This window comes from Phyllobates terribilis, unplaced genomic scaffold, assembly GCF_046119375.1.
Source record: "Phyllobates terribilis strain yellow unplaced genomic scaffold, ASM4611937v1 Scaffold_4__5_contigs__length_816908805, whole genome shotgun sequence".
Lineage (NCBI taxonomy): Eukaryota > Metazoa > Chordata > Amphibia > Anura > Dendrobatidae > Phyllobates > Phyllobates terribilis.
This window is the reverse complement of record NW_027362764.1, coordinates 37007842-37139411: the sequence shown is the minus strand read 5'-3', so window position 1 is coordinate 37139411 and position 131570 is coordinate 37007842. Positions and strand designations below refer to the sequence as shown.

At 48.6% G+C, this 131570-nt stretch overlaps 1 pseudogene; it reads left to right on the top strand.

Moving 5' to 3' along the window:
• Positions 1–20782: 20782 nt before the first annotated feature.
• On the top strand, positions 20783–89050 carry LOC141264868 (uncharacterized; annotated as a pseudogene).
• Positions 89051–131570: the final 42520 nt, after the last annotated feature.

Here is a 131570-nt window from a genome sequence, read left to right as displayed (position 1 = left end):
GGTTCTACCCGATGCTCCAGTCTCCTCTGCGTGCAGTGTGAAGCGCCACACATCTTAGAGCAGTTTGGCGCCCTGTAATGACGTCATCGCGCCCCCTGCTCTGAGACATCATATGCTGAGGAAGAATGATGGGGTGGAAGCGTCTGCCCGGTGTTCACAGGCCCCATAACAGTGGTGTAGCCTGCTGCCATTGGCGGTACGCCACTGCTATCTATCCCAGTATCTATTATCATCTATCTAACTCATATCTAATATCTATCTATTAATCTATTATCTATCATCTATCTATTATCTATCTATCATCTATCTATTATCTATCATCTATTATCTATCTATTATCTATCTATTATCTATCTATTATTTATCTATCTATTATCTATCTATTATCTATTATCCTACCCTTACACTGTCCCCCCCATGCTACCCCCCACACTACTCAGTCTCTATTCTGTGCCCACTCACAATTTTCTCCGCCATACTGTCTCGCACTATTTCCCTCAATAGTCTCCTCCAGGGCCGGCTCCAGGTTTTTCTGGGCCCCGGGCGAAAGAGTCTCAGTGGCCCCTTTAACAGATACCACTATTCATGATGCACAGGTACCGCAGAGAAATATATATATATATATATATATATATATATATATATATATAGCACAATGCCAAAGATTTCACTTCTTACATTACATGAGCGATATCTATTGTAAATTCTACAATAGCTCAGAAACCGGCGAATTCTCTCAACGCACAGTGCAGACCGGACAGTATAGTCCTCCATACAGTATTATGGGCACCATATATTGCTCTGACGCACCCCCTGGGCCATATTCAGGGGATACCCGGAGCCGGAGCTGGATAGGGGTAGTAGTCCTTGTGGCGGTGACCCGGTCCGTGCCCAGGGTGTCAAACTAAGTGGCAGTCTATGGCAGTAGATGTTAACTTGATCGACTACGCCACCCGTTGAGTGCGGCTTTGAAGCCGCCGCTGCAGAACAGTCCACTGAGGCCAGGTGTATGAGGATGTGCAGCGTGGTGGTATAACCCCCAACGGGAGGGGTATGGCCTCAGGGCAGCAGGGATAGATGATGGGGGTGATGGTGGTACACGAGCGCAACAAAGACAACTCGGAGTCTTGGTGGTGCAGTTCAGGGTCTTTACTCACGGTTACTCGGTTACTGCTCCAGGCCACCGCTGCAGAGGTGGCCGCCTGTGTCGCGCTGTGCTCACCAGGTGAGGGGCTCGGTTAACTCCCAGGTCTTTCTGGAGTGTTTTGCAGGACCCCCTTTATGTCCCCTGTCTCTGGTCTTCAACCCCACTAGTGACCACGCTTATGTCCAGCTGCCTCGGACCTTCTTGGTGGGCAAACGTTGGCCTGCGTTTCCCAGGTCCTATGTGGTGCCTTTCTAGCGGGTGTGGTGAGGGGCTGCTCCACATGTAATGTCGCAGCCTCCGGTTCTTAGTTGAGGGTAGTTTCTCTCCTCCACTAATTTGGGATCCGGTTCCCATCTTCTTGACCTGACCCCCCCTACTCAGGTAGCGGCGGGCGTGTGGTGGCTACCAGCCAGTCCACACCCCTGGGGTCCCCTCTGTCCTTCCTGGAGCCCAGTCTGCTCCTCTTCCTCCTCCAGGCTCAGGCCTCCTGACAGGGCCTGCCTGTGGAGCAGAGCCCATAAAGCAGCTCTGCTCCCTGTCTTCTCCTCTCTCAACTCCCTCCCTTTCCAAGATGGTGCCTCCCTTTATACTCCTGTACAGAGTGCACCCAGGATCTACTTCCCCCACGCACACACTACCGGGTTCCCTTCTCTAGGTGTTCCCTCCCCCCACTCCAGCCAGGGACATGCTCACTCGTGCCTGCATAACTAATGGGAGCACCGTCGAGCTGTCCCCCGGAAATGTGGTGTAGTGCATGTGGGTGTTAGGGTCCTGAGCCACACTCCATCCTTACCTGGAAGTGAGATATCGCACATCTGGGTGAGATGCAATACCTCTGTAGCAACCGAACCCTCGGGGTGCTACATTCCCCCCTGGCAAAACCCAGCACGTCCGCGGGCTGGAACTGAGCAAAAGACAGGGTATACATTAGAACATGCAAATTTTTCATAAACAACAAGTACAACAGGTATCAACATTCAGTTTCCCTTTATGGGAACGGCTCTCTCTTAAACGGTATAAGTGCATATGTACTGTTCTGGAACTCTTTTTCATAGTAACACATTCTAGCATATAAATTTTTCATATAAAACATTTCTAGCAGCAGATCCACGAAGAAGTCTCTTTATAACAGGTCACAGTTTATTCTGCAACCAGGTGTCCATTTTCCTAAAACAGGGAGACGTAACCAGGTAGGGGTCTGTCCTGCCCCGAGTCCTTAACAGTCTTTTAGTCCATCCTGGGTTACGCTCCACTAACTGTACAAAGGATTCCCGGTAAATCCACCAAGGACTCCTATACATTACTAGAAACACATAATTATTTACAGGATATGGCCGCTCTCAGTCCTCGGCCAGGTAGGGGTGGCTGTTCTCAGTCCCCAGCCAGTTAGAGGGAAAAGGGGTGGCTGTTCTCAGTCCCCAGCCAGGTAGGGGGTAAGGGAAACAGTTCTCTTTCTGTCCCAACGGGGACCACACTCTTAGTGGAAACAGTCCCACAACAGTCCTTATACCCGGTCGGGTAACTATTTACATCTCCTCTTTTACCGTTTACGATTAACGGTGTGCTCCACACGCTCCTTTCTCTTTCTCAGGTTCAGACCCGTCCGGGCCCTCTTGGTACTCGGGGTCTGAGTGGTACTGTTAATGATGCCCGGGGTCAGGGGGTGCGACTTTGGGCCTGGGCGCGGGCTAGTGGTGGCAGTGCCCAGGTCTGGAGGGCTCGGCTGCAGGGCTTGTTGCGGGGTCTGGAGCAGGTCTGCGTCTGCAGCGCCCGGGATCAGCGGCTCCACCGGGTGGCCCGGGAGCAGGCTGACGCTGGCAGCGTCCGGGACAGGGAGACTCCTCTTACCTGCTCCCGCGACCGCTCCTGCGTCACGCGTCTTCTCCTGGTGCTGGTCGGGGCCCGCGACGGCTGGGGCGCTGCCGATGCTGGGCAGCTTAGTCTGCTGCCGGTCCGCCATCTTGCTGTCCGTTCCTGGTGTCCTCCTCCCCCCTGGTGGACCGTGGCCTACCTGGCGATGATCCTCTTCCGTAGGCCGCGGCTCCGCAGTTGATCATCAGGGTCGAGGACCTTCCGTCGCGCTCCAGTGACGTCGGCGTCTGCTGGGCTCCTTCCAGGACCTTACGCAACGTCCGGACGTGAGGCGGGGCTTCAGTTCTCGCGCGCTTTCGGAGTCCACGCCCCTCTTCTTCCCGCGCGGCGTCCTCAAGATGGCGCCCAATGGCGGGAAAACTCCACAGATGGCGGGAAGAAGGCTGAAGATGGCGCCGGATGGCGGGAATCTTCACGGATGGTAAGTTTTAAAAGTCTCTTTTTCAGGCACGCAGTACCCGGTGGTTGCGGGCACGAAATCCTGCCGACTACGCCAAAAGTTGACGCACCCCCTGGGCCATATTCAGGGGATACCCGGAGCTGGATAGGGGTAGTAGTCCTTGTGGCGGTGACTCGGTCCGTGCCCAGGGTGTCAAACTAAGTGGCAGTCTATGGCAGTAGATGTTAACTTGATCGACTACGCCACCCGTTGAGTGCGGCTTTGAAGCCGCCGCTGCAGAACAGTCCACTGAGGCCAGGTGTATGAGGATGTGCAGCGTGGTGGTATAACCCCCAACGGGAGGGGTATGGCCTCAGGGCAGCAGGGATAGATGATGGGGGTGATGGTGGTACACGAGCGCAACAAAGACAACTCGGAGTCTTGGTGGTGCAGTTCAGGGTCTTTACTCACGGTTACTCGGTTACTGCTCCAGGCCACCGCTGCAGAGGTGGCCGCCTGTGTCGCGCTGTGCTCACCAGGTGAGGGGCTCGGTTAACTCCCAGGTCTTTCTGGAGTGTTTTGCAGGACCCCCTTTATGTCCCCTGTCTCTGGTCTTCAACCCCACTAGTGACCACGCTTATGTCCAGCTGCCTCGGACCTTCTTGGTGGGCAAACGTTGGCCTGCGTTTCCCAGGTCCTATGTGGTGCCTTTCTAGCGGGTGTGGTGAGGGGCTGCTCCACATGTAATGTCGCAGCCTCCGGTTCTTAGTTGAGGGTAGTTTCTCTCCTCCACTAATTTGGGATCCGGTTCCCATCTTCTTGACCTGACCCCCCCTACTCAGGTAGCGGCGGGCGTGTGGTGGCTACCAGCCAGTCCACACCCCTGGGGTCCCCTCTGTCCTTCCTGGAGCCCAGTCTGCTCCTCTTCCTCCTCCAGGCTCAGGCCTCCTGACAGGGCCTGCCTGTGGAGCAGAGCCCATAAAGCAGCTCTGCTCCCTGTCTTCTCCTCTCTCAACTCCCTCCCTTTCCAAGATGGTGCCTCCCTTTATACTCCTGTACAGAGTGCACCCAGGATCTACTTCCCCCACGCACACACTACCGGGTTCCCTTCTCTAGGTGTTCCCTCCCCCCACTCCAGCCAGGGACATGCTCACTCGTGCCTGCATAACTAATGGGAGCACCGTCGAGCTGTCCCCCGGAAATGTGGTGTAGTGCATGTGGGTGTTAGGGTCCTGAGCCACACTCCATCCTTACCTGGAAGTGAGATATCGCACATCTGGGTGAGATGCAATACCTCTGTAGCAACCGAACCCTCGGGGTGCTACAGCTCCATACAGTATTATGGGCCCCATATAATGCCCCATGCAGGATGTCACCCCCCATATAATGCTCCATGCAGGATGTCACTTCTCCCCCCCATATAATACCCTATGCAGGATGTCCCTTTCCCCCTCATATAATGCCCCATGGTGGATGTCCCTTTCCCCCCTATATAATGTCCCATGCAGGATGTCCCTTTCCCCTCCATAAAATGCCCCACGCAGGATGTCCCCTCTCCCCCCCATATAATGCCCCATGCAGGATGTCTCTTTCCCCCACCATATACTGCCCCATGCAGGATATCACCCCCTTCTCTTTAAAATTCCCCATGCAGGATGTCACCCCTGCTCTTTATAATGCCCCATGCAGGATGTCACCCCTCCCCATATATTGCCCCATGCAAGATGTCACCCCTCCCCATATAATTCCTCATGCAGGATGTCACCTCTCCCCCCCATAAAATGCCCCATGCAGGATGTCCCTTTCCCTCCCATATAATGCACCATGCAGGATGTCCCTTCACCCCCATATAATGCCCCATGCAGGATGTCCCCTCTCCCCCCCATATAATGCCCCATGCAGGATGTCCCTTCCCCCCATATAATGCCCCATGCAGGATGTCCCTTACCCCCCATATAATGCACCATGTAGGATGTCCCTTTCTCCCCCCATATAATGCCCCATGCAGGATGCCCCCCCCCATTTAATGCCCCATGCAGGATGTACCCTCTCCCCCCCATATAATGCCCCATGCAGGATGTCCCTTCCCCCCCATGTAATGCCCCATGCAGGATGTCCCTTCCCCCCATATAATGCCCCATGCAGGATGTCCCCCCCCCATATAATGCCCCATGCAGGATGTCCCTCCCCCCATATAATGCCCCATGCAGGACGTCCCTCCCCCCCGCCATATAATGCCCCATGCAGGATGTCCCTTCCCCCCATATAATGCCCCATGCAGGATATCACCCCCCTCTCTTTATAATGCCCCATGCAGGATGCCACCCCCCCATATAATGCCCCATGCAGAATGTCCCTTTCCCCCCATATAATGCCCCATGCAGGATGTCCCTTTCTCCCCATATAATGCCCCATACAGGATGTCACCCCCCCATATAATGCTCCATGCAGGATGTCACCCTCCCTCTTTATAGTGCCCCATGCAGGATGTCACTCCCCCATATAATGCCCCATGCCTCCATACATTAAAAAAAAAAAGAAAATCAAATAATCACCTCACTTCTCACCTGCTACCGCTGCTCAGGTCCGGACTCCAGCGTCGCCGGCGTCTTCCCGATCTGCGCTGTGATGGCTCAGGGGAGGGCACGGTGGAAAGACGTCACCGCACCCTCTGACCTGAGACGTCACAGGGAGCTCAGAGCAGGAAGATAGCGGATCTGCGGAGGCACGGGGAGAGGTAAGTATCCGGCTGCCGGGGCCCTGAGCAAGCGGGGAAGAAGGGCGGGCGGTGGCACCGCTCTCCTCCATCCATAGCCCGGCGGGGTACCCAACCGTGAGTGGGCCCACCGCCTGCTCAGGGCCCCTGCACTTGCCCGGGTTCGCCGGGTGCTGACGCCGGCCCTGGTCTCCTCATAGGTTTCCCCCTCCCTCCTCACACATTTAACCTCTCACTTTCCATACTGCCTCCTCACACATCCCTCCAAATACGGTGTCCGCACCCATCCCATCACCTACACTCCCCATACTGTGTCCGCATAAATTTTCTCCTCGCTCCTCATACTCTGTCCGCACTCATACCCCCACTCAGCATGCTGTGTCTGCTCCCATACATGTCCCCCATCTCACCCCATCCTCCTCATATTGTGTCTTCATATTTCTCCAGCTCCCCATATGTCATGCCTTTATAGAAATGCATATAACCAGTTTGCTATGCTTTTGTAATAAGATTGAATTGAGGTGTTCTGATATCATTGAGTTACTGTCTAGTGATAACTTATCCAACAGCGCCATCTGTTGACAATGTTCTCTTACTACAACTTGTTTATCTCTTGTTTCATTGGTTACTGTGCGATCTAATCTTTGCTCATCAAGGCTTCCGTAGTTTCCCATCAGCCTCTGCACTAATGTTGCAACCTTCTTCTTCAGCAGCCATTATAGCCTCATGGAAGCTGACATACTGATCACCTCTCTCTCTGGTTGTTTACCCTACATAGCATAGTCGGTGAGTTAAGCTATGTGCTCTCGATGCAGAAATGCTCCAGATTTTTCCTGAGCGTTTTTGCATTTCCGTGGCAGAAAAAATGCATGTGGATTGTACATGCGTTTTCCTGCCAGGGACATGTGGATGTGAAGCGTTCTTCACCTGCATTTCCGCATGCGGGTTGTCAATTCTTTCCAAGTGATTTTAGCATCACTTGGAAAGTGCTTGACAACTTGGTCACACTATATAAATCCATGCAACCGGCATATATAGTGTGACCGTAAAAGAATGGTAAAAAATAAATATTATACAGTACTTACCTTCTGATGGCCCCCGGTGTCCTTAGCCGATCCGTCCTGGCTTGCCGGCAGCTTGCAATGGTCTAAAAGGACCTGCCGTGACGTCATTTAGTCATGTGACTGGTCACACGACCGCTGACGTCGGCGGTCGCGTGACACGTCACATGACTAAATTACGTCATAGCAGGTCCTTTTAGACCATCGCAAGCTGCCAGCAAGCCAGGACGGCTCGGATAAGGACACCGGGGGCCATCAGAAGGTGAGTATAATGTATATTTTTTTATTTTAATTCTTTTTTTTACAGGTACTATGGTATCCGGGTCCGGAGGAGAGTCTCCTCTTCTCCAAACCAGGGTACCATCTGCACATTGAACCGCATGATATCCGCATGTGCAGATCCAGTGATGCTTAATCCATGCGGTCCAATGCAAGTCAATGCGGCGAAAACGCCGCGATCCGCAAAATAATTGGTAATGCTGCGGATTTTGCCGCAATGATAATCCGCAGCGGAAATTTCCGCAGCATGTGCACAGCACATGCGGATTATCATTGGGGAACATGGCAGACCTTCTACCAAGCGTTTTTTAAGCGTTTCTGCAGCGGAATTGCCGCTGCGGAAACGCTTAAAAAACGCATAGTGGGCACACAGCCTTATTATGTTCTGTCTTTCTGCCATTATAGCTATTTGCGCATTCGCCATGTTGTGTAGTTACTCTGTGTGTGTCCTGTCCCAAATGTAATATAATGTACCTCAGATTCTGTATGCCTTGTAATGAGTACTTTCATTTTTCTTGTAGTTTTACACTGATCCTATCAATAAAAGTTGTAAAGGACCCCCTGCGCCTACCTTAATGCATCCATAGGAATGAAGAACCTATAAATGTGACTCATGGTCGGTATAAAATAAACATTTATTGAAAAATTCATAAAAACACATAGGCAACAATGATACAAAAGAGGAAAAAAGTAAACAGAAAAATGGATATCTGAGGGTAGGTAGAAGCATGAATCGATATTTACAACCATGTACAAGAACACAGTGACCAAGATCAGCCTAAGCTAAAAGTACATATGGAGACCATCGTGTAAATAAAGTGTAAAGTGCAACAAAGATGTCCCAGGTAGGTAAATACTTAGACTACATAGAGAGGAGGTCTGTAAATGAATAAATAAGACAGCTGATGCAAAGGTCAAAGGTACTAAAAAGTAAGCATGAAAGTATCAAATGAGCTACCTGGAAATCCCTCAGAGTCCACACAGGTCCGACGCGCGTTTCGCCGTAGGCTTTTACCAGGATCCTGGCAACTGGTAACTGGCAGGAGCCTCCGAGTAGACAGGCTGGCAGACATGGCAGGCAACAAGCAGGGACCTCCCGGTAGGCTGGCTGGTAGGCACGGCAGGTAACAGGCTGGTGCTTCCAGGTAAGCAGGCGGGCAGAGCACATAGACTGGCGGACTGGACTGTAGACAGACTGTCAGGCTGGAGAGTAGACAAGCTGGTGGACAGGACTGGTTGTCAGGCTGGTGGGCTGGACTGGTAGTCAGGCTGGCGGGCTGGACAGGTAGTCAGGCTGGCAGACAGAACTGGTTGTCAGGCTGGCGGACAGAACTGGTAGGCTGGCGGACAGAACTGGTAGACAGGCTGGCAGCGGGACCTGAGGGCTGAAGCAGAGGTAAGTACACAAAGCTACAACTTTGCACGGGCACCTCCATTTTGGAGAAGGTGCCTTTTATATGAGAGGTCCTCCAGCCATTGGCCGGGGACTCCTTAGGACGGCGCGTGGCCCCTTTAAGAGGGAGGGAGCACGTGCGCCCTAAGCACAGTGCCCGGGAAGCTGCATGTGCCGGCAGCAGCAGGAGCGCCGGAGGATGCCGGGCGGGGAGCGCGGTGGTAAGAGGAACGGCGTCTCTGCCTGTCAGGAGGCAGAGACGCCGATACTACAAGGGGGCAATACATACCAGCATTGGGGATGGGCAGTGCCATACATACCAGGATTGGGGGATGAGGGGGCCATACATACCAGGATTGGGGATGAGGGGGCTATACATACCAGAATTGGGGATGAGGGGGCCATGCATACGAGGATTGGGGATGAGGGTGCAATACATACCAGGATTGGGGTGAAGGGGCCATGCATACCAGGATTGGGATGAGGGGGCCATACATACCAAGATTGGGGATGAGGGGGCCATACATACCAGGATTGGGGATGAGGGGGCCATACATACCAGGATTGGAGATGAGGGTGCCATACATAACACGATTGGGGATGAGGGCTGCCATGCATACCAGAATTGGGGGATAAGGGGTACCATACATACCAGGATTGGGGATGAGGGGGCAATGCATACCAGGATTGGAGATGAGCAGTGCCATGCATACCAGGATTGTGGGGTGAGGGGGCCAAACACACCAGGATTGGGGATGAGGGTGGCCATGCATACCAGGATTGGGGGATGAGGGGGCCATACATACCAAGATTGGAGATGAGGGTGCCATACATAACACGATTGGGGATGAGGGCTGCCATGCATACCAGAATTGGGGGATAAGGGGTACCATACATACCAGGATTGGGGATGAGGGGGCAATACATACCAGGATTGGAGATGAGCAGTGCCATGCATACCAGGATTGTGGGATGAGGGGGCCAAACACACCAGGATTGGGGATGAGGGTGGCCATGCATACCAGGATTGGGGGATGAGGGGTACCATACATACCAGGATTGGAGATAAGGGGGGCCATGCATACGAGAATTGGGGATGAGGGTGCAATACATACCAGGATTGGGGTGAAGGGACCATGCATACCAGGATTGGGATGAGGGGGCCATACATACCAAGATTGGGGATGAGGGGGCCATACATACCAGGATTGGGGATGAGGGGGCCATACATACCAGGATTGGGGATGAGGGGGCCATACATACCAGGATTGGGGATGAGCAGTGCCATGCATACCAGGATTGTGGGATGAGGGTGCCATTCATACCAGAATTGGGGATGAGGGGGCCATCCATACGAGGATTGGGGATGAGGGGGCCATGCACACCAGGATTGGAGATGAGGGTGCCATACATACCAGGATTGGGGATGAGGGGTGCCATGCATACCAGAATTGGGGTATGAGGGGTACCATACATACCAGGATTGGGGATGAGGGGGCAATACTTACCAGGATTGGAGATGAGCAGTGCCATGCATACCAGGATTGTGGGATGAGGGGGCCATACACACCAGGATTGGGGATGAGGGCGGCCATGCATCACAGGATTGGGGGATGAGGGGTACCATACATACCACGATTGGAGAGAAGGGGGGCCATATATACCAGGATTGGGGATAAGGGGGCAATACATACCAGGATTGGGGATGAGCAGTGCCATGTATTCCAGGATTGGGGGATGAGGGGGCCATACATACCAGGATTGGGGATGAGCAGTGCCATGCATACCAGGATTGGGGATGAGGGGGCCATACATACCAGGATTGGGGATGAGGGGGCCATGCATATGAGGATTGGGGATGAGGGAGCCATGCATACCAGGATTGGGGATGAGGGCGTCATGTCTACCAGGATTGGGGATGAGGGGGGTCATGCCTACCAGGATTGGGGATGAGGAGGGTCATGCATACCAGGATTGGGATAAGGGGGCCATACATACGAGGATTGAGGATGAAGGGGCCATGCATACCAGGATTGGGGATGAGGGGCCAAGGCGTACCAGGATGGGGAAATTTACCAGTAGCTGCTGCATTTCCCACCCTAGGCTCATACTCGAGTCAATAAGTTTTCGCTGTTTTTTGTGGTAAAATTAGGTACTTCTGCTTATATTTGGGTCCGCTTATACTCGAGTATATACGGTAGGTTTATTCTCTTTTATTATTATTGAAAAATCTTGGATCACTAATTTCTCCTATTTTTTACAGGAAAAGTTGGGAATCAGAGTATTTAGAGAGGTAATAGGAATATTATTTAGAGCAGGAGTATCAAACAAGCGGCCCAAGGGCTACATGAGGCTCCTGAGGCTCTATTGTGCGGCCCTTAGGCCCCTGAGACAATCGCGTCCAGTGAGCCAGGGACCGCTGACGTCAGTGCTTCTTTTCAACTAAATGTGCGTCCTCGCAAAGGAAGCGAGATCAGGTGAGAAGAATTTTTTTTTATTTGTATGTAAAGAGCAGCAGAATGGGGGACATTGTTACAAGAAGGGGACATTATTACAGTACTCAGGGCGTTATTACATGACAAGGGACCATTACTACAAGCTTGGGATTTTACTACAAGACAGGGAACACTATTACATGATGGGAACATTATTACAGGACAAGCGACATTATTACAAGGTGAGGGACATTATTACAGGATTGGGGACATTTTTACAGGACAGAGTATATTATTACAGGATTGGATACTCTGTGCTCTCCAGGTTGATGGTTTGTTATTTTTCCAGTTTCTTGTTGGTGAGGGTAGGTGTAGCGCCGGCGTCCCTGCCCTCTGCTAGGCAGGGACGCTGTTCCCCTCACCCCTCTGCTCCGAGCCCGGCGTCCTCCTCCCGCTCTGCTGGCAGCGCGCGCTCCTTCCCGGCCACTGTGCTTAGGGCGCGCGCGCGCTCCCTCCCTCTTAAAGGGGCCGCGCGCGCCGTCCTAAGGAGTCCCCGGCCAATGGCCGGAGGACTTCACCATATATAAGGCACCTCCTCCAAAATGGAGGTGCCCGAGCAATGTTGTTGCACTGTTCTCTACTCTGCTTCAGCCCTCAAGTCCCGTTGCCAGTAACCTGCCAGATTCCTGCCAGTTTGCTGTCTGATTCCTGCCAGATATTCCGCTTACCTGCCTGCTAGCCTGAGGTCCGACGGTCTGCCTACCGACTCCTGTCAGTCTGTCTAAGGACCAGCTTGCCCGCTCACCTGGGAGCGCACTTCTGCTACCTGCCTGCTAGCCTGAGGTCCGACGGTCTGCCCTCCAACTCCTGTCAGTCTGTCTATGGACCAGCTTGCCCGCTCACCTGGGAGCGCTCATCTGCTGCCTGTCTGCTAGTCTACCTGGAGGCTCCGCCGTCACGTGCTGTGACCACCCGCCTGTCCAGAGACTCCTGCCCGCTCACCTGGGAGCGCTCATCTGCTGCCTGTCTGTTGGTCTACCTGGAGGCTCCGCCGTCACATGCTGTGACCACCCGCTTATCCAGTGACTCTCGCCTGCTCACCTGGGAGCTCACGTCTACCATCTGCCTGCTAGCCTACCTGGAGGCTCAGCCGTCACAGGTCGTACCTACCCTTTACCCAGAGACTGCCCCGGTCACTTGCCGTGACCTCCTGCCCGTTCATCCAGAGACTGCCCCGGTCACTTGCCGTGACCTCCTGCCCGTTCATCCAGAGACTGCCCCGGTCACTTGCCGTGACCTCCTGCCCGTTCATCCAGAGACTGCCCCGGTCACTTGCCGTGACCTCCTGCCCATTCATCCAGAGACTGCCCCGGTCACTTGACGTGACCTCCTGTCCGTTCACCCAGAGACTGTCCCGGTCACCTGCTGTGACCGCCTGCCCGTCTTCCCTGGTCGCCACCCGCTCCCTTACAAGGACCGCCCCCTTGTATAGTAGCTCAGAGGTTCCGCCTCCCAGACCCGTTACAGTAGGTTATTGCTGCCATCGGCTTCAGGGGTTTGGGAGGTCCGAAGATTGTACTCTCCTGTATAGATGGTATCTAGACCGAGTAACCAAAGGTCCGCTAACCTGGCTCCAGTCAATTACCCGTCCGGCACTGCCGGTCGGATGGAGTGAGATTGTGATTATTGTTTGTTGGTAGTGTTACAGGTTGTTGCAGGTTGTTGTAAATTGTGCCTACAGGGCGTAGAACTTGTAATATCAGAATCAGGTTGGCGGATAGCAAGGGTACTGGATACGCCCTTTGCCAGGGAAGAGACGGGCTACAGACCGTTCTCTGATAGAAATCCAGGATTGAAAGTGTTTAGAGTTAATATTCACGGCAGAATAATAGTGGAAAGCCCAATAGGGGTTTGTTGTAATACGGAGGTGGTCTAAACTGTTTGGGTGGGGCCGCTGGTGTCGGCGCAATTTTCTCGGGTGTGGTGGCTGATAAGTATAATATCCGGTTACATCATTATCTCTCTCTCTCCACATCTGTCTGCTCACTTCCCTTGCCGTTCTGTACCATGCTTCGGTGTCCTTAAGGGCTTCATGGTCCCTAAGGAGCTCCTTCTTATTCATTAACATTCTTCTATTCCTTCTCATCTGATCTTCTTCCAAGAGCTCGTAACCCTGACCATTTGAGGAGACTTTTCATGTTTTTCACATGCTTTTCTACTTCTCTCTCCGCCACTAACTCTTCGGGGGTGAATTCTGTGTGAGTTGACTGATTATTTCCACCCATGTTATAGCTTAAATCCTAGATGCAGCACTTCCGCTTTTGCTTGGGCTTTGGCAATCTCCTGTCCTCTATCTCAATCTCCTGCCTGTTCTCTATCTCTTCCTTCTGGGTTTAGAGCAGTAAGTCTATCGTGTATATTTAGTCGGAATACTTTTAGTTCTGGAAATGTGGCTGAAAAGGGGTGTATAACCCATTTGATGTCTAGGGAACGGGTCCTCAACCACTTTGGTGACTCACCAACCTTTTTCTGATATAGCTAGTACAAGACCTTGTACACAGCGAGAGCAAGTCATGAGAGATGTTATATAGGTATTAACATCTGTTTCCTCTATTTTTTTCTTTTCTCAGTTCCACCAAACACGGAACTTAAAACCTCATAAGTGTCAGACTGAAAACGAATATCTGATCAGCCACACTAAACAGTAATTTGCAAGTCACTGTCTGAATTAGACAAGTCAAAACTTAATCTTAGCACTTCAAACCCCAATGCAAGAGCGTCACACCTCGCTCTTTTCCCAGACCTTCCCAGGCCTTCAGCAATCTCCGGGCACGGTAAAGGTATATACAAATCCCCATTTGTATGAAATATTGTTTGAGTGAAGAAATGAAGTAATAGATGAGAAGCTTTTCCTTGCTGAAACGTTTCGAAAAGTCCGCAAAAACTTTGAGATTTTCATATGATGATGGAAGGTTCCTGTTTCTTCTAAGGTGCTCCATAAATTGTTCTTTAACATGAAAGTAGTGGCGTCTGACAATTACGTCCCTGGGTTGTTCTTTGGCAATGGAGCTCGGCTTTGGGAGTCTGTGTGCTCTATCAATGATCCTGACGATGTCATTTGAAGGATTGCTTTGAGGGTTTGCTTTAAATATTGGAGTAGGTTGAGTTGCTGGATATTTTCCAGGATCCTTTGTATTTTTAAATTATTTCGCCTGTTTCTATCCTCTTGGTCTACTAATTTGGCTTTAATTATTTTAATTTCCTTTTTAAGCATATTTTGGTTGTTCTCCATGACGTCTTGTCTAATTGTGATGTTTTCGATATTTGATTTGTTTTCCTGGACTTTTCCTTTTACTTCTGGGAGAGAAAACTGTAGAGAATCAAACCTTTTATTCATGTTGTTTTGCAGATCATTTTTGGAGGAAGTTATTAAGTTACAGAAGAATCGTTCTGAGGGGGTAAGGTTTTGTAGAGAGAAGTCCAGAGAAGAGTTGTCAGAGGGGGAGTCGAACTTTTGGTTGACAGGAAAAGTCTAATGGATTGGTTATGTCAAGCCTTGGTCGTTGTTTCTGTGGGCTTATATTTTTATTATTATTATTATTATTTATATAGCGCCATTGATTCCATGGTGCTGTACATAAGAAGGGGTTACATACAAAATACAGATATCACTTACAGTAAACAAACTAACAATGATAGACTGGTACAGAGGGAAGAGGACCCTGCCCTTGCAGGCTTACATTCTACAGGAATGGAGATGGAGACAGTAGGTTGGGGGGTGCAGCAGCTCCGGTGTTGTTGGGGAGGCAGCGAGGTCATTACAGGCTTTAGGTTTTCTTGAAGAGATGGGTTTTCAGGTTCTGTCTGAAGGATCCAAGTGTGGAGGATAATCGGACGTGTTGAGACGCAGAATTCCATAAGATGGGAAAAGAGGAAAAGAGGACATCGGTAAACCGCGCGCCGGCTGGCGCGCGCATTTTGAAGCTTTTTTTTTAAGCTTTTTTCACTGTTTTCAGAACATTAACAATAAGAACATGGAAGAGTCCAGGAGCCATTTGGTGAGCTGCATATCCTGCTACATGTTCACAGACTTGCCAGTGGAAAAGCCAAACTTCACATGCCAGAAATGCAAGCTTGTGTCCCTGTTGGAGGAAAAGTTGCGAAATCTAGAAGAGAGGTTAACTACCTTGAAAAACATTAAGGAAGGTGAAGAGTTCTTAGACAGAGCAGAATTATCTCTTCATGATTCAGAAAGAGAAGAAATTCGAACTGCACCTGACGAAACAGAGGAATGGAAGCATGTGACCCCGAGAAGCAGGAGGATCGAGAGGCAGTCAGCACCCATACTGCTCAGGAACCAGTACCAGGCTCTCACGCAGGAGAACCATGAAGAAATACAGCAAAATAAGACTTTGCCAGCAATGAATAACCTTGTAAGCCCTCAGAATCCTCCTGGATGGAGAAAGAAGAATGTTGTGAAGAAAAAACGGAGAGTGGTGGTCATGGGGGATTCCCTGTTAAGAGGAACAGAGGCCGCTATCTGCAGACCAGACATAACCTCAAGAGAAATGTGCTGTCTTCCAGGAGCAAAAATTAAAGATGTGTCTGACAGGATATCAAGACTCTTCAGACCTACAGATCACTACCCATTTCTGCTAATACATGTGGGGACAAATGACACCGCAAGAAAGGACCTGGAAACCATCTGCAGTGACTTTGAAGACTTAGGCAAGAAAGTGAAAGAATTGGGAGCGCAGGTGGTCTTCTCATCCATCTTCCCAGTGGATGGCCATGGAACAATGAGGTGGAATAAGATTCTACAGGTGAACAACTGGCTAAGTCGATGGTGCCGTCAACAAGGATTTGGATTTCTGGATCACGGAATGAATTACCTATACGATGGACTACTTGCTAGAGATGGGGTGCACCTTACGAAGACTGGAAAACATGTATTTGGAAGTCGCCTTGCTACACTCATCAGGAGAGCTTTAAACTAGAACAATGTTGGAAGGGAAGCAAAAGGCCAGAAAAAGCCATACAGCTGACAAATACTATTGAGATCTCTGCTACTGGAAGTGGAAAAGAAGAACAAAGACAAAAAAATCTAAATAATAAAAATATGGGAGGAAGAGAAACCAATCACAAACTAAAATGTTTTTATACAAATGCACAAAGCATGGGCAACAAACAAGGAGAATTGGAACTACTAATGCAGGAAAAGGAATATGATGTCATTGGAATCACTGAAACTTGGTGGGACGATACACATGATTGGAATAAAAGGCTAAAAGGATACAACTTATTTGCAAGAAACAGACTTGATCAACGAGGAGGAGGTGTTGCATTGTATGTTAGAAAAGCGTATATCTGCACAGAGATTGAAGCTTCAGAGACTGGGAGTTCTGTGGAAACTGTTTGGGTAAGAATACAAGGAGAGAACAACGGAAAGGACACCATTGTAGGCATTTACTACAGGCCACCTGGGCAAGCTGAAGATATGGATGAACTCTTTATGTATCAAATGACCAAGTTCTCCAAAAAATATGACGTAGTGGTCATGGGAGATTTCAACTATCCAGACATTTGTTGGGAATCTCTCTCAAGTAAGACTAACAGGTCAAGCAAATTCTTATCCTCTCTTGCTGACAACTTTATCTTCCAAAAGCTAGGGGAGAAAACAAGGGGATCTGCTACTTTGGATCTAATCCTTATAAACAGGGAGGAAATGGTTGAGGAGGTAAAGGTGGCTGGGACCCTAGGAGGCAGCGATCATGCTATTATAGAATTTTGGATAACTAGAGGAGGAAGACATGTGAAGACTCAAACTTCAAGGTTAGATTTTAGAAAGGCAGATTTTAAGAGACTCAGAAAGAGAATAGGAGGGATCCAATGGCTGGATGTCCTTAAGGACAAAAATGTCCAGGAAGGATGGGAAATTTTTAAAAATGAGATTCTCAAAGCACAATCGTTAACAATCCCGAAAAGTAGGAAGAATGGGAAGCATTTAAGGAAACCAGGATGGATGAACACAGAACTTAAACACATGCTAAAAAGAAAGAAAGAAATGTTTATTAAATGGAAAGAGGGAGGCATATCTAAAGAAGATTATAATGCAGTCTGCAGATCCTGCAGGGCACGTATCAGGTTAGCTAAAGCTGACAATGAATTAAGGCTTGCAAGAGATGTCAAAAGCAATAAAAAAGGATTTTGGGGGTATGTCAAAAGTAAAAGAAAAGTCAAAGATGCTATAGGATTTTTACAGGATGAAAATGGAGAAATGGTAAGAGAGGATGTTGAGAAGGCCGAACTTTTTAATTCCTATTTTGCATCTGTTTTCTCTCAGAAAGAAAATGTAACATCAACTGATCTTCACTGTCCTTTTAAAGGAATAGAGGAATCCAAGTTATCTGTAAACAGAAAGATTGTGAGGGAATATTTAGCTAACATAAATGAGTTCAAGTCTCCAGGTCCAGATGACTTACACCCCAGAGTACTGAAGGAGATCGTAGAAGAAATTTTAGAACCACTCTACATAATCCTTGAAAATTCTTGGAGAACAGGAGAAGTCCCAGAAGACTGGAGAAGAGCAAATGTTGTTCCTATCTTCAAAAAGGGGAAGAAGGTGGACACAGGGAACTATAGGCCGGTGAGTCTGACTTCTATACCAGGAAAGATCTTTGAACAAATTATTAAACAACATGTATGTAAGTAAATGGATAAGAATGAAATGATTAACCAGAGTCAGCATGGGTTTGTAACTAACAAGTCATGTCAGACAAACTTAATTTCCTTCTATGACAGAATCACTGACTGGGTGGATCAGGGAAATGCTGTAGATATAGTATATCTTGACTTCAGCAAAGCATTTGACAAAGTATCTCACACCATCCTTATTGAAAAAATGACCAAGTATGCAATGGACCAGGCAACTGTTAGGTGGATTCATAACTGGCTTAGTGATCGGACTCAAAGGGTGGTTGTAAATGGCTTCACATCCAGCTGGATGAATGTCTCAAGTGGGGTACCACAGGGCTCCGTCCTGGGACCTGTATTGTTCAACATCTTTATCAATGATTTAGATGAAGGAATTGAGGGTAAACTGATTAAATTTGCTGATGACACAAAGCTAGGAGGGATAGCTAATACTAGAGAAGAGAGAGAGAGGATTCAAAAAGACCTAAATAAACTGGAGCAGTGGGCAGCAACCAACAGAATGGTTTTTAACAGGGAAAAATGCAAAGTACTACATCTGGGCAATAAAAATGAAAAAAGCATATACAGAATAGGAGGAATAGAGCTAAGCAACAGTACATGTGAAAAAGACTTAGGTATACTAATAGATCATAGACTGAACATGAGTCAACAGTGTGATGCAGCAGCAAAAAAGGCAAATACAATTCTGGGATGTATTAACAGAAGCATACAGTCTAGATCACGTGAAGTCATTATCGGTCTTTACTCCTCTTTGGTCAGACCTCATCTGGAATACTGTGTACAGTTTTGGGCACCACATTTTAAAAAAGACATAGACAAACTGGAGCAAGTTCAGAGAAGAGCGACCAGAATGGTGACTGGTCTGCAAACCATGTCCTATGAGGAACGGTTGCAGGATTTGGGAATGTTTAGCTTGCAAAAAAGAAGACTGAGAGGAGACTTAATAGCTGTCTACAAATATGTCAAGGGCTGTCACATTGTAGAAGGATCATCTTTATTCTCATTTGCACAAGGAAAGACTAGAAGCAATGGGATGAAACTAAATGGGAGGAGACACAGATTAGATATTAGAAAAAACTTTTTGACAGTTAGGGTGATTAATGAGTGGAACAGGCTGCCACGAGAGGTGGTGAGTTCCCCTTCAATGGACGTCTTCAAACAGAGGCTGGACAGACATCTGTCTGAGAGGATCTAGTGAATCCTGCTTTGAGCAGGGGGTTGGACCAGATGACCCAGGAGGTCCCTTCCAACTCTACCATTCTATGATTCTATGATTCTATGATGGGGGAAATTCGGGAGAAATTTTGGAGATGATTGGGCGAGGAACGAATAAGTATGGAGGAGAGAAGGAGGTCTTGGGAGGACCGGAGATTATGTAAGGGAATATATAGGGAGATTAGTTCAGAGATATACAGAGGAGAAAGGTTACGGATGGCTTTGTAGGTCAGTGTTAGTTTGAACTGGATACGCTGGGGAAATCGGAGCCAGTGAAGGGATTTGCAAAGGAGGGTAGCAGAGGAGTAGCGAGGCGAGAGATGAGCCAGTCACGCAGCAGAGTTAAGGATGGACTGGAGGGGTGCGAGAGTGTTAACAGGTAGGCCACAGAGGAGGATGTTTTTGTAGTCGAGACGGGAGATGATGAGGGCATGCACAAGCAGTTCAGCAGATTGAGGGTTGAGGAAAGGACGGATTTTGGAAATATTTTTGAGCTGGAGGCGACAGGAGGTGGCGAGAGCTTGGGTGTCGGGTTTGAAGGACAGGGCAGAGTCAAGGGTTACTCCGAGGCAGCGGATTGCCGGTACAGGGGAAAGTGTGATGTCATTTATTGTGATATAAAGATCAGGTGGAGAGGATATGCGAGATGGGGGAAAGATGATGAGTTCAGTTTTGTCCACATTCAGCTTGAGGAAGCGAGAGGAGAAGAAGGAGGATATGGCTGCTAGACATGCTGGGATTCTGGACAGCAGAGAGGTGACGTCTGGGCCAGAGAGGTAGATCTGGGTGTCATCAGCGTACAGACGGTACTGGAAGCCATGGGACTTTATGAGCTGTCCCAGGCCAAGGGTATAGATTGAGAAGAGTGGGGGTCCTAGGACAGAGCCTTGAGGGACTCCAACAGAGAGGGGGCGGGGTGAGGAGGTAGTGAGGGAGTGGGACACGCTAAATGTGCGGTTAGAAAGGTATGAGGAGAACCAGGATAGGGCAAGGTCTTTGACGCCAGAGGAAGAGAGGATCTGTAGTAGGAGGCAGTGGTCAACTGTATGGAAAGCAGAGGACAGGTCAAGAAGAAGGAGTACAGAGAATTGTCTGTTAGCTTTGGCTGTAAGTAAGTCATTGGTGATTTTGGTAAGGGCAGTTTCGGTGGGATGGCGGGGGCAGAAGCCGGATTGTCAGTTGTTGAAGAGAGAGTTAGATGAGAAGTGGGAGGAAAGTTCAGCGTGAACGTGTTGCTCAAGTAGTTTGGAGGCGAATGAGAACAGCTATATGGGGTGTTAGCTGGACAAGGCGGTTGGGTCGAGGGATGGCTTTTTGAGGATGAGTGTGATTGTGGCATATTTGAAGGCAGCAGGGAAGGTACCAGAAATTATTGATAGGCTGAAGAGATGGGTTAGAGTTATGTCCCATGAATGGGAAATTTTACAGACTGCCCTGGACATTTTACATGCAGTGTTGCTTGTCTCGCAGTTTTCATATATTGTTGGTTGTTGCTATGCAGTAATGTTTAGCTTCCTTGTGTATGTCCTGTCTCTCTTCCTGTCTTTCACTCATGTGACTGTGTTGTGTCTAACCCCCCCTGTCTTCTTCCTGTCTTTCCTCATTCTCCATCTTGGCTCCATCAGAAGCTCATGTGCTCTCAGTCTGTCTGAGGAAAGTTCCTTTCTACCTGCTGCGTATGCATTTCACAAGTTCCTGTAAGAAAATAAACCCCTCGCCAATTGTAAGTACTGGTGAAAGAGACCCAGAGTCTCACAGAGCTAAATATATGCTAAAAAGAATGAACTCATACACTGCACTGTAAAAACTACTTGCTGTTCATATGTTCAGTCTTTTGAGTATTTTTAACCACTTCAGGTTTCCTAAGACATGAAGCGGCTAAAAGAAGTGACTGGTCCATTTGAAAAAATAAATAAAAACTGACGACTAAAAGATGTCAGACAAGACGACCAAAAAGAAGCAAAAAAAAAAGAAGAAAAAAAAAGTTACTTCGGGACAAAATAACGATTATGTGTCCTTAAGCGTCTTCCGTCTCAAAAACTCCGCTGATTGGCAGAAGTTTAAAAAAAAATTGTATGCCCATACCCTTCAGATAAGAATCCCATACACATTAGACTAAGTTTGCAACCCGCTGATATCAACAGGTTTCGCTGACAGTCCAATGTGTATGGGTGGAGATAAGAATCCAGCATGTCTGATATCGGACTGAAGATCCTTTTGTTGTCTAAGTGATAAGCTGCAGCCAGTGATGTCTAGCAGCGGCTCTCATAGAGAACACAGAACGCTCAGCCGTGTGATCAATCCTGTATATGGGAGAACGGGGCAAGATAACTGCCGGCCGAACACTCGGAAAGCTGTCTATAGGGTAGGGAGGCTTTAGTCAATTTCTTATTCAGTTGACAGACAACTGTATTTTTAGTCTAGCACACTGACCTTATAATGTAGTGGAAAGAGGGTTTCCCTTTTTCGGGTTTCCCTTTTTCAGGATGGTTAAAGATTAATTATTTTTCTCAATATCAGATTTATTCAAACACTAGATGGTGGCCCGATTAGAACGCATCGGGTATTCTAGAATATGTATGCGGCCGACCGGGCGCAATGAGCAGAACGTTGTTTAAATTTTGCGCCAATCTCGCTGATTGGTCGCGGTCGCCCGGCAGACGCGATCAATCAGCAGAGCGTTGTTTACATTTGGCGCCAATCTCGCTGATTGGTCGCTGTCGGCCGGCAGACGCGACCAATCAGCAGAGCGGTGTTTAAATTTGGCGCCGACCTCGCTGATTGGTCGCGGCCGGCCACCGCGACCAATCAGCACAGTGGTGTTTAAATTTGGCGCCAATCTCGCTGATTGGTCGCGGTCGGCCGGCCACCGCGACCAATCAGCAAAGCGACGTTTAAATTTGCCGCCTATATCGCTGATTGTTCGCGGCCGGCCACCGCGACCAATCAGCAGAGCGGCGTTTAAATTTGGCGCCAATCTCGCTGATTGGTCGCGGCCGCCAGCAGCGACCAATCAGCAGAGCGTTGTTTAAATTTGGCGCCAATCTCGCTGATTGGTCGCGGTCGGTCGGCAGATGCGACCAATCAGCAGAGAGTTGTTTAAATTTGGCGCCAAAATCGCTGATTGGTAGCGGTCGCCGGCGGCCACGACCAATCAGCAGAGCGTTGTTTACATTTTGCGCAAATCTCGCTGATTGGTCGCGGTCGGCCGGCGGCCGCGACCAATCAGCAGAGCGGTGTTTAATTTTAGCGCCAATCTCGCTGATTGGTCGCGGCCGGCCACCACGACCAATGAGCAGAGCGGCGTTTAAATTTGCCGGCCATCTCGCTGATTGGTCGCGGTGGCCGGTCGCGATTAATCAACACAGCGACGTTTAAATTTGCCTGACATCTCGCTGATTGGTCGCGGCCGGCCACCACGACCAATCAGCAGAGCGGCGTTTAAATTTGCCGCCCATCTCGCTGATTGGTCGCCGTGGTCGGCCGCTACCAATCAGCAGAGTGGCGTTTAAATTTGCCGCCCATCTCGCTGATTGGTCGCCGTGGCTGGCCGCTACCAATCAACAGAGCTGTGTTTAAATTTGCCGCCCATCTCGCTGATTGGTCGCGTCGGCCGGCCACCGCGACCAATCAGCAGAGCGGCGTTTAAATTTGCCGCCCATCTCGCTGATTGGTCGCGGTGGCCGGCTGTTACCAATCAGCAGAGCGGCGTTTAAATTTGCCACCCATCTCGCTCATTGGTCGCGGCCGGTCACCGCGACCAATCAGCAGAGCGGCGTTTAAATTTGCCGCCCATCTCGCTGATTGGTCGCGGCCGGCCACCGCGACCAATCAGCGTCGTATTAGTGTGGGCCCGGGAGCGGCGCTGCTTGTGCGGCTCCGTATTAGCATGGACCGGGGAGCGGCGCTGCCTGTGCGGCTCCTTCTGCTGCAAGAAGTCGGGAGATGAGCGGCTGCTCGCAGCAGAAGCATCCCGACCGGCGGCGCCGCTCTCCGGTCCTCCGTTCACACTTGCTGTCGGGAGATCAGCGGGCCAAGCCGCTAATCTTCCGACGTTAGCCGCATGGCGGTCAGCGGCGCCGGTCGGGGTAGTTGTGCTGCTAGCACCGCTCATCTCCCCGCTGCATCGCCGCTGATCTCCGTTCCGCAGATGAGCCGCTAACGACCGCCATCTTTTTTCAGAAATCCCGCGGCGCTGATTGGCCGCTGCCGGACCAATGAGCGACACGGGATTTCCAGGACAGACCGTCAGACAGACGGGATAAGACAATTATATAGTAGACTAGATGGTGGCCCGATTCTAACGCATCGGGTATTCTAGAATATGTATGCGGCCGACCGGGCGCAACTAATCAGCAAAGCAGTGTTTAAATGGGTTGCGCACTACTTTAAATTAACCCCCCAATGTATCCCCCTGGGGCCCCTAATGAATTTTGGAGGACCGGGGAGCGAGGCCGCCGGTCTGGGTACTTCTGCTGCGAGCAGCCGGGAGATGACCGGCTAGTACAGGGTGAGCGTGGGAGCGGGTGAGCGTGGGAGGGTGAGCGTGGGAGCGGGTGAGCGTGGGAGGGTGAGCGTGGGAGCGGGTGAGCGTGGGAGGGTGAGCGTGGGAGCGGGTGAGCATGGGAGGGTGAGAATGTGAGGGTGTAAGCGTGTGAGGGTGAGCGTGTGAGGGTGAGCGTGGAAGCGTGTGAGGGTGAGCATGGGAGCATCAGAGTGTGAACGTCCGAGCGTGAGCGTCCGAGCATGAGCGTCAGAGCGTGAGCGTCCGAGCGTGAGCGTCCGAGCGTGAGCATCAGAGCATGAGCGTGAGCGTCAGAGCGTGAGCATCAGAGTGTGAGCGTCAGAGCGTGAGCGTCAGAGCGTGAGCGTGAGCATCAGAGCGTGAGCGTGTGAGCGTGAACGTCAGAGTGTGAACGTCCGAGCGTGAGCGTCAGAGCGTGAGTGTGAGCGTCCGAGCGTGAGCGTCCGAGCATGAGCGTCAGAGCATGAGCGTGAGCGTCCGAGCGTGAGCGTCCGAGCGTGAGCGTCAGAGTTTGAGAGTGAGCATCAGAGCGTGAGCGTAAGCCTCAGAGCGTGAGCGTCAGAGTTTGAACATGAGCCTCAGAGCGTGAGCATCAGAGCGTGAGCGTCAGAGCGTGAGCGTCAGAGCGTGAACGTGAGCATCCGAGCGTGAGCGTCCGAGCGTGAGCGTCAGAGTCTGAGCGTGAGCGTCAGAGCCTGAACGTCAGAGCCTGAGCGTCAGAGCGAGAGCGTGAGCTTCAGAGTCTGAGTGTGAGTGTCAGAGCCTGAACGTCAGAGCCTGAGCGTCAGAGCGTTAGCGTCCGAGCGTGAGCGTCAGAGCGATAGCGTGAGCATCCGAGCGTGAGCGTCCGAGTGTGAGCGTCAGAGCGTGAGAGCGTCAGAGCGTGAGCTTCAGAGCGTGAGCGTCAGAGCGTGAGCGTGGGCGTCAGAGCGGGAGCGTCAGAGCGTGAGTGTAAGCGTCAGAGCGTGAACGTGAGCGTCCGAGCATGAGCGTCAGAGTCTGAGCGTGAGCGTCAGAGCATGAGCGTCCGAGCGTGAGCGTCAGAGCAAGAGCGTCAGAGCAAGAGCGTCTGAGCGTCAGAGCGTGAGCGTCAGAGCATCAGAGCGTGAGCGTCAGAGCATCAGAGCGTGAGCGTCAGAGCTTGAGCGTCAGAGCATAAGCGTCAGAGCATCAGAGCTTGAACGTCAGAGCGTGAGCGTCAGAGCGTGAGCGTGTGAGCATGAGCATCAGAACGTGAGCGTCAGAGCAAGAGCGTTTGAGCGTGAGCGTCAGAGCGTGAGCGTCAGAGCATCAGAGCGTGAGCGTCAGAGCATCAGAGCGTGAGCGTCAGAGCATCAGAGCGTGAGCGTCAGAGCTTGAGCGTCAGAGCATAAGCGTCAGAGCATCAGAGCGTGAGCGTCAGAGTCTGAGCGTGAGCGTCCGAGCGCGAGCGTCAGAGCGCGAGCATCAGAGCGTGAGCATCAGAGCATCAGAGCGTGAGCGTCAGAGAATCAGAGCGTGAGCGTCAGAGCTTGAGCGTCAGAGCATGAGCATCAGAGCATCAGAGCGTGAGCGTCAGAGCATGAGCGTGTGAGCGTGAGCGTCAGAGCGTGAACGTGAGCATCCGAGCGTGAGCGTCAGAGCGTGAGCGTCCGAGCGTGAGCGTCAGAGCGTGAGCGTCAGAGTCAGAGCATGAGCGTCAGAGCGTGAGGGTCAGAGCGTGAGTATCAGAGCGTGAACGTGAGGGTCCGAGCGTGAGCGTGTGAGCGTCAGAGCGTGAGCGTCAGAGCATCAGAGCGTCAGAGCGTGAGCTTCAGAGCGTGAGCGTCAGAGCGTGAGCGTCAGAGCGCGAGCGTCAGAGCGTGAGCGTCAGAGCATCAGAGCGTGAGCATGAGCGTCAGAGCATCAGAGCGTGAGCATGAGCGTCAGAGCGTCAGAGCGTGAACGTCAGAGCGTGAGCGTGTGCGTCAGAGCGTGAACGTGAGCTTCCGAGCGTGAGCGTCAGAGCGTGAGCGTCCGAGCGTGAGCGTCAGAGCGTGAGCGTCCGAGCGTGAGCGTCAGAGCGTCCGAGCGTGAGCGTCAGAGCGTGAGCATCAGAGCGTGAGCATGAACGTGAGCGTCAGAGCGTGAGCGTCAGAGCGTGAGCATCAGAGCGTGAGGTTAAGAGCGTGAGTGTGATCGTCAGAGCGTGAGCGTCAGAGCGTGAGTGCCAGAGCGAGAGCGTGAGCGTCAGAGCGTGAGCGTCAGAGCGTGAGCATGAGCGTCAGAGCGTGAGCTTCTGAGCGTGAGCGTGAGCGTCAGAGCGTGTGAGCGTCAGAGCGTGAGCGTCAGAGTGTGAGCATCCGAGCGTGAGCGTCAGAGCGTGTAAGCGTCAGAGCGTGAGCATCCGAGCATGAGCATCAGAGCGTGAGCGTCAGAGTCTGAGCGTGTGCGTCAGAGCTTGAGCGTCAGAGTCTGAGCATGAACGTCAGAGCGTGAGCGTCCGAGCGTGAGCGTCAGAGCGTGAGCGTCAGAGTCTGAGCGTGAGCTTCAGAACGCGAGCGTCAGAGCGTGAGCGTCAGAGCGCGAGCATCAGAGCGTGAGCATCAGAGCATCAGAGCGTGAGCGTCAGAGCATCAGAGCTTGAGCGTCAGAGCTTGAGCGTCAGAGCATGAGCATCAGAGCATCAGAGTGTGAGCGTCAGAGCATGAGCGTGTGAGCGTGAGCGTCAGAGCGTGAACGTGAGCATCCGAGCGTGAGCGTTAGAGCGTGAGCGTCCGAGCGTGAGCGTCAGAGCGTGAGCGTCAGAGTCAGAGCATGAGCGTCAGAGCGTGAGCGTCAGAGCGTGAGTGTCAGAGCGTGAGCGTCAGAGTCAGAGCATGAGCGTCAGAGCGTGAGCGTCAGAGCGTGAGTGTCAGAGCGTGAGTGTCAGAGCGTGAGCATCAGAGCGTGAACGTGAGCGTCCGAGCTTGAGCGTGTGAGCGTCAGAGCGTGAGCGTGAGCGTCCGAGCGTGAGCGTCAGAGCATCAGAGCGTCAGAGCGTGAGCTTCAGAGCGTGAGCGTCAGAGCGTGAGCGTGGGCATCAGAGCGTGAGCGTCAGAGCGCGAGCGTCAGAGCGTGAGCGTCAGAGCATCAGAGCGTGAGCATGAGCGTCAGAGCATCAGAGCGTGAGCATGAGAGTCAGAGCGTGAGCGTCAGAGCGTGAGCGTGTGAGCGTGAGCGTCAGAGCATGAACGTGAGCTTCTGAGCGTGAGCGTCAGAGCGTGAGCGTCCGAGCGTGAGCGTCAGAGCGTGAGCGTCAGAGCATCAGAGCGTCAGAGCGTGAGCTTCAGAGCGTGAGCGTCAGAGCGTGAGCGTGGGCGTCAGAGCGTGAGCGTCAGAGCGCGAGCGTCAGAGCGTGAGCGTCAGAGCATCAGAGCGTGAGCATGAGCGTCAGAGCATCAGAGCGTGAGCATGAGCGTCAGAGCGTCAGAGCGTGAGCGTCAGAGCGTGAGCGTGTGAGCGTGAGTGTCAGAGCGTGAACGTGAGCGTCAGAGCGTGAACGTGAGCTTCCGAGCGTGAGCGTCAGAGCGTGAGCGTCCGAGCGTGAGCGTCAGAGCGTCCGAGCGTGAGCATCAGAGCGTGAGCATGAACGTGAGCGTCAGAGCGTGAGCGTCAGAGTGTGAGCATCAGCGCGTGAGGTTAAGAGCGTGAGTGTGATCGTCAGAGCGTGAGCGTCAGAGCGTGAGTGCCAGAGCGAGAGCGTGAGCGTCAGAGCGTGAGCATGAGCGTCAGAGCGTGAGCTTCTGAGCGTGAGCGTGAGCGTCAGAGCGTGTGAGCGTCAGAGCGTGAGCGTCAGAGTGTGAGTATCCGAGCGTGAGCGTCAGAGCGTGTAAGCGTCAGAGCGTGAGCATCCGAGCGTGAGCATCAGAGCGAGAGCGTCAGAGTCTGAGCGTGTGCGTCAGAGCTTGAGCGTCAGAGTCTGAGCGTGAACGTCAGAGCGTGAGCGTCCGAGCGTGAGCGTCAGAGCGTGAGCGTCAGAGTCTGAGCGTGAGCTTCAGAACGCGAGCGTCAGAGCGTGAGCGTCCGAGCGCGAGCGTCAGAGCGCGAGCATCAGAGCGTGAGCATCAGAGCATCAGAGCGTGAGCGTCAGAGCATCAGAGCTTGAGCGTCAGAGCTTGAGCGTCAGAGCATGAGCATCAGAGCATCAGAGCGTGAGCGTCAGAGCATGAGCGTGTGAGCGTGAGCGTCAGAGCGTGAACGTGAGCATCCGAGCGTGAACGTCAGAGCGTGAGCGTCCGAGCGTGAGCGTCAGAGCGTGAGCGTCAGAGTCAAAGCATGAGCGTCAGAGCGTGAGCGTCAGAGCGTGAGCGTCAGAGTCAGAGCATGAGCGTCAGAGCGTGAGCGTCAGAGCGTGAGTGTCAGAGCGTGAGTGTCAGAGCGTGAGCATCAGAGCGTGAACGTGAGCGTCCGAGCTTGAGCGTGTGAGCGTCAGAGCGTGAGCGTGAGCGTCAGAGCATCAGAGCGTCAGAGCGTGAGCTTCAGAGCGTGAGCGTGGGCATCAGAGCGTGAGCGTCAGAGCGCGAGCGTCAGAGCGTGAGAGTCAGAGCATCAGAGCGTGAGCATGAACGTCAGAGCATCAGAGCGTGAGCATGAGAGTCAGAGCGTGAGCGTCAGAGCGTGAGCGTGTGAGCGTGAGCGTCAGAGCATGAACGTGAGCTTCCGAGCGTGAGCGTCAGAGCGTGAGCGTCCGAGCGTGAGCGTCAGAGCGTGAGCGTGAGCATCAGAGCGTGAGCGTGAACGTGAGCGTCCGAGCGTGAGCGTGAGCGTCAAAGCGTGAGCATCAGAGCGTGAGCGTAAGAGCGTGAGTGTGATCGTCAGAGCGTGAGCGTCAGAGCGTGAGTGCCAGAGCGAGAGCGTGAGCGTCAGAGCGTGAGCGTCAGAGCGTGAGCATGAGCGTCAGAGCGTGAGCTTCAGAGCGTGAGCGTGAGCGTCAGAGCGTGTGAGCATCAGAGCGTGAGTGTCAGAGTGTGAGCATCCGAGCGTGAGCATCAGAGCGTGAGCGTCAGAGTCTGAGCGTGTGCGTCAGAGCTTGAGCGTCAGAGTCTGCGCGTGAACGTCAGAGCGTGAGCGTCCGAGCGTGAGCGTCAGAGCGTCAGAGCGTGAGCGTCAGAGTCTGAGCGTGAGCTTCAGAACGCGAGCGTCAGAGCGTGAGCGTCCGAGCGCGAGCGTCAGAGCGCGAGCATCAGAGCGTGAGCATCAGAGCATCAGAGCGTGAGCGTCAGAGCATCAGAGCTTGAGCGTCAGAGCTTGAGCGTCAGAGCATGAGCATCAGAGCATCAGAGCGTGAGCGTCAGAGCGTGAGCGTCAGAGCATGAGCGTGTGAGCGTGAGCGTCAGAGCGTGAACGTGAGCATCCGAGCGTGAACGTCAGAGCGTGAGCGTCCGAGCGTGAGCGTCAGAGCGTGAGCGTCAGAGTCAAAGCATGAGCGTCAGAGCGTGAGCGTCAGAGTCAGAGCATGAGCGTCAGAGCGTGAGCGTCAGAGCGTGAGTGTCAGAGCGTGAGTGTCAGAGCGTGAGCATCAGAGCGTGAACGTGAGCGTCCGAGCTTGAGCGTGTGAGCGTCAGAGCGTGAGCGTGAGCGTCAGAGCATCAGAGCGTCAGAGCGTGAGCTTCAGAGCGTGAGCGTGGGCATCAGAGCGTGAGCGTCAGAGCGCGAGCGTCAGAGCGTGAGCGTCAGAGCATCAGAGCGTGAGCATGAACGTCAGAGCATCAGAGCGTGAGCATGAGAGTCAGAGCGTGAGCGTCAGAGCGTGAGCGTGTGAGCGTGAGCGTCAGAGCATGAACGTGAGCTTCCGAGCGTGAGCGTCAGAGCGTGAGCGTCCGAGCGTGAGCGTCAGAGCGTGAGCGTGAGCATCAGAGCGTGAGCGTGAACGTGAGCGTCCGAGCGTGAGCGTGAGCGTCAAAGCGTGAGCATCAGAGCGTGAGCGTAAGAGCGTGAGTGTGATCGTCAGAGCGTGAGCGTCAGAGCGTGAGTGCCAGAGCGAGAGCGTGAGCGTCAGAGCGTGAGCGTCAGAGCGTGAGCATGAGCGTCAGAGCGTGAGCTTCAGAGCGTGAGCGTGAGCGTCAGAGCGTGTGAGCATCAGAGCGTGAGTGTCAGAGTGTGAGCATCCGAGCGTGAGCGTCAGAGCGTGTAAGCGTCAGAGCGTGAGCATCCGAGCGTGAGCATCAGAGCGTGAGCATCAGAGTCTGAGCTTGTGCGTCAGAGCGTGAGCGTCAGAGTCTGAGCGTGAACGTCAGAGCGTGAGCGTCAGAGCGTGAGCGTCCGAGCGTGAGCGTCAGAGCGTGAGTGTGAGCGTCAGAGCGTGAGCGTCAGAGCGTGAGTTTCATAGCGTGAGCGTCAGAGTGTCAAAGCGTGAACGTGTGCGTCCGAGCGTGAGCGTCAGAGCGTGAGCGTCAGAGCGTGAGTGTGAGCGTCAGCGTGAGCGTCCGAGCGTGAGCGTCAGAGTGTGAGTGTGAGCATCAGAGCTTGAGCTTCCGAGCGTGAGCATCAGAGCGTGAGCGTCTGAGCGTGAGCGTCTGAGCGTGAGCGTCAGAGCGTGAGTGTGAGCGTCCGAGCGTGAGCGTCCGAGCATGAGCGTCAGAGCATGAGCGTGAGCGTCAGAGAGTGAGCGTCCGAGCGTGAGCGTCCGAACGTGAGCGTCAGAGCGTGAGAGTGAGCATCAGAGCGTGAGCGTAAGCCTCAGAGCGTGAGCGTCAGAGTGTGAGTGTGAGCGTCAGCGTGAGCATCCGAGCGTGAGCGTCAGAGTGTGAGTGTGAGCGTCAGAGCGTGAGTGTCAGAGCGTGAGCATGAGCGTCAGAGCGTGAGCGTCAGAGCGTGAGCTTCAGAACGTGAGCGTGAGCGTCAGAGCATGTGAGCGTCAGAGCGTGAGCATCCGAGCGTGAGCGTCAGAGAGTGAGCATCCGAGCGTGAGCGTCAGAGCGTGTGAGCGTCAGAGCGTGAGCATCCGAGCGTGAGCATCAGAGCGTGAGTGTCAGAGCGTCAGAGTCTGAGCATCAGAGCGTGAGTTTCATAGCGTGAGCGTCAGAGTGTCAAAGCGTGAACGTGTGCATCCGAGCGTGAGCGTCAGAGCGTGAGCGTCAGAGCGTGAGTGTGAGCGTCAGCGTGAGCGTCCGAGCGTGAGCGTCAGAGTGTGAGTGTGAGCATCAGAGCGTGAGCTTCAGAGCGTGAGCGTCCGAGCGTGAGCGTCAGAGCGTGAGCGTCTGAGCGTGAGCGTCAGAGCGTGAGTGTGAGCGTCCGAGCGTGAGCGTCCGAGCATGAGCGTCAAAGCATGAGCGTGAGCGTCAGAGAGTGAGCGTCCGAGCGTGAGCGTCTGAGCGTGAGCGTCAGAGCGTGAGAGTGAGCATCAGAGCGTGAGCGTAAGCCTCAGAGCGTGAGCGTCAGAGAGTGAGTGTGAGCGTCAGCGTGAGCAGCCGAGCGTGAGCGTCAGAGTGTGAGTGTGAGCGTCAGAGCGTGAGCGTCAGAGCGTGAGCATGAGCGTCAGAGCGTGAGCGTCAGAGCGTGAGCTTCAGAACGTGAGCGTGAGCGTCAGAGCATGTGAGCGTCAGAGCGTGAGCATCCGAGCGTGAGCGTCAGAGAGTGAGCATCCGAGCGTGAGCGTCAGAGCGTGTGAGCGTCAGAGCGTGAGCATCCGAGCGTGAGCATCAGAGCGTGAGTGTCAGAGCGTCAGAGTCTGAGCGTGTGCGTCAGATCGTGAGCGTCAGAGTCTGAGCGTGAGCGTCAGAGCGTGAACGTGAGCATCAGAGCGTGAGAGTCAGAGCGTGAGCGTCCGAGCGTGAGCGTCAGAGCGTGAGTGTGAGCGTCAGAGCGTGAGCGTCAGAGCGTGAGCTTCATAGCGTGAGCGTCAGAGCGAGAGCGTGAGCATCAGAGCGTGAGCGTCAGAGCGTGAACGTGAGCGTCCGATCGTGAGCGTCCGAGCGTGAGCGTCAGAGCGTGAGCGTCAGAGCGTAAGAGCGTGAACGTGTGCGTCCGAGCGTGAGCGTCAGAGAGTGAGCGTCTGAGTGTGAGCGTCAGAGCGTGAGTGTGAGCGTCAGCGTGAGCGTCCGAGCGTGAGCGTCCGAGCGTGAGCGTCAGAGTGTGAGTGTGAGCGTCAGAGCGTGAGCGTCAGAGCGTGAGCTTCAGAGCGTGAGCGTCCGAGCGTGAGCGTCAGAGCGTGAGCGTCTGAGCGTGAGCGTCAGAGCGTGAGCGTCTGAGCGTGAGCGTCAGAGCGTGAGCGTGAGCGTCCGAGCGTGAGCGTCCGAGCATGAGCGTCAGAGCATGAGTGCGAGCGTCAGAGAGTGAGCGTCCGAGCCTGAGCGTCTGAGCGTGAGCGTCAGAGCGTGAGAGTGAGCATCAGAGCGTGAGCGTAAGCCTCAGAGCGTGAGCGTCAGAGTGTGAACATGAGCCTCAGAGCGTGAGCATCAGAGCGTGAGCGTCAGAGCGTGAGCGTCAGAGCGTGAATGTGAGCGTCCGAGCGTGAGCGTCAGAGCATCAGAGCGTCAGAGCGTGAGCTTCAGAGCGTGAGCGTGGGCGTCAGAGCTTGAGCGTCAGAGCGCGAGCGTCAGAGCGTGAGCATCAGAGCGTGAGCATGAGCGTCAGAGCGTGAGCGTCAGAGCGTGAGCGTGTGAGCGTGAGCGTCAGAGCGTGAACGTGAGCTTCCGAGCGTGAGCGTCAGAGCGTGAGCGTCCGAGCGTGAGCGTCAGAGCGTGAACGTGTGCGTCCGAGTGTGAGCATCCGAGCTTGAGCGTCAGAGCGTGTAAGCGTCAGAGCGTGAGCATCCGAGCGTGAGCATCAGAGCGTGAGCGTCAGAGTCTGAGCTTGTGTGTCAGAGCTTGAGCGTCAGAGTCTGAGCGTGAGCGTCAGAGCGTGAGCGTCTGAGCGTGAGCGTCAGAGCGTGAGCGTCAGAGTCTGAGCGTGAGCTTCAGAACGCGAGCGTCAGAGCGTGAGCGTCCGAGCGCGAGCGTCAGAGCGCGAGCATCAGAGCGTGAGCATCAGAGCATCAGAGCGTGAGCGTCAGAGCATCAGAGCTTGAGCGTCAGAGCTTGAGCGTCAGAGCATGAGCATCAGAGCATCAGAGCGTGAGCGTCAGAGCATGAGCGTGTGAGCGTGAGCGTCAGAGCGTGAACGTGAGCATCCGAGCGTGAGCGTCAGAGCGTGAGCGTCAGAGTCAGAGCATGAGCGTCAGAGCGTGAGCGTCAGAGCGTGAGTGTCAGAGCGTGAGCGTCAGAGCGTGAGCGTCAGAGTTAGAGCATGAGCGTCAGAGCGTGAGCGTCAGAGCGTGAGCGTCAGAGCGTGAGTGTCAGAGCGTGAGCATCAGAGCATCAGAGCGTGAGCGTCAGAGCATCAGAGCTTGAGCGTCAGAGCTTGAGCGTCAGAGCATGAGCATCAGAGCATCAGAGCGTGAGCGTCAGAGCATGAGCGTGTGAGCGTGAGCGTCAGAGCGTGAACGTGAGCATCCGAGCGTGAGCGTCAGAGCGTGAGCGTCAGAGTCAGAGCATGAGCGTCAGAGCGTGAGCGTCAGAGCGTGAGTGTCAGAGCGTGAGCGTCAGAGCATGAGCATCAGAGTTAGAGCATGAGCGTCAGAGCGTGAGCGTCAGAGCGTGAGTGTCAGAGCGTGAGTGTCAGAGCGTGAGCATCAGAGCGTGAACGTGAGCGTCCGAGCTTGAGCGTGTGAGCGTCAGCGTGAGCGTGAGCGTCCGAGCGTGAGCGTCAGAGCATCAGAGCGTGAGCTTCAGAGTGTGAGCGTCAGAGCGTGAGCGTGGGCGTCAGAACGTGAGCGTCAGAGCATCAGAGCGTGAGCATGAGCGTCAGAGCATCAGAGCGTGAGCATGAGAGTCAGAGCGTGAGCGTCAGAGCGTGAACGTGAGCTTCCGAGCGTGAGCGTCAGAGCGTGAGCGTCCGAGCGTGAGCATCAGAGCGTGAGCGTGAACGTGAGCGTCCGAGCGTGAGCGTCAGAGCGTGAGCGTCAAAGCGTGAGCGTCAGAGCGTGAGCGTCAGAGCGTGAGCGTCAAAGCGTGAGCATCAGAGCGTGAGCGTAAGAGCGTGAGTGTGATCGTCAGAGCGTGAGCGTCAGAGCGTGAGTGCCAGAGCGAGAGCGTGAGCGTCAGAGCGTGAGCATGAGCGTCAGAGCGTGAGCTTGTGAGCGTGAGCGTCAGAGCGTGTGAGCGTCAGAGCGTGAGCGTCAGAGTGTGAGCATCCGAGCGTGAGCGTCAGAGTGTGTAAGCGTCAGAGCGTGAGCATCCGAGCGTGAGCATCAGAGCGTGAGCGTCAGAGTCTGAGCGTGTGCGTCAGAGCGTGAGCGTCAGAGTCTGAGCGTGAGCGTCCGAGCGTGAGCGTCAGAGCGTGAGTGTGAGCGTCACAGCGTGAGCGTCAGAGCATGAGTTTCATAGCGTGAGCGTCAGAGCGAGAGCGTGAGCGAGAGTGTGAGCGTGAGCGTCAGAGCGTGAGCGTCAGAGCATGAGCGTCCGAGCGTGAGCGTCAGAACGTGAACGTGTGCGTCCGAGCGTGAGCGTCCGAGCGTGAGCGTCCGAGCGTGAGCGTCAGAGCGTGAGTGTGAGCGTCAGCGTGAGCGTCCGAGCATGAGCGTCAGAGTGTGAGTGTGAGCGTCAGAGCGTGAGCGTCAGAGCGTGAGCATGAGCGTCAGAGCGTGAGCGTCAGAGCATGAGCTTCAGAGCGTGAGCGTGAGCGTCAGAGCGTGTGAGCGTCAGAGCGTGAGCGTCCGAGCGTGAGCGTCAGAGCGTGAGCATCCGAGCGTGAGCGTCAGAGCGTGTGAGCGTCAGAGCGTGAGCATCCGAGCGTGAGCATCAGAGCGTGAGCGTCAGAGCGTCAGAGTCAGAGCGTGAGCGTCAGACCATCAGAGCTTGAGCGTCAGAGCTTGAGCGTCAGAGCATGAGCATCAGAGCATCAGAGCGTGAGCGTCAGAGCATGAGCGTGTGAGCGTGAGCGTCAGAGCGTGAACGTGAGCATCCGAGCGTGAGCGTCAGAGCGTGAGCGTCAGAGTCAGAGCATGAGCGTCAGAGCGTGAGCGTCAGAGCGTGAGTGTCAGAGCGTGAGCGTCAGAGCGTGAGCGTCAGAGTCAGAGCATGAGCGTCAGAGCGTGAGCGTCAGAGCGTGAGTGTCAGAGCGTGAGTGTCAGAGCGTGAGTATCAGAGCGTGAACGTGAGCGTCCGAGCTTGAGCGTGTGAGCGTCAGAGCGTGAGCGTGAGCGTCCGAGCGTGAGCGTCAGAGCATCAGAGCGTCAGAGCGTGAGCTTCAGAGCGTGAGCGTCAGAGCGTGAGCGTGGGCGTCAGAACGTGAGCGTCAGAGCGCGAGCGTCAGCGTGAGCGTCAGAGCATCAGAGCGTGAGCATGAGCGTCAGAGCATCAGAGCGTGAGCATGAGAGTCAGAGCGTGAGCGTCAGAGCGTGAGCGTGTGAGCGTGAGCGTCAGAGCGTGAACGTGAGCTTCCGAGCGTGAGCGTCAGAGCGTGAGCGTCCGAGCGTGAACGTGAGCATCAGAGCGTGAGCGTGAACGTGAGCGTCCGAGCGTGAGCGTCAGAGCGTGAGCGTCAAAGCGTGAGCATCAGAGCGTGAGCGTAAGAGCGTGAGTGTGATCGTCAGAGCGTGAGCGTCAGAGCGTGAGTGCCAGAGCGAGAGCGTCAGAGCGTGAGCGTCAGAGCGTGAGCATGAGCGTCAGAACGTGCGCTTCAGAGCGTGAGCGTCAGAGCGTGTGAGCGTCAGAGCGTGAGCGTCAGAGTGTGAGCATCCGAGCGTGAGCGTCAGAGCGTGTAAGCGTCAGAGCGTGAGCATCCGAGCGTGAGCATCAGAGCGTGAGCGTCAGAGTCTGAGCGTGTGCGTCACAGCGTGAGCGTCAGAGTCTGAGCGTGAGCGTCAGAGCGTGAGCGTCCGAGCGTGAGCGTCAGAGCGTGAGTATGAGCGTCAGAGCGTGAGCGTCAGAGCGTGAGTTTCATAGCGTGAGCGTCAGCGAGAGCGTGAGCGAGAGTGTGAGCGTGAGCGTCAGAGCGTGAGCGTCAGAGCATGAGCGTCCGAGCGTGAGCGTCAGAGCGTGAACGTGTGCGTCCGAGCGTGAGCGTCCGAGCGTGAGCGTCAGAGCGTGAGTGTGAGCGTCAGCGTGAGCGTCCGAGCATGAGCGTCAGAGTGTGAGTGTGAGCGTCAGAGCGTGAGCGTCAGAGCGTGACCATGAGCGTCAGAGCGTGAGCGTCAGAGCATGAGCTTCAGAGTGTCAGCGTGAGCGTCAGAGCATCAGAGCGTGAGCATGAGCGTCAGAGCATCAGAGCGTGAGCATGAGAGTCAGAGCGTGAGCGTCAGAGCGTGAGCGTGTGAGCGTGAGCGTCAGAGCGTGAACGTGAGCTTCCGAGCGTGAGCGTCAGAGCGTGAGCGTCCGAGCGTGAGCGTGAGCATCAGAGCGTGAGCGTGAACGTGAGCGTCCGAGCGTGAGCGTCAGAGCGTGAGCGTCAAAGCGTGAGCATCAGAGCGTGAGCGTAAGAGCGTGAGTGTGATCGTCAGAGCGTGAGCGTCAGAGCGTGAGTGCCAGAGCGAGAGCGTCAGAGCGTGAGCGTCAGAGCGTGAGCATGAGCGTCAGAACGTGCGCTTCAGAGCGTGAGCGTCAGAGCGTGTGAGCGTCAGAGCGTGAGCGTCAGAGTGTGAGCATCCGAGCGTGAGCGTCAGAGCGTGTAAGCGTCAGAGCGTGAGCATCCGAGCGTGAGCATCAGAGCGTGAGCGTCAGAGTCTGAGCGTGTGCGTCACAGCGTGAGCGTCAGAGTCTGAGCGTGAGCGTCCGAGCGTGAGCGTCAGAGCGTGAGTGTGAGCGTCAGAGCGTGAGCGTCAGAGCGTGAGTTTCATAGCGTGAGCGTCAGCGAGAGCGTGAGCGAGAGTGTGAGCGTGAGCGTCAGAGCGTGAGCGTCAGAGCATGAGCGTCCGAGCGTGAGCGTCAGAGCGTGAACGTGTGCGTCCGAGCGTGAGCGTCCGAGCGTGAGCGTCAGAGCGTGAGTGTGAGCGTCAGCGTGAGCGTCCGAGCATGAGCGTCAGAGTGTGAGTGTGAGCGTCAGAGCGTGAGCGTCAGAGCGTGACCATGAGCGTCAGAGCGTGAGCGTCAGAGCATGAGCTTCAGAGCGTGAGCGTGAGCGTCAGAGCGTGTGAGCGTCAGAGCGTGAGCGTCCGAGCGTGAGCGTCAGAGCGTGAGCATCCGAGCGTGAGCGTCAGAGCGTGTGAGCGTCAGAGCGTGAGCATCCGAGCGTGAGCATCAGAGCGTGAGCGTCAGAGCGTCAGAGTCTGAGCGTCTGCGTCAGATCGTGAGCGTCAGAGTCTGATCGTGAGCGTCAGAGCGTGAACGTGAGCGTCAGAGCGTGAGTCAGAGCGTGAGCGTCCGAGCGTGAGCGTCAGAGCGTGAGCGTGAGCGTCAGAGCGTGAGCTTCATAGCGTGAGCGTCAGAGCGAGAGCGTGAGCGTGAGCGTCAGAGCATGAGCGTCAGAGCTTGAGCGTCCGATCGTGAGCGTCCGAGTGTGAGCGTCCGAGCGTGAGCGTCAGAGTGTCAAAGCGTGAACGTGTGCGTCCGAGCGTGAGCGTCAGAGCGTGAGCGTCAGAGCGTGAGCGTCCGAACGTGAGCGTCAGAGCGTGAGTGTGAGCGTCAGCGTGAGCGTCCGAGCGTGAGCGTCAGAGTGTGAGTGTGAGCATCAGAGCGTGAGCTTCAGAGCGTGAGCGTGAGCGTCAGAGCGTGAGCGGCCGAGCGTGAGCGTCAGAGCGTGAGCGTCTGAGCATGAACGTCTGAGCGTGAGCGTCAGAGCGTGAGCGTCAGAGCGTGAGTGTGAGCGTCCGAGCGTGAGCGTCCGAGCATGAGCGTCAGAGCATGAGCGTGAGCGTCAGAGAGTGAGCGTCCGAGCGTGAGCGTCCGAGCGTGAGCGTCAGAGCGTGAGAGTGAGCATCAGAGCGTGAGCGTAAGCCTCAGAGCGTGAGCGTCAGAGTGTGAGTGTGAGCGTCAGCGTGAGCGTCAGAGCGTGAGCATGAGCGTCAGAGCGTGAGCGTCAGAGCGTGAGCTTCAGAACGTGAGCGTCAGAGCATGTGAGCGTCAGAGCGTGAGCATCCGAGCGTGAGCGTCAGAGAGTGAGCATCCGAGCGTGAGCGTCAGAGCGTGTGAGCGTCCGAGCGTGAGCATCCGAGCGTGAGCATCAGAGCGTGAGCGTCAGAGCGTCAGAGTCTGAGCGTGTGCGTCAGATCATGAGCGTCAGAGTCTGAGCGTGAGCGTCAGAGCGTGAACGTGAGCATCAGAGCGTGAGAGTCAGAGCGTGAGCGTCCGAGCGTGAGCATCCGAGCGTGAGTGTGAGCGTCAGAGCGTGAGCGTCAGAGCGTGAGCTTCATAGCGTGAGCGTCAGAGCGAGAGCGTGAGCGAGAGCGTGAGCATCAGAGCGTGAGCGTCAGAGCGTGAATGTGAGCGTCCGATCGTGAGCGTCCGAGCGTGAGCGTCTGAGCGTGAGCATCAGAGCGTCAGAGCGTGAACGTGTGCGTCCGAGCGTGAGCGTCAGAGCGTGAGCGTCCGAGCGTGAGCGTCAGAGCGTGAGTGTGAGCGTCAGCGTGAGCGTCCGAGCGTGAGCGTCAGAGTGTGAGTGTGAGCGTCAGAGCGTGAGCGTCCGAGCGTGAGCGTCTGAGCGTGAGTGTCAGAGCGTGAGTGTGAGCGTCCGAGCGTGAGCGTCCGAGCATGAGCGTCAGAGCATGAGTGTGAGCGTCAGAGCGTGAGCGTCCGAGCGTGAGCGTCAGAGCGTGAGCGTCTGAGCGTGAGCGTCAGAGCGTGAGTGTGAGCGTCCGAGCGTGAGCGTCCGAGCATGAGCGTCAGAGCATGAGTGTGAGCGTCAGAGAGTGAGCGTCCGAGCCTGAGCGTCCGAGCGTGAGCGTCAGAGCGTGAGAGTGAGCATCAGAGCGTGAACGTAAGCCTCAGAGCGTGAGCGTCAGAGTGTGAACATGAGCCTCAGAGCGTGAGCATCAGAGCGTGAGCGTCAGAGCCTGAGCGTCAGAGCGTGAATGTGAGCGTCCGAGCGTGAGCGTCAGAGCATCAGAGCGTCAGAGCGTGAGCGTCAGAGCGTGAGCGTGGGCGTCAGAGCTTGAGCGTCAGAGCGCGAGCGTCAGAGCGTGAGCGTGTGAGCGTGAGCGTCAGAGCGTGAACGTGAGCTTCCGAGCGTGAGCGTCAGAGCGTGAGCGTCCGAGCGTGAGCGTCAGAGCGTGAACGTGTGCGTCCGAGCGTGAGCGTCCGAGCGTGAGCGTCAGAGCGTGAGTGTGAGCGTCAGCGTGAGCGTCCGAGCGTGAGCGTCAGAGTGTGAGTGTGAGCGTCAGAGCGTGAGCATGAGCGTCAGAGCGTGAGCTTCAGAGCGTGAGCTTCAGAGCGTGAGCGTGAGCGTCAAAGCGTGTGAGCGTCAGAGCGTGAGCGTCCGAGCGTGAGCGTCAGAGCGTGAGCGTCAGAGCGTGTGAGCGTCAGAGCGTGAGCATCCGAGCGTGAGCATCAGAGCGTGAGCATCAGAGCGTGAGCGTCAGAGTCTGAGCGTGTGCGTCAGATCGTGAGCATCAGAGTCTGAGCGTGAGCGTCAGAGCGTGAACGTGAGCGTCAGAGCGTGAGAGTCAGAGCGTGAGCGTCAGAGCGTGAGCGTCAGAGCGTGAGTGTGATCGTCAGAGCGTGAGCGTCAGAGCGTGAGCTTCATAGCGTGAGCGTCAGAGCGAGAGCGAGAGCGTCAGAGCGTGAGCGTCAGAGCGTGAGCGTGAGCGCCTGATCGTGAGCGTCCGAGCGTGAGCGTCAGAGCGTGAACGTGTGCTTCCGAGCGTGAGCGTCAGAGCGTGAGCGTCCGAGCGTGAGCGTCAGAGCGTGAGTGTGAGCGTCAGCGTGAGCGTCCGAGCGTGAGCGTCAGAGTGTGAGTGTGAGCGTCAGAGCGTGAGCTTCAGAGCGTGAGCGTGAGCGTCAGAGCGTGAGCGTCCGAGCGTCTGAGCGTGAGCGTCAGAGCGTGAGCGTCCGAGCATGAGCGTCAGAGCGTGAGAGTGAGCATCAGAGCGTGAGCGTAAGCCTCAGAGCGTGAGCGTCAGAGTGTGAGTGTGAGCGTCAGCGTGAACGTCCGAGCGTGAGCGTCAGAGTGTGAGTGTGAGCGTCAGAGCGTGAGCGTCAGAGCGTGAACGTCAGAGTGTGAGCTTCAGAGCGTGAGCGTCAGAGCGTGTGAGCGTCAGAGCGTGAGCGTCAGAGCGTGAGCATCCGAGCGTGAGCATCAGAGCGTGAGCGTCAGAGTCTGAGCGTGTGCGTCAGATCGTGAGCGTCAGAGTCTGAGTGTGAGCGTCAGAGTCTGAGCGTGAGCGTCAGAGCGTGAACGTGAGCGTCAGAGCGTGAGAGTCAGAGCGTGAGCGTCCGAGCGTGAGCGTCAGAGTGTGAGCGTCAGAGCGTGAGCTTCATAGCGTGAGCGTCAGAGCGAGAGCGTGAGCGTCCGATCGTGAGCGTCCGAGCGTGAGCGTCCGAGCGTGAGCGTCCGAGCGTCAGAGCGTCAGAGCGTGAACGTGTGCGTCCGAGCGTGAGCGTCAGAGCGTGAGTGTGAGCGTCAGCGTGAGCGTCCGAGCGTGAGTGTCAGAGTGTGAGTGTGAGCGTCAGAGCGTGAGCTTCAGAGCGTGAGCGTGAGCGTCCGAGCGTCAGAGCGTGAATGTGAGCATCTGAGCGTGAGGGTCCGAGCATGAGCGTCAGAGCATGAGCGTGAGCGTCAGAGAGTGAGCGTTCGAGCGTGAGCGTCCGAGCGTGAGCGTCAAAGCGTGAGAGTGAGCATCAGAGCGTGAGCGTAAGCCTCAGAGTGTGAGCGTCAGAGTGTGAACATGAGCCTCAGAGCGTGAGCATCAGAGCGTGAGCGTCAGAGCGTGAACGTGAGCGTCTGAGCGTGAGCGTCTGAGCGTGAGCGTCCGAGCGTGAGCGTCAGAGCGAGAGCGTGAGCTTCCGAGCGTGAGCGTCAGAGTCTGAGTGTGAGCATCAGAGCCTGAACGTCAGAGCCTGAGCGTCAGAGCCTGAGCGTCAGAGCGTGAGCGTCAGAGCGAGAGCGTGAGCGTCCGAGCGTGAGCGTCCAAGTGTGAGCGTCAGAGCGTGAGAGCGTCAGAGCCTGAGCTTCAGAGCGTGAGCGTCAGAGCGTGAGCATGGGCGTCAGAGCGTGAGCGTCAGAGCGTGAGTGTAAGCGTCAGAGCGTGAACGTGAGTGTCCGAGTGTGAGCGTCAGAGCGTGAGCGTCAGAGTCTGAGCGTGAGCGTCAGAGCAAGAGCGTCAGAGCAAGAGCGTCTGAGCGTCAGAGCCTGAGCGTCAGAGCATCAGAGCGTGAGCGTCAGAGCGTGAGCTTCAGAGCGTGAGCGTCAGAGCATGTGAGCGTGAGCGTCAGAGCATCAGAGCGTGAGCGTCAGAGCTTGAGCGTCAGAGCATAAGCGTCAGAGCATCAGAGCTTGAGCGTCAGAGCGTGAGCGTCAGAGCGTGAGCGTCAGAGCAAGAGCGTGAGCGTCAGAGCAAGAGCGTCAGAGCAAGAGCGTCTGAGCGTGAGCGTCCGAGCATGAGCGTCAGAGCGTGAGAGTGAGCATCAGAGCGTGAGCGTAAGCCTCAGAGCGTGAGCGTCAGAGTGTGAGTGTGAGCGTCAGCGTGAACGTCCGAGCGTGAGCGTCAGAGTGTGAGTGTGAGCGTCAGAGCGTGAGCGTCAGAGCGTGAACGTCAGAGTGTGAGCTTCAGAGCGTGAGCGTCAGAGCGTGTGAGCGTCAGAGCGTGAGCGTCAGAGCGTGAGCATCCGAGCGTGAGCATCAGAGCGTGAGCGTCAGAGTCTGAGCGTGTGCGTCAGATCGTGAGCGTCAGAGTCTGAGTGTGAGCGTCAGAGTCTGAGCGTGAGCGTCAGAGCGTGAACGTGAGCGTCAGAGCGTGAGAGTCAGAGCGTGAGCGTCCGAGCGTGAGCGTCAGAGTGTGAGCGTCAGAGCGTGAGCGTGAGCGTCAGAGCGTGAGCTTCATAGCGTGAGCGTCAGAGCGAGAGCGTGAGCGAGAGCGTGAGCGTCCGATCGTGAGCGTCCGAACGTGAGCGTCCGAGCGTGAGCGTCCGAGCGTCCGAGCGTCAGAGCGTGAACGTGTGCGTCCGAGCGTGAGCGTCAGAGCGTGAGTGTGAGCGTCAGCGTGAGCGTCCGAGCGTGAGTGTCAGAGTGTGAGTGTGAGCGTCAGAGCGTGAGCTTCAGAGCGTGAGCGTGAGCGTCCGAGCGTGAGCGTCAGAGCGTGAGCGTCAGAGCGTGAATGTGAGCATCTGAGCGTGAGGGTCCGAGCATGAGCGTCAGAGCATGAGCGTGAGCGTCAGAGAGTGAGCGTTCGAGCGTGAGCGTCCGAGCGTGAGCGTCAAAGCGTGAGAGTGAGCATCAGAGCGTGAGCGTAAGCCTCAGAGTGTGAGCGTCAGAGTGTGAACATGAGCCTCAGAGCGTGAGCATCAGAGCGTGAGCGTCAGAGCGTGAACGTGAGCGTCTGAGCGTGAGCGTCTGAGCGTGAGCGTCCGAGCGTGAGCGTCAGAGCGAGAGCGTGAGCTTCCGAGCGTGAGCGTCAGAGTCTGAGTGTGAGCATCAGAGCCTGAACGTCAGAGCCTGAGCGTCAGAGCCTGAGCGTCAGAGCGTGAGCGTCCGAGCGTGAGCGTCAGAGCGAGAGCGTGAGCGTCCGAGCGTGAGCGTCCAAGTGTGAGCGTCAGAGCGTGAGAGCGTCAGAGCCTGAGCTTCAGAGCGTGAGCATGGGCGTCAGAGCGTGAGCGTCAGAGCGTGAGTGTAAGCGTCAGAGCGTGAACGTGAGCGTCCGAGTGTGAGCGTCAGAGCGTGAGCGTCAGAGTCTGAGCGTGAGCGTCAGAGCAAGAGCGTCAGAGCAAGAGCGTCTGAGCGTCAGAGCCTGAGCGTCAGAGCATCAGAGCGTGAGCGTCAGAGCGTGAGCTTCAGAGCGTGAGCGTCAGAGCGTGAGCGTGAGCGTCAGAGCGTGAGCTTCATAGCGTGAGCGTCAGAGCGAGAGCGTGAGCGAGAGCGTGAGCGTCCGATCGTGAGCGTCCGAACGTGAGCGTCCGAGCGTGAGCGTCCGAGCGTCCGAGCGTCAGAGCGTGAACGTGTGCGTCCGAGCGTGAGCGTCAGAGCGTGAGTGTGAGCGTCAGCGTGAGCGTCCGAGCGTGAGTGTCAGAGTGTGAGTGTGAGCGTCAGAGCGTGAGCTTCAGAGCGTGAGCGTGAGCGTCCGAGCGTGAGCGTCAGAGCGTGAGCGTCAGAGCGTGAATGTGAGCATCTGAGCGTGAGGGTCCGAGCATGAGCGTCAGAGCATGAGCGTGAGCGTCAGAGAGTGAGCGTTCGAGCGTGAGCGTCCGAGCGTGAGCGTCAAAGCGTGAGAGTGAGCATCAGAGCGTGAGCGTAAGCCTCAGAGTGTGAGCGTCAGAGTGTGAACATGAGCCTCAGAGCGTGAGCATCAGAGCGTGAGCGTCAGAGCGTGAACGTGAGCGTCTGAGCGTGAGCGTCTGAGCGTGAGCGTCCGAGCGTGAGCGTCAGAGCGAGAGCGTGAGCTTCCGAGCGTGAGCGTCAGAGTCTGAGTGTGAGCATCAGAGCCTGAACGTCAGAGCCTGAGCGTCAGAGCCTGAGCGTCAGAGCGTGAGCGTCCGAGCGTGAGCGTCAGAGCGAGAGCGTGAGCGTCCGAGCGTGAGCGTCCAAGTGTGAGCGTCAGAGCGTGAGAGCGTCAGAGCCTGAGCTTCAGAGCGTGAGCATGGGCGTCAGAGCGTGAGCGTCAGAGCGTGAGTGTAAGCGTCAGAGCGTGAACGTGAGCGTCCGAGTGTGAGCGTCAGAGCGTGAGCGTCAGAGTCTGAGCGTGAGCGTCAGAGCAAGAGCGTCAGAGCAAGAGCGTCTGAGCGTCAGAGCCTGAGCGTCAGAGCATCAGAGCGTGAGCGTCAGAGCGTGAGCTTCAGAGCGTGAGCGTCAGAGCATGTGAGCGTGAGCGTCAGAGCATCAGAGCGTGAGCGTCAGAGCTTGAGCGTCAGAGCATAAGCGTCAGAGCATCAGAGCTTGAGCGTCAGAGCGTGAGCGTCAGAGCGTGAGCGTCAGAGCATGTGAGCGTGAGCGTCAGAGCATCAGAGCGTGAGCGTCAGAGCTTGAGCGTCAGAGCATAAGCGTCAGAGCATCAGAGCTTGAGCGTCAGAGCGTGAGCGTCAGAGCGTGAGCGTGAGCGTCAGAGCGTGAGCGTCAGAGCAAGAGCGTCTGAGTGTGAGCGTCAGAGCAAGAGCGTCTGAGCGTGAGCGTCAGAGCGTGAGCGTCAGAGCATCAGAGCGTGAGCGTCAGCGTGAGCTTCAGAGCGTGAGCGTCAGAGCATCAGAGCGACAGAGCGTGAGTGTGAGCGTCAGCGTGAGCGTCCGAGCGTGAGTGTCAGAGTGTGAGTGTGAGCGTCAGAGCGTGAGCTTCAGAGCGTGAGCGTGAGCGTCCGAGCGTGAGCGTCAGAGCGTGAGCGTCAGATAGTGAATGTGAGCATCTGAGCGTGAGGGTCCGAGCATGAGCGTCAGAGCATGAGCGTGAGCGTCAGAGAGTGAGCGTTCGAGCGTGAGCGTCCGAGCGTCAAAGCGTGAGAGTGAGCATCAGAGCGTGAGCGTAAGCCTCAGAGTGTGAGCGTCAGAGTGTGAACATGAGCCTCAGAGCGTGAGCATCAGAGCGTGAGCGTCAGAGCGTGAACGTGAGCGTCTGAGCGTGAGCGTCTGAGCGTGAGCGTCCGAGCGTGAGCGTCAGAGCGAGAGCGTGAGCTTCCGAGCGTGAGCGTCAGAGTCTGAGTGTGAGCATCAGAGCCTGAACGTCAGAGCCTGAGCGTCAGAGCCTGAGCGTCAGAGCGTGAGCGTCCGAGCGTGAGCGTCAGAGCGAGAGCGTGAGCGTCCGAGCGTGAGCGTCCAAGTGTGAGCGTCAGAGCGTGAGAGCGTCAGAGCCTGAGCTTCAGAGCGTGAGCATGGGCGTCAGAGCGTGAGCGTCAGAGCGTGAGTGTAAGCGTCAGAGCGTGAACGTGAGCGTCCGAGTGTGAGCGTCAGAGCGTGAGCGTCAGAGTCTGAGCGTGAGCGTCAGAGCAAGAGCGTCAGAGCAAGAGCGTCTGAGCGTCAGAGCCTGAGCGTCAGAGCATCAGAGCGTGAGCTTCAGAGCGTGAGCGTCAGAGCATGTGAGCGTGAGCGTCAGAGCATCAGAGCGTGAGCGTCAGAGCATAAGCGTCAGAGCATCAGAGCTTGAGCGTCAGAGCGTGAGCGTCAGAGCGTGAGCGTCAGAGCATGTGAGCGTGAGCGTCAGAGCATCAGAGCGTGAGCGTCAGAGCTTGAGCGTCAGAGCATAAGCGTCAGAGCATCAGAGCTTGAGCGTCAGAGCGTGAGCGTCAGAGCGTGAGCGTGAGCGTCAGAGCGTGAGCGTCAGAGCAAGAGCGTCTGAGTGTGAGTGTCAGAGCAAGAGCGTCTGAGCGTGAGCGTCAGAGCGTGAGCGTCAGAGCATCAGAGCGTGAGCGTCAGCGTGAGCTTCAGAGCGTGAGCGTCAGAGCATCAGAGCGACAGAGCATAAGCGTCAGAGCATCAGAGCGTGAGCGTCAGAGCGTGAGCGTGTGAGCGTGAGCGTCAGAGCGCGAGCGTCAGCGTGAGCGTCTGAGCGCGAGCGTTAGAGCGCGAGCATCAGAGCGTGAGCGTCAGAGCATCAGAGCGTGAGCGTCAGAGCATCCGAGCGTGAGCGTCAGAGCATGAGCGTCAGAGCGTGAGCGTCAGAGCGTGAGTGTCAGAGCGTGAGCATCAGAGCGTGAGCGTGTGAGCGTCAGAGCGTGAGTGTGAGCGTCCGAGCGTGAGCGTCAGAGCATCAGAGCGTCAGAGCGTGAGCTTCAGAGCGTGAGTGTCAGAGCGTGAGCGTGGGCGTCAGAGCGTGAGCGTCAGAGCGTGAGCGTCAGAGCATCAGAGCGTGAGCATGAGCGTCAGAGCGTGAGCGTGTGAGCGTGAGCGTCAGAGCGTGGACGTGAGCTTCCGAGCGTGAGCGTCAGAGCGTCAGAGCGTGAGCGTGAGCATCAGAGCGTGAACGTGAGCGTCCGAGCGTGAGCGTCAGAGCGTGAGCGTGAGCGTCAAAGCGTGAGCATCAGAGCGTGAGCGTAAGAGCGTGAGTGTGATCGTCAGAGCCTGAGCGTCAGAGCATGAGTGCCAGAGCGAGAGCGTGAGCGTCAGAGCGTGAGCGTCAGACCGTGAGCTTCAGAGCGTGAGCGTCAGAGCGTGTGAGCGTCAGAGCGTGAGTGTCAGAGCGTGAGCGTCAGAGCGTGAGCGTCAGAGTGTGAGCATCCGAGCGTGAGCGTCAGAGTGTGAACGTGAGCGTCAGAGCGTGAGCGTCCGAGCGTGAGCGTCAGAGCGTGAGCGTCAGAGCGTGAGTTTCATAGCGTGAGCGTCAGAGCGAGAGCGTGAGCGGGAGCGTCAGCGTGAGTGTCCGATCGTGAGCGTCCGAGCGTGAGCGTGAACGTGTGCGTCCGAGCGTGAGCGTCAGAGCGTGAGCGTCAGAGCGTCAGCGTGAGCGTCCGAGCGTGAGCGTCAGAGTGTGAGTGTGAGCGTCAGAGCGTGAGCGTGAGCGTCAGAGCGTGAGCGTCCGAGCGTGAGCGTCAGAGCATCAGAGCGTCAGAGCGTGAGCGTCAGAGCGTGAGCGTGGGCGTCAGAGCTTGAGCGTCAGAGCGCGAGCGTCAGAGCGTGAGCGTGTGAGCGTGAGCGTCAGAGCGTGAACGTGAGCTTCCGAGCGTGAGCGTCAGAGCGTGAGCGTCCGAGTGTGAGCGTCAGAGCGTGAACGTGTGCGTCCGAGCGTGAGCGTCCGAGCGTGAGCGTCAGAGCGTGAGCGTCAGAGCGTGAGCGTGGGCGTCAGAGCTTGAGCGTCAGAGCGTGAGCATCAGAGCGTGTGAGCGTCAGAGCGTGTGAGCGTCAGAGCGTGATCGTCCGAGCGTGAGCATCCGAGCGTGAGCGTCAGAGCGTGAATGTGAGCGTCCGAGCGTGAGCGTCAGAGCATCAGAGCGTCAGAGCGTGAGCGTCAGAGCGTGAGCGTGGGCGTCAGAGCTTGAGCGTCAGAGCGTGAATGTGAGCGTCCGAGCGTGAGCGTCAGAGCATCAGAGCGTCAGAGCGTGAGCGTCAGAGCGTGAGCGTGGGCGTCAGAGCTTGAGCGTCAGAGCGCGAGCGTCAGAGCGTGAGCGTGTGAGCGTGAGCGTCAGAGCGTGAACGTGAGCTTCCGAGCGTGAGCGTCAGAGCGTGAGCGTCCGAGCGTGAGCGTCAGAGCGTGAACGTGTGCGTCCGAGCGTGAGCGTCCGAGCGTGAGCGTCAGAGCGTGAGTGTGAGCGTCAGCGTGAGCGTCCGAGCGTGAGCGTCAGAGTGTGAGTGTGAGCGTCAGAGCGTGAGCATGAGCGTCAGAGCGTGAGCTTCAGAGCATGAGCTTCAGAGCGTGAGCGTGAGCGTCAGAGCGTGTGAGCGTCAGAGCGTGAGCATCCGAGCGTGAGCATCAGAGCGTGAGCATCAGAGCGTGAGCGTCAGAGTCTGAGCGTGTGCGTCAGATCGTGAGCATCAGATTCTGAGCGTGAGCGTCAGAGCGTGAACGTGAGCGTCAGAGCGTGAGAGTCAGAGCGTGAGCGTCAGAGCGTGAGCGTCAGAGCGTGAGTGTGATCGTCAGAGCGTGAGCGTCAGAGCGTGAGCTTCATAGCGTGAGCGTCAGAGCGAGAGCGAGAGCGTCAGAGCGTGAGCGCCTGATCGTGAGCGTCCGAGCGTGAGCGTCAGAGCGTCAGAGCGTGAACGTGTGCTTCCGAGCGTGAGCGTCAGAGCGTGAGCGTCCGAGCGTGAGCGTCAGAGCGTCAGAGCGTGAACGTGTGCTTCCGAGCGTGAGCGTCAGAGCGTGAGCGTCCGAGCGTGAGCGTCAGAGCGTGAGTGTGAGCGTCAGCGTGAGCGTCCGAGCGTGAGCGTCAGAGTGTGAGTGTGAGCGTCAGAGCGTGAGCTTCAGAGCGTGAGCGTGAGCGTCAGAGCGTGAGCGTCCGAGCGTCTGAGCGTGAGCGTCAGAGCGTGAGCGTCCGAGCATGAGCGTCAGAGCGTGAGAGTGAGCATCAGAGCGTGAGCGTAAGCCTCAGAGCGTGAGCGTCAGAGTGTGAGTGTGAGCGTCAGCGTGAACGTCCGAGCGTGAGCGTCAGAGTGTGAGTGTGAGCGTCAGAGCGTGAGCGTCAGAGCGTGAACGTCAGAGTGTGAGCTTCAGAGCGTGAGCGTCAGAGCGTGTGAGCGTCAGAGCGTGAGCGTCAGAGCGTGAGCATCCGAGCGTGAGCATCAGAGCGTGAGCGTCAGAGTCTGAGCGTGTGCGTCAGATCGTGAGCGTCAGAGTCTGAGTGTGAGCGTCAGAGTCTGAGCGTGAGCGTCAGAGCGTGAACGTGAGCGTCAGAGCGTGAGAGTCAGAGCGTGAGCATCAGAGCGTGAGCGTCAGAGTCTGAGCGTGTGCGTCAGATCGTGAGCGTCAGAGTCTGAGTGTGAGCGTCAGAGTCTGAGCGTGAGCGTCAGAGCGTGAACGTGAGCGTCAGAGCGTGAGAGTCAGAGCGTGAGCGTCCGAGCGTGAGCGTCAGAGTGTGAGCGTCAGAGCGTGAGCGTGAGCGTCAGAGCGTGAGCTTCATAGCGTGAGCGTCAGAGCGAGAGCGTGAGCGAGAGCGTGAGCGTCCGATCGTGAGCGTCCGAGCGTGAGCGTCCGAGCGTGAGCGTCCGAGCGTCAGAGCGTCAGAGCGTGAACGTGTGCGTCCGAGCGTGAGCGTCAGAGCGTGAGTGTGAGCGTCAGCGTGAGCGTCCGAGCGTGAGTGTCAGAGTGTGAGTGTGAGCGTCAGAGCGTGAGCTTCAGAGCGTGAGCGTGAGCGTCCGAGCGTGAGCGTCCGAGCGTGAGCGTGAGCGTCCGAGCGTCAGAGCGTGAATGTGAGCATCTGAGCGTGAGGGTCCGAGCATGAGCGTCAGAGCATGAGCGTGAGCGTCAGAGAGTGAGCGTTTGAGCGTGAGCGTCCGAGCGTGAGCGTCAAAGCGTGAGAGTGAGCATCAGAGCGTGAGCGTAAGCCTCAGAGTGTGAGCGTCAGAGTGTGAACATGAGCCTCAGAGCGTGAGCATCAGAGCGTGAGCGTCAGAGCGTGAACGTGAGCGTCTGAGCGTGAGCGTCTGAGCGTGAGCGTCCGAGCGTGAGCGTCAGAGCGAGAGCGTGAGCTTCCGAGCGTGAGCGTCAGAGTCTGAGTGTGAGCATCAGAGCCTGAACGTCAGAGCCTGAGCGTCAGAGCCTGAGCGTCAGAGCGTGAGCGTCAGAGCGAGAGCGTGAGCGTCCGAGCGTGAGCGTCCAAGTGTGAGCGTCAGAGCGTGAGAGCGTCAGAGCCTGAGCTTCAGAGCGTGAGCGTCAGAGCGTGAGCATGGGCGTCAGAGCGTGAGCGTCAGAGCGTGAGTGTAAGCGTCAGAGCGTGAACGTGAGCGTCCGAGTGTGAGCGTCAGAGCGTGAGCGTCAGAGTCTGAGCGTGAGCGTCAGAGCAAGAGCGTCAGAGCAAGAGCGTCTGAGCGTCAGAGCCTGAGCGTCAGAGCATCAGAGCGTGAGCGTCAGAGCGTGAGCTTCAGAGCGTGAGCGTCAGAGCATGTGAGCGTGAGCGTCAGAGCATCAGAGCGTGAGCGTCAGAGCTTGAGCGTCAGAGCATAAGCGTCAGAGCATCAGAGCTTGAGCGTCAGAGCGTGAGCGTGAGCGTCAGAGCGTGAGCGTCAGAGCAAGAGCGTGAGCGTCAGAGCAAGAGCGTCAGAGCAAGAGCGTCTGAGCGTGAGCGTCCGAGCATGAGCGTCAGAGCGTGAGAGTGAGCATCAGAGCGTGAGCGTAAGCCTCAGAGCGTGAGCGTCAGAGTGTGAGTGTGAGCGTCAGCGTGAACGTCCGAGCGTGAGCGTCAGAGTGTGAGTGTGAGCGTCAGAGCGTGAGCGTCAGAGCGTGAACGTCAGAGTGTGAGCTTCAGAGCGTGAGCGTCAGAGCGTGTGAGCGTCAGAGCGTGAGCGTCAGAGCGTGAGCATCCGAGCGTGAGCGTCAGAGTCTGAGCGTGTGCGTCAGATCGTGAGCGTCAGAGTCTGAGTGTGAGCGTCAGAGTCTGAGCGTGAGCGTCAGAGCGTGAACGTGAGCGTCAGAGCGTGAGAGTCAGAGCGTGAGCGTCCGAGCGTGAGCGTCAGAGTGTGAGCGTCAGAGCGTGAGCGTCAGAGCGTGAGCTTCATAGCGTGAGCGTCAGAGCGAGAGCGTGAGCGAGAGCGTGAGCGTCCGATCGTGAGCGTCCGAGCGTGAGCGTCCGAGCGTGAGCGTCCGAGCGTCAGAGCGTCAGGCGTGAACGTGTGCGTCCGAGCGTGAGCGTCAGAGCGTGAGTGTGAGCGTCAGCGTGAGCGTCCGAGCGTGAGTGTCAGAGTGTGAGTGTGAGCGTCAGAGCGTGAGCTTCAGAGCGTGAGCGTGAGCGTCCGAGCGTGAGCGTCCGAGCGTGAGCGTCAGAGTGTGAATGTGAGCATCTGAGCGTGAGGGTCCGAGCATGAGCGTCAGAGCATGAGCGTGAGCGTCAGAGAGTGAGTGTTCGAGCGTGAGCGTCCGAGCGTGAGCGTCAAAGCGTGAGAGTGAGCATCAGAGCGTGAGCGTAAGCCTCAGAGTGTGAGCGTGAGCCTCAGAGCGTGAGCATCAGAGCGTGAGCGTCAGAGCGTGAACGTGAGCGTCTGAGCGTGAGCGTCTGAGCGTGAGTGTCCGAGCGTGAGCGTCCGAGCGTGAGCGTCAGAGCGAGAGCGTGAGCTTCCGAGCGTGAGCGTCAGAGTCTGAGTGTGAGCATCAGAGCCTGAACGTCAGAGCCTGAGCGTCAGAGCCTGAGCGTCAGAGCGTGAGCGTCCGAGCGTGAGCGTCAGAGCGAGAGCGTGAGCGTCCGAGCGTGAGCGTCCAAGTGTGAGCGTCAGAGCGTGAGAGCGTCAGAGCCTGAGCTTCAGAGCGTGAGCATGGGTGTCAGAGCGTGAGCGTCAGAGCGTGAGTGTAAGCGTCAGAGCGTGAACGTGAGCGTCCGAGTGTGAGCGTCAGAGCGTGAGCGTCAGAGTCTGAGCGTGAGCGTCAGAGCAAGAGCGTCTGAGCGTCAGAGCCTGAGCGTCAGAGCATCAGAGCGTGAGCGTCAGAGCGTGAGCTTCAGAGCGTGAGCGTCAGAGCATGTGAGCGTGAGCGTCAGAGCATCAGAGCGTGAGCGTCAGAGCTTGAGCGTCAGAGCATAAGCGTCAGAGCATCAGAGCTTGAGCGTCAGAGCGTGAGCGTCAGAGCGTGAGCGTCAGAGCAAGAGCGTGAGCGTCAGAGCAAGAGCGTCAGAGCAAGAGCGTCTGAGCGTCAGAGCGTGAGCGTCAGAGCATCAGAGCGTGAGCGTCAGAGCGTGAGCTTCAGAGCGTGAGCGTCAGAGCATGTGAGCGTGAGCGTCAGAGCATCAGAGCGTGAGCGTCAGAGCTTGAGCGTCAGAGCATAAGCGTCAGAGCATCAGAGCTTGAGCGTCAGAGCGTGAGCGTCAGAGCGTGAGCGTCAGAGCATGTGAGCGTGAGCGTCAGAGCATCAGAGCGTGAGCGTCAGAGCTTGAGCGTCAGAGCATAAGCGTCAGAGCATCAGAGCTTGAGCGTCAGAGCGTGAGCGTGAGCGTCAGAGCGTGAGCGTCAGAGCAAGAGCGTCTGAGTGTGAGCGTCAGAGCAAGAGCGTCTGAGCGTGAGCGTCAGAGCGTGAGCGTCAGAGCATCAGAGCGTGAGCGTCAGCGTGAGCTTCAGAGCGTGAGCGTCAGAGCATCAGAGCGTGAGCGTGAGCGTCAGAGCATCAGAGCGACAGAGCATAAGCGTCAGAGCATCAGAGCGTGAGCGTCAGAGCGTGAGCGTGTGAGCGTGAGCGTCAGAGCGCGAGCGTCAGCGTGAGCGTCCGAGCGCGAGCGTTAGAGCGCGAGCATCAGAGCGTGAGCGTCAGAGCATCAGAGCGTGAGCGTCAGAGCATCCGAGCGTGAGCGTCAGAGCATGAGCGTCAGAGCGTGAGCGTCAGAGCGTGAGTGTCAGAGCGTGAGCATCAGAGCGTGAACGTGAGCGTCCGAGCGTGAGGGTGTGAGCGTCAGAGCGTGAGTGTGAGCGTCCGAGCGTGAGCGTCAGAGCATCAGAGCGTCAGAGCGTGAGCTTCAGAGCGTGAGCGTCAGAGCGTGAGCGTGGGCGTCAGAGCGTGAGCGTCAGAGCGCGAGCGTCAGAGCGTGAGCGTCAGAGCATCAGAGCGTGAGCATGAGCGTCAGAGCGTGAGCGTGTGAGCGTGAGCGTCAGAGCGTGGACGTGAGCTTCCGAGCGTGAGCTTCCGAGCGTGAGAGTCAGAGCGTGAGCGTGAGCATCAGAGCGTGAACGTGAGCGTCCGAGCGTGAGCGTCAGAGCGTGAGCGTGAGCGTCAAAGCGTGAGCATCAGAGCGTGAGCGTAAGAGCGTGAGTGTGATCGTCAGAGCCTGAGCGTCAGAGCATGAGTGCCAGAGCGAGAGCGTGAGCGTCAGAGCGTGAGCGTCAGACCGTGAGCTTCAGAGCGTGAGCGTCAGAGCGTGTGAGCGTCAGAGCGTGAGTGTCAGAGCGTGAGCGTCAGAGCGTGAGCGTCAGAGTGTGAGCATCCGAGCGTGAGCGTCAGAGCGTGAGCGTCAGAGCGTGAGTTTCATAGCGTGAGCGTCAGAGCGAGAGCGTGAGCGAGAGCGTGAGCGGGAGCGTCAGAGCGTGAGTGTCCGATCGTGAGCGTCCGAGCGTGAGCGTGAACGTGTGCGTCCGAGCGTGAGCGTCAGAGCGTGAGCGTCAGAGCGTCAGCGTGAGCGTCCGAGCGTGAGCATCAGAGTGTGAGTGTGAGCGTCAGAGCGTGAGCGTGAGTGTCAGAGCGTGTGAGCGTCAGAGCGTGATCGTCCGAGCGTGAGCATCCGAGCGTGAGCGTCAGAGCATGTGAGCATCAGAGCGTGAGCATCCGAGCGTGAGCATCAGAGCGTGAGCGTCAGAGCGTCAGAGTCTGAGCGTGTGCGTCAGAGCGTGAGCGTCAGAGTCTGAGCGTGAGCGTCAGAGCGTGAACGTGAGCGTCAGAGCGTGAGAGTCAGAGCGTGAGCGTCCGAGCGTGAGCGTCAGAGCGTGGGTGTGAGCGTCAGAGTGTGAGCGTCAGAGCGTGAGCTTCATAGCGTGAGCGTCAGAGCGAGAGCGTGAGCGTCAGAGCGTGAGCGTCCGATCGTGAGCGTCCGAGCGTGAGCGTCTGAGCGTCAGAGCGTGAACGTGTGCGTCCGAGCGTGAGCGTCAGAGCGTGAGTGTGAGCGTCAGCGTGAGCGTCCGAGCGTGAGCGTCAGAGTGTGAGTGTGAGCGTCAGAGCGTGAGCTTCAGAGCGTGAGCGTCAGAGCGTGAGCGTCCGAGCGTGAGCATCAGAGCGTGAGCGTCAGAGCGTGAACGTGAGCGTCAGAGCGTGAGCGTCCGAGCGTGAGCGTCAGAGCTTGAGCGTCAGCGTGAGCGTCCTAGCGTGAGCGTCAGAGCGTGAGCATCCTAGCGTGAGCGTCAGAGCGTGAGCGTCAGAGCATGAGCGTCAGAGTCTGAGCGTGAGCATCAGAACGTGAGCGTCAGAGCGTGAGCGTCAGAGCGTGAGCGTGTGAGCGTGAGCGTCCGAGCGTGAGCATCAGAGCATGAGCGTCAGAGTCTGAGCGTGAGCATCAGAACGTGAGCGTCAGAGCGTGAGCGTCAGAGCGTGAGCGTGTGAGCGTGAGCGTCCGAGCGTGAGCGTCCGAGCGTGAGCATCCTAGCGTGAGCGTGAGCGTCAGAGCGTGAGCGTCCGAGCGTCAGAATGTGAGTGTCAGAGCGTGTGTGAGCGTCAGAGCGTGAGTGTCAGAGCGTGAGCGTCAGAGTGTGAGTGTCAGAGCGTGAGTTTGAGCGTCAGAGCGTGAGCTTCAGAGCGTGAGCGTTCGAGCGTGAGCGTGAGCGCCAGAGCGTGAGCGTCAGAGCGAGAGTGTGAGCGTCAGAGCGCTAGCGTCAGAGCGTGAGCGTGAGCGTCCGAGCGTGAGCGTCAGAGTGTGAGCGTCATAGCGTGAGCGTGAGCGTCAGAGCGTGAGCGTGAGCGTCCGAGCGTGAGCGTCAGAGCATGAGTGTGAGCGTCAGAGCGTGAGCGTCCGAGCGTGAGCGTCCGAGCGTGAGTGTGAGCGTCAGAGCGTGAGTGTCAGAGCATGAGTGTGAGCGTCAGAGCGTGAGCGTCCGAGCGTGAGCGTCCGAGCGTGAGTGTGAGCGTCAGAGCGTGAGTGTCAGCTTGAGTTTCCGAGCATGAGCATCAGAGCGTGAGCGTCAGAGCGTGAGTGTGAGCGTCAGAGCGTGAGCGTCAGAGCGTGAGCTTCAGAGCGTGAGCGTCAGAGCGTGAGCGTCAGAGCGTGAGCTTCAGAGCTTGAGTGTCAGAGCGTGAGTGTCAGAGCGTGAACGTGAGCGTCAGAGCGTGAGCGTCAGAGCGTGAGCATCAGAGCATGAGCGTCCGAGCGTGAGCGTCAGAGCGTGAGTGTAAGCGTCCGAGCGTGAGCGTCCGAGCGTGAGTGTCAGAGCGTGAGTGTCATAGCGTGAGCGTCAGAGCGTCAGAGCGTGAGTGTCAGAGCGTCAGAGCGTGAGCTTCAGAGCGTGAGCGTCAGAGCGTGAGTGTCAGAGCGTGAACGTGAGCGTCAGAGAGTGAGCGTCAGAGCGTGAGCGTCAGTGTGTGAGCGTGAGCAACAGAGCGTGAGCGTCCGAGCGTCAGAGCGTGAGCGTAAGCGTTAGAGTGTGAGCATCATAGCAGGAGCGTCAGAGCGTGAGCATCATAGCAGGAGCGTCAGAGCGTGAGCATCAGAGCGTGAGCGTGAGCGTCAGAGAGTGAATGTGAGCGTCAGAGCGTGAGCGTCAGAGCGTGAGCGTCTGAGGGTGAGCGTCAGAGCGTGAGTGTCTGAGGGTGTGAGGTTGAGCGGGTGAGGGTAAGCCGCTAACGGCCGACATCTTGTTCTCAAATCCAGTATCGCTGATTGGCCGCGGACTGACCAATCAGCGACGTGGGATTTCCTGGACAGACAGACAGACAGACGGGATAAGACAATTATATATATTAGATTTTTCTAAGAACAAACAACACGTTTCTGCCAGCAACAGCCTTCATAAAGGTATAACATGGACCTGTAAGGACTGCAAAGGAAGACAATCTTTATAGACTGGTTACTCTTAAGATGTCATGTTTTTTTTACCTTTTTATTCCCTCTGCCCCCCACCCCTTTTTTTCCCTTTTTTCCCCTATTTTCCCTTTTTTCCTTCTTTCTCCTTCCCTTACTTTAGTTAGATTAGTTAGGATTAACACCACATCCTAATTAGGTTAGGAGAGTGGATAGTTGTTCAACATTACACTCTAACATCATTGTGAATACTAGAATGGTATATTTTTTTGATATTAGAATGAACATATGTAAAATAAAAAATAAAATAAAAAAATTAAAAATGTTAAACCCCCTGTGGTGAACAGGGTTAAAGTTGGATTTTGGTTGGACTTCTTTATGAATGCAGTTGTTGTTTGGGACTGTGAATTCTCTGTCTGGCGGTGGATTTATTTCTGCTGTTCGCTCCTGTATTGCGAAATGGCGTTTTAGAGTGAATTTTCCAACAAACTCATTTAGATCCAGAAACAAATCGAACTCCTTAACTTCTTGTGTGGGGCAATAATTTAATCCCTTGGATAGGATTTTTTGTTCCATTTTAGTGAGAGTATATCTAGATAAATTGAATATTTTTATTGTATCATTTTTATCTGATTTTTCGTTAGCTTTGATATTTTTTAAAACAATCTGATTGAATTGTTTTTGTCTTCATTTTTGTAAATTTACCAGTTCTGTTTCTATCGATGTTTTTTTTTTTGGAACCTTTTCCCTTAGTACCTCTGGACCTTCTTTCCACTACACTATCCAAATGCTGACATAGTTCCCGCATTTGTGCTGCAGACCGGAGGATTGCAAAGAGCTGATCCACTATACAGATCATTTGAGTGAAAACACAAGACATCTAAAGGGTGAGTGCAAAAAACAAATATTGTTGTGGCAAATGCACATATTCATCTACGCTTAGACTCTGCGCCTCTTGTCTCCCCTTTTATCACTCTTTTTACTGACCTTATAATGTTTTAGAATCAAGTCTCATAAATTAAAGATTAGAACATTTACATGACTACATCACCAGAACCACCGTCCGTGCAGTAAAACATCACAAGAACCTCTATCAGTGCAGCAAAACATCACGAGAACCTCTATCAGTGCAGAAAAACATCACGAGAACCTCTATCAGTGCAGTAATACATCATCAGAACCTCTGTCAGTGCAGTAATACCTCACCAGAAACTCCGTCAGTGCAGTAATGCATCATCATAACCTCCGTCAGTGCAGTAATACATCATCAGAACCTCCGTCAGTTCAGTAATACATCATCAGAACCTCCGTCAGTGCAGTAATACATCACCAGAACCTCCCTAAGTACAGTAATACATCAGCAGAACCTCCGGCAACACAGTAATACATCACGAGAACCTCTATCAGTGCAGTAATACATCACCAGAACCTCCGTCAGTGCAGTAATACATCACCAAAACCTCCGTCAGTGCAGTAATACATCAGCAGAACCTCCGTCAGTGCAGTAATACATCACCAGAACCACCATCCGTGCAGTAATACATCACGAGAACCTCTATCAGTGCAGTAATACATCACCAGAACCTCCGTCAGTGCAGTAATACATCACCAGAACCACCATCCGTGCAGTAATACATCACGAGAACCTCCGGCAACACAGTAATACATCACGAGAACCTCTATCAGTCCAGTAATACATTACGAGAACCTCTATCAGTGTGGTAATACATCACCAGAACCTCCGTCAGTGCAGTAATACATCACCAGAACCACCATCCGTGCAGTAATACATCACGAGAACCTCCGGCAACACAGTAATACATCACGAGAACCTCTATCAGTCCAGTAATACATTACGAGAACCTCTATCAGTGCAGTAATACATCACCAGAACCTCCGTCAGTGCAGTAATACATCACCAGAACATCCATAAGTACAGTAATACATCAGCAGAACCTCCGTCAGTGCAGTAATACATCAGCAGAACCTCCGTCAGTGCAGTAATACATCAGCAGAACCTCCATCAGTGCAGTAATACATCACCAGAACCTCCCTAAGTACAGTAATACATCAGCAGAACCTCCGGCAACACAGTAATACATCACCAGAACCTCCGTCAGTGCAGTAATACATCAGCAGAACCTCCGGCAACACAGTAATACATCACCCCAACCAGTCAGTACAGTAATAAATCACCACATCCACTGTCAATACAGTAATACATCACCAGAACCACCGTCAGTGCAGTAAAACATCAGAACCTCCATCAGTACATGAATACATTGCTAAGTTTATTACAGCAATCAATCGTATTGTCTGGTCAGCACCAAATACAATTATAAGCAGATATCTCAAGTTTGAAAGCTATTCCCTATCCGGATAGGGATCTGAAGAGCCCCAGTTGAATGGAGCAGAGGCATCCGCACTACTGCTCCATTCATTCTAATGGACACGCCAAAGATCAGCAGAGTGCTGCGCTCAGTAATCACCGGCACTCCCATTAAGAATGAATGGAGCAGTAGTGCGGATGATCGACCTCTCCTCCAGTTTTCGGAAACACTGGGGATCCAACCACCTTTCCAGCTTGAAACAACCCCCTTTAAAAGGAGCAATAAAGAGGTTGTCCGATTTAAAGCTACAAATCCACAGTCGCTATGTGACATAAGAGCTGTGAATCCTCCCAGCGCACGCACTGCTTGCTGTGAGGATTTTCCGGTGTCAGCGTCGGGAACGGTTGTTATGTGACTGCAAGTATGCAATATACATACTCCCAGCCACAATCCAGCTAGGTGGACGCGGCCTCGCTCAATTTACTTGCATAGTCGGATTGTGGCCGGAAGTATGCAAATCACATACAGTACAGACCAAAAGTTTGGACACACCTTCTCATTTAAAGAATTTTCTGCCAAGAGTGTGCAAAGTAGTCATCAAAGGAAAAAGTGGCTACTTTGAAGAACCTAGAATATAAGACATATTTTCAGTTGTTTCACACTTTTTTGTTAAGTATATAATTCCACATGTGGTAATTCATAGTTTTGATGCCTTCAGTGTGAATGTACAATTTTCATAGTCAAGAAAATACAGAAAAATCTTTAAATGAGAAGGTGTGTCCAAACTTTTGGTCTGTACTGTACGTGCAGTCACATGACTGCCATTCCCAATGCTGACACCGGAGAATCCTCACAGCAAGAATTTCGTGATGTGAGGATTCACAAGTCTGCAGTCACTTAGAGTCACATAGACTGACTGCTGATTTGGATTTTTAGACCAGACAACCCCTTCAACTCTGCAGCTAATAATGGGAAACTAATGATCAATCTATCTAAACAGGCTGCCAATCCCCCGATGCACAAGCAAAACTTTCATTTGTTGGGTGAAATTAATTTTCAGCTTACTGAAAGGCAGACTGTCACCACAAAATGACAATTAGACTGCATAAAGATTTACATAGGGGACGTAGCTCCTACTAAAATAATACCAGGCATATACAGTTTAGCGTAATATTTGCTGAAAAAGCAACATTTATTTAATATGCACATGAAGACACTTCTATGCACCCTTGGTGTGGCCTAACCTTGGTGCACCGTTATGACCTAACAGTTGAAAATTAAAGGGAACCTGTCACCAGGTTTTCCCCATATAAAGTACAGCCATCATCTATAAGCCGTCTGTTACAGCATTCTCAAAGCTGTATATATGTCCCCTATGCAAGGCACAAAAAAAAAAGCTTTTATTATACCCACAGACGGCGCAGCCTGGTCCAATGGACATCCCTGGTCTTGATCCAGCACCTCCTCTCTTCTTACAATCATCGTCCTTCCATGCCTCATGTGGATGACGCGTCCAACTTCATCATCATGGTATCCCCCAATCTGGCTCCTGCTCAGGTGCACTTCTCTCTGCACTGCCGAGGGCAGAGCAATATACTGTAGTGTGCATCAGCCAGGAAAGACAAGAGCGCTGATGACATGTAGGTAAAGCTGGCGCATGCACACTACCCAACTTTGCTCTGCCCTCAGCAGGACAGAGGGAAGTGCGCCTGCGCAGGAGTGCAATGGGGGAAACATAAGATACGTCATCCACACAAAGCCGCACTTTATATTGGTGAAACCTGGTGACAGGTTCCCTTTAAAGCCAGTCCCTTGGCTTGATAGTGATCCGTTAGTAAGAGCGAGCACAGTCTAACATCTTGTAGGTCACCTGTCTGCACTTGCGCACCCACACTGGAGGAGCACAGCAGCACGCTGTGTCAGTGCGAATGTGCACTCTACGTGGCTGTGGGTGCGTTCTGACGCCTGGATCCTGTCGGTCTGCGGCTGCCACTCATTGCACCTGGAAGTAGTGAGCGAGCGGCTTTAGTGAGGAGAGGACAAGACGTTGTGATGTGATGTCTGCTCACTTCAACACCCTTCTTCCTCAGCCAAAAGCTGGCAGCAAAGAGGCATCAGAACGCGCCTGCAGACTCATTGTGCGAGTTCACACTGACACTCAGAGCGCTAGTTATTTTAGACTGCACTTTCTCTTAACAAAGGACCTCTGTGAATTATAACAAAAGAATGGGTTTGATATGCAAATAGGAGCGTGTAACGGTGCACCAAGGCATAGGCTTCGCCAAAGGGGCACAAAAGCTCCCGAATTTGCATATAAAAAAAGAAGTTACGTTAAAACTGCATATGCCTGGGCTATGTCCCCTACATAAATGTGTATGCAGAATAATTGGCATTTAGGGGGTAAAAGACTCCTTTTATATATCATCGTTCTCAGCAACACGATCATGTTAACAATTATTCTGTGCACATGAAAGTGAGGTCACATTCTGTCTAAACAGGTTATTAAGCGACTGCTGATCGGCTTCATATAGCAGCTCAGCGGTCGTTTAAAGGCTGCAACTGACCAATGTACATGCACCTCAGATCTAAGTACCTGACTCTATGATGTCTCTGCAGGCTTCCATCTTCTCCGCTCTACTGCAGCACATCCCGAAACGGTGTCCTTAAAAATTAGTCTTATTATAATGTTCATAAATAAGGATAATCACCCACGCTGTGCCCTAAATAAACCCTATGCTGTGCCCCTATATACGCTTTATGCTGTGCCCCTGAATAAATAGCCCCTCACTGTGCTCCCTATGCAAAAATATTACCCCAATCTGTCTCACTTATGGTACACATTCTCCACACTATTCTCCCCAATAAAATATTCTCACCACACTCTCTGTCCTAGTGAAATATGACAGTCACACCACCCCCCTCAAATGAGAACCACCACACCGTCCTGTCCATTCTCCATACAGATCCCCCCTCCCCAGATTCTCCATACTGCTCCCCCCTCGCCCCACAATATCCATACAGCTTCTCCTCCCTCCCCAGGTTCTCCATACAGCTTCCCCCCCTCCCCAGATTCTCCATATAGCTTCTCCCCCTCCCCAGTTTCTCCATTCAGCTCCCCCCTCTCCCCAGGTTCTCCATACATCTTCTCCTCCCTCCCCAGATTCTCCATACAGCTTACCCCTCTTCCCAGGTCCTCCATATAGCTCCCCTCTCCCCAGATTCTCCATACCGGATCTCCATATAACTTCTGCTCCCCCTCCCCAGGTTCTCAATACAGGCTCCCCCCTCCCCAGATTCTTCATACAGGTTCTCCACTCCTTCCTAGGTTCTCCTTCACTCCTTCCTAGGTTCTCCTTACAGGTTCTCCATATATCTTCTCCCCCTCCTCCCCAGGGTCTCCATACAGCTTCCCTCTCTCCAGGTTCTCCATACAGCTTTCCCCCTCTCCAGGTTCTCCATACAGCTTCTCCCCTCCCCGGTTCTCCATACAGCTTCCCCCCTCCCCAGGTTCTCCATATAGTTCTCCCCCTTCCCCATGTTCTCCATACAGTTTCTCACCCCATCCCCAGGTTCTCCATACAGCTTCCCCCCTCTCCAGGTTCTCCATTTATAACCCCACCTTCCCCAGGGTCTCTATACCGTTCCCCCACCCCTCCCCAGGTTCTCCATAAAGCTCTCCCCTCGCCAGGTTCTCCATAAAGGTTCTCCATATAACTTCCCCTCTCTCCCCAGATTCTCCATACAGGTTCTCCATATAGCTTCTGCTCCCCCTTCCCAGGTTCTCCATATAGGTTCTCCCACCCTCCCCAGGTTTTCCATACAGGTTCTCCATATAGCACAATTGAACACCAAAAATAAAAAAAAATGTTAAATGCCCCCCTTAACCCGTCCCTCCCAAAAAAGAAAAAAACGAGTAATACACCATGTGTACCTCAAAAAAGAGACTTTAAAAAAATACATTTCCGAAAAAAACATTAATTAATTCCTCTTATAACGGAAAAATAAAGAGTTAGGACGTCCGAATTTTGAAGCCAAAATAATGAAGGAAATCCCAACGCCATAATGCCCTGCCCCTGCGACATCTGCCTCTAACGCTGCCGCACTGACTCTGTGGGCAGCTCTGGCGATATAGGAGGTGACGATGCCGGCGTAGATTGGCATCTCAGGTGCCACACGGCTCTTGTAACAGATGCGTCCATCTAGAACAGGGGTCTCAAACACGCGGCCCAAGGGCCGCATGGGGCTCCTGAGGCTCTGTTATGTGGCCCTTTGGCCCCTGAAACAATTGCGTCCAGCGAGCCAGGGACCACTGACGTCAGCGCTTCTTTTCAATTAAATGTGCGTCCTTGCCAAGGGAGCGAGATCAGGTGAGAAGAATTTTTTTTTGCATGTGTGTAAAGAGCAGCAGAATGGGGGACATTGTTATAAGAAGGGGACAAGGATGGGGACATTACTATAAGATGGGACCAAGATGGGGACATTATTAGAAGATGGGACCAGGATGGGGACATTACTATATTATGGGACCAGGATGCGGACATTATTACAGGACGGGGAACATTATTACAAGCTTGGGGACATTATTACAGGCTGAGGGACATTATTACAGGATAGGGGACCATTATTACAGAACGGGGACAATTATTACAGGATTGGGGACATTATTATAGTACAGGGGACATTATTACAGGATTATATACATTATTACAGGATGAGGGCCAGAATTACTATATGGAGCTAATTGAAAAACTATATTGCTGTATGGTACCGATTGGGGTAAAAAAAAAGGAAAATATTTCAAGGAAAATATAAAATAAAGAATGAAAAAATAGTGGAATAATATTTGGCTATCAAAAATGCTGTTTTATGTAAAAAGGGAACAGCTTTATCATCACCCATATGATAAACACCATTAAAAAGAATAAAAAGCCCACCAAAAAAAAGCTGATGATCATAAAGTAATATAGAAAAATAATGGTATCACTAAAAACATAATCTTCTTCTGTAAAGAACGCGGCCCTTCATATTCAAATTTTTTCTATGTGCGGCCCCTTCACCCAGCTGAGTTTGAGACCCCTGATCTAGAACACTCCATGTGACTTTTCCTTCCGTCTGTGACTTTTACATTATTTCTTTCACAGCTTTGAAATCCGGAGAAAAGATCTGCAGAATAATAACGCTGCAGCCATGATGGCTAAAGAAGAAAGCAATGTGTGGGGTGATGAGCAGAGTAAAGGGGACGTTCCCACAGGTAACCACCTCGGTGAGGAGTCACCATTACATAATGTAGAGATGAGCCGCATTCTCCACATTCACCACACAAATCTGGGCTGGAGTGTCAGGGAAATATTAAGAAGATATTAAGAATTCTCTCCCCCAGACCCCTCTTCATTCCCTCCTCCCTTATCTACCATTTGGCAGAGGAGAGGAATTGACACTCCACACAGCTGCCTGTATGGGAATCTCAGCACACAGGAAAAGTGGCTAAGTAGACGAATGCTAGCACAAAAAGGTGCTACAAGCCCAATTAACATATGAATGCAGTCCCTCATCGCACAGGCCAGAGATTGAAGGAAAGAGGAAATGACTCATTTAGGCCTCAAAGGGATCTAACCGAAGTCTCCAGACTTTTGGGCACCGACATAAAATATTGAATATTGTAAGTTCCATAATTCTGATAATAATGGGACCCATATTTTTAGTGACAGGGTCAGCTAAGGAACAATATGGATATTTTCCCGTCGCTGTAAGCCCTTCCGTGGGGCTGTGGTGCAACAGTAACAAAATAGCAGACCACAACTACACCATGTGTGGTCTCTAAATGAAGGTAAATTCATAACAAAAAAGATGGCATCACTTACAAGCTACTGCGAGCTACCAGGGATGAGTTATCACAGAAATTAGCGTTTTTAATAAAAACATGAAGGGTGGAGCCGAGCCCACGTGATGTCATCACAGGGTGTGTGGGCCAGTCTCTCCCTTCTGCATAAAAGAATCCACTGGGGGTGGATCCATATTCATTGCCAGAGGGGTATAGATACTATAAGCAACGTATCACGTTCGATAACGTTCAAATCAAATCGGGGAGCCCCTCCTCCAGCTATACTCAATCATCTCAGCTATCTTATAGTAAGTTTCTGCTTTAATCCTTATTATTTTGTGTAACTGCATTGTAATTGTCCCCTTTTGTAAAATCTTGTATATTTTTCCTAAACACTGCCTCCCTTTTGGATTAAATATAAAATTTAATAGTTCTGTTTCTTTTGTCCTGTAATCGTTCTATCCCCCGAAGCCATATACGCTACCAGAAAGCAGGCGTCCGGCCAAGCGTGTATTATAGTTCAAACGCGGCCAGTGGTGGCAGCAAATAATATTAATTGGGCTATCATGAAGCTGGCAGTAACCGTACGGTGGGGTATGCACATATTCCACGAGTTGGAGTCCGGAGGTGTGACGCCATACGCTTTCTGCTCGCTTGGCGATAGCTAAGTAGTGAGTAGTCAGGATCGTGTGCTCGCGAATCCCTGCTCAATCCTGTGAATTTCTGACGACGTGACGGCAGCGATGAGATATTGTGTGATCTCCCCGGTGTCGTCGGTGTGCGTCCCTGACATGGAGGTTAGCTGATATCTGGTGATAATGGGACAGCGCTATATGTGATAACACCGCTGTGCATCTATAACATGGTGTAAGATACAGTGGGAATATGGAGGTGAAATAGAAGTGTGAATGGGGCCAATATCTGCATCATCTGTTGTCATTATTGATGACAGAAAAGTATTTGCCCAATTTTAGGACTAAGGTGCCATTAGCTGTGAATAGACTCCTGTCAGGTTAATTTACACAGCACAGAAATGGACACAGGAACCCAAAAAACAGGATTATTTGAGGATAGACGATCAGTGCTTTGAATGTCACCAGGAAACCGAGATGATGAGACCAAGATGATAGATCATCAACAACACGTAACAAAGCTTGTTACATGTTTTATAGTATAGCCATCACAACTCTACTTGAGTAGTGAGCAAGTCAGAGATTCAGTAAAATCCTATAGAAGGGCAATTGTCTCATTGTCACAGCCCAGAGCAGCTTATAACAGAAAGTAGAACATTGCCTGTGCTAATACAGCCTTATATTTGCTCCAAAGATATGACTTCCTAATAAACGTCCATATGTGTCCCGGGTGTGTCAGGTGTGACAGACTGTCGTTCTGGATCCAGCTGTAGAAGGTCATTGTGCTTGGCTCTGCAGGCACCTTCTTGAGCCTTTCATCTCTGTAGTGTAGTGATATCCTTCTCCCTCTTGGACCGAGCAGTGACCTCCACCTTCTGCTGCTAATTGACACACCCTTGCTGGATATTTAAATACCTTCAGTCTCTCTAGAGAGTCACCGGTGTTAACTCTATGTTCCTCTGTCCAGGCCTGAAGTAATAGTAGTCAGCTAGTTTCTTCTTGGAGTTCCCTTGAAGTATAGCTGGCGTGATCTCTCTGGTGTCTTCTCAAGCTAGGTGTATTCCCTTGTCTGTTTACCTTTTTGTCTTTAGTTTCAGTGGGGACTGACTAGTGCTCACCCCATCCGCTCCCTACCTATTGTGATGCTGAGTCACTTTCACGGCCAAACCCTGAGACAGAATAGTCAAGGAGTCTAAAGTCAAAAGCCAGGAGGGTCCGTCATAAACAGAGGGAAGAGGCAAAGGCATTGTCAGGAGGATATCAGATCAGCGCAGAAGGGGTTAAACACACGGCTGGTCAGAATAAGATACAAGGTCATGCAACAGAAGATCAATAAACAGAACAGAAGGCACAGAGAACAAACCTCACATTAGCTGAATGTATGTCTAGCAGAGAAGTGGGAGGACAGCTCAGTTATGTAGCCAAGCAGTCATCTGGGATAATGAACACCTGGAGATAGCCAGTGCCTCCCAGTCTCAGATTGGACAGCTGAACTGTCACTCAACACACTGACAGCTACTGCACGCCCCTGTACCAGGCTGGATGGTCAAACTGTCAATCACAGTGCTGACAGCTCCAGCACGCCCCCCTCCCCGTAAAAGATTAGATGGCTGAGCTGTCAGTAACTGCATCCCAGACACAGTGAGGGGTTGAACCGTGACACCTAGGGCCTATCGCTAGGTCAGTCAGGGATTAGGTTTTCTGCTCGGCGATAGGTGCGGAGTCTAATTAGGAACGATAGGGAAGTCAGGGTGATTGTTTGATCTGCCTGGGGGTCTCCACTCCCCCTTTTCCCTAGTGTTTGGGCTTCCTTCCCCACTTCCTGTCATTGTGCACTTGGTTATTCCGTCACCTTGCATGACATTATCACCGACCATTTAAAAAGTTAAAAAAAAAAAAAAAAAAAATGAAACGTGCGTTTTTTTGGGTGTGTGTGTTTTTTTTGGTGTGTTTTTTTTTCTCTCCCCTGGCTCATGGATCCGTTGCAGTGCTGACAGAGTGACTGCGGAGGTTGCCACTGAGAGTGACTGACCTTCAATCTGAGGTTCAGCAGCAATGGCAGAAACTGCAGACTCCTAATGTTGGGGACTCTGCGGGTATGGCGCACCAGCTTGAACCAAAAATTGCCCTCCTGGACAGGTTTTCAGGAGGTAGAGACAAGTTTTTTGTATTCAAAGAAGCTTGTAAGTTGTATTTCAAACTTCGTCCTTACTCCTCTGAAGATGAGGAGCAGCGAGTGGGGATTGTGATCTCTCTGATGCAGGGAGATCCCCAATCCTGGGCTTTCTCTTTGCCACAGGGTTCTGTTTTTCTCCAGTCAGTAGAAGGATTTTTTGGGGCTCTAGCCCTCATCTAAGATGATCCTGACCGTATCTCCTTAGCTGAATCCAAGCGGCATTGCCATCAACAGGGAAGTCGGTCAGTGGAGACATATAGCTCCAAATTCGGCAGATGGGCAACCGATACCAAATGGAATGACCTGGCTCCAGGAAGCCAATTTTGTCAGGGCCTTACAGAAAGATTGAAAGATGCCTTGGCAGTGTATGAAACCCCAGAGTCCTTGGAGGTTGCCATGTCATTGGCTATACATGTTGATAGATGCCTTCGGGATAGGTGGGTGAGACCACCTTGTCCTGAGCCCTGCTTTCGGGGCAATTCCCCTTTGCCGGGGGGGGGGGGGGACTGGGGTTGAACCAGTACTTTTTGTTGAAAAAAGGGACATTTTATTGGGGCCTGTCCCTCAATTCCTAAGCAATGAGAAACTTGTTTTACCCTTGGGAGTCTGGAGTTGTATAATCAAGGGGTGTGTTTGTCTTGAACCTGAAGTTCTCTCTTTGTGCTGACGGCAGAGGTGGTGCTAGAGAGTCGGACTGAGAAAATATCTGTGTTTGTAGACTGTGGAGCTGGAGTCAGCATGGTTGATGCTGAGTTTGTGAGAACTCATGGGCTTGTTCGCTGTACTTTAGCTGAGCCCATTACTATTTATGCCATCAACTCAGCACCACTTGCATAGAAAGCTTTAACTTAGATTGTACACAATATAAGACTGAGGGTGGGGTCTTTTCATTATGAGGTCATTCCTTGTTATGTCCTGGAGGGCCTTCCCACACCAATTGTTTACCCTGGTTGGTGAAACATAATCCGATAGTGTATTGGCAATTCAGAGAGAATGTTGAATGCGGAGATTTCTGCCATGAGAACTACTTAAACATTTCCCTTTCTGCATTCTCCACGGAGACCTTACCTGCATTTTTGTCTGGTTTTGAAGACGTATTTTCTGAGAGGGGGTGTCAGGATTTGCCTCCTCATTGTGCATGTGACTGTCCTATTAACCTGACCCCCGGAGCTAAACTACCAAAGTCCAGGACTCTCTGGTCCTGAGAGACAAGCCATGAAGGATTTCATTGCGGAGAAGCGACACATCAGACCCTCATTTTCACCCATGGCAGCAGGGTTCTTCTTCTTGAAGAAGAAAGATGGCGGTCTCCGTCCCTGTTTAGATTTCCGGGAATTGAATCAAATTACCATCCGTGATCCATACCCTCTTCTTCTGATTCCAGATTTGTTTAGCAAGGTTGTGGGAGCTAAGGTCTTCTCCAAGTTGGATTTAAGGGGAGCCTACAATCTGGTTAGAATCAGAGAAGGGGATGAATGGAAAACAGCTTTCAATACCCCTGAAGGGCATTTTGAAAGTCTGGTTATGCCTTCCGGTTTGACCAATGCACCTGCGGTATTCCAGCATTTCATAAATGATATTTTTCATCATTTGGTCGGCAGGCTTGTGGTAGTCTATCTGGATGATATTTTGGTTTACTCACCTGATTTTGAGACACATCGGGGGCATGTTAAACAGGTTCTTCAGATATTATGGGATAACAAACTATAGGCCAAACTAGAGAAATGTGTTTTCGCCTTCCAGGAGGTGCAGTTTTTGGGGTACCTGTTGTCATCTTCGGGTTTTCGGATGGATCCAGAGAAGGTCAGTGCTGTACTTGATTGAGACCGTCCCGAGACCCTGAAGGCATTACACCACTTTCTGGGCTTTACTAATTTTTGTGTAAATCAAGTTTATTATAAGTTGGATATTGCACAACAAAAATTCACACATTTTTCTTATTGAAAGAAATGCTAATTATGATAAGATAACAATTAACAGTGTGAATGATATATCTTTATATGCATTGATAACAACTGTGATATATATCAGAATATGCAAATAAATGCAAATAATGCAATGAAAACAAATGAGAAATAGGAATAGATAAAGAGGGGTAAGTTAGGTAAGAGGGGAAAGCAGAAAGAAGGGGAAAGGGAGGGAAGGGGAAAGGGTTAGATCTCAGACCTCTCCTCCGGACAGCCTTGGACCACCAACCATAAGGTGAATAGGGTCGGTGATCCAAACCATGTTCCTTCTATAAGTCTCAGTAATACAGGAATAAGATATTGGACAATCTACTTTAAGGTGCAAATTGATGCCCAGACAGCCAGGAATCCCCGTTCCCTGAACGCGATCCAAGGAGCCCAGGTGTTATAAATCTTATCAGGATCTCCGGTAACTTGACCTATCTATTGCTCCATTCTGTAAATGTTATTGAGTTCTGATTCAAAATCAGGACGTGATGGTGATTTATCTTGTTTCCAATACCAGGGAATATCAAGTTCCTAGCGGCCGTGAGAAAGTGTCGAAGGAGGCCCTTCTTGAATTTGGAGATCGAGATGTCACTTAGAGATAATAATTCCATTGAGGGTTGAACCTTATGTAAAGAGAGTTTGTTATATAATTAAAAAATTGCCACCCACTGTTTCTTGATAAGTGGGCAGGCTCACCATATATGTGTGAATGAGCCTTTTTCTTCTAAGCATCTCCAGCAGGTGTCTGGAGTAGTTGGGAACATTGAGTGTATGGTAGATGGGCATCTGTACCATCTTGATAAGACCTTGTAACTCCTCTCCTGTGATACCGAGCACAATGGAGACCTGAACGTAAATAGAAGAATTTTTGATCGATCTTTGGGCGTTAAGGGTCTTCCCAAATCATTCTCCCACTTTGAGAAGAACAAAGGGAAATTATGTGGGGTTGTTTTCCCCTCTTGGTAGAGTTTATATAATAGAGAAACGGTGTGGTCTGGAGGGTTCTTTGACAAACATAGTGTTTCGAAAGGAGTAAGTGGCCTAAAAATGTTGGTTTGCTTAGCTGTTGCATTAATATAGCTTTTAAGTTGTTCATAAAAGAACCAGGAACCCGCAGGAGGTTCTTCACCACAAAAAGATTCTTGTAGTGATCTCATTCCAGTTTGGTTTATGTGACCATATAAAATAGGCTGTGCATTTTTATGTTTATTTAAGACGTGTGTTCTGTTAATGCCTGCAGGAAATGCTGGGATGTCATAAATTGGGGTTAGTGGACCGGGTGAGGATGACATATGAAGGGCCCTATTCCCTTGTTAAATAAATAAAATGAGATTTTTAGTAAGGAAGGGGAGGGATTCGTCTCTTCCTTCCCCTGCTCTTGTAGACCATAGGACCGCTCGTGAGTCGTGACCTATAAGATCTTTTTCCAAGTTAACCCAGTTTTTATTTTTCCCGTTATGGAATAAATCTAGTATACATGTTCCAAGTGATGCAAAACTGTATAAAGAGAAATCGGGGAGACCAATTCCGCCGGTTTGTTTAGATCTGCTTAATAGAAAGTAAGATAGGCGTGATCGGTTATAGGACCATATGAATCTAGTGATCGCTTTCTTAACTCGAGAGAAAAAGGAAGCAAGTAGAAATAACGGGATCGTTTGGAAGAAGTATAAAAGGCGTGGTAGAAGGTCTATTTTTATTGCATTGACGTGCTTTACTCATTTTTACCAGAAATGTATTAAAAATTATTCGGTAATTGTGAAACCCCATACTGACATGACAAGGAAGGGGTCTGATTTTTCTTAATGGTCGAATACCGCCCAGCAGTATTTTTCCTCCCTAAAGAGTTGTTTTGCCACAGCACCTATACTCACTATATTTCTCAATCTTTTATCGTAAAAGTTGATGAGTCGGAGGTGAGGGCTTGGGCTGTGTTGTCTCAGGGTCCGTCCCCTGGTAAATGGCGTCCATGTGCTTTCTTTTCCAAAAAATTATCTTCGGCTGAGAGAAATTATGACGTGGGTAGTAGGGAGCTTTTGGCGACCAAATTGGCGTTAGAAGAATGGTGATATTGGTTGCAGGGGGCAGTCAATCCTATTACTGTTATTACGGACCATAAGAAGCTGTCATATCTTTAGTTTGCTAAATGTCTCAACCCTAGGCAAACGAGGTGGTCTCTGTTTTTAACTAGGTTCAATTTTGTTGTCACTTAAAAACATCAAGGTTGATGCTTTGTCCCCGAGCTTCCCTGGTTGTGGTGACCATGGGAACCCCGCCCCAATTTCGCAGAAGGGGGTAGTCATTTCGGCGTTGTACCCTGACCTGGAGGGTGGGGTGTTGGAGGCTCAGGGAGATGCCTCTGCTTCCTGCCCTTCGGGGAGGTTATTTGTACCATCTAATTTGCGCCGTAAAGTAATTAGGGAACATCATAACTCAGGGCTTGCTGGTCATCCATGTGGTAAGGCAACCGCGGACCTCCTTTCTCGTCGTTTTTGGTGGCCGGTGTTGCATCAGGATGTGGTTGAGCAGGTTTCTACTTGCAGTATTTGCATGCGCTCTAAAGTATCGCATACCGGTCTGTCTGGTCCTCTTCTTCCACTGCCTATTCCTAGCAGGCCATGGACATGTGGCGCCCCTGAGGGTTCGGTCACCACAGAGGTACTGCATTTCACCCAGAGGTGTAGTATCTCACTCTCAGGTAAGGAAGGAGTGCAGCTCGGGATCCTAAAACACCTGCATCCAACACATTCCACTTCAGTGGGGGGCAGGGCGAGATTGCTTCTAAGGGAGAGCACAGTCCCTGGTCCCTAGCTGAAGGGTGGAACTATGTAGTGGGTGTGGGTGGAGGAAGAAGATTAGGGGAGCACTTGTGAAGGAAGGTATAAATAGAGAAGCCATCTTGTTTAGTGAGGAGAGTTCAGTTTAGTTCAGTTCAGTCTGAGAGGAGAAGTGGAAGGAGCAGGAGCTCTGTAGGAGCTCTGCTCAGGAGGAGGGCCTGAGGAGAGGCCTAGGACTGAGGAAGGAGAGGAGCCGGAGAAGGGCTCCAGGAATGAGGAAGGGACCCCAGGGGTACGGGCAGTGCTGGAGGCCACCCGTACGCCCGAATCCACAAGAAGGTGGAGGGGTCAGGCCACACAAAGGGGACCGGTCCCTCAACTAGCGGAGGACTTTATGTCTCAACTAGAAACCGGAGGCTGCAGTATTTCAAGTCCTGCAGCCAACAGTCCATATCAGTCTCATCAAGAAGGTAGCTATATAAGACCCAGGGGACGGAACAGACGACAAGGGTACCGGATTGGGACACTAGGTATGAGGTGCAGGGAGACGGCCAGAGAGGGAGAACACACAGAAGGGGGACCCGCTAAGTACTCCGTAGATATCTGAGGGTTGGCTGAACCCCTCCCTGAGTAAGCGCAGCACGACGAGGGAAGTTACACTGGTACCTGTAACTTGGACTGCAACAACCGTGAGTAAAGACCCTGAGGACTGCACTCCACTGCCTCTGTGATTATTATCTGCGCCATCGCCCCTGCACTACAACGCCCAGCATCACCTATAACATTTGCACTGCCCTGGAGCTAAGCTCTACCTGTGGAGAGCCACACCAGCTTTGCTGCACTAACATCAGCTCCAGAGGACCTGCTCCGCAGCGGCGGCTCCCTTTAGCTGCATACCACAGGTGGCGTCACTAACTTTGTACCTAAAATCCCCTGTAAATATCCCCCTTTGGATTGACCGCCCTGGGTCACGGACCGGGTCGCCGCCACTGTGACATCTCCCCTAGCAACGACCGGCCCGGCACCGAGTACCCCACGGCCCAGGGGGCGCGTCAGACACACTTGTCCATGGATTTTATTACTGACCTACTGGTATCTGCAGGCAAGACTGTGGTTCTTGTGGTTGCAGATAGGTTCAATAAAATGGTTCATTTTATCGCGTTACTGGCACTTCTGAATGCCAAGACTCTTGTTCGGGTTTTTATTAATGAGATCGTGAAGCTTCACAGGGATCCCTCTAATGTGGTGTCAGATTGGGGAACCCAGTTTGTTTCTAAGTTCTGGAGAGCTTTCTGTACTCGAATTGGGGTGCCGCTGTCCATCATAGATGAGGGCCAGAGCCCCGAAAAAACCCTCTACAGACTGGAGACAAACCAAATCCTGTGGTAAAAAAAAATGCCCAAGATCAAGGATCTCCCTGCAGTAGAGAGATCACAATACCAACCCGTTGCTCCTCATTTCCAAAGGAGTAAGGATGAAGTTTAAAATACAGTTTGCAGGCCTCTTTGAATACAAAAAAATTGTCCCTACCTCCTGAAAACCTGTCCAGGAGGGCAACCTTGGGTTCAGGCTGGGCAGGCCTACCTGCTAAACCCCCACATTAGCGACCTGTTGCCGCTGATGCTGTTGCTGAACCTCACAGAAGAGGTCATTCAACTCCAGAGACAAACTGTGCAGCCGCTATGCGAGCTCTGCAACTAAACCCATACCCAAGGGAGAAAGGAAAAAAAAAACACGCCAAAAAAACCCCACACGATTAAACCCAGGTTTTTTTTTTTTTTTTCTCTAAATGTGCACGGCCGGTGATAATGTCACGCACAGTGTAGGAAAGACAAAGTGCAACACGAAGGGATGAGGGGAAGGGAGCCCAGACACTAAGGACAGAGGAGATGGAGACTTCCTAGGCTGATCTGATATCACTCTGTCCTTCCCTACCGTCCCTATACTGGTTGTTCATCAGTCGCCGAGCAGGAACCTAAAACCCTGTCTCTCACTAGAGCTAGGGTCTGGCTAGGGAACGGGGGGGAGTGGGATGAGCGCTAGTCAGTCCCCACTCACACTAAAGACAGCAAGGGGAGACAGACACGGGGGAAGTAGCTTAGCTTGAGTCAACTTCAGAGAGATTGCACACACGTCCTCTTAGCACCAGAGAGGAAGTAAGAACTGCACTTGCTCCAAGCCTTCACAAGGGGTCATGTGAATATCACCGGCACCTCCCTATTGCAAATTGAAGGTATTTATACACCCAGCCCTGGGTGTTAATTAGCAAGAGAAAGGTAGCCACTGGGTCCTAGAGTGAGACAGATCTAAGAAGGTGTTTCTATTGCCAAACAAAGAGATCTCTTGCAACCAACTGCAGGGCGACTGTCTGTCACATCTGACACACCTGTGACATGGACATGCAGTTATTGAAGTCAGTATAGACACAACGCAGTCTCCACCAAGTACTTCATAGACATGAACGTTTGGCCAAGCGTTCATCTATTCTCTACAGTGGTGGAGGGAGAATAAAGACCCTCCGATATAGTTAGTCAAAGCTTGTTGCAGGCCAATATCTGCCTGTCTAAGAAGACCCTTAAAGGGAACCCGTCAGCTACAAAATTGCTATTTGCCTGCAGATATACAGTAGTGATAATCTGCAGGGAAATGGCTTTTAAATCATGATTTACTGGTTTACTTAAAGAGTAACTGCAGGGAGAAAATGAAATTACATTCTCCCTGCAGCCGCTCACTTCCTGCCACCAGGGCAGTACGGGGAGCTGTAACACTCACTGATCACTATAATCATTTCCTCAGCGGCAGTAACAGGAGAAGTGATTACTGCACGCTCACTGTGTAGTGAGCAGTGACTGTTGCAGCTTCCCACACTGCCCTGGATACAGGAAGTAAAAATTGCAGGGAGGATATAATTGCATTTTCTCCCTGTAGCCGCTGCTCCAATAAACCAGATAGATATGATTTAAATGCTAATTAATTACAGATTACCACTATTTCTGCAGTGAAAAACTGGTTCCTATAACCCTTGCCCGACATATGTCGCCATGATAGCCGGGGGTCTGCTGAAGACTCCCGTGCCTGTTATGAGGGTACTGCTATAAACTCCAGTCACAGACATGATAGTGGAGGGGGGGGGGGCATTGGCATGTAGAATGGTGCACCCCTCAGGACGTGTGCTGTAAATGCCGTTGTCAGAGATTAACAGCAAAAAATAAGCGATCAAAATGACATATCTACCCCTAAATAGTATCGCTTAATATGTCAGCAAAGGGCACAAAAAAAAAGCCTTCACATAGCTCCTTCGACTGAAAAATGAAAACATTACAGGTCTTGGAAAATGGTGACGCAAACAAATATTTATTTTTTACTTTATGAGTTTCTGAATTTTTTTCGTTACTCTAATTTAAAAAAGTCAAATTTGGTATTGCCGTAATGATACTGACCTGGAGAATCATAATGCCAGGTCATTTTTAGTGCACAAGGAACACCGTAGAAACAAAACCCAAAATTCAATTGCACAATGGCGTATTTTGTGCAATTTCAACTCACTTTTTTTTCACATTTTTAAGTACATTGAATGCGAAAATAAATGTCACAATTCAAAACTACAGCTCGTCCTGCAAACAAAAACAAGCCATCGTACAGCTGAAGATGGAAAGGTAAAAAGTTATGGCTCTTTAAAGAAAGGGAGGAACAAATAAAAACCCAAAATGAAAAATCTCAACGTTTTCCACTACTATTAATTATAAGTCATCATTAGCATGGCGACAGACAACCCCTTTTAGGGCCCTTTAACGGGTGCAGATATTGGCCCATACTGTGCACTAATTGAATATTGGAAGATGATTTGGGCTTATTTTGATTCATTGGGATTGTAACTGCATTGTAATTGTCCCCTTTTGTAAAATCTTGTATATTTTTCCTAAACACTGCCTCCCTTTTGGATTAAATATAAAATTTAATAGTTCTGTTTCTTTTGTCCTGTAATCGTTCTATCCCCCGAAGCCATATACGCTACCAGAAAGCAGGCGTCCGGCCAAGCGTGTATTATAGTTCAAACGCGGCCAGTGGTGGCAGCAAATAATATTAATTGGGCTATCATGAAGCTGGCAGTAACCGTACGGTGGGGTATGCACATATTCCACGAGTTGGAGTCCGGAGGTGTGACGCCATACGCTTTCTGCTCGCTTGGCGATAGCTAAGTAGTGAGTAGTCAGGATCGTGTGCTCGCGAATCCCTGCTCAATCCTGTGAATTTCTGACGACGTGACGGCAGCGATGAGATATTGTGTGATCTCCCCGGTGTCGTCGGTGTGCGTCCCTGACATGGAGGTTAGCTGATATCTGGTGATAATGGGACAGCGCTATATGTGATAACACCGCTGTGCATCTATAACATGGTGTAAGATACAGTGGGAATATGGAGGTGAAATAGAAGTGTGAATGGGGCCAATATCTGCATCATCTGTTGTCATTATTGATGACAGAAAAGTATTTGCCCAATTTTAGGACTAAGGTGCCATTAGCTGTGAATAGACTCCTGTCAGGTTAATTTACACAGCACAGAAATGGACACAGGAACCCAAAAAACAGGATTATTTGAGGATAGACGATCAGTGCTTTGAATGTCACCAGGAAACCGAGATGATGAGACCAAGATGATAGATCATCAACAACACGTAACAAAGCTTGTTACATGTTTTATAGTATAGCCATCACAACTCTACTTGAGTAGTGAGCAAGTCAGAGATTCAGTAAAATCCTATAGAAGGGCAATTGTCTCATTGTCACAGCCCAGAGCAGCTTATAACAGAAAGTAGAACATTGCCTGTGCTAATACAGCCTTATATTTGCTCCAAAGATATGACTTCCTAATAAACGTCCATATGTGTCCCGGGTGTGTCAGGTGTGACAGACTGTCGTTCTGGATCCAGCTGTAGAAGGTCATTGTGCTTGGCTCTGCAGGCACCTTCTTGAGCCTTTCATCTCTGTAGTGTAGTGATATCCTTCTCCCTCTTGGACCGAGCAGTGACCTCCACCTTCTGCTGCTAATTGACACACCCTTGCTGGATATTTAAATACCTTCAGTCTCTCTAGAGAGTCACCGGTGTTAACTCTATGTTCCTCTGTCCAGGCCTGAAGTAATAGTAGTCAGCTAGTTTCTTCTTGGAGTTCCCTTGAAGTATAGCTGGCGTGATCTCTCTGGTGTCTTCTCAAGCTAGGTGTATTCCCTTGTCTGTTTACCTTTTTGTCTTTAGTTTCAGTGGGGACTGACTAGTGCTCACCCCATCCGCTCCCTACCTATTGTGATGCTGAGTCACTTTCACGGCCAAACCCTGAGACAGAATAGTCAAGGAGTCTAAAGTCAAAAGCCAGGAGGGTCCGTCATAAACAGAGGGAAGAGGCAAAGGCATTGTCAGGAGGATATCAGATCAGCGCAGAAGGGGTTAAACACACGGCTGGTCAGAATAAGATACAAGGTCATGCAACAGAAGATCAATAAACAGAACAGAAGGCACAGAGAACAAACCTCACATTAGCTGAATGTATGTCTAGCAGAGAAGTGGGAGGACAGCTCAGTTATGTAGCCAAGCAGTCATCTGGGATAATGAACACCTGGAGATAGCCAGTGCCTCCCAGTCTCAGATTGGACAGCTGAACTGTCACTCAACACACTGACAGCTACTGCACGCCCCTGTACCAGGCTGGATGGTCAAACTGTCAATCACAGTGCTGACAGCTCCAGCACGCCCCCCTCCCCGTAAAAGATTAGATGGCTGAGCTGTCAGTAACTGCATCCCAGACACAGTGAGGGATTGAACCGTGACACCTAGGGCCTATCGCTAGGTCAGTCAGGGATTAGGTTTTCTGCTCGGCGATAGGTGCGGAGTCTAATTAGGAACGATAGGGAAGTCAGGGTGATTGTTTGATCTGCCTGGGGGTCTCCACTCCCCCTTTTCCCTAGTGTTTGGGCTTCCTTCCCCACTTCCTGTCATTGTGCACTTGGTTATTCCGTCACCTTGCATGACATTATCACCGACCATTTAAAAAGTTAAAAAAAAAAAAAAAAAAAATGAAACGTGCGTTTTTTTGGGTGTGTGTGTTTTTTTTGGTGTGTTTTTTTTTCTCTCCCCTGGCTCATGGATCCGTTGCAGTGCTGACAGAGTGACTGCGGAGGTTGCCACTGAGAGTGACTGACCTTCAATCTGAGGTTCAGCAGCAATGGCAGAAACTGCAGACTCCTAATGTTGGGGACTCTGCGGGTATGGCGCACCAGCTTGAACCAAAAATTGCCCTCCTGGACAGGTTTTCAGGAGGTAGAGACAAGTTTTTTGTATTCAAAGAAGCTTGTAAGTTGTATTTCAAACTTCGTCCTTACTCCTCTGAAGATGAGGAGCAGCGAGTGGGGATTGTGATCTCTCTGATGCAGGGAGATCCCCAATCCTGGGCTTTCTCTTTGCCACAGGGTTCTGTTTTTCTCCAGTCAGTAGAAGGATTTTTTGGGGCTCTAGCCCTCATCTAAGATGATCCTGACCGTATCTCCTTAGCTGAATCCAAGCGGCATTGCCATCAACAGGGAAGTCGGTCAGTGGAGACATATAGCTCCAAATTCGGCAGATGGGCAACCGATACCAAATGGAATGACCTGGCTCCAGGAAGCCAATTTTGTCAGGGCCTTACAGAAAGATTGAAAGATGCCTTGGCAGTGTATGAAACCCCAGAGTCCTTGGAGGTTGCCATGTCATTGGCTATACATGTTGATAGATGCCTTCGGGATAGGTGGGTGAGACCACCTTGTCCTGAGCCCTGCTTTCGGGGCAATTCCCCTTTGCCGGGGGGGGGGGGGACTGGGGTTGAACCAGTACTTTTTGTTGAAAAAAGGGACATTTTATTGGGGCCTGTCCCTCAATTCCTAAGCAATGAGAAACTTGTTTTACCCTTGGGAGTCTGGAGTTGTATAATCAAGGGGTGTGTTTGTCTTGAACCTGAAGTTCTCTCTTTGTGCTGACGGCAGAGGTGGTGCTAGAGAGTCGGACTGAGAAAATATCTGTGTTTGTAGACTGTGGAGCTGGAGTCAGCATGGTTGATGCTGAGTTTGTGAGAACTCATGGGCTTGTTCGCTGTACTTTAGCTGAGCCCATTACTATTTATGCCATCAACTCAGCACCACTTGCATAGAAAGCTTTAACTTAGATTGTACACAATATAAGACTGAGGGTGGGGTCTTTTCATTATGAGGTCATTCCTTGTTATGTCCTGGAGGGCCTTCCCACACCAATTGTTTACCCTGGTTGGTGAAACATAATCCGATAGTGTATTGGCAATTCAGAGAGAATGTTGAATGCGGAGATTTCTGCCATGAGAACTACTTAAACATTTCCCTTTCTGCATTCTCCACGGAGACCTTACCTGCATTTTTGTCTGGTTTTGAAGACGTATTTTCTGAGAGGGGGTGTCAGGATTTGCCTCCTCATTGTGCATGTGACTGTCCTATTAACCTGACCCCCGGAGCTAAACTACCAAAGTCCAGGACTCTCTGGTCCTGAGAGACAAGCCATGAAGGATTTCATTGCGGAGAAGCGACACATCAGACCCTCATTTTCACCCATGGCAGCAGGGTTCTTCTTCTTGAAGAAGAAAGATGGCGGTCTCCGTCCCTGTTTAGATTTCCGGGAATTGAATCAAATTACCATCCGTGATCCATACCCTCTTCTTCTGATTCCAGATTTGTTTAGCAAGGTTGTGGGAGCTAAGGTCTTCTCCAAGTTGGATTTAAGGGGAGCCTACAATCTGGTTAGAATCAGAGAAGGGGATGAATGGAAAACAGCTTTCAATACCCCTGAAGGGCATTTTGAAAGTCTGGTTATGCCTTCCGGTTTGACCAATGCACCTGCGGTATTCCAGCATTTCATAAATGATATTTTTCATCATTTGGTCGGCAGGCTTGTGGTAGTCTATCTGGATGATATTTTGGTTTACTCACCTGATTTTGAGACACATCGGGGGCATGTTAAACAGGTTCTTCAGATATTATGGGATAACAAACTATAGGCCAAACTAGAGAAATGTGTTTTCGCCTTCCAGGAGGTGCAGTTTTTGGGGTACCTGTTGTCATCTTCGGGTTTTCGGATGGATCCAGAGAAGGTCAGTGCTGTACTTGATTGAGACCGTCCCGAGACCCTGAAGGCATTACACCACTTTCTGGGCTTTACTAATTTTTGTGTAAATCAAGTTTATTATAAGTTGGATATTGCACAACAAAAATTCACACATTTTTCTTATTGAAAGAAATGCTAATTATGATAAGATAACAATTAACAGTGTGAATGATATATCTTTATATGCATTGATAACAACTGTGATATATATCAGAATATGCAAATAAATGCAAATAATGCAATGAAAACAAATGAGAAATAGGAATAGATAAAGAGGGGTAAGTTAGGTAAGAGGGGAAAGCAGAAAGAAGGGGAAAGGGAGGGAAGGGGAAAGGGTTAGATCTCAGACCTCTCCTCCGGACAGCCTTGGACCACCAACCATAAGGTGAATAGGGTCGGTGATCCAAACCATGTTCCTTCTATAAGTCTCAGTAATACAGGAATAAGATATTGGACAATCTACTTTAAGGTGCAAATTGATGCCCAGACAGCCAGGAATCCCCGTTCCCTGAACGCGATCCAAGGAGCCCAGGTGTTATAAATCTTATCAGGATCTCCGGTAACTTGACCTATCTATTGCTCCATTCTGTAAATGTTATTGAGTTCTGATTCAAAATCAGGACGTGATGGTGATTTATCTTGTTTCCAATACCAGGGAATATCAAGTTCCTAGCGGCCGTGAGAAAGTGTCGAAGGAGGCCCTTCTTGAATTTGGAGATCGAGATGTCACTTAGAGATAATAATTCCATTGAGGGTTGAACCTTATGTAAAGAGAGTTTGTTATATAATTAAAAAATTGCCACCCACTGTTTCTTGATAAGTGGGCAGGCTCACCATATATGTGTGAATGAGCCTTTTTCTTCTAAGCATCTCCAGCAGGTGTCTGGAGTAGTTGGGAACATTGAGTGTATGGTAGATGGGCATCTGTACCATCTTGATAAGACCTTGTAACTCCTCTCCTGTGATACCGAGCACAATGGAGACCTGAACGTAAATAGAAGAATTTTTGATCGATCTTTGGGCGTTAAGGGTCTTCCCAAATCATTCTCCCACTTTGAGAAGAACAAAGGGAAATTATGTGGGGTTGTTTTCCCCTCTTGGTAGAGTTTATATAATAGAGAAACGGTGTGGTCTGGAGGGTTCTTTGACAAACATAGTGTTTCGAAAGGAGTAAGTGGCCTAAAAATGTTGGTTTGCTTAGCTGTTGCATTAATATAGCTTTTAAGTTGTTCATAAAAGAACCAGGAACCCGCAGGAGGTTCTTCACCACAAAAAGATTCTTGTAGTGATCTCATTCCAGTTTGGTTTATGTGACCATATAAAATAGGCTGTGCATTTTTATGTTTATTTAAGACGTGTGTTCTGTTAATGCCTGCAGGAAATGCTGGGATGTCATAAATTGGGGTTAGTGGACCGGGTGAGGATGACATATGAAGGGCCCTATTCCCTTGTTAAATAAATAAAATGAGATTTTTAGTAAGGAAGGGGAGGGATTCGTCTCTTCCTTCCCCTGCTCTTGTAGACCATAGGACCGCTCGTGAGTCGTGACCTATAAGATCTTTTTCCAAGTTAACCCAGTTTTTATTTTTCCCGTTATGGAATAAATCTAGTATACATGTTCCAAGTGATGCAAAACTGTATAAAGAGAAATCGGGGAGACCAATTCCGCCGGTTTGTTTAGATCTGCTTAATAGAAAGTAAGATAGGCGTGATCGGTTATAGGACCATATGAATCTAGTGATCGCTTTCTTAACTCGAGAGAAAAAGGAAGCAAGTAGAAATAACGGGATCGTTTGGAAGAAGTATAAAAGGCGTGGTAGAAGGTCCATTTTTATTGCATTGACGTGCTTTACTCATTTTTACCAGAAATGTATTAAAAATTATTCGGTAATTGTGAAACCCCATACTGACATGACAAGGAAGGGGTCTGATTTTTCTTAATGGTCGAATACCGCCCAGCAGTATTTTTCCTCCCTAAAGAGTTGTTTTGCCACAGCACCTATACTCACTATATTTCTCAATCTTTTATCGTAAAAGTTGATGAGTCGGAGGTGAGGGCTTGGGCTGTGTTGTCTCAGGGTCCGTCCCCTGGTAAATGGCGTCCATGTGCTTTCTTTTCCAAAAAATTATCTTCGGCTGAGAGAAATTATGACGTGGGTAGTAGGGAGCTTTTGGCGACCAAATTGGCGTTAGAAGAATGGTGATATTGGTTGCAGGGGGCAGTCAATCCTATTACTGTTATTACGGACCATAAGAAGCTGTCATATCTTTAGTTTGCTAAATGTCTCAACCCTAGGCAAACGAGGTGGTCTCTGTTTTTAACTAGGTTCAATTTTGTTGTCACTTAAAAACATCAAGGTTGATGCTTTGTCCCCGAGCTTCCCTGGTTGTGGTGACCATGGGAACCCCGCCCCAATTTCGCAGAAGGGGGTAGTCATTTCGGCGTTGTACCCTGACCTGGAGGGTGGGGTGTTGGAGGCTCAGGGAGATGCCTCTGCTTCCTGCCCTTCGGGGAGGTTATTTGTACCATCTAATTTGCGCCGTAAAGTAATTAGGGAACATCATAACTCAGGGCTTGCTGGTCATCCATGTGGTAAGGCAACCGCGGACCTCCTTTCTCGTCGTTTTTGGTGGCCGGTGTTGCATCAGGATGTGGTTGAGCAGGTTTCTACTTGCAGTATTTGCATGCGCTCTAAAGTATCGCATACCGGTCTGTCTGGTCCTCTTCTTCCACTGCCTATTCCTAGCAGGCCATGGACATGTGGCGCCCCTGAGGGTTCGGTCACCACAGAGGTACTGCATTTCACCCAGAGGTGTAGTATCTCACTCTCAGGTAAGGAAGGAGTGCAGCTCGGGATCCTAAAACACCTGCATCCAACACATTCCACTTCAGTGGGGGGCAGGGCGAGATTGCTTCTAAGGGAGAGCACAGTCCCTGGTCCCTAGCTGAAGGGTGGAACTATGTAGTGGGTGTGGGTGGAGGAAGAAGATTAGGGGAGCACTTGTGAAGGAAGGTATAAATAGAGAAGCCATCTTGTTTAGTGAGGAGAGTTCAGTTTAGTTCAGTTCAGTCTGAGAGGAGAAGTGGAAGGAGCAGGAGCTCTGTAGGAGCTCTGCTCAGGAGGAGGGCCTGAGGAGAGGCCTAGGACTGAGGAAGGAGAGGAGCCGGAGAAGGGCTCCAGGAATGAGGAAGGGACCCCAGGGGTACGGGCAGTGCTGGAGGCCACCCGTACGCCCGAATCCACAAGAAGGTGGAGGGGTCAGGCCACACAAAGGGGACCGGTCCCTCAACTAGCGGAGGACTTTATGTCTCAACTAGAAACCGGAGGCTGCAGTATTTCAAGTCCTGCAGCCAACAGTCCATATCAGTCTCATCAAGAAGGTAGCTATATAAGACCCAGGGGACGGAACAGACGACAAGGGTACCGGATTGGGACACTAGGTATGAGGTGCAGGGAGACGGCCAGAGAGGGAGAACACACAGAAGGGGGACCCGCTAAGTACTCCGTAGATATCTGAGGGTTGGCTGAACCCCTCCCTGAGTAAGCGCAGCACGACGAGGGAAGTTACACTGGTACCTGTAACTTGGACTGCAACAACCGTGAGTAAAGACCCTGAGGACTGCACTCCACTGCCTCTGTGATTATTATCTGCGCCATCGCCCCTGCACTACAACGCCCAGCATCACCTATAACATTTGCACTGCCCTGGAGCTAAGCTCTACCTGTGGAGAGCCACACCAGCTTTGCTGCACTAACATCAGCTCCAGAGGACCTGCTCCGCAGCGGCGGCTCCCTTTAGCTGCATACCACAGGTGGCGTCACTAACTTTGTACCTAAAATCCCCTGTAAATATCCCCCTTTGGATTGACCGCCCTGGGTCACGGACCGGGTCGCCGCCACTGTGACATCTCCCCTAGCAACGACCGGCCCGGCACCGAGTACCCCACGGCCCAGGGGGCGCGTCAGACACACTTGTCCATGGATTTTATTACTGACCTACTGGTATCTGCAGGCAAGACTGTGGTTCTTGTGGTTGCAGATAGGTTCAATAAAATGGTTCATTTTATCGCGTTACTGGCACTTCTGAATGCCAAGACTCTTGTTCGGGTTTTTATTAATGAGATCGTGAAGCTTCACAGGGATCCCTCTAATGTGGTGTCAGATTGGGGAACCCAGTTTGTTTCTAAGTTCTGGAGAGCTTTCTGTACTCGAATTGGGGTGCCGCTGTCCATCATAGATGAGGGCCAGAGCCCCGAAAAAACCCTCTACAGACTGGAGACAAACCAAATCCTGTGGTAAAAAAAAATGCCCAAGATCAAGGATCTCCCTGCAGTAGAGAGATCACAATACCAACCCGTTGCTCCTCATTTCCAAAGGAGTAAGGATGAAGTTTAAAATACAGTTTGCAGGCCTCTTTGAATACAAAAAAATTGTCCCTACCTCCTGAAAACCTGTCCAGGAGGGCAACCTTGGGTTCAGGCTGGGCAGGCCTACCTGCTAAACCCCCACATTAGCGACCTGTTGCCGCTGATGCTGTTGCTGAACCTCACAGAAGAGGTCATTCAACTCCAGAGACAAACTGTGCAGCCGCTATGCGAGCTCTGCAACTAAACCCATACCCAAGGGAGAAAGGAAAAAAAAAACACGCCAAAAAAACCCCACACGATTAAACCCAGGTTTTTTTTTTTTTTTTCTCTAAATGTGCACGGCCGGTGATAATGTCACGCACAGTGTAGGAAAGACAAAGTGCAACACGAAGGGATGAGGGGAAGGGAGCCCAGACACTAAGGACAGAGGAGATGGAGACTTCCTAGGCTGATCTGATATCACTCTGTCCTTCCCTACCGTCCCTATACTGGTTGTTCATCAGTCGCCGAGCAGGAACCTAAAACCCTGTCTCTCACTAGAGCTAGGGTCTGGCTAGGGAACGGGGGGGAGTGGGATGAGCGCTAGTCAGTCCCCACTCACACTAAAGACAGCAAGGGGAGACAGACACGGGGGAAGTAGCTTAGCTTGAGTCAACTTCAGAGAGATTGCACACACGTCCTCTTAGCACCAGAGAGGAAGTAAGAACTGCACTTGCTCCAAGCCTTCACAAGGGGTCATGTGAATATCACCGGCACCTCCCTATTGCAAATTGAAGGTATTTATACACCCAGCCCTGGGTGTTAATTAGCAAGAGAAAGGTAGCCACTGGGTCCTAGAGTGAGACAGATCTAAGAAGGTGTTTCTATTGCCAAACAAAGAGATCTCTTGCAACCAACTGCAGGGCGACTGTCTGTCACATCTGACACACCTGTGACATGGACATGCAGTTATTGAAGTCAGTATAGACACAACGCAGTCTCCACCAAGTACTTCATAGACATGAACGTTTGGCCAAGCGTTCATCTATTCTCTACAGTGGTGGAGGGAGAATAAAGACCCTCCGATATAGTTAGTCAAAGCTTGTTGCAGGCCAATATCTGCCTGTCTAAGAAGACCCTTAAAGGGAACCCGTCAGCTACAAAATTGCTATTTGCCTGCAGATATACAGTAGTGATAATCTGCAGGGAAATGGCTTTTAAATCATGATTTACTGGTTTACTTAAAGAGTAACTGCAGGGAGAAAATGAAATTACATTCTCCCTGCAGCCGCTCACTTCCTGCCACCAGGGCAGTACGGGGAGCTGTAACACTCACTGATCACTATAATCATTTCCTCAGCGGCAGTAACAGGAGAAGTGATTACTGCACGCTCACTGTGTAGTGAGCAGTGACTGTTGCAGCTTCCCACACTGCCCTGGATACAGGAAGTAAAAATTGCAGGGAGGATATAATTGCATTTTCTCCCTGTAGCCGCTGCTCCAATAAACCAGATAGATATGATTTAAATGCTAATTAATTACAGATTACCACTATTTCTGCAGTGAAAAACTGGTTCCTATAACCCTTGCCCGACATATGTCGCCATGATAGCCGGGGGTCTGCTGAAGACTCCCGTGCCTGTTATGAGGGTACTGCTATAAACTCCAGTCACAGACATGATAGTGGAGGGGGGGGGGGCATTGGCATGTAGAATGGTGCACCCCTCAGGACGTGTGCTGTAAATGCCGTTGTCAGAGATTAACAGCAAAAAATAAGCGATCAAAATGACATATCTACCCCTAAATAGTATCGCTTAATATGTCAGCAAAGGGCACAAAAAAAAAGCCTTCACATAGCTCCTTCGACTGAAAAATGAAAACATTACAGGTCTTGGAAAATGGTGACGCAAACAAATATTTATTTTTTACTTTATGAGTTTCTGAATTTTTTTCGTTACTCTAATTTAAAAAAGTCAAATTTGGTATTGCCGTAATGATACTGACCTGGAGAATCATAATGCCAGGTCATTTTTAGTGCACAAGGAACACCGTAGAAACAAAACCCAAAATTCAATTGCACAATGGCGTATTTTGTGCAATTTCAACTCACTTTTTTTTCACATTTTTAAGTACATTGAATGCGAAAATAAATGTCACAATTCAAAACTACAGCTCGTCCTGCAAACAAAAACAAGCCATCGTACAGCTGAAGATGGAAAGGTAAAAAGTTATGGCTCTTTAAAGAAAGGGAGGAACAAATAAAAACCCAAAATGAAAAATCTCAACGTTTTCCACTACTATTAATTATAAGTCATCATTAGCATGGCGACAGACAACCCCTTTTAGGGCCCTTTAACGGGTGCAGATATTGGCCCATACTGTGCACTAATTGAATATTGGAAGATGATTTGGGCTTATTTTGATTCATTGGGATTGTGGCAGTGATGCTTTGTTTCCCTCCTTTTATGCATTTTTTTCTTATTGTCCTCAGAACATCGTCTTATTCCACAAGTGGAAATGCGGCTTGTATAAAACATACGATCAGTGACAAATTACAAATGTTTTTTTGTCTGTCATTGGATGTTTATACTGGGCAATGGTGGGAAATGAACATTAGTATAATTGATTGTTTTGCAACTATCTCCCCATGTAAATGACACTTTAGTCAATTAAAGAAGTTGTCCACTACTTAGACAATTCCTCTCATACCCCACTTTTGGCCCCGATAAAATAAAAACGCTTATACTCACCTCTCATGCCTGCGCTGTTCCTGCGGTGTCGGCACTCACACTCCCCGGGGCTCTTGTGCGATGTTGTGACATGTGACCCCAGCGACCAATCAGCACTCACTGGACAATGATATCAGCGCTGATTTGGCACCGGGGTCACGTGTCACAACATCGCACGAGAGCCCCAGGGAGATTGAGTGCTGTCACCACGGGAACAGCACCGGCATGGGAGGTGAGTATAAGCTTTTTTATTCTATTGGGGCCAAGCGTAGGGTATGAGAAGGGGTTCTCTTAATATTGGACAACTCCTTTAATGATATAACTTTGCTACATACATTGCAATTCGTATGGAATGTTTTTACACTTGTATAAATGTTTAATGTAAATATTATTCAAAACTCATCTCTTACAGATAAATTACATCTTATCACACTTGAAAGAACTCACCAAGGAAGGAAGCCATATTCAAGTTCAGAATGTGGGAAGTGTTTTGCTCAGAAATCAGATTTTTCTCAACATAAAAGATTTCATACAGGAGAGAAGCCATATTCATGTTTAGAATGTGTAAAAAGTTTTACATTTAAATCACGACTTGTTAAACATTTAAGAATTCACACTGGGGAGAAGCCATATTCATGTTCAGAATGTGGGAAATGTTTTGCTCAGAAATCATATCTTGCTACACATGAGAGAACTCACACAGGGGAAAAAACTGTTTCCTGTGCAGAATGCGGGAAATGTTTTGCTCAGAAATCATATCTTGCTGCACATAAGAGAATTCACACAGGAGAGAAGCCATATTCATGTTCAGAATGTGGGAAATGTTTTGCTCTGAAATCACAACTTGTTGTACATGAAAGAATTCACACAGGGGACAAGCCATTTTCCTGTTCCGAATGTGGGAAATGTTTTGCTCAGAAATCACATGTTATTATACATGAGAGAAGTCACACAGGAGTGAAGCCATATTCATGTTCAGAATGTGGGAAATGTTTTCCTCTGAAATCACAACTTGTTATACATGAAAGAATTCACACAGGGGACAAGCCATTTTCCTGTTCCGAATGTGGGAAATGTTTTGCTCGGAAATTACATCTTACTACACATGAGAGAAGTCACACAGGAGTGAAGCCATATTCATGTTCAGAATGTGGGAGATGTTTTGCACAGAAATCATATCTTGCTACACATGAGAGAATTCACACAGGAGAGAAGCCATATTCATGTTCAGAATGTGGGAAATGTTTTTCTCATACATCAGAGCTTGTTACGCATAAGAGAATTCACACAGGAGTGAAGCCATATTCATGTTTAGAATGTGGGAAATGTTTTGCTCAGAAATCATATCTTGCTACACATGAGAGAATTCACACAGGAGAGAAGCCATATTCATGTTCAGAATGTGGGAAATGTTTTTCTCAGAAATCAAATCTTATTACACATGAGAGAACCCACACAGGAGAGGAGCCATATTCATGTTCAAAATGTGGGAAATGTTTTTCTCTTACATCAGAGCTTGTTACGCATGAGAGAATTCACACAGGAGAAAAGCCATATTCATGTTCAGAATGTGGGAAATGTTTTGCTCATAAATCTCATCTTGCTATACATGAGAGAAGTCACACAGGAGTGAAGCCATATTCATGTTCAGAATGTGGGAAATGTTTTTCTCTGAAATCAAATCTTATTACACATGAGAGAACTCACACAGGAGAGGAGCCATATTCATGTTCAGAATGTGGGAAATGTTTTTCTCATACATCAGAGCTTCATACGCATGAGAGAATTCACACAGGAGAAAAGCCATATTCATGTTCAGAATGTGGGAAATGTTTTGCTCATAAATCTAATCTTACTACACATGAGAGACTTCACACAGGAGAAAAACCATATTCATGTTCAAAATGTGGGAAATGTTTTGCTCAGAAATCATGTCTTGCTGCACATGAGAGAGCTCACACAGGGGAAAAAACATTTTCCTGTGCAGAATGTGGGAAATGTTTTGCTCAGAAATCACATCTTGCTATACACGAGAGAATTCACACAGGAGAAAAGCCATATTCATGTTCAGAATGTGGGAAATGTTTTCTTCTGAAATCACAACTTGTTATACATGAGAGAATTCACACAGGAGAGAAGCCATATTCATGTTCAGAATGTGGGAAATGTTTTTCTCAGAAATCATCTCTTGCTACACATGAGAGACTTCACACAGGAGAAAAACCATATTCATGTTCAAAATGTGGGAAATGTTTTGCTCAGAAATCATGTCTTGCTGCACATGAGAGAATTCACACAGAAGAGAAGCCATATTCATGTTCAGAATGCGGGAAATGTTTTCCTCTGAAATCACAACTTGTTATACATGAACGAATTCACACAGGAGAAAAACCATATTCATGTTCAAAATGTGGGAAATGTTTTGCTCAGAAATCATGTCTTGCTGCACATGAGAGAATTCACACAGAAGAGAAGCCATATTCATGTTCAGAATGTGGGAAATGTTTTCCTCTGAAATCACAACTTGTTATACATGAACGAATTCACACAGAGGAGAAACCATTTTCCTGTTCAGAATGTGGGAAATGTTTTGCTCGGCAATCACATCTTACTACACACGAGAGAACTCACACAGGAGAGAAGCCATTTTCCTGTGCAGAATGTGGGAAATGTTTTGCTAGGAAATCAAATCTTGCTACACATAAGAGAATTCACACAGGAGAGAAGCCATATTCTTGTTCAGTATGTGGGAAATGTTTTCCTAGGAAATCAGATTTTCTTCCACATCAGAGAATTCACACAGGGGAGAAACCATTTTCATGTTCAGAATGTGGGAAATGTTTTGCTCACAAATCAGTTCTTACTACACATGAGAGAATTCACACAGGGGAGAAACCATTTTCATGTTCAGAATGTGGGAAATGTTTTGCTCAGAAATCAGTTCTTACTACACATGAGAGAATTCACACAGGGGAGAAACCATTTTCATGTTCAGAATGTGGGAAATGTTTTTCTCAGAAATCACATCTTACTACACATGAGAGAAGTCACACAGGAGAGAATCATTTTCCTGTGCAGAATGTGGGAAATGTTTTGCTAGGAAATCACAACTTATTACACATGAGAGAATTCACACAGGAGAGAAGTCATTTTCCTGCGCAGAATGTGAGAAATGTTTTGCTTAGAAAACAGCTCTTCTTCAACATCAATGCATTCACATACGAGAGAAGCCATAATCATGCCTAGAATGTCTTCTGTAGTAAATATTAATTGACTTTTACTCTTTCCAGGAAACTCCGCTTTGTTTCTTCAGATTGTTTTTTTCCAATGTTTACTGTGCTGTAGCAAGAAATACAAAATGCAGCAATACAAATTAAAAACAAATTTTATATATAAAAAAATCTGTGTTGCCACTTTAGAAATCTATATATCTTTTTAATGTTTCCGCCAATGTTGCTCTTAGGGGTTGTGTTTTGTCTGGAATGAGCTGAAGTTTTTTTACTGTTACATCTTTATTTTTATTGTATTTTCTTTTAATCTAGCAAAGAAATATAAAGAAAACAAAACAAAAACAACCTAGTAAAACCACCAAAAATTCTGCCTTTTTGTGTATTTTATCGCTACCTTTTACTGTGCAGAAAAAAAAAAAGAGTTCCTGTTATTTGATGCGCCATTATAATTGTGCACTTTTTATGCAGGATTATTTATCAATTATTTATCCTTTTAGACTATTTTTTAGTCTTTGTTTTTTTTGGGGAGGGGAAAAAAACTTTTTTAAAAAACCAAGTTGTACTCTTTGTCCACTTGTGTATTGCATTACTTGCATATTGCTTTTATTCCCTTCCTGATGCGGCCCGTTTTTGTTTTTGCACTTTTATTTTTCCTCCCCTTTTTCCAAGAGCCATAAGTGTTTCTATTCTTCCGTCGACATAGCCGTAGGAAGACTTTTTTTTTGCGGGACAAGTTGGAGTTTGGAATGACGCCATTTACACATAGTAAGGTAGAACCAGGCGCTCCAATTCAAGTTTATTTGATGTCATCAGCAGAATGGTGATGTATCGCTGGATCGCGATGATGCACTTTCCCCGGATGATGGACAACATTGACCGAAGGAAAGATCAGGAAGTAGGGCATGATAGAATATGTAGAAGAGGACAGAAATGGGGCAAAGAGAAGGCAAAAGTAGAGCATAATTAATAGAAAGCGCCAGTATGAAATAAAAATCAATATGTAGAGAAATTACATCATATTAATAATACACAATATATTTAAGATGAAGGGACAGTGTATGTACCAAGATAATTATTAATCCTTCACATAAACCATGTATGATAAAATGATGTGGGATTGGAAATTCCAACAATTTACTTCTGATGCTTTGAAATACGGTCTCGAATACGTTAGGAAGTCTCACCAATGTATATGAGACAGCTGGGGCTTCTTATAGCATATATCACTAATGAAGAGTCACATGTAAAACCGCTATATTTGTCCTGTATGTGGGTGTACAATACGGTCGCCCTTAAGAACATTGACTGTAATGAAGACATGGAAAAGTTCCACATCGGACAGAAGAGAGAGTTTGTTGTCGTGTTTGAGTTTTGAATGACCCAATATCAGGCTTAAATAATCTGTCCCTGAAATTCTTGTCCCTTTTGTAACAAGTTAGCATTGGTGATTTGAATTCTGGTATGTGTGGATATGGCAATGAAAGGATAGACCATTGCTGTTGACTCGCCCCCTGGGCCGTGGGGTATCCGGAACCGGGCCTTCTGGTGTACGGTGCTGATGGGGGTAGTAGTGGCAACCCGGTCCCGTGGCTCAGGGTGGTCAGACCAAATGGCGGCAGTCTATTTATCAGTGTTTTGAATGTCCGTGGATTGTGGTCAGGGATAACCGCTGCTGCAAGGTAGGCCGCTGAGGCTGGTGTTGGTGTGCAGCACAGGGATAGGATAACTCCCCACGGGAAGAGTGTAGCCTCAGGGCAGTGTAAGTGGATGCTGGGGGTGATGGTGCAGGCACAGCAGAAATCACACAGAGTCAAATGATGCAGTGCAGGGTCTTTTACTCATAGTTGTTATCCAAGTTCTGTCAGCAAGGACTCCCCGAGCCATGCTGCGTCCACCAGGTGAGGATCTTGGTCAACCCCCAGGCAATTCAGGAGTATGGCACAGTACCCCCTTCTGTCCTTTCTCTGGCCTCTCGTGCCACACCAGTGTCCTGACTTCTGTCCGGCTACCGCGGACCGTGTCGGGTAAGCGTTGGCCTTCACTTCCCGCTATGCTATATGGTGCCTTCCTAGCAGGTTTAGCGGGGGGTCGCACCAATAAATGATCACGACCTCCGGTTCTTGGCTGAGGGATGATTTACCTCCACCAACTTGGGAATCCAGTACCCTTCCACAGCCTGACCCTTCACCCGATATAACGCGGGTTTGCAACGGTTGCTGTCCGTTCTGCTCTCTTAGGGTCCTTCTACCTTCTTGTTTCTGGAGCCCTTCCACTCCTCTGTCTCTTCTCCTTCCTTCTTTCTCCTTCTCTTCTCCTCTCTGGCCCCAGCCTTTTCTCTAGGCCTGCCTCCTGGAGCTGAGCTCAGCCTGAGCCGCTGCTCCCTTCTCTGAACTGAACTTCTCTGACTAAGATGGCTCCCACCTTTTATCTGCTTCTCTGTGTCTGAGCTCAGGTGACCTGCACCCAATGAGCTCCTTCCTATGCTCCAGAAACCGTCCCCTTCTGCTCCTACATCACTTGGTTCTCTCCCCCCTCCCCACTCCAGCCAGGGACATGGTCAGTTGTGCCTGCAAAAATGGGAGCACCGTCGAGCTGTCCCCCGGAAATGGGGTGAATGTGTGTATGCAGCTAACTGAGCCCTGTTCCACACTCCATCCTTACCTGGGAGTGGAATATCACACCTCTGGTTGAGGTGCAATACCCCTTGTGGTGCAGCGGCATGGCTGTGGTGATCCAGTGTGTGTGTTTTGCTGAACATGTACCTTTCCCTCAGGTGACTGGTCACATGACTGTGACATAGCTCAGGTCCTGTATGCACAGAATGTCTGTCTGATCACATGACTGTGACATCAGCAAGGTCCTGTCTGTGTGTGTGTTACAGGATATATAAACCCTGGGTGATTTAAGTTCCTGTGTCAGATGTGAAAGGCACGAGGCCTGTACCTGTGAGAGAGGCACGAGGCTGTTCCCTGTGTGTGGGGGAACACCACTCGTGTGAGGCCTGGTGAGGCCTGGTGGACTCCTGGGAGGCGAAGCCTGGATCCTTGTATGAGAGTGTAAGGGATGCCAGTAAGCCTCGGAGTGCCAGACAAGCGTCCTCGAGGACAGAGCCTGGATCTGAGAGTGTGAGAGATGCCAGTGGCCTTGGACAGGAGGAGGGCTGGAGACCACGTGTGGTCAAGCCTTAGAGCCACAGTGGTGGCGGACTGAAGCAGCTGAAACCGACTAAGGTAATACTCTTTGTGTTATGGACATTTACATGGACATTGCTTTATTATTACCTTGCTGAAGGCTGTAACTAGAACCAAGTGGGCCTGTCTGCCACTTGGGGCTTGTTTGACATTATCTGTGTGAACGGCGGTTTATGATGAGGCAATAAACTGCTGAGTTGAAAAAAACGGAGAGACATTGCACGTGTGCATTGATTGACGCAGCGAAGCGAGTATCCCCCAGGATGATGACAAGCGCTGCCTTACATGTGGTTCGAGAGTGCGGGCAACTGCAGTCTGGTTGCTAGGGGCAAACTGCAGTCTGGTTGCTAGGGGCAACTGCAGCCCGGTTGCTAGCGGCAATGGCACAGGACGACGAGTGTGGATAAAGCATCTTGCTGCAACTTTGCGGGGTTGCGAAGATTGTCGTCGCACTCAAATCCGGTTGTTTGCTGCAACTCGGCCGGGTGGCGAAGATTGTCGTCGCACTCAAATCCGGTTGTTTGCTGCAACTCGGTGGGGTTGCGAAGATTGATGTTGCACTCAAATCCTGTTTTGCGGTGGCTCGGCAGGGCCACGAAAATTTTTTCGGGGAGAGCGATGAAGTTCAAGTGTGAACAGTGTACCGTGATGGCTGTGAGCAAAGCAGCAGATGTGTTTGGAGCTGTTGAGCGATTGAGGGACCGGTTGGGACTGGATCAGGTATTTGAGAGACTTTTGCGGGACATGGTGCGGGAACCGCAGGAGCTGTGGGCACCATGTGGAATGGCGGCAGTGGACCATTCTTTGAACTCTCCGGGGGCGCCAGTGTTGTCCCAGGGTGCCCGGGGAGGTGGTAAGAGAGGTTGTGAACTGAGTCCTAAGACTGTCGCTGATGTTTTTTGTAAAAATTCCCTTACAGGTGTGGTTGTTAAAAGGGTGCGGAGTCTAAAAAAGGGGCGGATTTTCACAAGAGTGTGGAGTGTAGAAAACTGGAAATTGTTGCTGATGGTGAGTTGGTACCTCCTAGAAATGACAATTTGACCGTTGAGAACGGGGTGACTCCAGTGGAGGGGGTTGACGCCAAGGTGGGAGGTGACCTGTTAGTCCATAACACCATGGGGAGTGACACAGACCCCGTAGCTGACGATGACACTAAGGAAGCAGAAGGAGAGGTCCGTCAGGAGGGAATAGACGAGGTGAGAAAGTCCTTCTCTCGTCGACGGCGCAGGGGCCACAAAAAGGTTGCTCCTGTACTCTTTGCTGAAAGTGAAAATAAGAAGAATGTAATGCTGTGTGCCTTTATTCCAAGTTTGGATCCTCTTTTGGAAGAAGAGGAGGTGACGTTGCCAGTAGCAACCTCTGATACAGTACTGAGACAGAAGGATCTGACAGCCCTGAAAGAGGAGGCGGCCAGTCATGACCAGGAGCTGGAGCCTATCAGGCAGCAGTATCAGATTGACGGGCAGCAACGAAGGGAAATCCTCGAGAACGTGTCCTCAGACCAGCTGAGCCTGGAGTCTGAACGGCAGAAAATAAACCAGGTTGTAAGGAACTTGCAGCGAAAACTGGAAGAAAGCAATGAGGAAGTTGTCCAGTGGAAGGAGATGTTCCACGCAATTAAGGAGGACCGCCGCAAAATCAATGAAGAGGTTTTGCAGTTGAAGCTTGAGAAGGAGGCGCGGCAGGATGGAGTTTCTGGACGTGAACAAATCCTAGAACGACTGCGCAAACAGCTCAACCAGGAGCTGTGTGACTCCAAGAAGGAGTGTGGTGAACGCAATAGGGAACTGCAACAGATTAAGAGAGATTATGAGGATCTCCTCAAGGTGAAAGAAAAACTAGAGGAGGATAAGGCGGGTGCAGAGCACGTGCGCCAAGTGGTTGAGACCACTCTGCAAGATATCCGTGAGGAGAATGATGATCTCCGCAGAAAGACCCTAGGTCTGGAAGCTCAGGTGAAGGAGCTACAGATGTCCTGTGATACTCTCCAGAAGGCGGAGATGTATCTTAAGGAAACAGTCAGCAAGACGGAAGCTGAGCAGAAAAAGATGGAGGAGTCTGTCAAAGAAGCCACAGACCAGGGCCAGGAGTTGGTCGCTGGTGATGGGAGGTATGAAGCAGATACCTCCTCGAGTGATGTGAGTTCGGATGATTCAGTGGATGTATTAGCTGAGATCAAGGAGCTCAAGGAGTTGCTAAAAGCCCAGTGGAAGCAAGAGAAGCTTGAGAGACTGGCTGTTGAGAGCCGAGTGGGTGCATTGGAGACAGAGACGTCTGAGAGAACCCTACTGTTAAGGAGCAGTTGAAGCAGGAAGAGCTTCAGAGATGGGCTGCTGAGAGGCGAGTAGCTGAGCTAGAAGAAGAAGTTTTACAGCTCAAAGGTCGCCTAGCAAAGTGTCACGCAGTGAACGAGGTCTTCTTGGAGAAGGGAAAAGGCAAACAAGTTTCACTCACTCCCTCAGACCATGAGAAGGTGGACCTGAGGAGAGCTAAGAGTATGGTAACGGAAGATAAATGGGAAATGGAAGTGGTCAGGACGAAAATTTGTGAAGTTGTGGCTGTGGGTCAGCTCAGGGGAAGCATACAAGGTGAAGAAGTTGGAAGTCAGTTGTCCCTGAAACCTGAGCTGGTTGATCGTCTGGAAACCACTGGTGAGACCGAAATGTCTTGGTACAAGTGCCTCGTAGATGTACCTGAGGATTTGACGGAAGAATGCACCAGTGAGTCCGTGCATGACCAGTTTAAGAAGGCCGTGGGAGCCTGTAAGGTGTACTTGACCTCAGAGGCTAAATAGCTGGTGGTTCTGTCCATGACCGAAGTCACAGTGAAGAAGGTGGCAATTCTAAGTGACGTACACTGGCAATTTATTCACAAAAAGCGGTTTCTCTGGTTGAAGACGGAGCAAGCCGCTAGACAACTGGAGCTGATGAGAAAGGCTCACAGTCTGAGGTCATCCGGGTGCCTCATGTTCTGGTGAGAAAGCTCCTTGGGAGAAATGGCCGAGCCATGCAGATGATGGTGAAGAAGTCTGGTGTGGTGAAAGTAAGCAGTCCACGTGATCGTCAGGACTGGATACCGGATGAAGATGGCAGGGTGTCGTTCTACGCTATAGGAACGGAAGAAAGTCTTGCAGATATGAGCATGCTGGTGGAGTACCGAGTGACCTACCTGCGAGAGGTGGAAAAGTTGAATCTCTCCTAGGCTGCAAGTGAATGGACAGCATCATCTGAGTAGCAGAAGGTGGCAGCCGTCTGGAGATTGTGAGACCAGACAGATAAAGGGCCCCCTAAATAGCAGAACAGCTACAGCTGAAGTTAGGGACCTTTCAAGATGTCCTGGGAGTAGTGGGTGTGGGTTTAGAGGTAGTGAGACCTCCAGTGACTCGGGTTTGGGTGACCCATACAAATGACCCAATGGAGTGCGGAACAGTACGGAGTCGAACCGGACCTTAAATACCAAAGCATGTGAGTCACACTGCTGTATTGACCGCTGGGAGCGGGGGAGACCTGGTAGGGTTTCGACTGACTGCTGAGAGCGGGGGAGACCTGGCAGGGTTTCGACTGACCGCTGGGAGCGGGGGAGACCTGACAAGGTTACGACTGACCGCTGGGAGCCGGGGAAGTCTGACAAATTTACGACCCGGAAATGTGACTTGACGAAGTCGGTGACAATGCCAGATAGTAGGTCCCTAAGGAATGGGCTAATGTCATTGACCAAGGTTCCAGGGGCTGTGCAGTGCAATGGTCAAGTTCACGGTCTCTGTGTGAACTGTGGGTTATAGAATGTTTGTGTATATTGGGTGTTCAACCCCACCAGTTTGAACAGAGGGGGGGAATATGTGGTGCAGCGGCATGGCTGTGGTGATCCAGTGTGTGTGTTTTACTGAACATGTACCTTTCCCTCAGGTGACTGGTCACATGACTGTGACATAGCTCAGGTCCTGTATGCACAGAATGTCTGTCTGATCACATGACTGTGACATCAGCAAGGTCCTGTCTGTGTGTGTGTGTGTTACAGGATATATAAACCCTGGGTGATTTAAGTTCCTGTGTCAGGTGTGAAAGGCACGAGGCCTGTTCCTGTGAGAGAGGCACGAGGCTGTTCCCTGTGTGTGGGGGAACACCACTCGTGTGAGGCCTGGTGAGGCCTGGTGGACTCCTGGGAGGCGAAGCCTGGATCCTTGTATGAGAGTGTAAGGGATGCCAGTAAGCCTCGGAGTGCCAGACAAGCGTCCTGGAGGGCAGAGCCTGGATCTGAGAGTGTGAGAGATGCCAGTGGCCTTGGACAGGAGGAGGGCTGGAGACCACGTGTGGTCAAGCCTTAGAGCCACAGTGGTGGCGGACTGAAGCAGCTAAAACCTACTAAGGTAATACTCTTTATGTTATGGACATTTACATAGACATTGCTTTATTATTACCTTGCTGAAGGCTGTAACTAGAACCAAGTGGGCCTGTCTGCCACTTGGGGCTTGTTTGACATTATCTGTGTGAACGGCGGTTTATGATGAGGCAATAAACTGCTGAGTTGAGAAAAACGGAGAGACATTGCACGTGTGCATTGATTGACGCAGCGAAGCGAGTATCCCCCAGGATGATGACAAGCGCTGCCTTACACCCTGTAGCAACCGAACCCTCGGGGCGCTACACTGTCATAAAAGATGATGAATTTCGGCCATAAGGGGATGGTATGTGTTAACAAATAGTATCCGGGGTCTAGGGTTTGATTGATTAGCCATATTAGAATGGGAAACCTGTGAGGTGTCCAATATATTAGAGGGATTGCCACGGTTCTAAAAAATGGTCTGTGTGTTCCAGGACAGGAGTCATGGATGAGGGGCTGCTTTCCTACGCCCTGGCACCCCACAAATAAACAGTGTCCCAGTCCATATGTGTTGTACTTTGAGGTTTTCTTTGCACTCACTTATAAGCCAGAGGCCTCTGCTGCATCAATGTCCATGGTTCCAGGATCAGCCGCACCCGCCTCAGGAGACGCCCTGTTCGTTATAACAACTTCAACTTTACTTTACAGCTCAGAAACAACAGTCTTTAACACACAGTTTCGGGCACAGCACCTTTCAGTTCCAGTTTCATCAACACAGTACATTTTAAGCCTCTGTTTATGTTCAACTCGGACTATCCCTACGCTTGATCCTCCTGTCAGCCCCAGAGATTTCCCATCCGGCCCCACAGCACTCCCGAGATCCGTTATGTTTCTCTCACTTGGTTCTCTGTCCTGATTCCTCTGTGTGAAGGCATTAAGGCACATTCCTCTGCCTAGTTTGGAATGTAGGACTTGGATGTTACAGGAAGGTCCACAGGAGATTTGGTATGACCTCATGCTGCCAGAACGATATGTACTCCACATGCCTACAGCCCACTGCACACTGAACTTCACACAAACCTGTCAGTAACTCAGACTAACTAAACAAAGAAGTGCTTCCCCTTTTTGCTTGACCTTGTTCCGTCCCATGCTTGGCTGGTCCCAAAACTATTAGCCATATCTAACCCTGTGTACTACTTTCTATTATTAATATGCCCACCTTTTCAGATTTTCCGTTCCTTATCTAAACTATAAGACCTATACTCTACCTTATGTCTTAAACCTATCTCTATTCTTTCCCTATACACTACACATCAATAACATTATACATCAATTACCATACTTTAGAAGAACCGCGCACATTAGTGCCTATAAGTTTCTATGCATTTTACATTACATTTTACACATTATACAATAAAACGCACTAAAACCCAAGTCACTACAATTGCTGTCTTCAGGGGAAGGTATATCACAGTCCCTGTCACACCCTTATAATCTCACTTAGTCTTGTCTGTCTAATAGAGTTGTCACTGACAATACGATCGATCCTATGGATTTGTGATCAAGGTATTGACTCTTTGGTGGCTCAGTGATGACTACTAGTGCACATCAAGAGACTATTTTTTGCAATCTTTTTTTGTATAGATCTGTGAATAAATGTCCCAGGGTGTCTTTGCATACCACAACATCAAGAAAATCAATTGACATTTTGTCCAATTTGAGGGTAAAATGTATATCCAGATCAGCTGAATTAATGGACTGAAAAGAGGAATGAAACGTCTATTCATCCCCGTTCCAGATTTGAAAGACAGACGATTCTGCTGATGAAATAAAATAATCTTTGGAACGTTGTACTTGACTTGGAGCGCCTGATTCTACCGTTCTATGTCTACAATATCCTTTACCATAGAGCCCCCACCTCTTTAGCGGTTGAGTGCTGCCCACCATATTTTGCTACTATATTCCTTATTATGTTTGAGCACCCGGCTCCATGTCTTGAAAAATATGGATTTATTTATTTTACAGGATCATGTACTTCTTCACAAAATCATGTACCAAATTATGATTTCCTGGTTTATCTTTTTCTGTGTGTCTTATATTTCATTTATTTATATCATGGATTGATTTTATTATTTTTATTTCAAGTCGGGAAAAAATTGTGAAAAACATCCGCAACACAAACATTGGTTTTTGAACTTCGATATTATGGGGGTGCGGTAGAAATTACCTGGTAACATGAATTTCCAGGTCAGGACAATTCCAGGTAAGTAGTTTTGTTAAAAAAAAACAACAAAAAAACTAAATTGGTTTGTGTCTTACACACCGCAGTACAGAAGCCCCTGGGCATAGGAGACTGCGGTCAGTGCCCTACTGCATCTCCTACACTTCGACTGCCTCCAGCTATGACCTGGGCACGTTCCCGGAGCTGTCTAAGCCACAGCTGTAGGAGTAGATGGGAACCATTTTTTTAAGCCCACAGCTATGCTGAGAGCAACACTTTCCCATCACTGCTCACAGTGTTCAGAGCTGAGCTATGTGGTGGGACTCAAATAGGTGCAAAACGTGTGCCCATCACACAGCCACTCAGCTGCCGATAGGCCATAACCTCAAAAGAGAATACATTGTGCTCCAACACAAACCTAATACCTTCTAATAGGAAAGTAGACTGGATTTTGGACATAGATTTGTCAAGATTAAAATATTCAAATACTCCTGCTGATTGTTGGAATATAATGCTTGAACGTCCAAGGTCATAAAGGAATACTGGCTCGGTAAACTCAGTTCCCTTAGCTCTGTAATAAGATGGGTAGAGTCCCTCACATGTGAGGGTAATTGTAGAACATACGACTGCAAAATCGTGAATACATGAAAGAGAAAAGAAAAGGAATGTTAATTAACAAGCTTCTTAGTATCTGTTACCCCGGGATCACGGACAGCATTGTCATTGTAGGTCTGCCCGACACAATCTTTACCGGTCCCGCTATCCATCAACAGCGTCTCGTTCTTCCAGAAAGGCTTGACCCTCAAAATAGAGGTCGCCGTCTTTTGATCTTCAAGATGCAGGTCGCAGTCGAACTAAGATGATGACATTTCCCGCAGTTCAGGTTATTCTGGACATAGACGCTGTCACAACCGACAATCAGAACGTCGTCCATCGACTCGCCAGTCCCCGCTACGAGTGGAGCAACCAGCTACCAATCAGGCTGAGACTCTGCAACTAACAGCAGTTCTGCCTACTACGTCCGGTGACTTAACGTATACTGAGTAGTGTTGAGCGATACCTTCTGATATCGGGAAATATCGGAGCGGATTGGATCGGACCGATACCCAAAAAATATCGGATATCGCCGATTCCGATACCGGAAACCAATGCAAGTCAATGGGACACAATTATCGGAATGAAAATAAACTCTTTCTTTCCTTGTAGGTTAATTCTACATGAAGGAAAACAACTAACAATAATGTAGAATGTATTACATGAAAAGCCAGCAATTCAGTAGCGGCATACACCGGTACCCGACAATTTAGAACAGAAAGAATAGAGCATCACACATAGATTAGATAGATAGAAACATGTCAGTCACATATATATGAAGTACAGTGATAGTGTTGCTTACTGTACTTGTCATTTAGTGTTAAAATAAAGGATTTATTAAAAAAAAAAATTGGCGTGGGGTTCCACGTAATTTTAGTCTCTAGCGGAGGTTAAGCAGACGGCTGGGGCAGATGTATGAAGCCTGGGAAGGGGGTAATACCCACGGAGCTTCCCAGACTACTAATATCAGCACCCAGCTGAATACCGAGCCTTTACTAGCTATTAAAATGGGGGACCCCCAAAAAAATGATGTGGGGTCTGCCCTATTTTAATAGCTAGCAAAGGCTAGGCAAACAGCTGGGGGCTGATATTAATAGCCCACAAAGGGTGCCATGAATATTGGCCCCCTTCCCAGGCTTCAAACATCTGCCCCAGCTGTCTGCTTAACCTCTGCTAGAGATTAAAATAACGGGGAACCCTACGCCAATTTTTTTTTTTAATAAATCCTTTATTTTAACACTAAATGACAAGTACAGTAATCAACACTATCACTGTACTTCTTATATATGTGACTGACATGTTTCTATGTATCTAATCTATGTGTGATGCTCTATTCTTTCTATTCTAAATTGTCGGTTACCGATGCTGAATTGCCGGCCGGCTTTTTTAAAGAGACGGTGCATGAAAACACTATTATTTTTTTTAATAAATCCTTTAACACTAAACGACAAGTACAGTAAGCTGAGCGCTGCTATCCAGCTTGTTATCCTTCAGAGACACTGCAAAGCGCAGGCATTATGGGAACTTCCATTCCGGTATTCGACATATTCTAAAAGTATTGGAGCTCAGTATCGGAACTCCGATACCGCGAATATCGGTCGATACTCGATATTTCAGTATCGGAATGCTCAACACTAATACTGAGTCATGGGGGGCAGGAAATGCCTGCTACTAACAGTAATTAATTCATTAATAAAAAAATAAAATCCCCCCCCCTACACCAGCAACAACACCAATACATGCTAATCTTTATAGAGAGATCTACTTTTGTGGCGTGAGCCAATTAGGGACTCACATTGCAGAGGAGATAAAAAACTAAGATTTGGGAAAATTCATACATAGACACCTGGGTCACATATCGGTCAATCAAAAAACAAAAAAAAAATGCTCAGAGAGAAGATTTGATAGGAAGCTGAAAGTGGTGAAGACTATAGATAACTGGTTACGGTCCTCCGCAGTCATGGGTGTAAATACGATGAGGAATTCTGTCACTTTTTATCTTTACAGCCAAATATGGGATGGAGCATCAAAGCTACGGATGTTTGGTTCCACCTTATGAAATCGCAACGTGCTCCTCCCTTTCACGGGAGCGCAGCTGGGCCTTCAGCTACCGGCTCAATGGCAGGTAAAAGACCAGGTACATGTGGGTTGTTCAATACGGGACATTGCTGTTTCTATGGATTATGCTGATTTAAACATGAATGTTCTACATGCGACGCAAACCAAGGAGCAGTTAAATGCACAAGATTACCGAAACAGTCAACTAAACCCCACGGTAATAATGACCCAAAGTGTTATGATCTACAACAAGTACTAAGGAAAGATAGGGGAAAGCTGAATCCCTACGATGTAGCGGGCTGCCTGTTCCTAGCGAACAGACCCGCCTTAGTCCTCGGCTAGTCTGAACGAAGACCTATAGCATTAAGGGAGGGGTCCCTAAAAGAACTAAGGACTGGGACAAAAATGGGACACCTCCTAAACAGAGAAGTTGTTGCAGAATACAAAAAGACAAACTGACAAAAAGGCACTAGAGGTCCCAGAAGGACCAAGCAAACTGACAGAGAAAGGTGACTCGCCCCCTGGGCCGTGGGGCACCCAGAACCGGGCTTCAGTGCGCTGCTGGGAGTAGTTGTGGCGACCCGATCCCATGGCTCACGGTGGTCAGACCAAATGCTGTGGCAGTCTATTTGTAGACCTATGAATGTCCGACTACGCCACCCTTGGATTGCGGTCAGGGATGACCGCCGCTGCAAGGCAGACCACTGAGGCTGGTTGTTGGTGTGCAGCACAGGGATAGGATAACTCCCCACGGGAAGAGTGTAGCCTCAGGGCAATGTAGGTGGATGCTGGGGGTGATTGTGTAGGCCGCAATAATCAGAGTTCAGAGACCGCTTCAAACAGTCCAGGGTCTTTATTGCAGGTATTTCTAATGACCCAACAGGAGTACTGGGTAGGAATGGGCCTGGGTGTCTGAGAACATTCGGGCGAGCCCCACTGGTCAGGGTGAGTGTGAAGGCCTACAGTTCTCTCTCTGCCCTTGCTGACTATCCCCCTTTTCGTGGTATGATAGCCCACGTCCCTGAGCTGGCCGTGTACTTCGCCTGTATGGCTTGCGACTCGGACCTTAGGTACCTGTTACTGCTCCATGCTGTACTGGTCCCTCTGTGTGGCGGAGCCTCCAGGCTTCTTAGGCCAAGGAACCTGAAATCCCTTGCGGGTTGGTTTTCTGCTGCAGGGTTTGCAACCCTGACAGCCTCGGACCCCAATGTCTGGTAGTGTAGTTCTCTGAGCCAGGACTGGCTCTCGTCGCCTCTGTCCCTGGCTCGCAGCTTCTCCACTGCCTCACGGACTCCTTGGCTACAGCTCAACTGTCCCTCCTTCTCTGGGACTAGTCTCAGTCCTGACCTAGGTCGTCCAGTTCTCCCTAACCCTGCCCTCAGTTCCAGCTTTTATAGGGGCAGCCAGCTCCCCCTACTGGCCTGGGACAGGAGGTGCTGTATGCTAATTGTCCCTGACCAGTGAACCATTCCTCCTGCTCTCAGACACAGCCTTTAATATTTGTGGCATCCAGGCCTGGGGTGACATATTCCCCCCTAGTAAAATTTAGTACTCCGGGACTAACAGGAAACACAAATACAGGGTAAAAACAATAACATAACATATATACAAGTGCATTTTGTCCTTAAGGTCACGGCGCTTCCGTGACCCGGTGTCCATATCACCCAACAAGGTGTAGTTTTCCACAATGTGGGGACCTGTCCCTATAAACCCCAAGTTCCTGGCCTTGGGCGTGGCGGCAAGGTAAAAGCTAACTACTTTGGACCACAAGGGGGCCACGCCGGACAGGTTTTTCTTTCGTGGTCATCTTCGAAAGAGGGCACCAGGTGCAACTATCTACATGGTAGTTCCGGTTATTCACTGTCCATAACCTGTCAGTCCATTGTATCTAGGGAAACTGGAAAAACATTATTAATAACCAGGGTACAAACATAAAACATTAAATATATACACTGTGCATTTAGATCTTCCAGCGAGCTGGTATTTGACCCCTAGTGCTCCGGGTTGACCTCTGTAACCTGTTACAACTCTCCTGTTAGGTTTTTTTTAGTTTGCTGGTCACATGACCATTTTTGCCTATTTAATCCGGCTCCGCCCTCCTGGCATTGCTGGACTTCATTGTATTTACTACTGTTGAGCTAGCTTGGTGCTCTGTTGCCGTTCTCTGTTAGTTTTGCTAGGTCTTCTGACCTCTATGCTTTTTGTTGTGTGTTTGTCTTTGACTGCTACTATTTCTGCTAGGGGGTGTCCAACTTATCCCAGTCCCTAGTTCTTGTAGGGATTCCTCCCTCACATCTATAGGTCTTCGTACAGACTAGCCGAGGACTTTAGCGGGTCTGATCGCAGGATCAGGTTCCCCGTTACATCGTAGGGATCTAGTTTAGTTCTATTGTAGGGACAGATCTCCTGTCTTTCCTTAGTCTCTGTAGCAGATCATAACAGTAAGTCCAGCCTTAAAAGAAAAAAAAAAAAAAATTTTCTCTAAGGAAAGACCTCCAGTTTTCGATCATGGTCTCGGTGCAAGATTTGGCTCAACGCTTGCAGGGACTCTCTCGGGAGGTGACCAAGCTCCAACAACACGTGAGTAGCTGTTCTGGAGCGCATTTTGTGGAACCAAAGGTACGTCTGCCTGATCTATTTTTTGGCGAACAACAAGATTTTTTTTCTTTTAAAAATGCTTGTCTATTATATTTTCGTTTGAGACCCGGATCCTCTGGTGATGAATCACAGCGCATAGGGTTCATAATGTCACTTTTGCGCAAAGATCCTCAGGGATGGGCCTTCTCTCTCCAACCTAGTGATCCGTGCTTTAGATCAGTGGATAGTTTTTTTTCTGCTTTGGGTTTGTTGTACGATGATCCTGATCGTGTCTCATCTGCTGAGTCTGAATTAAGACGTTTGAGGCAGGGATCAGGTAATGTGGAAAAATATTGTTCTCACTTCCGTCGGTGGTCTGCCCAGGTGGGGTGGAACGATTCAGCTTTGAAAAGCTTGTTTCTTGCAGGGCTAGGTGAAAGGGTTAAGGATTTACTGATTGCTTATCCCACACCTGGAAACTTGCAGGAGGCAATGCAATTAGCTATACGGGTGGACAGGAGACTGCGTGCAAGGGTTAATGAGAGCAAATCCTCTGCTATGTCAGCTTTGAGTCCTGAGAGGGTCTGTGCTGACAATGGAGAGCCGATGGAGATTGGGGCGATGGCACCCCGCTCTCAGGAAAAAGACCGCAGGCTTTCTGAAGGCTTGTGCTTCTATTGCGGAAATTCTGGTCATCTTATTAAGAGCTGTGTGCTTCGTATGAAGAAAGAAAAAAAAATGGTCAGTCATGCCCGTATTGCCTGTTTAAATTCTAAGGGAGTATTCCTATTTGCCACTACTGCTGCTCAGGATGAATTAATTGAATTTCGGGTATTTGTGGATTGTGGATCTACTCTGAATGTGATTGATGGGGAATTCTTGGAAAAACTTAGATTAGAACCTAAAACTTTGTCATCCCCTATTGCTGTGGTTTCTATCGATGGCTCTCCCTTGAAGAGTGTTACTCACAAGGTCTGTGAATTTCCCCTCACTATTAATGGTATTCATCAAGAGAATTTGGATTTGGTGGTATTGGATTATTTGCCTTCTCCAGTAATATTGGGGTTACCCTGGTTAAAATTGCACAATCCTGTACTGGATTGGTCTACCAATGAAATTAAGTCCTGGAGCCCTAAGTGTTATGACAAGTGTTTTAACGGGCGCATTGCTGCTGTGGATAGAGGGGAATTGCCTGTACCTATTCAGGATTTTTGGAGAGTTTTTTTCTGAGGAGGAGTTGCAGGTTTTGCCTCCCCATAGAGACTATGATTGTACCATTGAATTTGTCCCTGGAGCGACTCTTCCTAAGAGTCGTTTATTTAATCTTACTATTCCTGAGAGAAAGGCTTTGGAGGAATACATACAGACAAGCTTGGCCGCCGGTCACATTAGGCCTTCCAAGTCTCCTGTGGCTGTTGGATTTTTTTTTGTAAAAAAAAAAAGATGGCGGTTTACGTCCTTGTCTGGACTTTTGTGAGATTAATAAAATTACTGTACGCAATCCTTACCCACTGCCATTGATTCCTGATTTATTTAACCAGTTAGTGGGGGCCAAGTGGTTCTCTAAAATTAATCTCCGGGGGGCATACAATTTGTTGCGCATGAAGGAGGGTGATGAATGGAAGACTGCTTTTAACACTCCTGTGGGTCATTTTGAGAATCTGGTGATGCCTTTTGGTCTCACCAATGCTCCAGCATTTTTTCAGAATCTTATTAATGATATCCTTAGACCTTTAATCAGCAAAAATGTGGTTGTGTATTTGGATGACATTTTGATTTATTCGCCGGATCTGGAGTCTCATTGGCGGAGCATACGTGAGGTATTACAGTTATTAATGGACAATTCGCTTTTTGCTAAGCTGGAGAAATGTGAGTTCTCTGTACAGAGAATTAGTTTTTTGGGCTACATTATCTCCAGTGAAGGTTTTGAGATGGACCCGGTTAAAGTTCAAGCTGTGCAGGAATGGCCTAGGCCTATTGGTTTGAAATCGATACAGAGGCTTTTGGGTTTCGCCAATTATTACAGAAAATTCATAAAAAAAATTTCTATTATTGTCAAACCGCTGACCGATCTCACCAGGAAAGGTGCTAATGCGGTTCAGTGGACTTCTGAGGCCATTGAAACTTTTGTGTTTCTAAAGGAGAGGTTCACCTCTGCTCCCATCCTTATGCAGCCTGATGTGACTAAGCCGTTTTTGGTTGAGGTTGATGCTCCTTCGGTGGGGGTTGGTGCGGTGTTGTCTCAGGAAAACAAGGATGGAGTACATCCCTGTGCCTTTTTTTCAAAAAATTTTTCTGAGACAACTTAATTACGATATTGGTAATCGGGAATTGCTGGCGATTAAATTTGCATTTGAACACTGGCGTCATCTCTTGGAAGGTGCTGAATTTCCCATTCAGGTTTTCACTGATCATAAAAATCTGATCTATCTTGATGCTGCCAAGCGCTTGAATGCCCGTCAGGCTAGGTGGCCACTTTTTTTCTCGCGGTTTAATTTTTCCGTTACTTACATCCCGGGTACCAAGAATGTTAAAGCGGATGCTTTGTCTCGCAGCTTTTCTCCCATGGTCGGTGTTGAGGAGGAAGAGGAGACCATTTTACAAGAAGGTGTTGTGATTGCTGCTTTGGACTCCGTTTTGGAGGATGAGATTCTTAAAGCACAGGAGAATGCCCCATCTAACACTCCCCATGGGAGGTTGTTTGTGCCTAGGACCTTCAGGAGAGATTTGTTTGTTGAGTGTCATGAGTCTCGGTTGGCAGGTCATCCAGGAATTTCTGAGACCAAGAGACTTGTGGGTCACAGTTTTTGGTGGCCTGGATGGCAGAAGGAAGTCATTAAGTGGGTGCGCCAATGTACTGTGTGTGCAAGATCCAAGTCTTCGCATGCTCCTGCTGCGGGGTTGCTTTGCCCTCTGGAGGTTCCTAGTGCACCTTGGACACATCAGGCTATGGACTTTATTACTGACCTTCCTCCCTCTGAAGGTTTCACGGTCATCTGGGTGGTCGTGGACCGTTTTAGCAAGATGTGTCACTTGGTTCCCTTCATCAAACTGCCTTGCGCTAAGACACTCGCTAAGGCCTTTGTCAAGGAAATTGTCAGACTACATGGTGTTCCTACTGACATTGTTTCTGATAGGGGACCTCAGTTCGTGGCTCGTTTTTGGCGTGCCTTTTGTGACAGGTTGGGAGTTCATTTGTCGTTTTCATCCGGATATCATCCTGAGTCTAATGGCCAGACAGAAAGGAAGAACCAGGATGTTGAGCAGTTCTTGCGTTGTTTTGTGGCAGACAATCAAGAGGGGTGGTCTGAGTTTCCGCCACTTGCTGAATTTGCTCTTAACAACCATACATCCTCTTCTGCTGGGTGTTCGCCTTTTTTTTGTTGTTCTGGGAGACATCCGTCTTTTGGGTCATTCTCCAAATTGGTTTCGGCTGTGCCTGAGGAGGAGAGTTTTTCTGGTGATTTGGAGAGAGTTTGGACGGATGTGCGTGGTAATCTTCAGGAGGCTAACAAAAAATCTAAGAGGTACTTTGATAGGAAACGGCAAGAGGTTTTGTTTGCTGTTGGTGACATGGTTTGGTTGTCCTCTAAGAATCTGCGATTGAGGATTCCTTCTAAAAAATTGGGTCCCAAGTTCGTAGGGCCCTTTAAGGTGCTTCAGATAGTTAACCAATCTGCTGTTAGGCTGGAGGTTCCTACGTCCTGGAGGATTAATCCGGTGTTTCATGTTTCTATGTTGAAAAAAGCTGATGTGTCGGATGGTGACGCCTCTGCCACTGTTCCTCCGGTGGTGGAGGACGGGGAATATGAAATTTCCAGCATTCTAAATTCTAGATGGTATAGAGGGAGTTTGCAGTATCTCGTCGCTTGGAAGGGTTTTGGACCTGAGGATAACTCATGGGTGAGGGCGGATGATGTTTCTGCTTCCAGACTTGTCCGAGCGTTTCACAGGAGGTTTCCTGGTAAGCCTGGGCCTAGGGGATCCGGAGGATCCTCTTAGAAGAAGGGGTACTGTTACAACTCTCCTGTTTTTTTTTAGTTTGCTGGTCACATGACCATTTTTGCCAATTTAATCCGGCTCCGCCCTCCTGGCATTGCTGGACTTCATTGTATTTACTACTGTTGAGCTAGCTTGGTGCTCTGTTGCCGTTCTCTGTTAGTTTTGCTAGGTCTTCTGACCTCTATGCTTTTTGTTGTGTGTTTGTCTTTGACTGCTACGATTTCTGCTAGGAGGTGTCCAACTTATCCCAGTCCCTAGTTCTTGTAGGGATCCCTCCCTCACATCTATAGGTCTTCGTACAGACTAGCCGAGGACTTTAGCGGGTCTGATCGCAGGATCAGGTTCCCCGTTACATCGTAGGGATCTAGTTTAGTTCTATTGTAGGGACAGATCTCCTGTTTTTCCTTAGTCTCTGTAGCAGATCATAACAGTTAGCAGAATTCCGAGAACAATGGAAGAGTTCCAAAGTATTTTTAAATGTCAGCGGAATTCCGAGAACAATGGAATAGTTCCGAAGCAGTTTTAAAAGTCAGCGGAATTCCGATAACAATGGAAGAGTTCCGAAGCATTTTTAAACTTCAGCTGAATTCCGATAACAATGGAAGAGTTCCGAAGCATTTTTAAACTTCAACAGAATTCCGGGAACAATGGAAGAGTTCCGAAGCATTTTTAAACTTCAGCGGAATTCCGAGAACAATGGAAGAGTTCGGAAGCATTTTTAAACTGTAGTGGAATTTCGAGAACAATGGAAGAGATCCGAAGCATTTTTAAACATCAGCGGAATTCCGAGAACAATGGAAGAGTTTCAAAGCATTTTTAAATGTCAGCGGAATTCCGAGAACAATGGAATAGTTCCGAAGCATTTTTTTAGTACTGAAGCATTTTTAAACGTAAGCGGAATTCCGAGAACAATGGAATAGTTCCGAAGCGTTTTTAAATGTTAGCAGAATTCCGAGAAGAATGGAAGAGTTCCGAAGCATTTTTAAACGTCAGGGGAATTCCGAGAACAATGAAAGAGTTCCGAAGCATTTTTAAACGTCAGGGGAATTCCGAGAACAATGGAAGAGTTCCGAAGCATTTTTAAACTTCAGCGGAATTATGAGAACAATGGAAGAGTTCGGAAGCATTTTTAAACATCAGCAGAATTCTGAGAACAATGGAAGAGTTCCGAAGCATTTTTAACCTTCAGCGGAATTCCGAGAACAATGGAAGAGTACTGAAGCATTTTTAAACGTCAGCAGAATTCCGAGAACAATGGAATAGTTCCGGAGCATCTTTAAATGTTAGCAGAATTCCGAGAAGAATGGAAGAGTTCCGAAGCATTTTTAAACGTCAGCGGAATTCCGAGAACAATGGAATAGTTCCAAAGCATTTTTAAAAGTCAGCTGAATTCCGATAACAATGGAAGAGTTCCGAAGCATTTTTAAACTTCAGCTGAATTCCGACAACAATGGAAGAGTTCTGAAACATTTTTAAACTTCAGCAGAATTCCGATAACAATGGAAGAGTTCCGAGGGGTTTTTAAACTTCAGCTGAATTCCGAGAGCAATGGAAGAGTTCTGAATCATTTTTAAACTTCAGCAGAATTCCGATAACAATGGAAGAGTTCCAAAGCATTTTTAAACCTCAGCGGAATTCCGAGCACAATGGAAGAGTTCCGAAGCATTTTTAACCTTCTATGGAATTCCGAGAACAATGGAAGAGTTCCGAAGCATTTTTAAACTTCAGCGGAATTCCGAGAACAATGGAAGAGTTCCGAAGCATTTTAAAACCTCAGCGGAATTCCAAGAACAATGGAAGAGTTCCGAAGCATTTTTAAACTTCAGCGGAATTCCGAGAACAATGGAAGAGTTCGGAAGCATTTTTAACCTTCTGCGGAATTCCGAGAACAATGGAAGAGTTCCGAAGCATTTTTAAACATCAGCGGAATTCCAAGAACAATGGAAGAGTTCTGAAGCATTTTTAACCTTCAGAGGAATTCCGAGAACAATGGAAGAGTACCGAAGCATTTTTAAACGTCAGCCGAATTTCGAGAACAATGGAAGAGTTCCGAAGGATTTTTAAACGTCAGCGGATTTCCGAGAACAATGGAAGAGTTCCGAAGCATTTTTAAACTTCAACGGAATTCCGAGAACAATGGAAGAGTTCCGAAGCATTTTTAAACTTCAGCTGAATTCCGAGAACAATGGATGCATTCCGAATAATTTTTAAACTACAGCAGTATTCTGATAACAATGGAAGAGTTCTGAAGCATTTTTAAACTTCAGAGATATTCCGAAAACAATTTGAAGAGTTCCGAAGCATTTTTAAACTTCAGCGGAATTCCGAGAACAATGGAAGAGTTCCAAAGCATTTTTAAACTTCAGCGGAATTCCTAGAACAATGGAAGAGTTCCGAAGCAAATTTAAACTTCAGCAGAATTCCGAGAACTAAGGAAGAGTTCCGAAGCATTTTTAAATGTCAGCGGAATTCCGAGAACAATGGAAGAGTTCGGAAGCATTTTTAAACTTCAGTAGAATTCCGAGAACAATGGAAGAGTTCTGAAGCATTTTTAAACGTCAGCGGAATTCGTACAATGGAAGAGTTCTGAAGCATTTTTAACCTTCAGCGGAATTCCGAGAACAATGGAAGAGTACCGAAGCATTTTTAAACGTCATCGGAATTCCGAGAACAATGGAAGAGTTCCGAATAATTTTTAAACTTCAGCGGAATTCCGAGAACAATGGAATAGTTCTGAAGCATTTTTAAATGTTAGCAGAATTCCGAGAACAATGGAAGAGTTCCGAAGCATTTTTAAACGTCAGAGGAATTCCGAGAACAATGGAATAGTTCTGAATCATTTTTAAACTTCAGCAGAATTCCGATAACAATGGAAGAGTTCCGAGGCATTTTTAAACTTCAGCTGAATTCCGAGAACAATGGAAGAGTTCTGAATCATTTTTAAACTTCAGCAGAATTCCGATAACAATGGAAGAGTTCCAAAGCATTTTTAAACCTCAGCAGAATTCCGAGAACAATGGATGAGTTCCGAAGCATTTTTAAACTTCAGCAGAATTCCGAGAACAATGGAAGAGTTCCAAAGCATTTTTAAACTTCAGCGGAATTCCGAGAATAATGGAAGAGTTCGGAAGCATTTTTAACCTTCTATGGAATTCCGAGAACAATGGAAGAGTTCTGAAGCATTTTTAAACGTCAGCGGAATTCCAAGAACAATGGAAGAGTTCCGAAGCATTTTTAACTTTCAGCGGAATTCCGAGAACAATGGTAGATTACCGAAGCATTTTTAAACGTCAGTGGAATTCTGAGAAAAATGGAAGAGTTCCGAAGCATTTTTAAACGTCAGAGGATTTCCGAGAAAAATGGTAGAGTTCCGAAGCATTTATAACCTTTAGCGGAATTCCGAGAACAATGGAAGAATACCGAAGCATTTTTAAACGTCAGTGGAATTCCGAGAACAATGGAATAGTTCGAAAGCATTTTTAAATGATAGCAGAATTCCGAGAACAATGGAAGAGTTCCGAAGCATTTTTAAACGTCAGCGGAATTCCGAGAACAATGGAATAGTTCCGAAGCATTTTTAAAAGTCAGCGGAATTCGGATAACAATGGAAGAGTTCCGAAGCATTTTTAAACTTCAGCTGAATTCCGAGAACAATGGAAGAGTTCTGAAACATTTTTAAACTTCAGCAGAATTCCGATAACAATGGAAGAGTTCCGAGGGATTTTTAAACTTCAGCTGAATTCCGAGAACAATGGAAGAGTTCTGAATCATTTTTAAACTTCAGCAGAATTCCGATAACAATGGAAGAGTTCCAAAGCATTTTTAAACCTCAGCAGAATTCCGAGAACAATGGAAGAGTTCCTAAGCATTTTTAAACTTCAACGGAATTCCGAGAACAATGGAAGAGTTCCGAAGCATTTTTAAACTTTAGCAGAATTCCGAGAACAATGGAAGAGTTCCGAAGCATTTTTAAACTTCAGCTGAATTCTGAGAACAATGGATGCATTCCGAATCATTTTTAAACTACAGCAGTATTCCGATAACAATGGAAGTGTTCCAAAGCATTTTTAAACTTCAGAGATATTCCGAGAACAATTCGAAGAGTTCCGAAGCATTTTTAAACTTCAGCGGAATTCCGAGAACAATGTAAGAGTTCTGAAGCATTTTTAAACTTCAGCGGAATTCCTAGAACAAGGGAAGAGTTCCGAAGCATTTTTAAAGTTCAGCATAATTCCGAAAACTAAGGAAGAGTTCCGAAGCATTTTTAAACGTCAGCGGAATTCTGAGAAAGATGGAAGAGTTCCAAAGCATTTTTAAACTTCAGCGGAATAAAGAAAACAATGGAAGAGTTCCGAAGCATTTTTAAACTTCAGCTGAATTGCGAGAACAATGGAAGAGTTCCGAAGCATTTTTAAATGTCAGCGGATTTCCGAGAACAATGGAAAAGTTCCGAAGCATTTTTAAATCTCAGCGGAATTCCAAAAGCAATGGAAGAGTTCTGAAGCATTTTTAAATGTCAGCGGAATTCTGAGAACAGTGGAAGAGTTCCGAAGCATTTTTAAATGTCAGCGGAATTCCGAGTACAAGGGAATTGTTCCAAAGCACTTTAAACATCAGCGGAATTCCGAGAACAATGGAAGAGTTCCGAAGGATTTTTAAATGTCAGCAAAATTCCGAGGACAATTGAAGAGTTCCGAAGAATTTTTATACTTCAGCAGATTTCCGAGAACAATGGTAGAGTTCCGAAGCATTTTTAAACTTCAGCAGAACTCCGAGAACAATGGAAGAGTTCCCAAGCATTTTTAAACTTCAGTGGCATTCCGAGAACAATGGAAGAGTTCCGAAGCATTTTTAAACTTCAGCCGAATTCCGAGAACAATAGAAGAGTTGCGAATCATTTTTAAACGTCAGCAATATTCCGAGAACAATAGAAGAGTTTCGGAGTATTTTTAATTGTCAGCGAAATTCCGAGAACAATGGAAGAGTTCCGAAGCAATTTTAAATGTCAGCGGAATTCCGAGAACAATGGAATAGTTCCGAAGCATTTTTAAATGTCAGCGGAATTCCGAGAACAATGGAAGAGTTCCGAAACATTTTTAAACTTCAGCGGAATTCCGAGAACAATGGAAGAGTTACGAAGCATTTTTAAACTTCAGCGGAATTCCGAGAACAATGGAAGAGTTCCGAAGCATTTTTAAACTTCAGCGGAATTACGAGAACAATGGAAGAGTTCCGAAGCATTTTTAAACGTCAGCGGAATTCCGAGAACAAAGGAAGAGTTCCGAAGCATTTTTAAACTTCAGCGTAATTCCGAGAACAATGGAAGAGTACCGAAGCATTTTTAAATGTCAGCCGAATTCCGAGAACAATGGAAGAGTTCCGAAGGATTTCTAAACGTCAGCAGAATTCCGAGAACAATGGAAGAGTTACGAAGCATTTTTAAACTTTAACGGAATTCCGAGAACAATGGAAGAGTTCCGAAGCATTTTTAAACTTCAGCGGAATTCCGAGAACAATGGAAGAGTTCCGAAGCATTTTTAAACTTCAGCGGAATTCTGAGAACAATAAAAGAATTCCAAAGCATTTTTAAGCTTCAGCAGAATTCCGAGAACAATGGAAGAGTTCCGAAGCATTTTTAAACTTCAGCGGAATTCCGAGAACAATGGAAGAGTTCCGATGCATTTTTAAACTCCAGCAGAATTCCGAGAAGAATGGAAGAGTTCCGAAGCATTTTTAGCCTTCTGCAGAATTCCGAGAACAATGGAAGAGTTCCGAAGAATTTTTAAATGTCAGCGGAATTCCGAGAATAATGGAAGAGTTCCGAAACATTTTTAACCTTCAGCTGAATTCCGAGAAAAATGGAAGCGTTCCGAAGCATTTTTAAACGTCAGCAGAATTCCGAGAACAATGGAAGAGTTCCGAAGCATTTTTAAACGTCAGCGGATTTCCGAGAACAATGGAAGAGTTCCGAAGCATTTTTAAATGTCAGCGGAATTCCGAGAAAAATGGAAGAGTTCCGAAGCATTTTTAAACTTCAGCGGAATTCCGAGAACAATGGAATAGTTCCGAAGCATTTTTAAATGTCAGCCGAATTCCGAGAACAATGGAAGAGTTCCGAAGGATTTTTAAACGTCAGCGGATTTCCGAGAACAATGGAAGAGTTCCGAAGCATTTTTAAACTTCAGCGGAATTCCGAGAACAATGGAAGAGTTCCGAAGCATTTTTAAACTTCAACGGAATTCCGAGAACAAAGGAAGAGTTCCGAAGCATTTTTAAATTTCAGCGGAATTCTTAGAACAATGGAAGAATTCTGAAGCATTTTTAAACTTCAGTAGAATTCCGAGAACAATGGAAGAGTTCTGAAGCATTTTTAAACTTCAGCAGAATTCCGAGAACAATGGAAGAGTTCCGAAGCATTTTTAAACTTCAACCGAATTCCGAGAACAATGTTAGAGTTCCGAAGCATTTTTAAACTTCAGCGGAATTCCGAGAACAATGGAAGAGTTCCGAAGCATTTTTAAACTTCAGCAGAATTACGAGAACAATGGAAGAGTTCGGAAGCATTTTCAACCTTCTGCGGAATTCCGAGAACAATGGAAGAGTTAAGAAGCATTTTTAAATGTCAGCGATATTCCGAGAAAAATGGAAGAGTTCTGAAGCATTTTTAAACTTCAGCGGAATTCTGAGAACAATAAAAGAATTCCAAAGCATTTTTAAGCTTCAGCAGAATTCCGAGAACAATGGAAGAGTTCCGAAGCATTTTTAAACTTCAGCGGAATTCCGAGAACAATGGAAGAGTTCCGATGCATTTTTAAACTCCAGCAGAATTCCGAGAAGAATGGAAGAGTTCCGAAGCATTTTTAGCCTTCTGCAGAATTCCGAGAACAATGGAAGAGTTCCGAAGCATTTTTAAACTTCAACGGAATTCCGAGAACAATGTTAGAGTTCCGAAGCATTTTTAAACTTCAGCGGAATTCCGAGAACAATGGAAGAGTTCCGAAGCATTTTTAAACTTCAGCAGAATTACGAGAACAATGGAAGAGTTCGGAAGCATTTTCAACCTTCTGCGGAATTCCGAGAACAATGGAAGAGTTAAGAAGCATTTTTAAATGTCAGCGATATTCCGAGAAAAATGGAAGAGTTCTGAAACATTTTTAACCTTCAGCGTAATTCCGAGAACAATGGAAGAGTTCCGAAGCATTTTTAAACTTCAGCTGAATTCTGAGAACAATGGATGCATTCCGAATCATTTTTAAACTACAGCAGTATTCCGATAACAATGGAAGTGTTCCAAAGCATTTTTAAACTTCAGAGATATTCCGAGAACAATTCGAAGAGTTCCGAAGCATTTTTAAACTTCAGCGGAATTCCGAGAACAATGTAAGAGTTCCGAAGCATTTTTAAACTTCAGCGGAATTCCTAGAACAAGGGAAGAGTTCCGAAGCATTTTTAAACTTCAGCATAATTCCGAAAACTAAGGAAGAGTTCCGAAGCATTTTTAAACGTCAGCGGAATTCTGAGAAAGATGGAAGAGTTCCAAAGCATTTTTAAACTTCAGCGGAATAAAGAAAACAATGGAAGAGTTCCGAAGCATTTTTAAACTTCAGCTGAATTGCGAGAACAATGGAAGAGTTCCGAAGCATTTTTAAATGTCAGCGGATTTCCGAGAACAATGGAAAAGTTCCGAAGCATTTTTAAACCTCAGCGGAATTCCAAAAGCAATGGAAGAGTTCTGAAGCATTTTTAAATGTCAGCGGAATTCCGAGAACAGTGGAAGAGTTCCGAAGCATTTTTAAATGTCAGCCGAATTCCGAGTACAAGGGAATTGTTCCGAAGCAGTTTAAACATCAGCGGAATTCCGAGAACAATGGAAGAGTTCCGAAGGATTTTTAAATGTCAGCAAAATTCCGAGGACAATTGAAGAGTTCCGAAGAATTTTTATACTTCAGCAGATTTCCGAGAACAATGGTAGAGTTCCGAAGCATTTTTAAACTTCAGCAGAACTCCGAGAACAATGGAAGAGTTCCCAAGCATTTTTAAACTTCAGTGGCATTCCGAGAACAATGGAAGAGTTCCGAAGCATTTTTAAACTTCAGCCGAATTCCGAGAACAATGGAAGAGTTCCGAATCATTTTTAAACGTCAGCAATATTCCGAGAACAATAGAAGAGTTTCGGAGTATTTTTAATTGTCAGCGAAATTCCGAGAACAATGGAAGAGTTCCGAAGCAATTTTAAATGTCAGCGGAATTCCGAGAACAATGGAATAGTTCCGAAGCATTTTTAAATGTCAGCGGAATTCCGAGAACAATGGAAGAGTTCCGAAACATTTTTAAACTTCAGCGGAATTCCGAGAACAATGGAAGAGTTACGAAGCATTTTTAAACTTCAGCGGAATTCCGAGAACAATGGAAGAGTTCCGAAGCATTTTTAAACTTCAGCGGAATTACGAGAACAATGGAAGAGTTCCGAAGCATTTTTAAACATCAGCGGAATTCCGAGAACAAAGGAAGAGTTCCGAAGCATTTTTAAACTTCAGCGTAATTCCGAGAACAATGGAAGAGTACCGAATCATTTTTAAATGTCAGCCGAATTCCGAGAACAATGGAAGAGTTCCGAAGGATTTTTAAACGTCAGCAGAATTCCGAGAACAATGGAAGAGTTCCGAAGCATTTTTAAACTTCAATGGAATTCCGAGAACAATGGAAGGGTTCCGAAGCATTTTTAAACTTCAGCGGAATTCCGAGAACAATGGAAGAGTTCCGAAGCATTTTTAAACATCAGCGGAATTCTGAGAACAATAAAAGAATTCCAAAGCATTTTTAAGCTTCAGCAGAATTCCGAGAACAATGGAAGAGTTCCGAAGCATTTTTAAATGTCATTGGAATTCCGAGAACAATGGAAGAGTTCAGATGCATTTTTAAACTCCAGCAGAATTCCGAGAAGAATGGAAGAGTTCCGAAGCATTTTTAGCCTTCTGCAGAATTCCGAGAACAATGGAAGAGTTCCGAAGCATTTTTAAATGTCAGCGGAATTCCGAGAATAATGGAAGAGTTCCGAAGCATTTTTAACCTTCAGCTGAATTCCGAGAAAAATGGAAGAGTTCCGAAGCATTTTTAAACGTCAGCAGAATTCCGAGAACAATGGAAGAGTTCCAAAGCATTTTTAAACGTCAGCGGATTTCCGAGAACAATGGAAGAGTTCCGAAGCATTTTTAAATGTCAGCGGAATTCCGAGAAAAATGGAAGAGTTCCGAAGCATTTTTAAACTTCAGCGGAATTCCGAGAACAATGGAATAGTTCCGAAGCATTTTTAAATGTCAGCCGAATTCCGAGAACAATGGAAGAGTTCCGAAGGATTTTTAAACGTCAGCGGATTTCCGAGAACAATGGAAGAGTTCCGAAGCATTTTTAAACTTCAGCGGAATTCCGAGAACAATGGAAGAGTTCCGAAGCATTTTTAAACTTCAACGGAATTCCGAGAACAAAGGAAGAGTTCCAAAGCATTTTTAAATTTCAGCGGAATTCTTAGAACAATGGAAGAATTCTGAAGCATTTTTAAACTTCAGCAGAATTCCGAGAACAATGGAAGAGTTCTGAAGCATTTTTAAACTTCAGCAGAATTCCGAGAACAATGGAAGAGTTCCGAAGCATTTTTAAACTTCAACGGAATTCCGAGAACAATGTTAGAGTTCCGAAGCATTTTTAAACTTCAGCGGAATTCCGAGAACAATGGAAGAGTTCCGAAGCATTTTTAAACTTCAGCAGAATTACGAGAACAATGGAAGAGTTCGGAAGCATTTTCAACCTTCTGCGGAATTCCGAGAACAATGGAAGAGTTAAGAAGCATTTTTAAATGTCAGCGATATTCCGAGAAAAATGGAAGAGTTCTGAAGCATTTTTAAACTTCAGCGGAATTCTGAGAACAATAAAAGAATTCCAAAGCATTTTTAAGCTTCAGCAGAATTCCGAGAACAATGGAAGAGTTCCGAAGCATTTTTAAACTTCAGCGGAATTCCGAGAACAATGGAAGAGTTCCGATGCATTTTTAAACTCCAGCAGAATTCCGAGAAGAATGGAAGAGTTCCGAAGCATTTTTAGCCTTCTGCAGAATTCCGAGAACAATGGAAGAGTTCCGAAGCATTTTTAAACTTCAACGGAATTCCGAGAACAATGTTAGAGTTCCGAAGCATTTTTAAACTTCAGCGGAATTCCGAGAACAATGGAAGAGTTCCGAAGCATTTTTAAACTTCAGCAGAATTACGAGAACAATGGAAGAGTTCGGAAGCATTTTCAACCTTCTGCGGAATTCCGAGAACAATGGAAGAGTTAAGAAGCATTTTTAAATGTCAGCGATATTCCGAGAAAAATGGAAGAGTTCTGAAGCATTTTTAACCTTCAGCGTAATTCCGAGAACAATGGAAGAGTACCGAAGCATTTTTAAACGTCAGCCGAATTCTGAGAACAGTGGAAGAGTTCCGAAGGATTTTTAAATGTCAGCGGATTTCCGAGAACAATGGAAGAGTTCCGAAGCATTTTTAAACTTCAGCGGAATTACGAGAACAATGGAAGAGTTCCGAAGCATTTTTAAACTTCAACGGAATTCCGAGAACAATGGAAGAGTTCCGAAGCATTTTTAAACTTCAGCGGAATTCCGAGAACAATGGAAGAATTCCGAAGCATTTGTAAGCTTCATCAGAATTCCGAGAACAATGGAAGAGTTTCGAAGCATTTTTAAACTTCAGCGGAATTCCGAGAACAATGGAAGAGTTCCGATTCATTTTTAAACTCCAGCGGAATTCCGAGAACAATGGAAGAGTTCGGAAGCATTTCTAGCCTTCTGCGGAATTCCGAGAACAATGGAAGAGTTCCGAAGCATTTTTAAATGTCAGCGGAATTCCGAGAATAATGGAAGAGTTCCGAAGCATTTTTAACCTTCAGCTGAATTTCGAGAAAAATGGAAGAGTTCCGAAGCATTTTTAAACGTCAGCGGATTTCCGAGAACAATGGAAGAGTTCCGAAGCATTTTTAAATGTCAGCGGAATTCCGAGAAAAATGGAAGAGTTCCGAAGCAATTTTAAACTTCAGCGGAATTCCGAGAACAATGGAATAGTTCTGAAGCATTTTTAAATGTTAGCAGAATTCCGAGAACAATGGAAGAGTTCTGAAGCATTTTTAAACTTCAGCAGAATTCCGAGAAAAATGGAAGCGTTCCGAAGCATTTTTAAACTTCAGCGGAATTTCGAGAACAATGGAAAAGTTCTGAAGCATTTTTACTCTTCAGCAGAATTCCGCGAACAATGGAAGAGTTCCGTAGCATTTTTAAACTTCAGTGGCATTCCTAGAACAATGGAAGAGTTCCGAAGCATTTTTAAACTTCAGCTGAATTCCGAGAACAATGGACGATTTCCGAAGCATTTTTAAATTTCAGCAGAATTCCAAGAACAATGGAAGATATCCGAAGCATTTTTAAACTTCAATGGAATTCTGAGAACAATGAAATAGTTCCGAAGTATTTTTAAACTTCAGCAGAATTCCTAGAACAATGAAAGAGTTCCGAATCATTTTTAAACTTTAGCCGAATTCCGAGAACAATGGAAGAGTTCCGAAGCATTTTAAAACTTCAGCTGAATTCCGAGAACAATGGATGCATTACGAATCATTTTTAAACTACAGCAGTGTTCCATTAACAATGGAAGAGTACCGAAGCATTTTTAAACTTCAGAGATATTCCGAGAACAATTCGAAGAGTACCGAAGCATTTTTAAACTTCAGCAGAATTCCGAGAACAATGGAAGAGTTCCGAAGCATTTTTAAATTTTAGCGGAATTTCGAGAACAATGGAAAAGATCCGAAGCATTTTTACACTTCAGCAGAATTCCGAGAACAATGGAAGAGTTCCGTAGCATTTTTAAACTTCAGCGGCATTCCTAGAACAATGGAAGAGTTCCGCAGCATTTTTAAACTTCAGCTGAATTCCGAGAACAATGGACGATTTCCGAAGCATTTTTAAACTTCAGCGGAATTCCGAGAACAATGGAAGAGTTCCGAAGTATTTTTAAACTTCAGCAGAATTCCGAGAACAATGAAAGAGTTCCGAATCATTTTTAAACTTTAGCAGAATTCCGAGAACAATGGAAGAGTTCCGAAGCATTTTTAAACTTCAGCTGAATTCCGAGAACAATGGATGCATTCCGAATCATTTTTAAACTACAGCAGTATTCCGATAACAATGGAAGTGTTTCAAAGCATTTTTAAACTTCAGAGATATTCCGAGAACAATTCGAAGAGTTCCGAAGCATTTTTAAACTTCAGCGGAATTCCGAGAACAATGTAAGAGTTCTGAAGCATTTTTAAACTTCAGCGGAATTCCTAGAACAAGGGAAGAGTTCCGAAGCATTTTTAAACTTCAGCATAATTGCGAAAACTAAGGAAGAGTTCCGAAGCATTTTTAAACGTCAGCAGAATTCCGAGAACAATGGAAGAGTTCCAAAGCATTTTTAAACTTCAGCGGAATAAAGAAAACAATGGAAGAGTTCCGAAGCATTTTTAAACTTCAGCTGAATTACGAGAACAATGGAAGAGTTCCGAAACATTTTTAAACGTCAGCGGATTTCCGAGAACAATGGAAGAGTTCCGAAGCATTTTTAAACGTCAGCTGAATTCCAAAAGCAATGGAAGAGTTCTGAAGCATTTTTAAATGTCAGCGGAATTCCGAGAACAGTGGAAGAGTTCCGAAGCATTTTTAAATGTCAGCGGAATTCCGAGTACAAGGGAAGTGTTCCGAAGCAGTTTAAACATCAGCGGAATTCCGAGAACAATGGAAGAGTTCCGAAGGATTTTTAAATGTCAGCAAAATTCCGAGGACAATTGAAGCGTTCCGAAGCATTTTTATATTTCAGCAGATTTCCGAGAACAATGGTTGAGTTCCGAAACATTTTTAAACTTCAGCAGAACTCCGAGAACAATGGAAGAGTTCCCAAGCATTTTTAAACTTCAGTGGCATTCCGAGAACAATGGAAGAGTTCCGAAGCATTTTTAAACTTCAGCGGAATTCCGAGAACAATGGAAGATTTCCGAATCATTTTGAAACGTCAGCAATATTCCGAGAACAATAGAAGAGTTCCGGAGTATTTTTAATTGTCAGCGAAATTCCGAGAACAATGGAATAGTTCCGAAGCATTTTTAAATGTCAGCGGAATTCCGAGAACAATGGAAGAGTTCCGAAACATTTTTAAACTTCAGCGGAATTCCGAGAACAATGGAAGAGTTACGAAGCATTTTTAAACTTCAGCGGAATTCCGAGATCAGTGGAAGAGTTCGGAGGCATTTTTAACCTTCTGCGGAATTCCGAGAACAATGGAAGAGTTGCGAAGCATTTTTAAACGTCAGCGATATTCCGAGAACAATGGAAGAGTTCTGAAGCATTTTTAATCTTCAGCATAATTCCGAGAACAATGGAAGAGTACCGAAGCATTTTTAAACGTCAGCCGAATTCCGAGAACAATGGAAGAGTTCCGAAGGGTTTTTAAACGTCAGCGGATTTCCGAGAACAATGGAAGAGTTCCGAAGCATTTTTAAACTTCAGCGGAATTACGAGAACAATGGAAGAGTTCCGAAGCATTTTTAAACTTCAACGGAATTCCGAGAACAAAGGAAGAGTTCCGAAGCATTTTTAAACTTCAGCGGAATTCTGAGAACAATGGAGGAATTCCGAAGCATTTTTAAACTTCAGCAGAATTCCGAGAACAATGGAAGAGTACCGAAGCATTTTTAAACTTCAGCAGAATTCCGAGAACAATGGAAGAGTTCCTAAGAATATTTAAACTTCAACGGAATTCCGAGAATAATGGAAGAGTTCCGAAGTATTTTTAAACTTCAGTGGAATTCCGAGAACAATGGAAGAGTTCCGAAGCATTTTTAAACTTCAGCGGAATTCCGAGAACAATGGAAGAGTTCGGAAGCATTTTTAACCTTCTGCAGAATTCCGAGAACAATGGAAGAGTTCTGAAGCATTTTTAAATGTCAGCGATATTCCGAGAAAAATGGAAGAGTTATGAAGCATTTTTAACCTTCAGCGTAATTCCGAGAACAATGGAAGAGTACCGAAGCATTTTTAAATGTCAGCCGAATTCCGAGAACAGTGGAAGAGTTCCGAAGGATTTTTAAACGTCAGCGGATTTCCGAGAACAATGGAAGAGTTCCGAAGCATTTTTAACCTTCAGCGGAATTACGAGAACAATGGAAGAGTTCCGAAGCATTTTTAAACTTCAACGGAATTCTGAGAACAATGGAAGAGTTCCGAAGCATTTTTAAACTTCAGCGGAATTCTGAGAACAATGGAAGAATTCCGAAGCATTTTTAAGCTTCAGCAGAATTCCGAGAACAATGGAAGAGTTCCGAAGCATTTTTAAACTTCAGCGGAATTCCGAGAACAATGGAAGTGTTCCGAAGCATTTTTAAACTTCAGCGGAATTCCGAGAACAATGGAAGAGTTCCAAAGCATTTTTAGCCTTCTGCGGAATTCCGAGAACAATGGAAGAGTTCCGAAGCATTTTTAAATGTCAGCGGAATTCCGAGAATAATGGAAGAGTTCCGAAGCATTTTTAACCTTCAGCTGAATTCCGAGAAAAATGGAAGAGTTCCGAAGCATTTTTAAACGTCAGCAGAATTCCGAGAACAATGGAAGAGTTCCGAAGCATTTTTAAATGTCAGCGGAATTTCGAGAAAAATGGAAGAGTTCCGAAGCATTTTTAAACTTCAGCGGAATTCCGAGAACAATGGAATAGTTCTGAAGCATTTTTAAATGATAGCAGAATTCCGAGAACAATGGAAGAGTTGTGAAGCATTTTTAAACTTCAGCAGAATTCCGAGAAAAATGGAAGCGTTCCGAAGCATTTTTAAACTTCAGCGGAATTTCAAGAACAATGGAAAAGTTCTGAAGCATTTTTACACTTCAGCAGAATTCCGCGAACAATGGAAGAGTTCCGTAGCATTTTTAAACTTCAGTGGCATTCCTAGAACAATGGAAGAGTTCCGAAGCATTTTTAAATGTCAGCTGAATTGCGAGAACAATGGTCGATTTCCGAAGCATTTTTAAATTTCAGCGGAATTCCGAGAACAATGGAAGATATCCGAAGCATTTTTAAACTACAATGGAATTCTGAGAACAATGGAATAGTTCCGAAGTATTTTTAAACTTCAGCAGAATTCCTAGAACAATGAAAGGGTTCCGAATCATTTTTAAACTTCAGCCGAATTCCGAGAACAATGGAAGAGTTCCGAAGCATTTTTAAATGTCAGCGGAATTCCGAGAACAGTGGAAGAGTTCCGAAGCATTTTTAAATGTCAGCGGAATTCCGAGTACAAGGGAAGTGTACCGAAGCAGTTTAAACATCAGCGGAATTCCGAGAACAATGGAAGAGTTCTGAAGGATTTTTAAATGTCAGCAAAATTCCGAGGACAATTGAAGAGTGCCGAAGCATTTTTATACTTCAGCAGATTTCCGAGAACAATGGTTGAGTTCCGAAGCATTTTTAAACTTCAGCAGAACTCCAAGAACAATGGAAGAGTTTCCAAGCATTTTTAAACTTCAGTGCCATTCCGAGAACAATGGAAGAGTTCCGAAGCATTTTTAAACTTCAGCGGAATTCCGAGAACAATGGAAGAGTTCCGAATCATTTTGAAATGTCAGCAATATTCCGAGAACAATAGAAGAGTTCCAGAGTATTTTTAATTGTCAGCGAAATTCCGAGAACAATGGAAGAGTTCCAAAGCAATTTTAAATGTCAGCGGAATTCCGAGAACAATGGAATAGTTCCGAAGCATTTTTAAATGTCAGCGGAATTCCGAGAACAATGGAAAAGTTCCGAAACATTTTTAAACTTCAGCGGAATTCCGAGAACAATGGAAGAGTTACGAAGCATTTTTAAACTTCAGCGGAATTCCGAGAACAATGGAAGAGTTCGGAAGCATTTTTAACCTTCTGCGGAATTCCGAGAACAATGGAAGAGTTCCGAAGCATTTTTAAACGTCAGCGATATTCCGAGAACAATGGAAGAGTTCTGAAGCACTTTTAACCTTCAGAGTAATTCCGAGAACAATGGAAGAGTACCGAAGCATTTTTAAACATCAGCCGAATTCCGAGAACAATGGAAGAGTTCCGAAGGATTTTTAAACGTCAGCAGATTTCCGAGAACAATGGAAGAGTTCCGAAGCATTTTTAAACTTCAGCGGAATTCCGAGAACAATGGAAGAGTTCCGAAGCATTTTTAAACTTCAACGGAATTCCGAGAACAATGGAAGAGTTCCGAAGCATTTTTAAACTTCAGCGAAATTCTGAGAACAATGGAAGAATTCCGAAGCATTTTTAAGCTTCAGCAGAATTCCGAGAACAATGGAAGAGTTCCGAAGCATTTTTAAACTTCAGCGGAATTCCGAGAACAATGGAAGAGTTCCGATGCATTTTTAAACTCCAGCGGAATTCCGAGAACAATGGAAGAGTTCCGAAGCATTTTTAGCCTTCTCCGGAATTCCGAGAACAATGAAAGAGTTCCGAAGCATTTTTAAATGTCAGCGGAATTCCGAGAATAATGGAAGAGTTCCGAAGCATTTTTAACCTTCAGCTGAATTCTGAGAAAAATGGAAGAGTTCCGAAGCATTTTTAAACGTCAGCAGAATTCCGAGAGCAATGGAAGAGTTCCGAAGCATTTTTAAACGTCAGCGGATTTCCGAGAACAATGGAAGAGTTCCGAAGCATTTTTAAATGTCAGCGGAATTCCGAGAAAAATGGAAGAGTTCCGAAGCATTTTTAAACTTCAGCGGAATTCCGAGAACAATGGAATAGTTCTGACGCATTTTTAAATGTTAGCAGAATTCCGAGAACAATGGAAGAGTTCTGAAGCATTTTTAAACTTCAGCAGAATTCCGAGATAAATGGAAGTGTTCCGAAGCATTTTTAAACTTCAGAGGAATTTCGAGAACAATGGAAAAGTTCTGAAGCATTTTTAATCTTCAGCAGAATTCCGCAAAAAATGGAAGAGTTCCGTAGCATTTTGAAACTTCAGTGGCATTCCTAGAACAATGGAAGTGTTCCGAAGCATTTTTAAACTTCAGCTGAATTCGGAGAACAATGGAAGAGTTCCGAAGCATTTTTAAACTTCAACAGAGTTCCGGGAACAATGGAAGAGTTCCGAAGCATTTTTAAACTTTAGCGGAATTCCGAGAACAATGGAAGAGTTCGGAAGCATTTTTAAACTGTAGTGGAATTTCGAGAACAATGGAAGAGATCCGAAGCATTTTTAAACATCAGCGGAATTCCGAGAACAATGGAAGAGTTTCAAAGCATTTTTAAATGTCAGCGGAATTCCGAGAACAATGGAATAGTTCCGAAGCATTTTTTTAGTACTGAAGCATTTTTAAACGTAAGCGGAATTCCGAGAACAATGGAATAGTTCCGAAGCGTTTTTAAATGTTAGCAGAATTCCGAGAAGAATGGAAGAGTTCCGAAGCATTTTTAAACGTCAGGGGAATTCCGAGAACAATGAAAGAGTTCCGAAGCATTTTTAAACGTCAGGGGAATTCCGAGAACAATGGAAGAGTTCCGAAGCATTTTTAAACTTCAGCGGAATTATGAGAACAATGGAAGAGTTCGGAAGCATTTTTAAACATCAGCAGAATTCTGAGAACAATGGAAGAGTTCCGAAGCATTTTTAACCTTCAGCGGAATTCCGAGAACAATGGAAGAGTACTGAAGCATTTTTAAACGTCAGCAGAATTCCGAGAACAATGGAATAGTTTCGGAGCATCTTTAAATGTTAGCAGAATTCCGAGAAGAATGGAAGAGTTCCGAAGCATTTTTAAACGTCATCGGAATTCCGAGAACAATGGAATAGTTCCAAAGCATTTTTAAAAGTCAGCTGAATTCCGATAACAATGGAAGAGTTCCGAAGCATTTTTAAACTTCAGCTGAATTCCGACAACAATGGAAGAGTTCTGAAACATTTTTAAACTTCAGCAGAATTCCGATAACAATGGAAGAGTTCCGAGGGGTTTTTAAACTTCAGCTGAATTCCGAGAGCAATGGAAGAGTTCTGAATCATTTTTAAACTTCAGCAGAATTCCGATAACAATGGAAGAGTTCCAAAGCATTTTTAAACCTCAGCGTAATTCCGAGCACAATGGAAGAGTTCCGAAGCATTTTTAACCTTCTATGGAATTCCGAGAACAATGGAAGAGTTCCGAAGCATTTTTAAACTTCAGCGGAATTCCGAGAACAATAGAAGAGTTCCGAAGCATTTTAAAACTTCAGCGGAATTCTAAGAACAATGGAAGAGTTCCGAAGCATTTTTAAACTTCAGCGGAATTCCGAGAACAATGGAAGAGTTCGGAAGCATTTTTAACCTTCTGCGGAATTCCGAGAACAATGGAAGAGTTCCGAAGCATTTTTAAACATCAGCGGAATTCCAAGAACAATGGAAGAGTTCTGAAGCATTTTTAACCTTCAGAGGAATTCCGAGAACAATGGAAGAGTACCGAAGCATTTTTAAACGTCAGCCAAATTTCGAGAACAATGGAAGAGTTCCGAAGGATTTTTAAACGTCAGCGGATTTCCGAGAACAATGGAAGAGTTCCGAAGCATTATTAAACTTCAACGGAATTCCGAGAACAATGGAAGAGTTCCGAAGCATTTTTAAACTTCAGCTGAATTCCGAGAACAATGGATGCATTCCGAATCATTTTTAAACTACAGCAGTATTCTGATAACAATGGAAGAGTTCTGAAGCATTTTTAAACTTCAGAGATATTCCGAGAACAATTTGAAGAGTTCCGAAGCATTTTTAAACTTCAGCGGAATTCCGAGAACAATGGAAGAGTTCCAAAGCATTTTTAAACTTCAGCGGAATTCCTAGAACAATGGAAGAGTTCCGAAGCAAATTTAAACTTCAGCAGAATTCCGAGAACTAAGGAAGAGTTCCGAAGCATTTTTAAATGTCAGCGGAATTCCGAGAACAATGGAAGAGTTCGGAAGCATTTTTAAACTTCAGTAGAATTCCGAGAAATAAGGAAGAGTTCCAAAGCATTTTTAAACTTCAGCGGAATTCCTAGAACAATGGAAGAGTTCCGAAGCAAATTTAAACTTCAGCAGAATTCCGAGAACTAAGGAAGAGTTCTGAAGCATTTTTAAACGTCAGCGGAATTCGTACAATGGAAGAGTTCTGAAGCATTTTTAACCTTCTGCGGAATACCGATAACAATGGAAGAGTACCGAAGCATTTTTAAACGTCATCGGAATTCCGAGAACAATGGAAGAGTTCCGAATCATTTTTAAACTTCAGCGGAATTCCGAGAACAATGGAATAGTTCTGAAGCATTTTTAAATGTTAGCAGAATTCCGAGAACAATGGAAGAGTTCCGAAGCATTTTTAAATGTCAGCGGAATTCCGAGAACAATGGAATAGTTCTGAATCATTTTTAAACTTCAGCAGAATTCCGATAACAATGGAAGAGTTCCGAGGCATTTTTAAACTTCAGCTGAATTCCGAGAACAATGGAAGAGTTCTGAATCATTTTTAAACTTCAGCAGAATTCCGATAACAATGGAAGAGTTCCAAAGCATTTTTAAACCTCAGCAGAATTCCGAGAACAATGGATGAGTTCCGAAGCATTTTTAAACTTTAGCAGAATTCCGAGAACAATGGAAGAGTTCCAAAGCATTTTTAAACTTCAGCGGAATTCCGAGAATAATGGAAGAGTTCGGAAGCATTTTTAACCTTCTATGGAATTCCGAGAACAATGGAAGAGTTCTGAAGCATTTTTAAACGTCAGCGGAATTCCAAGAACAATGGAAGAGTTCCGAAGCATTTTTAACTTTCAGCCGAATTCCGAGAACAATGGTAGAGTACCGAAGCATTTTTAAACGTCAGTGGAATTCCGAGAAAAATGGAGGAGTTCCGAAGCATTTTTAAACGTCAGAGGATTTCCGAGAAAAATGGTAGAGTTCCGAAGCATTTATAACCTTTAGCGGAATTCCGAGAACAATGGAAGAATACCGAAGCATTTTTAAACGTCAGTGGAATTCCGAGAACAATGGAATAGTTCGAAAGCATTTTTAAATGATAGCAGAATTCCGAGAACAATGGAAGAGTTCCGAAGCATTTTTAAACTTCAGCGGAATTCCGAGAACAATGGAAGAGTTCCGATGCATTTTTAAACTCCAGCGGAATTCCGAGAACAATGGAAGAGTTCCGAAGCATTTTTAGCCTTCTCCGGAATTCCGAGAACAATGAAAGAGTTCCGAAGCATTTTTAAATGTCAGCGGAATTCCGAGAATAATGGAAGAGTTCCGAAGCATTTTTAACCTTCAGCTGAATTCTGAGAAAAATGGAAGAGTTCCGAAGCATTTTTAAACGTCAGCAGAATTCCGAGAGCAATGGAAGAGTTCCGAAGCATTTTTAAACGTCAGCGGATTTCCGAGAACAATGGAAGAGTTCCGAAGCATTTTTAAATGTCAGCGGAATTCCGAGAAAAATGGAAGAGTTCCGAAGCATTTTTAAACTTCAGCGGAATTCCGAGAACAATGGAATAGTTCTGACGCATTTTTAAATGTTAGCAGAATTCCGAGAACAATGGAAGAGTTCTGAAGCATTTTTAAACTTCAGCAGAATTCCGAGATAAATGGAAGTGTTCCGAAGCATTTTTAAACTTCAGCGGAATTTCGAGAACAATGGAAAAGTTCTGAAGCATTTTTAATCTTCAGCAGAATTCCGCAAAAAATGGAAGAGTTCCGTAGCATTTTGAAACTTCAGTGGCATTCCTAGAACAATGGAAGTGTTCCGAAGCATTTTTAAACTTCAGCTGAATTCCGAGAACAATGGAAGAGTTCCGAAGCATTTTTAAACTTCAACAGAGTTCCGGGAACAATGGAAGAGTTCCGAAGCATTTTTAAACTTTAGCGGAATTCCGAGAACAATGGAAGAGTTCGGAAGCATTTTTAAACTGTAGTGGAATTTCGAGAACAATGGAAGAGATCCGAAGCATTTTTAAACATCAGCGGAATTCCGAGAACAATGGAAGAGTTTCAAAGCATTTTTAAATGTCAGCGGAATTCCGAGAACAATGGAATAGTTCCGAAGCATTTTTTTAGTACTGAAGCATTTTTAAACGTAAGCGGAATTCCGAGAACAATGGAATAGTTCCGAAGCGTTTTTAAATGTTAGCAGAATTCCGAGAAGAATGGAAGAGTTCCGAAGCATTTTTAAACGTCAGGGGAATTCCAAGAACAATGAAAGAGTTCCGAAGCATTTTTAAACGTCAGGGGAATTCCGAGAACAATGGAAGAGTTCCGAAGCATTTTTAAACTTCAGCGGAATTATGAGAACAATGGAAGAGTTCGGAAGCATTTTTAAACATCAGCAGAATTCTGAGAACAATGGAAGAGTTCCGAAGCATTTTTAACCTTCAGCGGAATTCCGAGAACAATGGAAGAGTACTGAAGCATTTTTAAACGTCAGCAGAATTCCGAGAACAATGGAATAGTTCTGAAGCATTTTTAAATGTTAGCAGAATTCCGAGAACAATGGAAGAGTTCCGAAGCATTTTTAAATGTCAGCGGAATTCCGAGAACAATGGAATAGTTCTGAATCATTTTTAAACTTCAGCAGAATTCCGATAACAATGGAAGAGTTCCGAGGCATTTTTAAACTTCAGCTGAATTCCGAGAACAATGGAAGAGTTCTGAATCATTTTTAAACTTCAGCAGAATTCCGATAACAATGGAAGAGTTCCAAAGCATTTTTAAACCTCAGCAGAATTCCGAGAACAATGGATGAGTTCCGAAGCATTTTTAAACTTTAGCAGAATTCCGAGAACAATGGAAGAGTTCCAAAGCATTTTTAAACTTCAGCGGAATTCCGAGAATAATGGAAGAGTTCGGAAGCATTTTTAACCTTCTATGGAATTCCGAGAACAATGGAAGAGTTCTGAAGCATTTTTAAACGTCAGCGGAATTCCAAGAACAATGGAAGAGTTCCGAAGCATTTTTAACTTTCAGCGGAATTCCGAGAACAATGGTAGAGTACCGAAGCATTTTTAAACGTCAGTGGAATTCCGAGAAAAATGGAGGAGTTCCGAAGCATTTTTAAACGTCAGAGGATTTCCGAGAAAAATGGTAGAGTTCCGAAGCATTTATAACCTTTAGCGGAATTCCGAGAACAATGGAAGAATACCGAAGCATTTTTAAACGTCAGTGGAATTCCGAGAACAATGGAATAGTTCGAAAGCATTTTTAAATGATAGCAGAATTCCGAGAACAATGGAAGAGTTCCGAAGCATTTTTAAACTTCAGCGGAATTCCGAGAACAATGGAAGAGTTCCGATGCATTTTTAAACTCCAGCGGAATTCCGAGAACAATGGAAGAGTTCCGAAGCATTTTTAGCCTTCTCCGGAATTCCGAGAACAATGAAAGAGTTCCGAAGCATTTTTAAATGTCAGCGGAATTCCGAGAATAATGGAAGAGTTCCGAAGCATTTTTAACCTTCAGCTGAATTCTGAGAAAAATGGAAGAGTTCCGAAGCATTTTTAAACGTCAGCAGAATTCCGAGAGCAATGGAAGAGTTCCGAAGCATTTTTAAACGTCAGCGGATTTCCGAGAACAATGGAAGAGTTCCGAAGCATTTTTAAATGTCAGCGGAATTCCGAGAAAAATGGAAGAGTTCCGAAGCATTTTTAAACTTCAGCGGAATTCCGAGAACAATGGAATAGTTCTGACGCATTTTTAAATGTTAGCAGAATTCCGAGAACAATGGAAGAGTTCTGAAGCATTTTTAAACTTCAGCAGAATTCCGAGATAAATGGAAGTGTTCCGAAGCATTTTTAAACTTCAGAGGAATTTCGAGAACAATGGAAAAGTTCTGAAGCATTTTTAATCTTCAGCAGAATTCCGCAAAAAATGGAAGAGTTCCGTAGCATTTTGAAACTTCAGTGGCATTCCTAGAACAATGGAAGTGTTCCGAAGCATTTTTAAACTTCAGCTGAATTCGGAGAACAATGGAAGAGTTCCGAAGCATTTTTAAACTTCAACAGAGTTCCGGGAACAATGGAAGAGTTCCGAAGCATTTTTAAACTTTAGCGGAATTCCGAGAACAATGGAAGAGTTCGGAAGCATTTTTAAACTGTAGTGGAATTTCGAGAACAATGGAAGAGATCCGAAGCATTTTTAAACATCAGCGGAATTCCGAGAACAATGGAAGAGTTTCAAAGCATTTTTAAATGTCAGCGGAATTCCGAGAACAATGGAATAGTTCCGAAGCATTTTTTTAGTACTGAAGCATTTTTAAACGTAAGCGGAATTCCGAGAACAATGGAATAGTTCCGAAGCGTTTTTAAATGTTAGCAGAATTCCGAGAAGAATGGAAGAGTTCCGAAGCATTTTTAAACGTCAGGGGAATTCCAAGAACAATGAAAGAGTTCCGAAGCATTTTTAAACGTCAGGGGAATTCCGAGAACAATGGAAGAGTTCCGAAGCATTTTTAAACTTCAGCGGAATTATGAGAACAATGGAAGAGTTCGGAAGCATTTTTAAACATCAGCAGAATTCTGAGAACAATGGAAGAGTTCCG